The sequence below is a fragment of the Dermacentor andersoni genome, chromosome 11 (assembly GCF_023375885.2).
Source record: "Dermacentor andersoni chromosome 11, qqDerAnde1_hic_scaffold, whole genome shotgun sequence".
Classification (NCBI taxonomy): Eukaryota; Metazoa; Arthropoda; class Arachnida; order Ixodida; family Ixodidae; genus Dermacentor; species Dermacentor andersoni.
This window is the reverse complement of record NC_092824.1, coordinates 28,751,466-28,895,644: the sequence shown is the minus strand read 5'-3', so window position 1 is coordinate 28,895,644 and position 144,179 is coordinate 28,751,466. Positions and strand designations below refer to the sequence as shown.

The following is a 144,179-nucleotide window of genomic DNA, read 5'->3' as shown; positions in this document are numbered from 1 at the left end:
ACGCATGGAGCAACTAACAACAGTTAAACATGTGCGAAGCCACGCATAAAATAGATGTAAAAACATGAAGTGCGCGACAGCTGGTGCGAGGATTTACCGCGCCACATGAAACCAACAATTTCGTTCTTGCAAACTTCAGTAGCTTTAACATGCAACGCAATGCGCTCATGCAGTCGTGCTGCCTAGCTAGCGCGATGCGGTAAAGAAGCGGAAAACAATATAAGCGGCAAACAGCATTCCGAACTTTAGCGAAATGCCTTTAAACCTCATGCTGCACTGCAGATAAACTTCCTTGCTCACGCGTCTAACTATGATCGAGTGGAAAAAACACCGCCGAGACAAATGAAAGGATGAGAACAAGAAAATTCCCTTCAAAGCGCCGATCCATTTTTGCTAGCTTTGCTCCCGCTGATGAGGCTTTGCCGGGAATGATTAGAACCGTATCGCCGGCACGTTTTCACCGGTATTTGAGCCCCCCACCTTGCAACAATTCTTCTTCGACATCCCCTGAAGCTTTGGCCACCCCACACGTGCGAATGATGTTGCTTATCTTGCTCTGAAAACGTGAATAAAACAGAGAAGCACGATTAACGACACAACAAACTACAGCGCGCGCCAGGCTCCTCTCCCGCGTATTCTGCGCAAGGCCGCCACCAGTGGCGCGTCCGTCGGCGTGCAGGGCGCGTATACCGTTATCTGCGTTCGCCTCTAATCTGTCAGACTCCCCAGCGACCGTCCAATCTTGCGCTACCAGTACGTCACAACGTCACGCATCATGTTGTCACCGCAGCCCCGCAGTGTTCTGTCGGCCTAGACGCCTGGCTGCTGACCACCTTGCAGTCGCAAGCAGAGAATCCGACTACATATTGCAAATGCGAAACATCCGTTCTTCGTCGAGCAGTTGGTCTCCAGCCCTCCACGTGGTACAAAAGCGTGACGCGGGGGATCGGCGCCTGTCCGGCGACGGCCGTGCCCTCAACACGCGCACTATCCCTGATTACCATGCACTACCACACATTCTTGTCTTCACAGTCAACCTAGCTGGAACGTATTATTCAGAAAGATAGATTTAATGAAGACCTACCATAAAATTCCTGTTGCGCCAGTGGACATCCCACAAACTGCAACTGCGACAATATTTGGTTTTTTCGAGTACGTCCGCATGCCGCTCGGGCTGAGATACGCTGCTCAGCCGTTCCACAGGTTTATCAGCGAGGTCACCCGGGCACTCCGTCTTTGCTTACCGTGATGTCCTCCTGGTGGTTAGTATTTCGCCCGAGCAGCGTAGCAACCTTTAGCGCCTGCCATTTTCTCCGGTCCAGGAACACGGCTTCTCATCAACCCTGCAAAGTGTGTCTTTCATGTCCACGACATTAGTTCCTCAATTACCGCATTGCTTCCCGAGGAATCAGACTGTTGGAAACGAAAGTTCAAAGCTTGCATGGCTTCCCTCGATCAACGGCACGTCGAAAGCTCCCTGAGTTCCTTAGGCTGCTCAACTTCCACCGCCGTGTTCTTGCCAGCATCACAGGGCATGCAAGCCTACTTCTTGGCCACCGCTGCTCTTCTCCTAATGAGGAAGAGGGAGGGGGCATAGCCTTCATCGTCATTCTCATCGGCTGCGTATTATATGCAGCGCGCTCCGGCGCGTGTGTCTCGTGCATCGTGCGGCGGGCTGCAAGGTCAGAAGAAGAAAAAGCGTTTACGTTGGCTCCTTTCAGCGGTCCGAACGGTCCTCAGGCGTTTCGTGCACTGACCCCCACTTTGTTGTAGGGGACCCAACCTCAATTCGCATAGTGTATAGAGAGAACATATTTGCAAAGCAAGGCGCATAGCCCTTCAGCCATTTATGCCTAGCACATGGACGCCATATACAATACCCGCTGGCGGAAGAAGACCGCCCCGGTGCAATCGGGGCTCAGGGTGTGACTGATACGGTTTAAGGTTGAAGAGATGGACCATGTCACTCGTGATTTCTGCAGATGTTCACTTAGATTTAGCGGAGCCGCCTTACGGGTCACATTAGTGACTTCGCGTATGACGCGGTTGCGGCAAGCATAATGTTAAACGAGTTTTCCGCATAGGCCAACGCCACATGACGGTAGCCACAGGAAGGTTTGCTAACCTGGAGGGGTGCTAACATCCTGGTGTCCGCACTCATAATGATATAATTAGCTAGCCTGTTAATCCGATAAAGGTCGCGAGTAACGTGGCAGCCATTTCGGCACGGGCAATAGCATACCGAGCATAGGCAGTGGGTGCATCTGCATGAGCATGGAGTACAGTGTCCTGCGCAATGGAGGGTAATAGGCAAACAGTAGATACAAGAGTGACAGCTATGTCGTACCCGAAAGAGTTGCAGGCGAAGATCACAATCGGTAGCATGATTCCGAATGTCCGCGTGGTCCTCAGTCACGTATATAGCAAGCGTATATCTGAGGGTACGGTTAAGCAGTTCAGTAAGGCCTTTGTTTGTGAATGGTACGCTGTGGAGAACTTGTGATTGGAACGAAAAATGTCATCGAATACTCAGATAGGACGCAGCTGCCATGGTGCGTTATTAACTGACCGGGAATACCGAGACGTATGAATACATAATCGAGAATGAAATCGGCTACATCACAGATGGTTAAAAGTGCTCGTGTCGCTACGTACCGCGCTGCGTAGTGAGCAGCGACTGCGACCCGTTCACTGCCAATAGTCGAGACATGGGAAGGCACTTGAAGACCAACTTCACCCGAAAAGAATTATTCATCAGAGATTTTAACGCGCTGAAGGCTGCCTGCAGGCCGTAGCCAGCGGTCATGCATCTCCGGCAGAGGTAACAAGCCGCAACATACTGCCGCATAGAACAAGAGAGACCCGGCCAAATGAAGTGCCTACGGATGCGATCGCACGTGCATGATGCGCCTAGGTGTCCGTTGGCCATTGCACTCTTAAGCTTGTCCAGAACAGCCGAGTGAAGATGCGCGGGAACAGACAAAATCTCAGCACCGTTAAAAAGGGCGCTGTAGCGGTGTAAGGTCGTGAGGCCCAAACATCCGCAGGAAAGGGTCAGGCTGTGGAGTGTTATGATCGTCTATAATAAGCCCAAAAGATGAGTTGCGGCGCTGTTTGGCAGCTATATGGACAACCTCCGTAACGGAGAGAATGAAGGCTTCAGGCTCATCTTGTAGTATATCTTGCATTGCCAACAAGGTAGCCGATTATCTAGATTTGACCCTGCCCAAAGCGACATTTGGATGAGTTACGCTGAATGCGAGCAGGGCGAAAAGCGTGAAGTACTGTCAACAGGCGAGTGACTTGGTTGCCAAAATAGTTTAGGCAGACATCGCTCAGGAAACAAAGGCTCATGGACCACTTGGCAGAAGAGACCATTACACCGTTGACAGTAGCCCGAGCTTTACATAGGCCAAAAGGCATTACCTTAAAGTGGTACAGGCCTTCAGGCGCAGCCAAGGGGCTCTCTAGGCGGTGTGGGTAGTGTACAATGATTGGCCAGTATCCTGAGCACAGGTCGACTGAAGATAAAAATCTGGCGCCATTCATGCAGTCAAGAACGCCATCAATACGAGGGATAGGATACAGATCTGTCTTGGTAATCTGGTCGAGATGGTGTTGGAGTACAATATCTTCAGCTAATGTCCTTCTTTTGAACAGCACGACGGGTGAAGCCCAAGGACTGCATGATGGCGTAATCTTGCCGTTGCCAAACATTTCGTCGACATCCTGTTGCATGACAGTACGCTCCGGAGCTAATACACGGTAAGGCCCTTGGCGTAGGGGACTCGCATCGTCAGTATTAATGCGATGGGCGAAGACACATGTCTGTTCCAGAGGACAGTCGCCAAAGTCAAAGATATCTTGGTAGGGAAACAACTGCGCGGCGAAGGGAAGCGGCCTCTGCCAGAGCGAGGTCTCCTGATATCCTGCGTCTGACGTGGTCGCTGGACAACAGCGACGGCGGTGGCGCCGCTTAAAATACGGTGGGGCTTCTGTGGTAAGGGCATAAATCGTGTAGCCGGCCAATGGGGTCAGATCAGCGAGTAATATTCCGCTATCAGCTTCGTCCAGAAGCTAAAATTGAAGATGATGAAAGGGGTTCGGTGGGTTGTAACTGTCACCACCGCGTTGGGTTGCACTATGTGGCGTGTCACGACTATTAAGGAAATAGGCAAGGCAACATTGTCGCGATTGAGTAGGGGGTAAAGGATGTGAGCTGGACGTACAGTGCTGCCTGCAGCACCAGTCGAAGAAACTTGACGGAACGTAGGCGGGATGGGCTGGCAGCGACATTGTCGGAGAAGTATGGTAGTTCTAGCGGGAGAAGTTAAATTCAGAAATTCAGTTCCAAGGATGATATAATTAGGGCAATGTATTAGGAGAGCAAAACGAACAGATGGATGGGGAACACAAATGATTATGCATGCAGCGCGCATTACAACCACGACAGGTGTACTACCGTCGTCTACTCGGTCGGTAGATGAAGCCACGGGCGTCAGGATTTCTCGAAGCGGTGGCGGCGTTTCGAGCTCACTACAGAGATTTGTGTGGTGGTATAAAAAAAACAGTACCTGCCACACCATCAACCAGAACTTCAATGAGGTTGCCTCGTGTGCGAGGGACAATCAGACAATATTCAGGCTGCGTCGTAAATGCAACGTACCCTGCGGGGGCTGCACTTGCCAGTTCACCGAGAGGGCAGCGAAGGGAGACCAAGAACGGTGAGGTTGGTGTGAGCAGGACTGACGATGCTGGGGCGATGGCGAATGACTGGTCCGCTGTAGAGATAAGCTGTTTACGTGTTGCCCCAGTATGCATCGTCTTTGTGCGTTTCCAGGGAAGTGCCCTGTGCGGGTGACTCCTGTATCATAGCACACGGCGCATGGACAGGAATGGAGAGGGGTAGCGGATGGGGGGCAATAGTGTGGTAACAGCGCTACAATGACTGTGGCGATTGACTGTGGCGACGGTGCCTGTGCACGGGGTCAACGCGTCTGTGGTTATACCGTCACGTTCTTCAGAGGTGCGGCTGCAGTAGCAGTTGAGGCAGATGCGTGGGATGTGCGGTGACGGCGGCGGCACTTGTGTCGCCGTAGTGAGGTGTCGTATGAAATAAATGTATGATTTCACAATGTATGCGGTCCATGTATGCAGCCTAAACAGCTTCGCTGGCAATCCATGCCCATATGAATGTTGCGGTCCCACGAAATGTTTTCCTCTGAAGGACGTATAACACACCCCGCCTCAGGACGTAAAGATGGAACATATGGTGCTCTTGAGGAAGACACCGATTTTAGAGATTTGGTTGGTATGACGGTGACGAACGAATGCTGCCATGGCGAGCGATGTGTCCAATCATAACACATGTGAAGCAGAGGTCATTAGGCGTGCCGCAATCGGCTGGATTTCGAGAACGTGGCTTAAATGTTGTTTCGGTGAAGCAGCAGCGACAAATGGGGAGTCAGAGTTTGGAGCAGCCTCACTGTTAGAAAATTAGGGTATAGGGTACAATAGTCATATTGGTGACTTCTTAGTGAACCATGGCCTGGTTTAGGGAAATAGTAGGCTGGTTGTAACCTTCCCTACCATCATAAGGAGTTACGGGGGCTATGGCTTAGAGTTCTGAACGAACCATCCTGGCGACTTTTTCTTTAAGTCGTGATTGATGTAGCGTGGGTAAACCTTCGTATGGGAACGTGGTGCCCATATTGGGGATCCGGAAGAAGCGGTGAGTGATACGCTGACTTTCTAACTGCTGAAAACGAAGACATTCTGCGATGACCGACTCCACTCTAGGGCAATTCTTTTACAGCAGGGCATTGAAGGCGTCATCGGCAATGGCTTTTCAGTACGTATCCTACTTTGTCCACTTTAGGCACGTCCTTGACGACCTTGCGGCACAGGATGAACACGTCCTGAATATACGCGATGTACAACTTGTGGACGTTAGGACACGAATTGCGAGTTCTTTCTTGGCCACTAGTCGTCTGATAGGTTTCCCACATAGACCGCGTAATTTCTGCTTACACACGTCCCAACTTGTCAAATCTTCCTCGCTCGTCTGGAACCAGAGTCGCACATCCTCCAGAAAATGGAAGATTGCATTCGCCGTCATTATGTACGCTCCCACTGGTTATTGTTACTGGCGCGCTCTCACTTAACCGCCACTCTCCACGTCCACGCCGCTTGTGCGCTTGAATGTCCCGGGATCACGAGGGCGCAAGAAATTAATTTTTAATGTGGAAAACCAGGACGCAGAGCCGAGGTAGAGAACGTCTCATTATTCGACGCTTGTAAAAACAACTAAATAAATACAAGCGCGCGCTCGGCTCTACGCTAGTTTCTAACTTCGGCTTCACTTCTTTTTCGGAGCATGATATTTAACAGCTCCCGGCCAAACGATTTGCGTGTGCTTGTTTCTTTTCAAGACGGAGCTTGGCCGGCAGCTTCTAAGTGCTACAGCATCTGTACCGGTCTCCGCAACGTGTTGCCCTTGGAACTGCGTACTTTGCATGAGCGAACTGTGCCGTTGCTGCCCGGAAATAGTTCAGTCGCTTGACCAATCTGCCACAACAGTCTTGGCGAGCCTAATTCTTTTATGAGTACTGACTCCAAGCTTCGCTAATTCTGAGTGTCTAATCTCATTAATGTGACCTGAACGAAGTTCTTGGAGGTACTCTCGTCGCCACCAGTTCCAGAGATTGTTTAACACATGTTCTCTGTGTTTCCATCTATGCGAAGGTTGTGGGTTCGGTTCCCACCTGCGGCAAGTAGTTATTTCATCCACTTTAATTTCCATTAATTTGTCGTTTCATTATTTCTTTTATAAAGCACAAGTAATTTCCCCGATGTTGTCCTTGGTGTCAGTGTTTGTTGGCTTCTTATGATATGACTAATAAAAATCGGGCCCCTCGGTCACCTCCATTTGTTCACGTTCATTACATAACGAGGGTCTCGAATCCGGCTACATTGTTGCCTTCAGGTAGCATACGTGGGTTTACTGACCAGTCGCCTTCACCCAAAAAAGATCACGTTCTCGTGACGCCTGCGGCAAAAAGGACGTTCCACGTCCGTTGTCATGGTCTGTGAGTGGTGGCGCTGGTTAACACTCCCAGGGTTCTACTAGGACACATAAATACCCAAGAAAGTGGATGGGGAAAGAGCGCCGCGGTAGATCAATTGGTCGAGCGTCGCACGCGAAATGCGAAGGTTTTGGGTTCGGTTCCCACCTGCGGCAAGCTGTTTTTTCATCCACTTTAATTGACATTATATTTGTCGTTTCATTATTTCATTTATTAAGCACAATTTCCCCTATGTTGTCCTCGGTGTCAGTATTTGTTGGCTGCTTATGATACATCTTCACTGAAGTAATTCGCGTCACGACGGCGTCTTTTTTGATGCTGTGCTCAACAAGTCTGGAGGAAGCATAGTCAATCTTTGGCCTATGACGGAATGGCTTGGCATGAGCGGCATTGGTTCAGAGGTTTCTGCATGCACAAATGTTATCGGTCGTGAATTTATCATCGTTTCTACTTGATAGAGCGGGGTCGAAAGTTCTTCATAGGTAAAGAAACTGTTTCCCAATGTTTTGTTCAATGTCGACTTCACAGATGGAATCAATCGTTCCCAAAATCCTCCCCACCAGGAAGCTTGTTCGGTGATAAATTTCCAAATAATCCTGCGACTTCAGAAATGCGATTGTACTTCCTGTGATCTCAATAACTCATAAAGTCGCTGGATCTTCCTTGAGGCCTTTCTAAATGTCTTGGCTTTGTCGGAATATAAAGTCTTCCCACAAGTCGTTTAAATGCTAGCAGGAATTTGCCGTAAGTAAGGCAGGTGACAAGCTGCAGATGAACCGCTCTGACGACTGCATGTGTGAAGATGAGTATGTAACACTTCTTCGTTGGTCCTCCATTAGTTTTGTGTAGAAGCGGTCCGGCAAAATCGATACCACTGACTTCGAAACGTGCAGAGGGTTGAACATGTTCAGCTGTCAGAGGCGCGAATGACTCCGGTATGGCTTACAGGAATATCGTTGGCAGACTGTGCATTCGTGAATTACTTTCTTTACAACCTGCCTGGCCATCAATATCCAAATGTTTTCTCTCAGTTCAGTCAAAAGAAAACTGAGTCCAGCGTGCAAAAGTCGTTGGTGTTCTTTCTTGACCAACAGCTTTGTGAATGTGTCTGACGCAGGAAGCAGAATAGGGTGCTTGGAACTTTCCCGGAGGTTGCTGAACTGAAGACGACCTCCCAGGCGAAGAAGCCCTAGTTTGTCGTGATATGGTCTGAACCGCTGGCGCGTAATGTCCATTCTGCTGACATCCGGTACAAATGCTATATCTTGTGTTCAACGTATCCAATAAATATCAGCCTCTTGTACTTCAGTTGCGTCTAAAGGTCCCTTCTTCCAGATTTCTGCATACGTGCAATTTCTAGGAAATCGTTGTATTCACGCAATTATACGCATCAGTCGGTTATAAGAGCTGTAGTTGTTGATGTTTACAGTTGTAAGCACTGGTCCAGCAGCTGCCTTCAAACACGCACTTTCCTCTTCTAGGCCGACTGTATCCTGAATTGCTGCTGTTGTGCAGGTAGTTTCTTCTATTTCGACTGTATCCTCGATGTAGCAGGGCTCGTTGATTTTCGTCTCAGTGTACAGAAAGGTTGGTCCTTTCCGCCAAACAGAACTTTGTAAGAGTTGCTCCGCAATGGATCCTCCTGACAGTGAATCGACTGGATGTTGATCACTCGGACAATGTCGCCATATGTTCAAATCATTTAGGGAGAGTATCTCTGTAACTCGGTTTGCTACGAACTGTCCCCACGGCTTCGCTGACCTGCGCAGCCAATGAATCACGATCGTAGAATCTGTCCACATAACTGTTTCAACGCCGTCGAGATTTAGGGCACGTTTTACTGTTGCAGCTAGGGCTCCCATCAGTTCTAATCCTGGCACAGTTAGCTTTTTTATAGGTGCGACTCACGAATTCGCTAGTAGTAGCTGAACTGTTGTGGCTCCCTTGAAATCTCGTATCTGAAGGTAAAGCACAGCGCCGTACGCAACTGGGCTAGCGTCACTAAGAGCGTGTGTTGTAACCGGCACATTCTTGCCCAGGACTGTTTCACCAAAATATCTCTTGACTTCTAGCTGATTAACAGTTCTGATGCCTTTAGTCCGCGCTGTCCACGCTAAAAGAATAGACTCAGGAAGTGGCGCACCCCAGGTGTATTTCTCTAGCCACAGTCTTTGTATAAGTAACTTGACTACCAGCACAAACGGCGCTGAGAATCCAAATGGATCGTACATGAGTGAGGCGAAGCTTAAGATCTGTCTCTTTGTAACCCTTTGTTCGCTCGATGATTCAAGCATCTTCGTTAGTAATGGCTTTAAGATGTCTTTGTCGGTATCCCAAACGAGACGACGAATCTTCTTTTCTTTTTCTACATCGAACTGTACCTTTAAGTCCCTACTATTTTAAAAGCTTCGTAAGTGTCCATCATTTGTCATCCACTTTGTGAGATGCATTCCTGCTTCTTTCAAGGTACTGAAAGAATCACTAACGACTTGCTGCGCTTCTTTTTTGTTCTGTGCCCCGATAACCAAGTCATCTACATAGAAATGATCTTTCAATAGTTCGGCAGTAGAAGGGTATTTGTCTTCTACCAGTTGGAAGTGGGGTCGCAGAGTTGCAGCAAGGAGAAATGAACTGCAGCAGGCGCAAAAAGGACCCTTGTCATGCGCACTTCTTCAGTATTGGAAGACCCTTCTTCAAACCAGAAGTAACGAAACGCGTCTCGGTCTTGTTCAGCCAGCATTATTCGAAGAAACGCTTTTTCGATGTCGGCGGAAATTCCAATCTTGAAGAAGCGAAAATTCAGCATCAAGTCGAGGATGTTGGGTTTCGAATTTAGCCCTGTCCACAAGACGTCGTTAAGTGAAGGCCAGTCCGAAGCATGAAAAGAGGCGTCGAATACCACCCGTACTTTAGTCGTAGTTCTCTCGCTTCGCACTACTGCTCAGTGTGGCATATAGTACGTGATGTGTTCACTCATATGGTCCATTGTGACCTCATCGAAGTCTTTGTTATAGTAACTCCTAATGGCAGTGTCATATTCCTTCTTAAACTATGGTTCTCGATGTAGCGTTCTCTGCAAAGACTCCAGTCTCTTTAGCGCGACATCCCGATTATTGTTAAGCTGGGAACAATTGCTGCGAACCGGCAGTTCAACTTGATAGCGACCATTGTTTCTAACAGTTGTTTACACGAAGTTCTTCAGGACGTATTCGTCATCTTTTGAAAGTTTGTCTTCATTAGTCAGTCCTAGGTGTTCTACTTCCCAGAAAGACCTCAGTTGCTGGGAAACGTTGGCTTCCATTAGGCATATAGTGAAGTTCCTTATAGTTTCTGGCTTGTAGAACTTAGGTGGACTTCTCCTATCTCCATTAAGTGTCCATCCTATGATAGTTTCGATAGCGGCCAAGGTTCGTCCAGTCGACGAATTCTACCGCTGACGAGCTGCCAGTAATACTCTGCACCTATAAGGACGCTTATTCTAGGCTCAGGCGAGACTTGAACTGAGCTGACGTCAGCCAAACGTAAGTTCTTGCTTTTCAACTTTGCGAGTACAATTGGCTCTGTTAATGCTGACAAGTCACTGCATATTTCGGGAACTTCGATAGCCTCTACTTCAAGTGAGTTTGAGTTGTAGTGGCTATGCAGCGTGACTCGTACTCACCGTTAATATTTCCGCGGTGCTGAAACACTTCCAAATCCCGAGATGGTGATCTGCTGTTCGGCTAACACAGTGGCTTTCAGCTTCCCAGACAATTCTTCCGTGATGAAGCTGCGTTGACTGCCACCATCAATCAACATTCTTACAAAGGATTTGCTTCCAGTGGCTAGAGCCCAAACTACTGCGGTCTGCAGAAGAACTGTGTAATTTAACGAGTCTGTTGACGAGCCGGCAACGGCGAGCGGAGACCTGCGCCGAGTAACGGCAACTTCGAGGATGACGTAGGCCCTCGTCGGGGCGCGCGAGCGCCCAACTGCAAGCATAAATGAAGTTTCTCCAATCCAATCCAATTGACGAGCTGGAAACAGTTGCCTGCGTTTCCGTATCCTTCTGCTTTCATTTTGGGTCAGACATCGTGGTGATATGTCACCACTTGCATTTCGCACAGCTTAGTCTCTTCCAGTTCCGGCATTCCTTGGCTTCGTGAAATTGTCTAGCGCAGCGGAAACAACATCCTAATTTGCATAGTTTCCCTTTCTTCTCGTGTAATGTTAGTTTCGTTGGGCAGACATCCACCGAGCGATCTTTCTCTCCGCATAATATACATCTCTCTGGAGTCAGTTTCACGGTTAGCATAGAAGCAGAACCTTGGAAATACTCATTAGATTGTCGTTTTGCGGTTGAGGCTTGTTCTCTCTTGTAAGAAGTTATCATTATAGTCTGTTCCCGGCTTCTTACATCAAGGATCAAGAAGTCTAGAAGAACAGACATTTCATTTAGCCTGTCACTAGCAACGGCTGTATTAGTCGAAGACAAGATACGGTGAGTATAACGGAGTGCCACTTCTTGTGGAAGATTTTGCATTATAGCACTTTTGAGAAGCACTCCATATTCTTTTTCTTCTACGTTAAGGTTGTGCATGCAGGGATCTCACTCATGCGCATCTGCACTTCTTTATGCAACCTTTGAAACCCTTCTAAATCTTTGCATGAACGAACTTTACGTAGGCTTAGAAGATGACGCATGTGGTCATCAACAATCAGTGACTTCTGACCGAATCTTTCTTTGAGAAGTTCCATAGCTGTGCTATAGCTTTCGTTAGTTGTCGACAGGCCGCTGATGACACCTTCCGCTTTACCCATCAGGTAGCCCCGAAGATATTTCAATTTGTCTACGTCCGTGATATACCGTTTCTGGTGAACAGTAGACTCAAATGGATCCCAATATTCTGGCCATTTAATGAGGTCACCATGAAAATTCGGCACATCGAGCTTAGGTAGCTTAACGTGTGCGCGTGCTTGATGCAAGTCATCGTGAGATGCATGCGTAGTCGTTGTTTGCTGAGCGGATAAAATGCGTTAAGCGCGGAATTTCACGAGGACGATAGATTCTTGATTATGTCCGACGCTTTGAAGCTCATCCTCAATATTAGCATCGGCAACATGCTCTTCTACTTGGTTATCAAGGGCCGTAAGCATAGTTTCAGTTATCTTTAATAGGTTAAGATGGTCGGTCAGCTCACCAGATGGTGTTGGTTCCGTCTGCATAAGAGTTGTCACGTCGTTGATGATCCCGGTGACCGCCGCTCGAACTGTAGCACGCTTCCGTCGTAGTCTTTCCATGTCGTTACGTTGGGAATGGTAGGCCTCGTGATGACGTTGATCGTTTGTCGATTCTGTCGCAGCGTCGTCGCGTTGATCCCGTCGGTCGGTCGTCCTCTTCAGGTAGCTCGCTTCATCGTCCGGGGTCTTCAACTATACTTCTGATATCCTGGTCACGGCACCATATCTTGAAAACCAGGAAGCGGAGCCGAAGTTGAGAACGTCTTCTTTATTCGACGCTTGTAACAAAAAAAAAAAAAACTAAATAAATGCAGGCGTGCGCTCGCCTCCACGCTCGTTTCCAAATTCGGCTTCTTCACTTCTTTTTCGGAGCATAATGTTTACCATATAAAGCGCCGTGTTCCCAGTGGGCCGCTTCGTCTTTCATCGTGGTGGCAGCAACGTGCCGTCATCGGCTGCGAAGATCCAGTTCTGATGTTGTAGCGGCTTCACCTTGCACCTGCAGTAAAGTTGTAAGCGGAAGAAATATATACGGAGGATATAGTTACAACGCAAGGTGCACAACGCTACAGTGGTAGTGGGGTTATTGCGTGCAGACCAGATAGATGGACTATCATCGTCATCATCGTCTAAGCACCGATTTCAGGATCGCCGCTCCTGACAATATGAAATACATTATTTCAAGGGACATTAATACCTCAACGCTGTAGATTAAGTGGAGCAGCCTTTCAGAACAGGGCGCGTTTTTGTTTCACTGCCCTCAATTAGGATTTTCTTTTCATGAATGCCTTGATTAGTAACGACTAGAGCTGAATGATTGCTTAACCACAATATATAATCCCACTAAAATGGCAAATAAAACTACATGACGATCGTGCCTTTCTGTTAACTATTGAAAAATATTACTTTTCGTTAAATGTTAGAAATTTTTATACACAGATCAGATGCCATTTCATTACCCGGACTTAAGTGTGTAAAGACGGACTTCGCTCAACGTTAAGTGAATGTTCAATACGCCTGTTCTAACACCTTATGGTATTACTCACCAAATTGCAAAGTCAGCTCGTAGGAATTTTCACTCTGAACCCAGAGCTTCATTATCTCATGTACAGAGCATTTAGACGCCATAAAGCACATGGAATTATGCTGATGATGTCAAATACAGCCGGTGTAGCTTCCTTTCAAAAATAATTTCTTTAATTTGGTAGTGGCGCTGTGAGCGAAATGAAAAATTAGGTGCAGTAATTTTGAAAATTATGTGGCATGCGGTGATTATTACACATCGCAGCTCTTAAAAGGAGCGTATAGAAATGCACAGTGTTTTTGAGCTACTGCTCGGAAGAAAGCGTGTTACTATTTAAAAACTGTCTCGCCAAGTTATGAACTCTTCTAGGACGAGCGTGTAAATTCGATTAGGTTAGAAAAGTGATTCTATGGGCATCAGCCTATGTTGCTGTTTTCATTTCCGTTAGGAAACCCGATAGCCCTTTTTTTTTCAGAACAGATGAGCAAGTGGAACTTCATTACATTCACTAGAGCACGGGATCCGATGAAACACAATAGAAAAGGGTGTCAAATAGCGTACTGAGTAAACCTTGTATCAGCAAGTGCACGAAAGGCACAGTACACTCCTGGAGGAAAGAATTTAAATAAAACAGTGATTTGAAGTGGCATCAAGGATGTTTAGGTAGAGATCGCTGTAGTTTAGTTTTTTAACAGGGTGACATAGAGAAAATGAAAAGACTAAATCACGTTCAACGTATCTCCGATACGCGACTTCTAATGCAAGTATATATTAAATAAGCAAATAATACTAAACGCTCATGAAAGGACAGAGAATGGAATGGCATAGAATGGAAAAACTTTATTGCTGTATATCTCAGAGAGATTGGCGGTGGGCCGGTGTCTTCATGTCTTGAGTCCTGGCCGCTTCACAAGGTCGGCGCCCCTATTCCAGGGCACCGCTTAGCCTTGAGCCTCGCACGCGTGCTGCACAATTGCCCGTTGGGCTGTTAGCTCGCTGCTGGTGAGCGGACCCTCCCATCGTTCCACAATTGGGGTATTTACTTTATGGAATGCGAAATTACGCTTCCATTCTCACGTGATGTGGTATAACGTGGGGGACGCCCCGCACCACGGACATGTATCCCTGTACTGGGTAGGGAACATTTTGTGTATTGTGTGCAGTTTGAAGAACGTACTTGCTTGCAGTCTTCGCCAGCTGACTGCCTTGTGTCGTGTGAGCGAGGTGTGGGTGCGGTGTATTTAAGTCTCCTTTTTCTATAGTGGTTAAGTATTTCTGCATACGTCGGCTCGACGGTTAAGGAGGCCTCTAGGGCTTCCGACTGCCCTGCTCGGTGCGTGAGTTCGCGAACCAGGCTCTCCACCCTTGAGTTGCCCTCTATCCCGGTGTGTTCCGGTATCCAGAAGATCCTATGTTTTATGTTTTTGTTAGGAGGCTCTGTTTCGAGGAGCATTCTCAGTGCTTTCTTACTAACTTGGCCTGTATGTAGTTCTTGCATGTTGCTTTGGAGTCTGTTAGAATTATCAGAGCTTTATTCCTGTGGTAACCTTTAGCCGCCGCTAGAGCTACAGCGACTTCTTCCCCCTCCGTTACCGTGCAGTTTCTCAGGGTCGCGCAGCTAATTGGTTCTCCCTTGTGGTTTACCACTGCTGCCGCAAGTCTAAACAATCTAGTGTTGCGGTCCCGTGGGTATACGGCCGCGTCGGTGTACACTGCGTTTTCTAGTGTGGCTAGGTTAAGTTCTACGTAATCTGCTTGTGCCTGCCTTCTGGCGGCATGGAGATTCGGGACCATGTTTCTCGGTAGGGGGCTAATCTCCAGTGTCTTGCGAACGCTGTCTGGGATGCTAGCTGCCCGATCCTCTATTCCGTCTGTGTTATGCCCTATCCATTTTAGGAGCTTGCGGCCGGTAGCAGTCTGCTGGAGCCTGGCGATCTGTGCATTGTGCTGCGCATCCGCGAGTTCTTCGAAGGTGTTGCTTAGGCAGTTTACGATAGGTAGCCAGGCACTGGAAGTGGTAAAGGAATACATCTACTTAGGACAGGTAGTGACCGCGGATCCAGATCATGAGACTGAAATTATGAGAAGAATAAGAGTGGGCTGGGTTGCGTTTGGCAGGCATTCTTAGATCATGAACAGCAGATTGCCATTATACCTCAAGAGAAAAGGGTATAACAGCTGCGTCCTACCGGTACTCACGTATGGGGAAGAAACCTGGAGGCTTACTAAGAGGGTTCTACCTAAATTGAGGACGACGCCACGAGCTATGGAAAGAAGATTGATAGGCGTAGCGTTAAAGGATAAGAAAAGAGCAGACTGGGTGAGGGAACAAACGCGAGTTAGCGTCATCCTTGTTGAAATCAAGAAAAAGAAATGGGCATGGGCAGGACATGTAATGAGGACGGAAGATAACCGGTGGTCATTAAGGGTTCCGAACTGGATTCCAATGGAAGGGAAGCGTAGCAGGGGACGGCAGAAAGTGAGGTGGCGGATGAGATTAAGAAGTTTGGAGGGACAACATGGCCACAATTAGTACACGACCGGGGTAGTTGGAGAAGTATGGGAGAGGCCTTTGCCCTGCAGTAGGCGTAAACAGGCTGATGATCATGATGATGATGATGATGTTGCTTAGGCCCATCTGTAACAGTTTGTCGTTAGGCGTGTTTCTTGGCAGATATAGCGCCGTCTTATACGCTTTCCTTAGTAGCGTTTCCGTCTTTTCGTTTTCGTGCTTGGCCATCTTGTGGTACGGGAGCGAGTACGTGGCTCTGCTGACCAGCAGGCTTCTGACAAGCTTGATTGTGTCTCCTTCTCTCATTCCGCTTCTTCTTTGAGATACCCTCGTTATCATTCGGCTTACTTGTTTTGTCGATTTTTTGAGTAATCTGATTGTGTGGCTGCATTTCATGGTTAATTGAATCCACATGCCTAGGATGCGTATCATGCTCCTTCGAGGTATGTTTTGTCCCTCTAGTTTTACTATTAGTTCTTCATTGGTTGAGTTTGTTGCCAATCTCGGGATTTCTGATTTTTCGGTGGAGCACGCCAGGCCCCTCTCTCTGACATATTCTTCCACGCAGTTGGCCGCTTCCTGCATTTTTTCTTGCTTCTGTCCTGGGGAGCCTCGATTGAATAGACCGTGATGTTGTCAGCATATATTGCACGCTGGATGCCATCAATCTTGCTGAGTCTTCGAGGCAGTCCGATCATAGCGATGTTGAAGTGTATTGGTGATATCACGGAGCCCTGCGGCGTGCCTTTGCGTGGGGTGGTAATGATGTCACTTGACAGATCTCCCAATCCCACCGTTGCTGTGCGTTTGGTCAGAAAGGCCCTCACATAGTCGTGGATTCTCAGCAGCAGTTGGTGTTGTTCAGTCTTTCCAGGATGGCTTCGTGGCTAACGTTGTCGAAGGCCCCTTTGATATCTAGGGCCATGATAACGTTTTCGCCTGCTCTGAGTGAAGTTTTTATGATTTCTTCTTTTATCTGTAGCAGGACGTCCTGTGTTGACAGGTTCAGCCGGGAGCCAAACATGCTTTGCGGGTATAGCTCTTTGTCCTCCAGGTGGTGTTGGATTCTTCTGTTGAGTATTCTTTCGTAGAGTGTACCGAGGCACGAGGTCAGGGAGATGGGCCTCAGGTTTTCAAGCTGAAGGTTTTTGCCGTGTTTAGGTATCATCACCACGACAGCGTGCTTCCATTCCTTCGCTATCGTGCCCTCTGCCCACCGTGTGTTGAGGTATGCTGTGAGCTGATCTATCGCCTCGAAGCTGAGGTTGCGATTTGGGGGTTTCTTATCGTGTCAGCGCCCGTGGCTGTATTTTTGGTTGTCGCTCTAATTGCCGCGTAAACTTCCTCTCTTGTAATCGGTCTATCCATGTCGGGGTTCTCTGTCCCCAGATACTCCCCGTCGAATCCTTTGGGATTGTCTTTGCCGTGGCATTTTACACGCTCTGCCTTCAGTAGTTCCTCGTCGGAGCCTTCGTGCTGGGGAACGAGATTCTGGATCGCTTTGCCGCTTTCTGTTATCGTTTTTGTTGGGTTTATGACGGCTTTTAGTATGCGCCACGTCTTGGCTGTGCTGAGCGTGCAGTTCAGTGAACTGCAGAACTGCTGTAAACCTTGCCTGGCCAGCTGTGTTGCATACTCGTCTGGCTTCATTGTGATCTCTGCGATCTTCATCTTGAGTTTCCTGTTTAGCTTCTGTCTTTTCCAGCGTTTTGTGAGCCCGCGTCCTGCCTCCCATAACCCGAGTAGTCGCTGGTCCACCTCCGGTGTTTGTTCTGTTCTCTCTATTTCCTGTGTGTAGACGCCTCTGACGTGATCGCTGCGCCGTAGCGTGTCAGGTGGGAAAGGGTCTCTTCCGATGTGTGGCATGCTGCTGGCGAGAAGTCATGCGTCTGCCTGGTGCTCCGAAGCGAAATAGAGGACGATCCCTTCAAGGCGTCCGCCACATGATGGAGTCCGCTTCATGGCGCGTCGCGGCCCGGCTGTCCGTGCCGATTAACACGTTTGGCTCGCGTAGATCGTTTCTCCCTCCGAGACACCGAGTCCTTTCCTTCGTTCCGCTTGCTCAGGCGCTCGTTTCGTCTTTGTCTAACTCGAGAGCATGCCGAGCGAATGAGTGGGCAGTGCGAACGGAGTGCGATAACGCTATCGCGGTCCACTCTTGAAGGCGAAGCTTAAGCATCCTCCGATTTTTTTCAGAATTTAATGTCATCACTGTGATACAGGTGATCGGTGCCAGGCTGGCTTGTTTATTAGTTCTGGCAGTTTTCTTAACCAACCCACAGAAAGTGCTTTTCTCCTACATTGAGCGATTTTCCGCCTGAAGCGGATATTACATTTATCTATTTATTTATTTATTTACTTGTCTATTTATTTATTTATTTATTGGTACTTCAAATACACCATTTGGAGTTTCACATGTGGGGTGGGCATATTTAGATCATATTTACAATGAATGCCTTGAACGATGAATGACTGGAATGGTGCACCGCTTCCGCAGGTAGATGATTCCAGTCTTTCGCTGTTTGAACGAAGAAAGAGTTAAGATGAGTGGAGGGGCGGGCTGGAGGGGGATAAAGAGCCTTTGAATGGCTATGTCGGTATAAAGTGCGATGCGCAGGCGTGATGTCGGTCTGATGAAGTAGTGAGTGATAAAATTTGTAAAAGAGGCACAGTCTTGCTGTTTCGCGGCGCTGCTCGAGGGTTGGAAGGTTCAGAGATGACTTAAGAGGAAGCTTTAGCTCGGGCCCAACTCCGACGCGGCCTATTGAAATACATGTAAAACGCAAAAACGTTTTTATGAGATAAACCCTGGACCGATTTTGATGAAATTTGTTGCATTTGAAAGAGAAAGTCAAATTCTAGTGATTGTTGGAAGCGGAATTTCGATTTAGGGCTTGAATTTCCTTAAATCGATTTTCAAATATTTGACCGTCTGAAAAAAATGGAAGCACGAAGTTTACAAATTCATAGCTCTGCATCAAGAACTGATATCGCGGTTCTGTAAACGGCATCCATTAGATCATTCAAAGCGGACAAATTCAATATGTCAGTTTACATCTTACGTGAATTTGTTACGTCGCTTACAACGGTTTTGCAAAAGTTGTATTTCCCTATGATTAAATATTTTTTATATTCATGTGTAACACATCAATTTTGTCCGCTTTAGATGTACTATTATATGCAATTCACAGAATTGTATTATCATGTTTAGTGGTTGAGTTACAGAGTTGTAAACTTGATAGTTTCGTTTTTTGAAAATTTTCAATTTTTGGCAATTTTTAATAAAAAATTCACGACCTAACTCAAAAATTTGAAACCAACAGTCACTAGATTTTAAGTTTGTCTTTTAAATTCAACAAACCTCGTCAAATTTGGTGCAGTGGTTGCCGAGAAAAACGAATTCTCCTTTTACAGGTATTTAGATAGGGGCACTCGAGCTAAAGCTTCCACTTGTTTAGTAACGCTAATGTGGTAAGAGTAGTCAGAATGAATGAACCTTGCTGCGCGATTCTGTATGGATTCTAGTGCTGTTGCCAGGTTAGATTGGTGTGGGTTCCACACTGAGCATGCGTATTACAGCTTGGGTTGAACGATTGTTAAGTATGCGAGTAGTTTTACTGAGGCGGAACAAGACGTATATTATGGCGCAGGTAGCAGAGTACACGATTGGCATCATTTCTAATGCGAGGACCAACTGAAGTTATTGACAAGTTAATCCCTAGGTACTTACAAGAAGTCACAGCAAACATTTCTGAACCGGCGATAATGTAATTAGCTGAAATAAATGACTGCTGGCGATGGAAAGTAAGTAGCGACGTTTTTTTTTTGACGTTGAGAGACATTAGCCAATTATTACACGAAATTTCTGTGACGTTAAGGTCGGACTGGAGAGCGCGAAAATCAGCGTCGTTAGTAATAGGACGATAGATTACACATTCATCAGCAAATAAACGAATTTTGAGAGAACAACCTATCGCTAAGTCGTTAATGTATGTTAAGAAGAGTAGTGGCCCCATGACTGAGCCTTGTGGCACGCCGGAGATAATGGCTGACAAATTAGACGAGCATTGTTTAGCGTAAACGAACTATTGACGGTTAGTCAGAAAGTTGTGTATCCATTGAAGAACACAAGGGTTAAGATTAAGACATGATAGTTTTAGAAAGAGCCGTTTTTGAGAAACCTTGTTGAAAGCCTATTGGAAATCTAGGAACAGGGCGTCTATGGGTATGTTTTGATCAAGATGCGAGCTGATGTCATTAACAAATAGAGCTAGTTCAGTCTCACACGACATGCCTTTCTGAAAAACGCGTTGATTAGGATAAAAGAAATTAGCGGATGTTGGGTAGTTCACTATATGAGAATAAAAATATATGCTCCATTAGTTTAGAACAAACACCGATGAGGGATTTTGGATGATAATTGTGGCGCGATGACGATGATTTTTTTTTTAGTACTGGAATTATCTTACCTATTTTCCAGTGTTGCGGCACCACTCCAGGTGCTGATTGCTGAAAGGTGTGGCATAAATGTACACTAGAGATGTGCTCAGTGCTCTTAGCATATTGGAATTGATTCCATCAATGCCAGCTGAGGATGTTACTTTCAGAGATTCAATTAGCTTGGTGATACCATGTGCTTCGATTGTTATGTCTGGCATCGTTGGGTTGTTGAGGTAAGGACCGCCTGGGAGGTCAGTGTTAAGGTCAGAAGTGAACACGGAAGAGAAGACAGAGTTTAGTACTTCTGCAATAAGTCGCGAAGTCCTGCTGGTTAATTCAATATGTCGAATAAATTGCTTAGTAATTATACGCTTTACTACAGACTTTGCGTTTGCGAAATTAAAAACGAGCCACGATTCAAAGGTGTCAAACCCGAACTTAACACGAGCACAACTTTCAGGGCACCCGGCCTTACATTATTTGACTAAATGCATTGGCGCAGCAGTTAATGGCCAGAGCATGCGTCAAATAATTTTTAAATGTAATACGAACGCAATGTTGAGGATAAATGTACTGCAAGCTACACAAGCGTTCGCATTCTTTTTTAAACGGACATGATTTTATTACTACTGCACTTAAATTTTGTGTTTGTAAAATATCCTGCGCTGAAGCATTGCAGAATTTCATTAGTGAACTTGCTCAATTGGTGACCTGGATATTGCGTGGGATGGTGCATGTAATCTTCACTATACTTCACCTAGAGTCCATCTTAAGCAATTGAATTGCGCAATGTAACCCATGCCATTGAAATGTTGTTATAAATAAAGAATACAGCTACTGTCACCTATAGGCCGCAAAACTAGTTATATATGAATATTTTACTGCCGCGTTGAAACATTAACCGTTGGTAGTATTGTTCTTGTGCTCCTACTTAGTAGCTCGCATTTCTTTAGCATTAGTTACATTAACTGTGACCTAAACCTCACACCTTTCTTCACGACACACGGCTTCTCTTGCCAGACACTGCACTCCGAAGCTATAGTGGTAAGTGACCCTTCCTGATGTTTTTACGCCATACTTCCTGCACAAAAGCTCACCGCATGCGCTCGCAGCGAGTCTTCGTCGATTTTGTCACCAATAAATCAGCGAGTTGCTCATGCCTAAATATTTACCATCTCATTGCTTTTTCTACATACAATAGAAATGTGAGCGCTATTTTCGAAGGCAAGCTGTGTAGTCATGTGTGCTTTTTCTTTATTTTATTACAGCCAACGCTGTATATGACTAACCTTCCGTAGTTTTTGGCGTCCGGCAACGGAAACGTGCTTGGCGTTTACTTACAAACCCATACCGGTGCAATGCGACGTCGCAGATGTCAAAATGCGGAACAGGTTAGAACACTCGCCCTGAACAATACCGTGACGTCTAGGTTATCGCCGTATAGAAGCAGGAGAAGTATCGGTGCTAAAAACAGCTCCTTTATTGACGAGGCGGGCACATATAGTTCGTACACCTGACGAACAACAAGCGTATGAGGAGAGCCCGAGGGAACAACAACGAGAATGGAAACATCGCCGGAGCGAAACGACCACCGACGAAGAACGTTCCCGCGATGCTGACTGAAAACCGCAATCGCGAGCCGGAGCACTTCCGAACGACCAAAGACGCCAGATTCGCAACGCAAAAAGAGAAATGACAACCATTTCACTCTGTGAAGATGGATTGGCAGCGAAAGCACTTTGCTTTTCGTTTGAAAGCTTTGTCTTTCGTCAGCTTTCGCTGCCATTCCATCTTCACAGAGTCAAATTATTGTCAATTTCTTTTACTATATGGCTTCTACATACACCGCCGCCACAGAATTTAGTATTGGGCACCGCTTTATTAACACTATGGATTCGAGGTCCGAATATCCTGCGTTGAGGCACAGCCTTGCTTGCACCAGCATCTTCCAAATTGCAGGTCGTCTTTGCGAAGAACAAAGCTGTTAAGTAGTGTAATTTTGACGACTAACTTCAATTACTTTTTCGGTACAGCGCCTAACTGAATTTGACAATTTTCGTAATCTGGATTGTTTCCCTCGTAATATTCGCTGTGGAAACAACGACTCCGAATGGCCAGGAACGTTGCTGAAAGCCAGTACAGCGAGAAATAAATGATATAATAACGTACTGAAAAACTTTAACAAATTTCCGCTGAATTCTTCAAGTTTTCACCGGGGAGAATTGTTGCTTATTACGTCATTTGCAATATAGTCTACAACATTTAAAAGAACTCGCTGTCTCGCCCAAACGGCGAAGGGTTGATCTCGATAGCAAATTACAGACCGCTGTGTACGATGTTAGGAAATTCGTTTTGTTGCCGTATGAACGTGGGAGCATTCGCTTACTGACTCAATTAACAAGCATGGTATCACGCACTCAGCAGTAAGCATCAGCACATCTCATTCGATGACCGCGCACATTCGATCTCCAAACACTCAAGTGACAAAGCGCGAAGCAGCAGCGAGGAAAGTGACTTACGTGCTGCCCATCGCTTCAACGCGATCAAAGCGGTGAGTAGAGAGAGGAAACGAGGCTGTTAGCACTCTGTACTCATCGCAGATCGCTTTCAAGGTAGGACCTGGCGGCGGCCATACGCAGCCGCCGACGGAGTAGAACGCCACTCCCTTCCTCGCTTCCTCAACTACGTCACGCGCGGCGGAACACGGCGCACTTCCTTTCTGCTTTCCTGCTTTGCGGGCGAGATTGAGCCACGATCTTCAGCTCGCACTCTCACGCTTTGATGCGCGCAGAGAAACATGGCAAGCGGCGAAGATCTTCTGGTCATTGCACTTTAGACTGAAGATCACGGTGACCGCGCCTTCAGAAGTGCTCCTGGAGCGCCCATATGATGGCTAACGCAATAAAAATGCAAGCCTATTAGATGCAACTCACATGCACGCGATGTATCAGGTTGCACAGATGCGTGGTGGTTAGACATCGCATGCTACTCCATTTAGTCAATAAGCCACTACATATTGAAGAGTGTGTTGCACTAAAAATTTTAGTGCCTGATGCGGATATCAGCCTCATTTCTTTTACGGGCCTCTCTCAGAAAATGCAAATATAGGTTAAACAGAAATAAACGATCTTCTTCACTCCATTTCACCAAATAGTATTTTTCGCCTGATTGAGGACACAGCAACAACGAGAATGGAAACATCGCCGGCGCGAAACGACCACCGACGAAGAACGTTCCCGCCATGCTGAATAAAAACCGCAAACGCGACCCCGAGCACTTCGGCGTAGCCACTGCTAGGCGCCTGCTACACGCCCAATGCGCCTGCTACGTCTGAACGAATGATGCACAATATGTTGCGGGGCCTCAAATGGAGCACGTGTTTATGCTACCTCGACGACATCGTTGTGTTCGCCTCTGATTTCAGCACGCATCTTCTTCACCTTAGGCAAGTGTTGACGTCCTTGACCAACGCAGGCCTGCAACTGAACCTGAAAAAGTGCCAGTTCGGTGCGCGCAAGCTCATGATTCTAGGTCGCGTCCTATCACAAGACTGCATTTGCCCCGAACGATCAAAACTTTGCGCTGTGGCAGAGTTTCCTAAACCTAAGACACTCAAAGAAGGCCGCGGCTTCATTGGCCTCTGTTCTTACTTCAGATGCTTTATTCGCAATTTTACCTTGATTATATCACCTCTGACACAACTCTTATGTGGCGCCAACGACCTATCCTCCTGGTCTCCTGTATGCGACACCGTGTTCGTGATCTTACGCCGTCTCCTGACGTCGCCGCGTATACTGCGACACTACGACCCCAACGCCCCAACTGAAGCGCATACCGATGTCAGTGGTATTAGCCTTGGCGCTGTGCTTGCGCAGCGCGAGCCTGGCTACTCCGAGTACGTCGTTGCTTACGCCAGTCATGCTCTGACTAAAGCTGAACGCAATTAGAGCGTCACAGAAAAAGAATACCTGGCCATAGTTTGGACAATCGGGAAGCTACGCAATTATTTATGCGGCAAGCCTTTCAATCTGGTTGCGCCCTTGGTGGTTACGCATGACGCCCTTTGTTGGTTATCCTGTTTAAAACACCCATCCGTATGCTTTGCCTGCTGGGCTCTGCGCATTCAAGAATACTACATACACGTCATCTACCGCTCAGGTCGCAAGCACACTGACGCTGACGATCTGTGCCGCTCTCCGCTGCCAGCCGATACGGCCTCCCTCTCCACCACTGAGGCGGTATCCTCGGTCGACATCGACACCTTCGCATCAGAACAGCGCAAGTATCCTTGGGTGGCCTCTCTTTTGGATCTCCTTTTTGGCTCGCCTGCATCTCCCGTCTCCCGCTCACTGCGTCGCCAGGCTGCCCATTTTGCTGTCCGGGATAACCTCTTGTATCGACGCAACTACCAGCTCCATGGACGCAAGTAGCTGCTGGTTATCCTTAGGACTTTGCGTTCCGACATGTGCGCGTCCTTCCATACTGACCCACAATGTGCACGCGCAGGTGTTTTGAAGACGTATGAGCGCCTGCGGCAGCGTTACTTCTGGTGAGGAATGTTTACTTTTGTCCAAAACTTTCTCCGCTCATGCCCGCAATGCCGACGCCGCAAATGTCCTCCTCATCCGGCCCACGGTTTACTACAGCCGCTTCCGTGCAATGCTCGTGCCTTCCACCATGTGGGAATTGACCTGTACTGGCGGCTACCACTAGCGCCCGCTGGCGAACGATGGATTATTGTCGCAGTTGATCACCTTACACGCTATGCTGAAACCGCTGCTCTAAGTGCAGCGACCACCAGTGACGTTGCATCTTTCTGCTGCATCGTTTCATTCTTCGTCATGGCCCTCCTCGGGAGCTGCTAATTGATAAAGGCCGTGTGCTTTTGTCGCAGGTGGTTGACGCTCTGCTTGCTCAATGCCGCATAGTTCACCGGACCACCACGGCGTACCATCGTCAAATTAACGGGCTTACTGAGCGTTTCAATTGCACCCTCGGTGATATGATTGCCATGTACATTTCATTAGAGCATACAAACTGGGACATCATCCTATAATTTGTCACGTACGCATATAATACGCCTGCACAAAGTACTACAGAATTTTCTTCATGCTTTCTTCTTTACGGTCCTGATCATTCTCATACCATCGACACGGTTTTGCCTTATACACCAGACACGTCAGACTGTGCTCCCGTTGCTATCAATGCCGTCAAATAGCCCGAAAGTTTACCTCCGCCGACCAACAACGACACAAAGCCAATCATGATCGCGACGCTACGCATCCGAGCTTTGCTCCCGGCACACTTGTGTTGTTGTCCGTGCCTTCTAGCACACCTGGACTTTCGACAAAACTTCTCTCGCACTATGATGGACCATACCGCATTGTCGACCGCACCTCTCCGGTCCACTATGTCATAGAGCCGCTTACATCGACATCCGATAAGCGCCGCCGTGGATGGGATGTTTTTCACGTTCACCGCCTAAAACAATCCTATGACCCGCTCGTCTCCACGTCGTAAGTCGCCAGGATGGCTCCGCTTTAGCACCGGGGGTAATTGTAATCAAGAAGAAGAGCACAAGGACAAGGCCAGCCAGATCGTCTGTTCCATGCCTGCAGTGCAACTAGTGGGCCAGCTGGATCGCCAGTGCTTAGTACGAGTGTGACCCGTTCGGGGAACCAGCTTTTCCTGCTCGGCGTCACCTGCTTTCTCACTCATGAACAGACGCTACCATCTGAACTGTTCAATACACCTCCGTATACCCCTAATAATAATCTATTTTCCTTTTTGCAGTTGCCCTCATTGGACGCATTATTTTTCGAAATTGTGTGGATAAAAAATCTTTGGAACAGTGATTTTCTTTTTCCTTTGGTTCCTATGAGACCACTGAGACACCATAATACGTTCACTACCCCGTGGTGTTATATCCGTTTTGTTCGTTATACCAGAAAATATTGTGTTCCTAACGTTTTTAATTCTTTACCCACAGAACTGTACTCGATCTCATCAAAACGGACACTGAAACTGTTCCTCAAAACAAGTTATTCTTCTGTTTAGTTCTCATTAGAGCCCATGCTACATTTTCGATTATTTCAGTATGGTTTGGATTGGTGCGGATCCTTCTCTGTTTCACTTTGTAACTTTTGAAGCTTGCTTTTCTTGTAGATCGAGTTCTTTCTTTGGTACTTTGCTTTGGTATTGTAGCCTCCTCTTGTGTTATAGTTTGCTTTTCTCTTTGTAGCTTGCTTCGGTTTATAGCTTGCTAACCTTTCTTTCTTTTAATAATTGCAGCTGACTGCCGGGTACAGCCCGAAAAGCCTTCACGCCTTGGGCTGACTAGTTTTTGAATTTATAATTAGATGAATTATTATTATTATTATTATTATTATTATTATTATTAACGGGTCGAACAAAGAGAATCACACAACCAACATGGGCAGATAAACACCAACACTACATTGGGCAATTTGCAGCGATGCTTTTACAAGAATTGCAGCACAGTTCTTGTGCAACGCAGCTGAAGGCCGGTGTATGGTGTGCGGCGGTGTGATCAGTATCAAACGCATACCAATACCGTCAGTTATCCTCAGTTATCGCTGACATACGAACAAAGATTTACGACGCAATGTTCGAAGCACCGCAGACCCTAAATTTAGCTTGTAAAGACCGTCTTCAACCATTACGCTTAGCACTGACCTTCTTTTCTCTCTGTCTCTCTTGCGCGGTACGACACGGACAGCGACAGAGCATCACCTTCCTGCCGGTAAGTGCTTGTTATTATGACACACTTTAAGAGTTGCATGCCACATGTTGTAAGTACGGATATCGAGCTTAAATTATATGCAAATGCGCCGCGTTTGCCAGGTTACAATGGCATTGTACTGTTGAACGCTAGATCGCTGACTCTATTCTGGCCAACGCGACCACTCTCCATGGGGATGGAATGCCGAAACCATTGTACACCATGCAGTGGGGTTGAAGGTAAAGAACCCTAGGTGGTAGAAAATTATTCTGAGTCTCCGTTCCTCCAAATCAGATCACAGTTTCGGTACGTTAAAGCATTAATTTATTTACCAAGAGCATTTCCACCTTTTTATTCTTCCGTCACCTCTGCTTTCTAATTAAAAAAAAAAAACAAATTAGGGCCGTGAATGTAATTTCTGAATATCCGATTTGAGGCCCAACGTATGGTCTGATTTTACATTTTGCTTACTATTTTTCCGTCGTATCAAGTTCTTGGAGAGAAAGTAGTGTTGGTTGTTAACCGTTAGAGAACCGAGAAGGGGTGGCGTAATGGGCTATTCACATGAAAATAAATTCCGCGCCCCAGTCCAACAAGTGCGCCGAAGGCAGCTTATCTTCTTTGTCCTTGTGCGCGGTAGCATTCAGTGGCACTGAGCCCCGTAGCGTTTGTCCGCGGAATTTGGTCCGTCTTGTGAATAGCCCAAAAGGCATGCTCACGCAGAAGTGCAGGGAGTTTAGGCAATATACATTTCACTTGGAACGACATTTCTTCAGCGCAGTACTTGCAGTAACTTCGCCTAAAAATTTTGTATTTGACACGGCGTACAGGTTCAGTGGTTCAGCATGTTATCGAACCTCCGAGACCAGAGTTATTCATGAAACCAACGCGCTCTGGAACTTTAGTGGTCAAGGCGTTGCGCTGCAAGACTTGATGCCGCTAGTTCAATCACGGCCGTAGGAGGCGCTATTCGATATTGGCAGCACGCCAAAAGAAAAGAAAGAATGAACACCTAACACAGCCCATTTCACAATGACTGTCGACTTCATTGCGATTAGCAATGAAACGAGATTTCTTATAGCCCTGTTACATGGGCGACCTTAACCGTGGTTAACGTAACTACGGTTATCACCAAGCGCGGGTAGTGCAGTTAGATTACATGTGCAACGGTGGTTAAGCCGCTAACCACGGTTGATCGCCAACGGAACTTGGCAACTTCGGTGTAGTGTAATCGACGTTGCGGAAACGTTCAATATGGCGGACGGTACCTCTCCCGAGTGCAGCGTGGGCGCTGCCCAGATATCTTCCAAAATGCTTATAATTTGGCCTGATGCGACAACGGAGGCGCTGATACGCATCAGCGAAGATAATCTGGCCATCCTGCGGTCAAGTAGTGGAAGCACGTGCCTCTACACCGAGATGAGCGTTGGGCTCGACGCCACTGCTTCCGGCTTCGAAGGACCATACTCGTGCAAGGCATTAACCGCGAACAGGATAGCCCGTGTAACTCCGGCGCACTACGGTTTGCGGTAACCAAGGTTGAACGAGTTAACCACGGTCGACCTGCCCGTGTAACTAGGGTATTACACACCGTATTGTCACCCCCGAAATGTGTCATGAATGAGGCGTGCACTGAAGCCGTCCTTCTGTCTCACGCTTCTCACTAGACACGCTGCACAATTTAGCGGCGTCGCAGCTATGTCCGCGAGTGGCATATTTGCGACTATGTATTCAGATAAGAGTGTCTGAATATATATGGAGCGGTTTCCATTCCGCCCAGGCCTGGGTAACTTTTATGTGGTTGCTTACATTCATGAGCGACAAATACCCCTTGGCTCACACGCAGTGACACAAGATAATATGAAAGAGCTTCATTGAAAAAACGAATATATCTTGTGGCACATAACAAGCGACGAAGGATGGCGTCAAAGAGGTTTGTTTAAGAGAGACACGTACCCAATGTCTCGTACGCATAACCCAAGTTGGTGGAACGATTCACTTCGGACTATATTCATCTGTGTAGCCGTCCAATGCTCGACCCATAGAGAATGAAATGCCCAGCGACCGAAAGATAGGCAGACAAAGACAGACAGAGAGACATACAGACACATATATAATTAGCTCTCGGATAACGTAAGATGTTTACTAAGAATGAAGATGCTAATTGTTACAAAATTTCTGTAGCCAGAACCTCACTTGAGCCGACATAATGCGAAGCATTCTTGGAGTGCTCCATGCACTTTCTGTGCTATGTCTGACTGTCTCTCTGTCTGTTGTCTGTCTTTAACTGTTTTCATGCCAGCTTGGGTCACTGGGTTTCAATGATCTAATGGTTACAGCAAAGGGCAGCTGTGATCAGGAAATCGGGCTCGAAAGCAATCGCTGGGAAAACATAGGCCAATTTTGTCACCACACTTGGTGTAATTGGACATGTGCGACTGCTTTTGTGTCGCTGTTCAAGTAAGTTCAGTCGCAAAATATTGGATTACTAGGTAATAAAACTCGCTATTCTACCACACATGAGCGAGCCTCTTAGATGTCAATTCTGGCCGCTGGGAATGGCTGCAGGGTATGTGCCACTCTATTTCGCCTGTTTCACACCAAGTTAGGCCTCTTGGTATGTTTGCCTGAGTAGACGCTGCTATTGAATAAACCGCTTTTACGCCAGCTTGGGTCACTATATAAAAAGAATATGGGTATGTGCCGCTCTTCAATGAACCTCGCTGACGCTAACTCCCTTCATCGGGAAGGCGCCATATGTTATGTACCTGGTTGTTGTTGAGGAAGAATGTTACTTTTTGGGCAGTGCGGGCTCACAAGCTCGTCACACATGCGCGACACACGCGTGGTCCTTGCTGCGGTGGCGTTAGATGTCACAGTGTGCCCAGAGGAAAGCGCAAGATGGAAGCCTGGCGTCATACACGCATCGCACCTTGGTGTTACAATAGTTGCTTCAATGCAATTGCATTACACTCTGCATTGATCGTGAGATTGGTTCTGCTCAATTTCTTGAGTGCAAGGAGGATGCCAGAAAGTCATCTTAATATTCTGGGCTAAATGGCCGCCGCAACTTAAGGTCTGAGCGAACAGGTGTTATTTTTGCGGCATTGACACAGTAGTTATTGAAGGTAAAATATCTATGGCATTTCAGTATTAGAGATGACTACGTACATCATTTGCATAATGTTTACGTCAAGCAACTTGTTTGTGTTTCAGTAGGACAGCGCGGATCTCAGTCGTTTGAGTCGTTTAACCACGACGAGTTGCCTCGGAGCGCTTGCCTTTACCTAGTTCGATCTCCACTATAACTAGAAGCTCCTCGGGGTCAAGCATTCGTGGCGGAGAGTGCTAAAAAGTGGGGCTGTTGTGCTTGAGGAATGCGTGTAAGGGGTTTCAGAATGCGAAGGACTCCGGTACCCTGCACTATAGATATTTGAAGGCTTTTAATGCCAAGCACATTGTGGAATGTTGGCAGAATTTTCAGCAATCTGTCAGACCCTCGTGTGAGGTACTTTTGAAGGCAATGCTGCACAAAATATTGGCCTAAGCTGTTTCATAGCGCTCTTCAATGAAAATGGTGAAATTTATCCGGTGTTGACGGTACCGAACACACATCGCTCATGTTCCTCATGCACAGTAGCGCAACGCTTGCGCGGACATTCCCACGAATGCTTCGCTCGCCGAAAATACTCACCATTGTTGAGCTGAACATTCCAATTGGTAATTACATAGTCACCCAAGTTGATGTCATACATTTTCATTGAAGAGCAAAAGACGCCAGCTGGTACCTACACAGGGAAACAAGTTGATTTCAAAGAAGACACTGAACACCAGCAAAGAACAAGTCACACATAGTATTCCAAGCCTGCGTGAAAGAGAACCATTGTACAGCGGTGCATGTACAGTGCCACATACCCAAATCCGCATCCCGAGTGGCCCACGTCCGCGTCAGAGAAGTTCGCTAATGAGTCCCATGTAGGTACGCAGTGATGCATACCCAGTAATCCAAGTTGGTCTGGTTGGTTTCGAACTTTCCTCCTTCAGCACAGCAGCTCGACGACCAACCCATTCGTCCATCGACAACTCAGAGAACAAACGTAGATAGATAGATGGATAGATAGATACATAGATAAATATTTAGATAAATAGATAGATAGATAAATAGATAGATAGATAGATAGATAGATACATAGATAGATATAGATAGATAGATAGATAGATAGATAGATAGATAGATAGATAGATAGATAGATAGATAGATAGATAGATAGATAGATAGATAGATAGATGAAAGCGTGTGAAGTGTCCAAAATATGTTAAACGTGTTAGAACTTTCGTATACCCAATTTATCTGTACGTTAAATAGTGCCAGGTGGAAAATTATTCCGAATGCCCCCATTACGCCATGCCCAATATAAGGACATAATTTTCTGAGATAAAATCCGACAAATATTACTCAATATTCTTGTAATTTCTGAGACCCTTATATGACACCCTTATATGTGTGTGAAAATTCGAACGTTCAAACCCATATTTAGGAATACTTGAAGTGTAAATTTACCAGGATTGCATTTTTTTTCGAAAAAGGCTCCCTATTCGTAGATAAATTTACCTGCGTCAGAGTTCAGGCTGTCGTTTTGAGCCATTACCATTTATACATAACCCGTTTATGTGAAGCCAACTTTCAAACTAGGTCCAAAGCTCCTCTAGCCCGTTCTGTAGGAAGAAAGCGTGCGACCACTTCCAATATTTACGCTGTGCAGTGAAAAATTAAACCTACACACTGCAGCTGCTCATGAGTGAACATGCTTTGTCTAAAGCAGGGTGTATGAAAATATATTGAGGTGTTGACACTGCGCGCGCGAGAACGTCCGGAGTATGTTTGCCAACGGCAGGGTGACACTGGGACCGCATTTTGCCGTGCGCCGACCGAGATGTAGCCGAGCCGAGCCTAATCTGTCCGCGAGCTGGCAGCGCTTTCGCAAATTTTCGGGGGAGAGTGTCAGCACTTCTCTATATTGTTCTTACGCCCTGGTCTAAACTAATCCACTTCCTCCTACCTAGAAAATTTGGTGGAACCCATCTCACGGTGTCTGTCAATGGTAATGCATTTAGTATGGCATCAATATTGCGGCACAACGTGTTGTCGCAGTCGAAACAAGTTACGACTAACGCCTGTACTGCAGCAGGACACTTCTTTTGCGTTTCCATAAGAACAGCTGGTGTCATCTAGCGTGGCCGCCGTGAAGCCAGCGCGTTGCCTCCGAAATGCATTATGCGACGCAAAGAAACGTACTACGTTTCTTTGCGTGTAAGGACTTGTGTAAGCTGGTACAGGCGTTTGTGCTCAGTAGAATACTGTATGCGAAACGTAAACGCAGCTTCGTACTACGTCGGCGGCGCGTCCAGACGGGGTTACTAATAAAATGCTGAGGAACCTGGATTTCAAGTCAGTGGGGGCGCTCACGGACTTGATGAAGAAATATTGAGCGGCCGGGGAGATCCCGGCATAGTGGAAGCATGCAAGGATTACACTTATTCCTAATCCAGGGAAGAAGATCAGTATTGACACGTGTACTTATCTTTATCGGGCGACCACGGTTCGCCGCCTAACAAATGTTATTGCACAACGCGGGACGCGCCTGCATGTATCCGAAGTTTCTGGAAAGTTTTCGATACTTCTATCCGCTGTCTGTTGTCGCCGAACCTTATCTTATCTGATTTCATCGCCTGACGCGAATGGTGTCGAACTTTGTCGAAGGCACTCGGGTCCCAACGATTAGTCTGGAACATTCGACGATTGATGTATAAAAGCCGACGCGCTTGACCCGTTGATCAGATTTTGACGATCGCCGACTGTGTTCGCCGTTGTCGTCGTTCTTTAAGTGTAGCCTGTTTTTGTGGGCACAGGTTCGCCCAGTAAAAGTTAGTTTCGTCTTCCACAGTATTCCTACTGTGTTCTTCACATGGTCACTCCACGTGACAGTGTTGAGAATCTGCGCCCCATCTCGCTGACGTCCTGCTTAGCCAAATTGATGGAACATGTGGTTCTCAACAGGCTTTAGAGTTATGTGGAGGACAAGGAGTTGATACTTAAAACGATGATTGGCTTCAGGGCTAATTTATCAACGCAGGACGTCATGACACAGCTCAAAAAGGACGTGGTTGATCCTGGGTACTGCACGGGCACCAAAGGCTATCATGATGCTCAACCTCACAAAGGCCTTTGACAATGTCACCAATGAGGCAATATTAAGGAAACTATCGGACATAGCACGGGGGGGTAGAACCTTCCGATACATCAGATCATTTCCGGTGGATAGGACTGCGGAGATTGTAGTCGGAGAATTTAAATCGGATCCTTTCCCGTTGTGAGGCAGGGGGACACCGAAAGGGTCGGTTTTATCAGCGTTCTTGTTTAATCTCGCCTTGATTAAGATACCGCCGAGGCAGGCTAGGATATCTGGAATTAAACATACATGTTACGCGGATGACATTACTCTATGGGTAACATGGGGAAGCGACGCACAATTGGAGGAAACCCTACAACAGGCAGTGGATATTGTGGAGGAGCTAGCCAAGGAGGCAGGACTATCGTGCTCTCCGCCCAAGTCCGAGCTTTTTGTGCTTAGGGATAAAACAAGAGGGATACATGGGAGGCACTATGTGCCGCCACCATCGCTGAAGGTGAAAATGGGGGGTGCACCGGTAACTGAGGCCCAAACAATCAGTATCCTGGGTCTGTAACTGCAGACTAACAGGAAGAATATGGAGGCCTTGGAAAGGCTTAAAAATATGGTCAATGCTACCGTGAGACTAGTCAGGAGAGTCGCCAATCGTAAGTGAGGGGTCAAGGCAAAGGACTTGTGTAAGCTGGTACAGGCGTTTGTGCTCAGTAGAATACTGTATGCGACGCGTCATATGAAGATGGACGCGACGGAGAAAGGCAAGGTGGAGGCTATGATTAGGCAGGCGTATGAGGCGGCCCTTTGGTTGCATAAGAATACGTCTACCGAAAGGCTCCTGGGATTAGGCATGCACAACACCCTGGAAGAACTGCGGGAGGCACCATTGGTGATGCGACTTAGTAGGCTTTCCGAAACCAGAGTAGGATGGGATATATTGGAGAGGATCGGCATTGGAGTTGATCTTCCAGCCGGGGCATGAAAATTCAGGTGAAGCGAGAAATACACAAGGGCTTGTGCATAAAACCATTGCCCAAAAATATGCGTCCGATACATCACGAGAACCGCAGGAAGGCAAGAGCCAGAGCTTTACATGCTAAGTACGGGAAGTACAGCGGGGCAGTCTACGTAGATATCGCCGAGTATAAGAACAAGGACACATTTGCAGTTGCGGTGATGGACGGGAGGGGACGCTTAGTCGCCTCTGGATCAGTGAAAACCCGCTCCTCTGAAACTAAAGAGGAGGCGGCGACAGCGCTAGGTATAGGTAATACTAAAGCTTACTTGATTTTTAGCCACTCTAAAACAGCCATACGAAATTTCGCGAGAGCAGAATCTCTGTCACAGCGGCAGAATCGCTAAATCGGACCACGGGGTGAGGGAATACGGAGGTGTAAATTGTCTGGTTACCTGCACACTGCTCGAGGATTCGTCAGCCGAGCAGGTGAGCCGGATGTTTCGGGGAGGTCCACGAAAGATGGGCTGGTGTCCTTTCACGACATTACTAACCATTACAAACTTGAGCGGAGAATTTACCCGCCCCCGGACAAGCAATTGGTGAAGGCACAGGAAAGCTTCTGGCAAAGATTGCAGACGAGATCTTTCTATAACCCATACGTGTTGAATAAAATCTACCCGGACATTCTGCCGGAATGCAAATGGTACCAGGAACTGGCCAGCTATGACCACATATTATGGAGATGTAGCATGGCGCCGCCACAGGTGGATATTATGCGTGATTCTTCTCTCGAGTAGTAGAACCAACTTACTTCAGCATAGCATTCCGATGCGCTCACCATTCGACCCAATAACCCATGTAGGTAGAAAAACGTTTTCATACAAAAAACATACGCACATAGCTGCAAACATACAAGGTTTGATGAGATAGATAGATAGATAGATGGATAGATTGATAGATAGATAGATAGATAGATAGATAGATAGATAGATAGATAGATAGATAGATAGATAGATAGATAGATAGATAGATAGATAGATAGATAGATAGATAGACGACAGACAGACAGACAGACAGACAGACAGACAGACAGACAGACAGACAGACAGACAGTACTGCTGTAATTCACACACTGTTGATAATTGCATTTTTGTTTTTCCTCCACTCGCACTCTGATAGTATGACTCTTCTGGTTTTCATGTTATTGTAGTAGTCCCCCCTCTCTGTTTAATGCCCTCTCGTCGGGCCCTTACAGATAATTTGAATAAAAAATAATACAAATCAATCGTTATCACTTGGAAAGTGCATAAAGTACCCTGAAATGCCAATGCATATAAGATTTTTTTTATTTCTGCAATGCTGTGATGATTCGAACCCATCTCACAAGGCTTCTTAAAGGATCGCAACCCGACGCATTAGTAAGCTGCGTGGGAAGTTGGATTCGGTATGTGGCACTTTTTAATACCAGCTTACGCCAACGTTTTAGTGAGCTTTGTCATGAATCCGCTGGATATGTGCCGCTCTTCAATGAACCTCTCGTCAACTTGGGTCAAAGCGAATGTGCCACTGAGTGTGCGGCAAGCACGGGAAAAATTCTCTGCATTCGCAGGCACAGGTGCTCCACGCTTTTAGTCAAGGAGGCCACGCGCGTACTTCTAGGCAGTGTCGCTAGATGGCGCAGTGTGTCCAGCAAGATGCCCCACTGAGGAGCCCAATATCTGCCTGACGCCTTTCTGAGCGTTCGCACCCGCCGACGAGCCATGGATTTCGGGAGCCACGCGCACGCTCAACTGTGGCGGCGCTAAATGGCCCCAAGGTTGTTAGGGAAGCGTGAAGGCACAAACCCTATTCAGTACATTCCTCATACATATCTGGTTTCGACAGTAGGAATACGTTGTGTCGCCATACTGAATCAATACCCGCCGTGGATGCTTAGTGGCTGTGGTGTTGGTCTGCTAAGCACGGGGTTACGGGATCGAATCCCCACCACGGCGGTCGGAATCAATGGGGGCGAAATGCAAAAACACACGTGTACTTAAATTAGACGCGCGTTAAAGAACCCCAGGTGTTCCATATCTCTGAAGTCCCCACTACGACCTGCCTGAAATTCAGGTCACGGTTTTGGAACGTAAAACCGCATACATAATTACAAATATACTGAATCAATGCTAAACGCACTGCCGCCGACAGTTGTCGTGAGATGGGTTCCGCAGACTGAATTTTGCCGTTAGGAGAGTCTGAATTCATTTACATTAAGCAAGTTTGCTCATCAGCAGCTGCAGCGTGTAGGCTTTTGTAAACTAAGGGAAGAAATGGCTTTGAAAAGAAAATTTCGTGCATTTCATTGTGGGAGGGAATCAAAACGGGGCCTCCTGGGTGCGAGACGAGCACTCGTCTTCGACGCTGAGGCGGCTCCACGGATCTGGCTAACTAAGGGTGTGCCTAGTGCGTGCGTGTGGTTGGTTGCCCAAGCCACGTCACAGCCAAGTGGCCGACTAAACTTGTGGCCTATTGTGGGTGTCATTGGGCAAGTGACAGTGCACGCAAACGGGTGTAATGGACGGCACGTCACAAGTGCGCAAAATGAGCGCGTTTATGACGTTTTGAGGTCCCCAAGTGGTGTAATATTTTCGCATTCCCACGCGTAAGCAGTCTGAAGTCTTTTTGCCGCAGTTTTTCATTGCGCAGTTGAAATCTTATAAACCGGACGCTGTCTTCGTACTGAATTAGTTATATGAGCTGTGGACCTCCCTTGTAGGTTGTCTTCACTTATACGAAGTATTTATGAATTTTCAGAGTACAAAACATTTGCCTGAATACTGACACAGGCCACAGTGAACAGCAAATTATACGGGACGCCGTTTTGGAGGTATCTGGACTAACAAGAGAACTGAAAGAACATTTTGGCGTTTTGCCTGACAAACTGACGACGTACTTATCAAGCATTGCCTAGGTGACGTCTCCGCTGGCGTGTACCTCCTATATCGGCGTGTGTGTACTCCATCTAACAAGTCGTTTGCAGGAATTTCACAGGTGTGATATGTGCACAGACAATATCATTGCGTGGCAGTACACAGTGCCGGCCGTAACTGTCGGAACATTGGCGAGGCGATACACCTTGTTCTAGCTGTGTTTACGACGTGAATCATTGTAACTATATATGACAGGTTATGACATATGCACAAGTGCGTGGTCCACCTTGAATTGAGAAGCCGCTGAGCAAACTACGCAGCGCGAATGAACAAATTACGTGGGCCATTAAGTCTTTCTATTTTCATAGGAGTTAGCAGTTTGCACAGTACTGCAAATAACTTACGAGATGCAGTATATGTCTTCGTATCCACCTATCTGTGCCTCGTTATCGCGCCAACTTGGAAGACTGGGAATTACATGGTCTATGAGCAGAACATGGGGCTAGTGCGCTGAGTGAACCGGGTTAAACACGAACCACCGGACCATCTTCGTCACTGGATTTCCGACCCGGGGAATGTGTCGCTTGTCACTAATATACTTGAAATCAACTTGTGGTAGTTGCCACTGCTTATGTGGTGCTCTTCAGTGAACCTCCTTGACGCCAGCTTAGATCACTATTTATGCGCCACTGTGAATGCGGCACTCTTCACTGTACCCCTCTGACAAAAATTTTTCTCACTGGGCATGTGCATCTGCGCATGTGCCGCTCTTCAATGAACCTCTTTGCTGCCAACTTGGGTCTCTGGATATGATGTGCCACTGGATAAGGGTCGCTCTTCATTAACCCCCTAAGGTGCCAAATCGGTCACGGGGCTTGTGCATTTGCGCATGAGCCGCTCTCTAATGAACCTCGTTGCTGCCAACTTGGGTCACTGGATATGATATGCCACTGGGTAGGGGTCGTTCTTCATTAACCCCCTAAGGTGCCGAATCGGCCACGGGGCTTTTGCATTTGCGTTTGTGCCGCTCTTCACTGAACCTCCTTGCTGCCAACTTGGGTCACTGGATATGAAGTGCCACCGGGTATGGGTTGCTCTTCAAAAACTCCCTAAGGTACTAAATGGGTCACGGGTTTATGCATTTGCGCATGTGCCGCTCTTCAATGAAGCTCCTTGCTGCCAACTTGGGTCACTGGATATGATGTGCCACTGGGCATGGGTCGCTCTTCATTAACCCCCTGAGGTGCCGAATTGGGTCACGGGGCTTGTGCATAAGCACATGTGCCAATCTTTAACGAACCCCTTAGAGGCTAACTTGGGTCACTGGGTATGTGTCACTTCGTATGTGCCACTAGGTATGGACCCTTCTTCATTAACCCTCTTTGAGGCTAACTTGGGTCACAGGGGATGTGCCACTGGTTAGGTGCCGTTGTTCAATGAACACGTTTGACGCTAACATGGGTCATTGGGTACGTGTCACTGGTTATGTGCCATCCTTCATTAGGTACATTAGGCACTCTTCATTAGGCACTCCCTACTACCCAGTGGTACATAATGATATGTGCCACTGGGTATGGTCGCTCTTGATTAACCATACTGCATCGTGTGAGAGGGTAATCAGAGCCCGGACCTACCACCATTCAGCTGACATCGAAGGAAAAAAGAGCAAACCTTCCTTGGCGCAGTATTGTAATATGTTACTAGCTGCGCCGTGTGTTCTTATCTTTATTTTTTGGAGGCAAAGGATGCTCCGCGACATAACCTTCGCTTTCGTCAGTTCATGTCAACCGCTATTGAGTCGGTTTAAGTTCACCCATGCTACCTCACTCTGATTTATTGCCCACTGTCACTTATATAGTGCCATATACTTAACCTTTACTTTCATTGACTTGGGTGCTTTCGTGTTTCAAGGAAATGCGTTCGGGTTCAGTCAAGGTTTTTGTTGATTATGTCATGCTCCAATGTTAGGCGTGCACACTTTCAACAAATGCTTCTAGGTTTCATTCTATGCCTCACTAAGAAAACTCACTAAATAAGCCACTTTTACATAATTTTTCTTTCAGTTTGACCCCATAAAAAGCAAATAAAAGTAAAAATTAATAAATACATATTCACCTACTCCGAAATTTTCGCTCCACTTTTGAGAGCAGCCTCTTTATCATATATGTCAGGAAGCATTCGCTTGCCAGTGTGCACTTATCAACACTCCATTTTCCCAGTATTGTCAAGTAAGGTACTTTGTCCCTGCACATGGTATATAAGTTTAATATTCTTCAGCTAAGCACGTTCTACAATTTGTGTAGGAAATAATCTATTCTTCCTAGTAATGCAGCTGATGTGGCAGAATCGCAAACTAACAGGATATCTTTTGTAGATATGAGGGTGCACTGAAAAGTTCCTGGCTTTGTACAGAAAGAATGGAGTAAACGTTTTGAAAGTACACATTTATTCTACCTATTCTCCCTGAGGACGATACACTTGTTACATTGTTATTTCAGCTTTCCTTATTCATATGCACAAAAACATTGTGATAGGTTGTCAAACAAGGTCTCTGCAGCATGTTTGACATCAACAATGCCGTCATAATTGCGGCTTTTCAGGTGCTTCTTCAAGTTAGGAAACAGATGATAGTGAGTAGGCGCCAGGACCGGTGAATACAGGGATGGTAGACCCAGGCTATTTAGTTTGGCAGAGGTACCTTTCCACGTGTCCAAAGGGGCTTTGTCCTCCATAAAAAAATATTCCTTTGGTCAACTACCTACGGCGTTTCGTCCTTACTGCCTCCATCAATTGCTCCAGGAGGCTGGCGTAGTATTCTCCGGTTATACGAGAACGCTGAGGCAGGTAGCCCGCCAAAAGAACATCGCCTTTGTCTCAGAAAATAGTCGCCATGACTTTTTTGGTCTTTTTTTGGGTGCGGAACTTTTTCAATCGTAGCACTGTGACGCCATTCCTTCAACTCTTGCTTGGTTTATGGGTCATGAATGTGGAGACTCGTTTCAACCTCGTCACTAACCTTTCTAAAAAAACTCTTCGTATCATCAAAATGGGCCGAAACAGCTCTGGATGCCTCAACTCGTGCCTCTTTCTGTTCACTATACAAACATTTTGGCACCCATTTCATTGAAAGCTTGCGCTTCAGTAAAATGATGCTAGTAATGAAACCAACACGCTCACGGGAGATTTATAGTAACTGGGCTATCTTTCTGGCGGATATTTGCCTATAGTCAAGAAATAGCTAATGGAAAGCATCGCTTCTTGCCAGATCTGTTGAGGTTGTGGAACGCCTACTGCGGCGTCCATCTTCAAGGGTAAAATACCCGGTATTGAAATGAAAAACCCAGGTTGTTACTGTGTTGTAAGAAGGATATTTTTCCCCTAATATTTCTGACATTTAAGTGTCATTGTCCGTTGAAGATTTTCCCAGAAGGAAGAAGTTCATGATGCCCCGTAACTCCGAAGGCGGGAAACGAGGTTCTGCCTCTGCCATCTCAGGTTCCGTATGAAATAAAATAGTTCCAGAAATCAGACACATCTCGTTTTCGCCATTGCCTAACAAGACATCAGGCTTTTATATGGTGCCAAGTTTGTTTTTATTCTACATGCAAGTTGCCAAAGCCAGAATCTTTCCAGCACCCCCTCGTTCGTGCCCATGGAAACATAGCCCACTATATAACGTCTTTAATGAAGTCCGACATTGAGATCACGGTTTAAGAGACCAAAAGAGATGGGCTTAATTGGAACCACGTGTTAAAAGTGTTGTAACGGAAGTGCGTGATAGCTGTTAGTCGAAATTGTCATTGCTCACAAATTAGTCGATCTGCGGCCTTGTCTGTACAGCCTTTCCAGAACTTTGTGAACTTTATGAGGATTCTACGTTCACAAACACCATATCATCTATCCGCACAAAACATCCCGGATTCTTCAAGTGGCACTGTAGAAAAATATTCGGTCAACCCAGAGTGGCAGGCTGTTTGTCCAGAAGTCTATAATAGCTTTCTGCAAGTTTTCCTAGTTTCAATCCGGAAAGAATAATTGCCGAATGCTACACTGCTGCTCCTCATTTTCAGTGGAGGAGTTGACGTTATCTTCGCGCAAACTCACTCTATGCTGCTCTCTCTGAATCAGTCATTGCTGAGATCACATCAAAAATGAGATGATTCACAACGGAAGGGTCCGCTTCGATGTTTAATATACATCATTTTCTTCTTTACAATGGCCTTCTTCACGCTAAGAATAGTCAAATGGTTACTACTGAAGTGTAATCTTTCAATTCATCTTAAGTGGGAGCTAACATTGAAAAGTCAGTTTTTCGCCTAAGATTTCCTTTTCTTTTGTTTTTTTTTACATTTGATGTGCGCCTAAAGATTGAGTAACAGGTTACCAAGGAATTACCTTCTTATTTCCATTAGCTTGGGAGTTAAAGTGAGTTTTTCAACACACGCCCTCGCTTTGCGAAACCGAAAGCACATTGCAATGATTCCGAAAAACGCTACTATTTCGTTCATTTAAATATCATTCAAAATACTCTTTCCTTTTCATTTTTTGCTGTCTTAAGAGTACCCGGTATTTTTGTACCAAATATACACTTGCTCTTCTTCTAAAATGTCTACAAGCGGCCGCCGGGCTTCTATGATCAAGATGTGTTGTTTCTGACATTTTGGATAGGGTTTGAAACATCTTTGAATGTTTTCCTCAAAGAAAGGTTTTGCTCCACCACTTGTTGCGCAAGTGTTGATAACTTTGTTCTAAAGGACTATAATAAAAATAAAGTCGCATACTCATCCACATAGAGATGCGTGCAAGGAATCAGAAGAAAAGAAACAGGCGCCATATATTCTTTCTTTTTCATTTGCGGCGCACTTTGCAAATAAATTTGGTCGAAGCGGGCAGTATTTCTTCCCTTTGCTGAGTTCTTCAGCCATTACTTCCTTAACATTAATCATGTTACATTTATCTCGGCTTACATTATATGTCCCACACATGCTACACAAATGCCGAAGCTTTACTCAATTCAGTAATACATTACCTAGTTGTGATTGCTGGCGCGATTATCACTCTAAGCTGATTTTAGGAAAAAAATATCGTGCCCGAAATTGAACGATTCTTTTGCTCTTATTAAATATTTTGGTAAAGTAAATGAGACAGGCTAATTCTGAAACATATTCAATCCTTGTTTCTGATTGAAAAAGTTTGTGTGTGTCGCCTGCAACCTTATTACTTTCTTTTAGTTTACATTGACGCGAATTTAGTAGAGCAGTCATAGGGTTGTGGATGTGTTCAGAAATCTGTTCTCAATTCAAAGGGCATACGGTTAAGCAGTGTAGAGCACACTAAATTTAGCATGCTGAAATCATTGCCTATATTTTTCGCAATCGCGCTGACCATACATTCCTTCCTCTCGCACGCTGCGTCTTGGCCAACAACAGGGCCCGAACTTGCTGGCGGTAAGCAAAGTTATTATTACAAGCATTCAGTATTATGTACAACATTGCGTATCAGGTGTTATGACAGGTGTTCACAATAAAACGACAACATGCAATCAGCAGCGATCTAACAATGAATGTCTCTGGAGCCACGTTTCAACGGTGACTGTTATAGCAACAACTCTTCACTTGAACGTTCATCAGTTGAACTTTAAGGTTCTTTAGGGTTTCCTCTATTCACGACGGAAAAAAAACTAAAGGAAAATAAAGAAGGAAGGCTGCTTTCCTTGCTTGCATCTATAGCTGAAGTTTTTTACAAGTTCTAAATTTTTACAAGTAGCTTTTGGCAAATAGCACAATTCTAATCTTTCATCTAAGTTACCCAATGAAGCGGCTATTACTTCTACGAGAAAGCAAAGCGCCTAAATAGGTACATAACCTAAATACCCTAAGTAACTTTTTGTTTCTGTGTTTGACGACATTTTTTGATCTACGTAATGCAGCTAGTGAAAGCGCACGAGTATCGACTTGGAACGAATTTCCGAAATGGAACAGTACTGAGAATTCCTTCCAAGTGGATACGCCTTGCGAACAATCGGTACATATAAATATGTGTCACAAAGTAAGTAAATAAAACGTTGATTATCGTAATTATAATAATTTAGCAATAAAGCATTTTCATTTCCCTTAGAGTAATAGCCACCTCATCGAGTAATATAGATCAAGGGTTAGAAAGATGCCCTCTGCCACAGGTAACTTCGAAAATGAAAAAAGAGCAATTGTGCATATTGCCTTTTGCTTTACTAAATCTATTTTAGCATTAGTTGAAAGTTTCGCCTGATGTCGATGCCAACAAATGCATTGGATCTGCATCATAATTATTTTAATACTCCTGGCCACCTTGGGCAGCTGTGAGTGGCCAATTTTCTGCCTTTCAACAGAACCTTGAACAAATTACTTCGCCGCAATACATAAGTAAACATATGATACCATAAATTCAAGTACAACTTTCAAAACAATATATAAACGCAGGGTAAGATAAAACATGGTAAGCACATGAAAAGATAGACCCGAATGCTAAATACATGTAGAGACGGTATCTCACTTCGCTGATTTGGTGGCCTTCCGTCACCAAAAAAAGGACGTTGACAGTCACATAAGTACCCTTAGATGATTTAAGAGGAAAGGATGAGGACGTGTCCGAGTTGTCATCTTAAGTGAAAGCTCCACCTCAAAGCTCCCCTCCGCCTTGCTCTAATTTGGACCGAGCTTAACCCATCGTAATCCACCTTAATCCATGACAGTTCATCCTAATCAACTTTATTCAACCTTAAGCTACTTGAATCCGCCTTATTATACTTTATTTCACCTCACTGAAATTTTGGGATTGGGCTAGGTCGGTTTTTCATGTGTTGGCCACGACGCCGTGGCTGTCCACCTTGGGATTTCGCAGTGCGAGCAGCAGCAGATCCAGCACAGGGAGGATGACGTCGTCACATGGTCACGTGGGTTTTGCTACCATCTGACGATAGCGCCGGACTGAAATGGGACACCAGATTTTTTGCTTTATGGGGCATATAAGGCTTTCACCTTAAAATTGCATAGACCAACACTTCAATGAGACCACGCATGGCCATGCCTCTTGCCGTGTCGATGCTCTCTAGGAGAAACAGGTCGAACATAGCAGATATCACCAGGTAGCAGGTACGGACGCTGACACAGTCTGAAGCCGGCCTCTCCCCACCCACTAGATCAGTCTATCAAATCCGTACGTGTATTTAGGCGTACTTTTATTGTCTCTATCTTAGTTTTAAAAGTGATCTAAAATTTCACAATGTTGACGTTCTGAAACTTAAAAGGTAAGCGGTTTTATTCCATGTTATTAACGGAGAAACCACATGTAAAAGCTTGGAGATATTGTCAATGTTTACCATTTTCTGCCCGAACAATGTAGTATACTATTGACAGTCAAGCAGATTTCGGAAAGGAAGAAAATGTATGGGTCTCAACTGTTTTGGGCATTAGTTCAATGCAGGCGTAAAATTTTGCAAGTACAATCCGTTCAGAGATACCACACCATGTTATAACTTGATGCTTTCCTCGCACTTTCTTATTTTGGGCGATTAAGGTAGTTTGAAGCGGATCTTATTAGTATGCTCGAAGATTGATCTTGTAGCGACCGTCCGTCACTTCCGCCACGTGTGTCGCTGCCCCTTGCTCCGAAAATACAGTTTGCCTCGTCGTTAGGGTCATTGCCCCCTGCTCGAACCGAAGCGCCTGTCCGACTAGGGCGCCACCGCCACCGCTCTGCAAACCTGGTTTTACTTTTGAGCAAAGGCACTCGCGTCTCCTTTCTCAAGCTGTCTGATCGTGTATTCCTTGCTCCGCTAAACCTACCTCCCAACAAGTGGAGACCTGGACGTGGTTCGAACAGGCAGCCTTCTGATACCAGCGCCCACATCATCGGTTTCCGGGACTTTCTACGCAGGACGCCATGCTGCAGATCAAGGAACAGGACGTGAACGCTCAGAGCAAGCACGTGCGCGCCCTGCTCGGGCTAGACCTCAAGAGCGCCTCCGACACTGTGAAGCACATGACCATACTGGACAAGATCAGCCGACTCAATCTCGGGGCGAGGGTCCACCGATATGTCAGCAGCTTCCTGAATGGGCGCGAGGCGACAGTCAAGATCGACGGGGCCCCGCCACGAACGGCCGGAATGGGAGGTGCGGGGACGCCGCAGGGCTCCGTACTCTCTCCCATGCTTTTCAACCTCGTCATGATCGGCCTGCGGGAGCGTATTGACGCGATAGAGGGCATATATTATTCGATATACGCAGATGACGTGACGGTGTGGACCACGGAGAACACGAGCATTGGCGAAATGCAAGACTGACTGCAGCGGACCGTCCGGGAGGTGGAGCGGCACCTCGAAGACACGGGACTCGTCATCCCAACCCAGAAGTCGGTGATCCTGCTCAACAGGCCGCGCAAGAAAGGACCCCTTCCGCAGTGCGTGCTAGACGCCCGTCGTTTGGGCGTCCACGTCACGACAAGGGAGGGGACCCGAATACCGACGGTGTACAAGTAGCGAGTGCTCGGCCTGTGGCTGGACGAGAGCGGTGCCAACCTCGAGCTGGTTGCCCGACTGCAGAAGAAAGTGGCCGCCGCCACACAACTGGTGCGGCGGGTCGCGAACAAGAGGAAAGGAATGAAGGAACACAACGTTACGAGGCTGATACAGGTGTACGCACTGAGCCCCATAGCGTACGTCGCCGCGTACGCCGACTGGAATAGGAGCGAAACCAACAAGCTGAACGTGGCGATCCGCAAGGGCGTTCAAGACCACCCTGGAAGTACCCCAGTACGTGCCAACCCACAGGCTCCTCGAGTTGGCGTACACAACACGCTCGGGGAGATCGCTGAGGCGCAGAGAATCGCGCAGCTGGAGAGGCTGTCGAGCACCGTAACAGGAAGACGAATCCTAGACTTTCTCGGGATTCGATATCACGAGGCACGTGGACTGAAGAAATCACGGCTACCGGAAGTCAGGGACGCTATACAGATGGAAAACATGCCGAAGAATATGCACCCGGTGCATGACGTGCAAAGACGTATACGCAGGGCGGTAGCAATGCTCGAGAAGCATGGAAGACGAGAAGGCGTCCTCTTCGTTGATGCAGCCAGGTACCCGCGGCCAGTCGGTGACTCTGATGGCGACGAGAGAAGTCGACCACCACCGCCGCTCCAAGGAAATGTGCGAGACGAACCGCAGTTACCAGCACCACCATCACTACTACTACTACTAAGACAAAAACGGCAGCAGCAACAGCGGCAACATCGACACGGCAGGCCAACGGTGGCGGCGCCCGCCTTCTCTATGGCAGTCATAGTTACAAAGGGAGTGACCTGAGTCACGGCATCAGCCAAGCTGCCATCGGCCGAATCAGCGGAAGAGATGGCCATAGCCCTCGCGGTACTCCACGGAGGTGCGGAGGATAACCCGATCATCAGTGACTCCAAATCAGCGATTCGGAACTACACGAAAGGTTTGGTGTCCGCGGATGTGGCGCGCATGCTCAGCGCCCGGGCCGGGGACTTCGGATCTGGCACGATTACAAACAAGTCCCTCAAGTGGTTCCCCGCGCACGTCGGGGAGCTTGGCAGTAACAACAACAGCTGTGACAATAATGACAACAACAATGCTAACGGCCGAAGACGCACTGACACTCCACCCAACCACAACGAGCGCGCCCACCTCGTCGCGAGGCAGCTTACCCACCACAACGCGGTCAGCCAGAGCGCAGCCGCTGCCGTTGTTCGGCGCGACCACAGCGGAGGAGTGACGGCGACGGCGGCGGCCACCGTGTCCGGCGCCGCCGCTGTCGTTACAGCACAACACAAATCGCAGCGGACCGAGCTGGGGATCCCGCGGATGCCGACTGCGATTTCAAGGAGTTTCCGGGAACGTACAGAGAGGTGCTTTGCCACTATAGGAAAGAACGGAGAAAATATCCACAACCCCACGGGCGCCTGGACAGGTCCCAGGATGTCGACCTGAGACGGTTGCAGACGGGCACTTTCACCAACCCCTACCAGCTTCACCGCCTGTGGCCGGTGCTGCACCCGTCGCCCGGCTGCCCGTGGTGCGAGCACGAACGGGCCGATATGGCCCATGTGCTTTGGGAATGCCAACGCCATGAGGAAGAAGGAAAAGGAGGACGGCGGAAGGCAACAGCAGGACCCTCTGAAGCGGGGCGCCTCGCTGAGAGTTGGCAAGCCGCCCTCCTCAGCGAGGCACCCGAAGACCAGGAGTGGATCGTCCAGGGGGCCAGGGCCGTTGCCGAGGATCTCGAATAATTTCCCTCGGGCGATTGACCGCGGGCAGTATAGCCCCGGGCACCAATATCAATAACCGTTGGAAAAATAAAGTTCATTCCTATCCTATCCTATCCTATTCGTATAGATATATTATACTGTGGCCGTGGCGCATCCAAGTTGCACAGGCCGCTACTGTGGCAGTTCTAATACATGCTTAGCCTAGAAACTAATCATTACGTGCGTTATGTTCAATCGATCATTTGTTTACCCAAGGGGAGGGGGGCGTTATACACTCTATGTGCTTTATTATTATATTCACTGTTGCCACTAGTTTATTATTTTACTTGAGTGATCACTGGAATGTCCTCCTGGTTTCTTTTCTCAAGATTTAACTTTTGCTCGTGGTTGCTCTTCTGATCCTTCTGATCCTTCGTTATAAACTGTGGGATGGGGTGGTGAGTATTTTGACCAGATGACAATGTTTCTTTCGACCCACTTGCAGTTTACTTTAAAGTATTGCACCTATCAAACCGTTTTCCTCCTTGAGAAGCACAAGGAATTTAAAAGCAATTTTTCACTTCCAGCAAACTTCTCGAATTTCACGTCACTGATTATGTTGCGCAGTTTCGATTGCGCGTTAGTCATTCAAGACACCTGGTTTACAAGCCTATGAAGCGAGCCGAATAAAATGTGCAAGTCTTTGATTGGTTGTGCTCGTTCTTATTCATGTAGCACTTTAACTGATTCGGCTAATAATTGAGCCTTTCCTTGATTTCTTTCACGATGGTCCGTGCTTTTTGCAGTACTTCTGAGCCTGCTGCAGCTTCGCCCTTGATTGCAAAAAAAAAATGGTGTTCAATATTCTGTCGCAGAAAGTGCAAGTACACGGATGGGTAATGTTAAGATGTATACTTATACCAAGATTTGTGGCTGTGATCATGGCAGACTTCCAGGGTATCTACGTCCAGACTATACATATAAAACGCCTTAAGGGACCCTCACATACACCAAATCTTTGCAGAGCTCAGGTTTGCCTTTTATGCTTTTGAGGTACATACGATGTCGTTGACAGCCTGGATCAAGCACTGTCACGTTCGTTGTTCGTCGTCCGTTGGGGCTGACGTTGTCACTGCACGTTCGTAGGCATAATTGCTATCCTTTAAAATTGGACGTTCCATCTTATATAATTTGTGAAAAAAATCTGTTGCTCTATTTACAAGCAGGAGCAATGCTGCTTTAAATGCGTGCAATGGAGCTGTATCAAAAATACCGCACACACTCTCCATCTGCACGGAAGGACCAAACAATTCCAAGTCTACTACTTCTTCTGGTAGTAGCATAGTACCTCTACGCTACCTCTGGTAGAGTGCATTTGCTCAAGAAGAAGCGTCATACATATGGCATGCAATAACTCCACCGACAGAGTAAACTTTATAACTTTTTGACACCTTTAGTTCTTAAGTGTACGACGCAGACTGTACTCCAAGTTGCATCATGCCGAGAGACCCTAACTTTCTTTGAGATATTAGATATACTTTCCCTGGCTAAATTTTGTCCCTGTGTATACTGTCGAAGGGCTGAAGCTTCCCAGGTTGTTCCTACTGTGAATGCCAACGAGCAACACAACCGAAAGTGCCGAATTAATACAGGCTCAGGAATTTTCTCAGGCACTGCTTGATACGCAATTCAGTGATGGGGGAGCACGTAGCTGCTTTTCCCCAGCGCTACCTGTGGCAGGAGGCGCGTAGGAGCTCATGGCGGTTGTTTTTTACAGAAAACATCAGGGTGACGCCTATGTTCACGTGCATTGTTGGCGTGAATGGAATATTGCAATAAAAAACAACCTTTTCTAATTCTAGCCTAATGGAGCAAATTCTATTATACCTTAGTGTTATTAGAACTTGGCCTACAAATCGTTGTATGCTAGGCCTGCAAAATTGTGTTGTTACAAATACAAATTTCCTTCTGCATTGTAAGCGGTTCTCCCAATGACAAATAACCAACCTTATTAACACGAGGAGCCGTCTCAAGCTCGTACTGGGATTTGAGATCGCCACTGCGTCTACGCTCACACACATACACTCACGCACACAAACACACACACACACACGGATATATATATATATATATATATATATATATATATATATATATATTTATATTTTGGCACGTGTACTCATCTTTATCGGGGACCACGTTTCGCCGCTTAACTGTAATCGCACAGCGCGGGACGCGCCTGCATGTATCCGACGTTTCTGGAAAGTTATCGATGCTTCTACCCGGCTGTCTGTTGTCGCCGAACCTCGCGTTATCTGATTTCATGGTTTGACTCGAATTGTGTAGAACTTTGTAGAAGGCATGCGGGTCCCAACGATTAGTCTGGAACATTCGATGACTCCTGTATAAAAGCCGACGCGCTTGACCCGCTGATCAGATTTTCGACGAACGCCGACTGCGTTCGCCGCTGTCGATGTGCTTTAAGTGTAGCCTGTTTGGTGGGCACAGGTTCGCGCAATAAAAGCTAGTTTTTGCCTTTCAGAGTATTGCTACTGTGTTCTTTGACGTCACGACCACGTGACAATATATATATATATATATATATATATATATATATATATATATATATATATATATATATATATACATATACATATATACAAATTTCAGCACTTTATTAAATAGTGGACCGCACTGGGAATATATACATGTATACAGTGCCGTCCACTGTTTAATGACATGGCATGGCATGGCAAGAACTTTATTTTACTCCAGAGAAACTAGGGTCCGAGGGCACAAGCCCCCAGGCTAAGTCGGTGGCTCCACCCACGTAGGCACCGGCAGGCCAAAGGCTTTCCCGATGTCGTGAGCTCTCCGGACGGCCAGGAGTTGATCTTGGAGGACTTCGCTGGATATGCGCCGACTCCAGTCCTCCTCACTGTTGATATCCGAAGCCCTTTGGTTGGGGCACAGCCAGAACATATGATCAAATAGACGCGGAGTGTGTCCACAACTTTTACATTCCGCGGGAAAATCCCTGTCAATTTTGTTAAGCACAAAAGGTGTGGGATAAGATTTAGTTTGAATCATTCTTAATGTGACTGCCTGAGCTCGGTTGAGCTTCTGATGGGGGGGAGGAAAAAACCTCCTGCCGTCCCTATAATGTGAGGTGATCTAATAATGATAACGATAAGGATATAATGTGAGGTTATCTAATAATGATAATGATAAGGATATATTGTGAGGTTTAATGACAGACTGAAATTTTCTCCTCTCACTTTGCTGGCATTCTAGATGCAAGTAGTGGTGGACTGTAAGAATGAAAAAGCAGAGTAGGCTACGAACCACTTATCTCCTGCAAATCTAGGTGATTGTATTGTTACCATAGAGAAACATTCGGACACGGCTGCGTCCAAGCGATCCTTTAGCAGTGGACACTCTGTACCTTTAAATTAAGAAAACGTCAATGAACTTCTGGTTCCTCTTATAAATTATCAAGCTTAAAATTTCAGGGTCTACTGTCCTTGCCGAAATTTACGCCATTGCTATCTAGTGCCAACTCCTCCAGGAAGACTGTGTATTAACAGAAGCTGGGCGAGTTGGTGACTGAACAAACTCCTAAGTGTGTGCGCGCAACCCAGACGAAAGAAAAAAGAAAGTGCACGATAAGAGCGCTAACTGTGAATAAATATACAAAGATTGGGATCATGTGATGACGTGACGCGTACAAGTAGTGAAAGGGTGTCAGCCTACCTTGCCATTTAAAAACTCCGTTTCTTTATCATGCAGAGAGATAGAAGTCTGGCTGAAGCATGCGCCAGAGTTGACATGCGTGAAGTAGGCTTCCAAAATCTCGCGGTTGAATTGATTTTCTAATTTATACAATATTTCGGTTTTTTTCTAACAAAGGTTTGCATGGGCAATTTCGACAATGCGCGGCCTTAGGAAGCACAAAGGAGCGATTACCAATGCAACATGCTCGAATCTGGCCACGTATTATCTAAATTGCCCACGGAAACCTTTGTTCGAAAAAACCGAAGTAAATTACAAGAATGGCAATCAAATCAACCGCGAGATTTTGGAAGCCTATTTCATGGGTGTCAACTCAGGCGCATGAGTCAGTTAAGCTTCTATATCTCTGCATGAGGAAGCACGGAGTTTTTGCATAGCAAGATAGGCGGACACCGTTTCCCCACTTGTATGCGTCACTTCATCACCATGAGCCCATTCTTTGTATATTTATTCACTTGCTTGACAAAATAAACTAGTTTCTAGTCTGCGGTCGCATCGTGCACTTGCTTTTGTCCTTTCTCCGGCTTGTCTTGCCCACCGCTAGGTATACGTAAAAACTGTGAAGTTGCACCCCTCTAACGGTATGCTAATGCATGCAGCCTTCACTAACGTTAGAGAGAAACGGATGGAGTTAGAAGCACTCGTGACTAGTATAGCAGCTTATGATAGCCTCTCGAGGTAGTCTGTTAAAATAGGTTTTTTGTAATCTTTTCTAGATGGCTCTGACCAATCCGGCCGGCAAGAATAAAGACAAAGTTCCCGACAAGAGGAACGACGACCTTGATGAAAAGACTAAAAAGAGAATTCAAAAGGTAGGTTAACTTTGTATGCTCTCCGCTAAAGCACTCTGTCACAAGCATTCTGAGGATGAATGTGAACGCTAATGCGATTAGCATTGCAGCAATGTGGCCAGACACCGTATTGGCACTGCCGAAACACATCCTCTATTAGACATCTCTTCAGACGCCCCGACTTTTCTTGCTCTTCGAGTTCCTGTTGCTGCTTGTGGCGGAGAACAGTTTGTCAATGTAAGATTGTTGAAATTGCTCACATTCTGGAACCTTATTTTTACGGTGCGGTAGAATGTGACAGCCTGTAATGCTGACTGCAATAACGTAATCAGTCATCTCCGTCTTTGAGCTCCCAAGTGCGGTTTTTGGAGGAAGCAACTGGCTCTCGAAGATTTTAGGTTGCTTGAAAAAATATTCCGCGCTTTAGTTATCAAGAAAATTATAGATTGCTATATTTAAATGCCCATGATTGAGCAATCTGCAGAGTATAGTAACCAGGTTGTTGCATTTGGCTCATTTTAACTTAGTGCTTGTAAAATTAGGCGGTGATTGAAATACACTAGGCAAAGAAAAATTGTGCGCGAAAAGTAAACATTTCGGAAGGATAAAGAAGGAGAATTCAAATGCAAAGTTCCTGAACATGCTTTTTTACTTTTTCTGATGATTTGCATATTAATTTGCATGAAATGTGAAAAAAATGAGTAGAGCTTCTCCAGGAGACACTAAAAGTTATTTTTTTCCTGTTGCCTAAGGTTTAGCCTCGGATTGCTTGCACGCTTCTTACTTCGTGCGGAATTTTTCTGCTGCACTGTGACGGCGACAATTAGTTTCAGACATGCACGTTCTATGGATTATATTCAACTTCCCTCGGATGAGGGTGATCAAGACAAAATCGCTTAGGACGACTCACACGTGTAGAAGCTGTCCAAAGTCATTGTAGTGGTTGTGTAACCACAGTATTCCTATACATGAGGTCATCTCTACAAAAGTGTGTGAATAGTGTGCGAAGGAATTGTTTGGAACCACAACAAGCAGAGCTTGCGGCTGGGTGCCTAGGTCAATTTTGGGTCTGCCCATAACCTATTAGCACCAAAGGTTCTTACCCGATCACCTCTCATATGAAGGGAGCATACCCTACGTCTGGACTCTTGTAGGAATTGGAGATTGAGCTGATGGGCGTGCCCAAAAGCTCGATTGTAGTTAAATCAGGCAGCCTCATCATATAATACGGAGTTGTCGTTGTGAACATCAGCTGTAATGTGTCAATCCAAAAATAAAGCCAATAAAAGTACCAGGTCCTTTCTGGAATAATTTTCCAATTTTTCTACTTGGGAGGGGCTCCATCAATTTTTCTGCCCTTAAATTTAATAAACACAGAAACCTTCTCGCGAAGGAGTTACTTGTTAGGTAAAGAAAAAAAAAAGAGCTTAGAGAGTTACAGTAATGCAGCAAGTTGGGCGAACTCGTTTACCTGCGTCAAATATGTGACAAGCGGAAAAAGGAAATGAGTAGTATCACTCCCAACCTTGCTCTCTTGGGATAATCACATGCTACACACACTCACATACATGTGTGTATTTTAAATATGGCATATCAGTTCTCCCAGGGAGAATCACGATATCAAACTTGCCCTTCACCCAAAAGTCGAACCAAGCGACAAATGAAACCCGTGCGGGTTTCTTAGCAATAAAAGCATTGTGGTGCATGAAAAATTTGTCCTCGATTTGATCTCGGGACCATCGCCCTACCGCGGGGGTCGCTCGGCCCTCTGATCTAACAAAAGGGCTAGCATACCGCAGCGCCAACGCTTAGTATTCTACAACTCTACGTATATTTTTCGATATTGTAAATCAATTCTGCGGAATCTCGCAACAAGTAAGTGTCAGGAAATCAAAAGTTTTATTCACCCAAATGCAGCATGAAGCAACAAACAAAACCCATACCGACCAACGCTCTTACGGGCAACACTTGCCACCCTCACACCTAACGAGGAGGTTGGCAAATCGCAGCGCAAATGCGAAGTATTCTACAGCCCGAGGCATATATGCATATGGTAAATCAGTTCTGCGAAATCTCGCAAGGTGAAGGAAGTGTTACGATAGGAAAATTGTCATTCAACCCAATTGTTCCACACAGCGACACACGAAACTCCTATGGTATTCGTAGAAAAATGTTTCGCAGATGAAGAAAATTGCATGGTCGTAGGGGATTTGAGCTCTGGAGCAACGCGTTTTCATGGCGGTCGCTCTACCACCTGAGCAAACCAGGATGCTAGGAGATTGTACCTTCCGAGGAAGATAGCAAACGTGTTCTATTGTAATCTTGTTTGGTTGGCAGTAATCGAAACAGAATTGAATGGAGCCATCTCTACCGCTCACTAGAACGACAGGTGATGACCAAAAACATCGCGAAGGCGGAATGACGCTGTGCTGCAGCATGTAGTCGGTTTGTTCACTGCTAACTTGGCGCTGTTTTACGGAAAGACGATGCCGATGCTGTCACAAGAGGGCATTTAACCCATTGTCAATAGTATGATACCAACTTGTGCGACCCAAAGATGGTTGTTTAGAGCCGATCGCAGAAACGAACTCCTTAATGAGAGTCAAAAGCGGGGTGCGATGAGGTGGGGGAAGGGCTGCGGCGAAGGCGCAGTCGCCAACAGCTTATGGCGGCGTTGATTAGACAAAAGTTATAGCGTTAAGAGGTAAACGGGTGGTGCCATCGTGAGCCTTCAATGCCCATGACAGCTCCCATAAATCCTATGGTCTGATCACGCCCTGTGGTCACTGCGTACTGGTGCAGACTATATATGGGCCTTAAATCGGGTTCTGGCCTAATAACGAGGACGGCGACCGGGAGACCTAAGTGTTTTCTGTGAGCAAGCATGTTAGATGGCGTAAGCACCAATGTGTAATTTCGCATGGCAGCACACGGCAGGGCCACAAACGCCGGAATCCCCGAAAGTAAATCATTATCAGCATCAACGAACACTGCGAACACGGAGGTCGGCGACGACCAAGTGTTAGTCACCTAACGACGAACACGCCACCTGCGCGTGAGAACAATTGATCGTTGTACTATGACGTGACAGCAAGTCCTATCCGACGATGAGATCACGGGAACTAGATGGCAATACGAAGTATTTGCGGATTTGGACATTCCCTATTGCGAAATTTGGGCGCCGCTCTATGCGTTTTCATTTCGATATAAGTGGGCTGGCGCGGAAAATATGCCTCGTATGGCAGGTTGCAAGCGAAGCGCAGTGTGGTGCGACTGCCTCACTAATCTCGAGATCGCACTAGGCAGCACGTGCGAGACGCCTGGGAGCGATTCACCGCAGGCGCAGCTACATCTCCCAGACGACGCGCGCTAGTCTGGCGCCCTCTCGTCGCCATGGTCGCCACGTTACACTTGTGTTCTCGCGCTTTCACCGTACCCTCTTGATCCGTATACCTCGTCGCGTCTTTCATTCCCCGCGGCGCTCCACGCACGCTCTTTCATCATTTGCTGTGCTCGTTGGCTCGGTTACGCCGACGCCAAAACTCGCTGCAAGAACGCGTTACACCAAAACGTAGCTCTAAAACTTGGTGATCGAGAAAACAATTTAGACGATGACTACATGAACTGTGCACACACCTGCAAAATGAATGCCTTGCACGTGAGCAGTGCAGAGCGCCGTGCCAGAGAGAGAGGCCGTGACTTACTAAGGCACAGCTTTCGTTGCCTCTGCGTTGGACTTTCCCACTGCTGTTGCAACTGTCTGTCACGCCACGGCGGGAGTGGTTCAGAGCATGCATATATATATATATATATATATATATATATATATATATATATATATATATATATATATATATATATATATATATATATATATATATATATATATATAGGTATATGTATATATATATGGCAGAGAAGAAAGGAGAGACGAGAAACCCACTTGCTCCTTTGCACTGCGTTGCGCGTGCACAATGCCCTAGGCAGCTCCCTCGGCGTCGCCACATTAGCTTCTCGAAATTATCGCTTGACCACACGCCAAAGGCTTGCAGAAGCTGCAGCGCTTAACTTTCTACTAACTTGTAAGTCTAGAGCGAAGCTTGACAGAGTGGGAGAGGGGGCATAAAAGGGGCAGAACCAACTCACTCGCGAGACGAGTGAATTACAGTCTTCCTACCTTCTTATTTCGAAAAGGGGAGGGGGCATAGAGAAGGATAACGTGAGAATGGAAGGAAACGGCTACAACTATAAGCACTACAGGAATTTTGGATAAACTGGATAAATTTAGGTTAAAGTACATGGCGGCAAGTTTCAGCTATTTCGGGAAAATAAACACCATGCAAATATCTCAAGTGGACATCTCACGGAGTGCGCGCAGAAGCAGACCCGAATTAATTACAGCCACCGTAGGATTTACGCGGCACTACGAAAGCGGACACACGTCAAATGAACACTTCTGTGTCCGCCGCTGTGGCGTTGCGGCAATGGCGTTGCTCGAGGTCGAGGGTTTCATCCCCACCACAGCAGCGGCATTTTGATGTCGGCGAAATAAAAAAAATGGTTCGCGCACTTAGTGTTTGGAACTCGCTAATGAATACGGCGGTGTAAAAATTAATCCGGAGTCCACCATTAAAGTGTGCCTCTTAATCCGATTGTTGTTTTGGCAGGTACAGCCGCATAATTCAATTGAAAAGTAATATTCCTGCCAAGATGCGATGTGTATTTAAAACAACAGTGCGCAACCTTCATCGGAGGTTGTAAAATAGGGCGCACTACAACGCCTAAAGCAAACACCTCTCCCTGTGTGTTCTGTCTACTATGCCAACAAACAACCGTACAGGTTGTGAATTACGGTGCACAACAACGCCTCGAACAAACACCTCTCCCTCTGTGTTCTGTGTACTATGCAAACAAACAACCGTAGTGTACGCAAGGTAACGTTCAACGTACACTCACTACTCATGTTCGACTAAACGTTGAAGACATTAAATATTCATCGCGAACATCACAGCTAATTACCGTCAATCAAACCAAACAGCGCAGAAAGCTTCGCTTAGATCAATTTCATCAGTGCGTGCGATCCACATACCTTTTTTGTATTACGACACATTTTTATGAAGTGTTGATTGTTTTCCATCTCTGAACAAGTAACTTAGCACAATAAAAACCACAGACACAAGAGAGGTGGGCGAAGACAAGCGCTTGCCTTCATCCACCGTTCTTATGTTTTTGATTTTATATGCGCTATGATCTTCACAAATCACAGGACCGGGAGATGGCGGCCCGGTATTGACAAGAGCTTGTGCAGTTGCTGCCTCAACAGGGGCATCAATGACATTTTGTGGTCACAAATGAGGTTTTACAAAGTTCGACCAGCCTGCAGGTTTTGCCTCCGAAATTTCGCTGATCAGTTTCCTTCGGCAGAAGGTGGCCGACGACGCATAGGCGACAGCAACAATCGACATTGAGATGGAGAGCAGCGCTTGTTTGAATAGGGGTCGGGATCAAAGTGCACCGGATCTTGGCAACAAATTTCAGCGGCATGCTGCGGCGCGTAGAGATACTGGTCGAAAACGACACATTTAGAGGACATATTACGACGACAGAAGTACACAATGTGACCAGAAATTCCTCAGGCGAAGCAAAAAAGTCTGGGGCGCGATCGGGCGCGGCTGAGGGCTCTGCACTGCCAAGGCCAATCGCGTGAGGCGAAAGTGAACACAAACCGATCGTGTGTTTAGAAGGACGACTCCTGTGTTCTGGCGTGTGGCATCTGTCCGCTGGACGAAGAAGCTGGGGTGACTGCCGGGGAACGCGAACGCGGAGAGCACAATGAGTTGGTGGAGGGAAGGAATATGACAGTGGAAGTGGTCGTGCGATCGCGGCAGCGTATTTCAGCGACAGAGTTGTGACGACGCGTAGTCGGGATAATAGAGCGCTGCCGTTAGAGATGTGAATAGAAGAAAGTAGTCGGCATAGCAGAAAGGCGCCGTCATGAACTCTAGTGGGGAAATGGGAGAAGTGCTTCAGATACCTTAGCACGGACGGCTTGTAACACTTCCGGAGACAGGGTTAGGGTGGCTCGTGGCTATGACGGAGCAGAGCAAGCAGGTGGGCGACTGCCTCTCGAATTAAATCCTTCAGCTGAAGTACGAGAGCAAAAGAATGGACATGACCAGCATGAACTGCAATGGCCAAGACGGAGTCAGCCTTTGTTACGTACTGTGGGAGAAGTTACGTTGTTGGCGCTATTCGGTAAAGCTGGCACAGGTTGAACAGTACCACGACAATGTTTCCACCCTCGGCAAGCAGCATTGGAAACGCGTTGACCCCAATGTCCTTGATAATATCGTTGATTTTGTGATCTGTGATTGCTGGATTACCACTGCTGGAGAAGTTCCATGCATCCTAATATAGCTGGGAAAAAGTACGTCCAGGCTGCTTGGTTCGCTGGCGTCAACGCTCTTCGGAGCATTTCTTGCCGGTCGGACGGCGGCCAAACATTTCGGTGAAATGTGTCCTGTAGACAGATCAACTGATTCTCAAACTACAGGTTCGCGGTGTTAGCAAAGTAAATATATCGTTAAGTTTCGTCTAGTGATCCCGCTTATTGTGAGCGCTTACACGTTCATAGGAGGACAGCCAGTCTTTCACGCCTCTTCGCTGGTTCCGGTCAAGATCGCCGGGTCGGGTTGACGAAGAACGCCGGCAGAAGGGTTTGTGCCATGGGATCAGTAGGTGCGTTGGCAGCTTCCGTAATAGCGGTGGCGGGCACCAACGTACAAGTTGGTGGGCAAGGTATATATATATATATATATATATATATATATATATATATATATATATATATATATATATATATATACGCACAAAGAACTTGAGTGGTGCTACAAGGTAAACAGAACGAGTGTTTAATTGCAACAGTTTCGATGGGTGGACCAATCTTCATCAGGGTTTACAAAAAAATGGCAGTTCGGCCCTGGTAGTGAAGACGCCAGAGCGGGAGCCCGGTCGTTCTCAGATATATCAAACCAAGAGGGTCAGTTGTGACAGTGATTCATTTTCGGCGCTTTGCCAGATTTACAGCTGCCTTTGGCAGCTATGCAGAGCAAGAGGAAGGCGGAGTCCCATGTATGTAGAGCAAGGAGGTCAGAGAAAAAAAAAAGAAACGTAAAAGAAAGAGAAAAGAGCACACAGGAGGAGGGAGACGTAGGTCGGAGAGTGAGGGGTGCGGAAAGTAGCGACAGCTAGGTTCCCGTTCACCTGAGGCAAGGAGGGAGAAAACGGTCGCTCCGCAGCACCAGTGCACGTGCTGCCGTTCTAGCGGGAGAGAGGGCAAGTTTAATCAGGCTGGCGGCACAATAGAGAAGGGGCCCAGGCACGTTTGGCTGCCAGATCACTCCTTTGAACGCGTGAGCGTTCTGCTCTTGCAATCTCGTTTCCAACACACCCGTGCACGCGAGCAGAGGGAATCTTTTTTCATCCATAAATTTGGAACGTACACTAAAGGAATTAATGAGAGTCCGGGGTGGCTGACGTGCCTCCGGGATATGCAGTGAGACTGCATGGGAAACGAGAATAAATGTTCTGTACTCTAAAATTGAGACGCTGGCTGTTCACAGCTTGATCACCCCTCCGCATGTTCCTCAAGGGGGCGAACGGAAAACCAATAAATTCAGTTTCCTGCACCCTGGCACTGAACTGGTCATTCTGAGTGACCTATTGCCCTTCTTGGAATACGCACGAGCTGTCTTGATGTCAGTTGTGTGTTAAACGTTCAAAAACTGGACCACAAGGAGGCTACATAACTCGGCTCCCTAAATCTAAGCCCAGCGGCGCACTTGCTTTGCGAATCCCACGCATATATTCTTTTTGGAAATATATATATTTTCTTCGCACCGTAGCTGGACCACAGAGTTGCCGGAACGGGCCGTGCCTTGTATATGTGTACTGTGACATTGTGTTTCTTTCCGCAGGTTGCCCATCTTCTGTCTTCCTTCTGGGCCCCTTCTCTATTGTGCCCCCCGACGCCCGATTCAACTTGCCCTCTCTCCCGCTACAACCGCAGAACGCGCACTGGTGCTGCGGAACGACCGTTTTCTCCCTCCTTGCTTCAGGTGAACGGAAAGCTAGCTGCCGCTACTTTCCGCCCCACTCACTCTCCGACTTACGTCTCCCTCCTCCTGTGTGCTCTTTTCTCTTTCTTTTTCTTTCCTTTTTTTTCACTGACCTCCTTGCTCTACATACATGGGACTCCGCCTTCCTCTTGCCAAAGGCAGCTGTAAATCTGCCAAAGCGCCGGAAATCAATCACTGTCACAACTGTCCCTCTCGGTTTGATGTATCTGAGAACGACCGGGCACCCGCTCTGGTGTCTTCACTACCAGGGCCGAAGTGCCATTTTTTTGTAAACACTGAGGAAGATCGGTCCACCGATTGAAACTGTTGAAATTAACAACCTGCTCTGTTTACCTTCTAGCACCACTCCAATTCTTTACGTTTGAAAGGTAGCCTGAGGAATTCCGCTTTGCCTACTATATATATATATATATATATATATATATATATATATATATATATATATATATGTTAACATATATATATATATATGTATATATATATATATACATAGGTATATATATATATATATGTTAACAAATAGTTCGGGTACCTTTCAAACGTGAACAATTTCAGCAATGCTTCAAGGTAAACAGAAGTCTTTTATTTCAACACTCCGACTGGCAGAAACATGTTCATCAGTGTGTGAAAAAGCGACACTTCCGCACTGATAGTGCGAACAGCAGTTCACTTGCCCGCTCGTTCTCACATACATCAAACAGAAAGGCACAATGGTCACAGTGATTGACGCTTTCTAGGCTCCTTGAGAGATTTACAGCTTATTGGCAACGATTCACGGCATGAGGTAGTCGGAGTCACATTTAAGTAGGGCAAGGGGGTCAGTGAGAACGAAAGAAAGAAAGACATAAAGAAAGAAAGAAAAAAAGAAGGAAACAAAGAAGGAAAGAAAGGAGGGATACGTAGGTCGGAGAAGGGCAGATGGGCGGAGATTAGCGGAAGCTAGGTTTCCGTAGACACGAGGCAGGGAGGGAGAAAACGGTCGCTGCGCAACACCAGTGTGCGTGTCGCCGTTGTAGCGGGCGAGAGGGCAAGTTGAATAGGGCGGTGGGGGCAAGATAGAGAAGGGGCGCCCTGAACTGCGACAGAAAAGCGGCAACATATCGAAAGTAACAGAGTGTCACTGTAGACAGGGTCTAGGCACAGCTCTTTCGGCGATCTCCCTCTCTCTCTCTCTCTGTATATATATATATATATAGTTGTTTATCTTAATCAGGCAACCAGGTTTCACCACCGAACAAATGTTATCGCGCAGCGCAGGACGCGCTTGCATGTATCATGTACGCTTGCATGTTCTGCATGTACGGGGATCTTGACCCCGCACCTCCACCAGAATGTTCCGTGTGGAAAAACAAGTATATGAAATAGGCTATATACAGGGCATTTACACTGGAGCCCGACCACGAGGCCGACACTCGCCCGCGCCAAGGCCACAGACCCACTTTGTCTTCGTTCTCGCGGCGGCCCGTCCCTTGAGCATCGCTCCATGATATCGTAAGAATAGGATGCAAATCTAGCAGATCGTATCGTTGGAATAGACAAAAATTTACACATGCCTGCGCACGCGTCATCCCTTTAATAGTGGACCATCCACTCTGTGCCTATATAAGAACAAAACATCAATAAACATGCGGTTCTCCTTATAAATAATCCAGCTTATATATTCAGGGTCTGCTCTCCTTACCGCAGACATCATTGTTTTTTACCGCCATTTCCCCCCGGAACATTGAAGTTGCACCCGTCTAGTGGTACGCTAACGCATGCTGTCTTCACTCATGTCAGACAAAAACGGATGAAGTTAGAAGCACTAGTGACTAGTGTAGCAGTTTATGATAGCCTCTCGAGGTAGCCTGTTAAAATCGTTTCTGTAATTTTTTTCTAGTCGGCTCTAACAACTCCGGCCGACAACGACAAGGATGAAAATGTTGAAAAGAGGAAGGACGCTCTTGATGAAAAGACTGAAAAGAGCACTGACAAGGTACGTTCGCTTTGTATGCTCTCTGATAACACATTCTGTAACAAGCCTTCCCAGAATGAATGTGGATGCTAATGCAATTTGCATTGACACAATGTAGCCAGACACCGTATTGGCACTGGGGAAGCGCATCATCTATGAGACATATTTTTAGACACCCGTCTTTTCTTCCTCTTCGAGATCCTACTGCTGTTTGTGGCGGTGAACAGTTGTAAATATACTTTTGTTTAAGTTGCTAATCTTCTCGAACCTTACTTTTACGATGCGGTAGAATGTTACAGCCTGTAATGCTGATTGCAATAACGTAGGCAGTCATCTCCGTCTTTGACGTCCCACTTGTGTTTTCGGAGGCAAGCAGCCCTTATGAAAATGATGTTGAAAAGTTGTTGGCATATTGTTGACGAATTGTTGACTCAATAGCCTTTCAACAATACCTCAACAATTATTGAAACCACAGGCAATAATTCAACAGTAAAGTTGTTGGGCAGTTCACAACAAAAAAGTCGTTGACTAAATTCTGTTGGTATATTGTTGAATAGTATTGAGTACTATTGAGCCTTTGTTGAGCAGTTTTCAACAATAAAGTCATTGACTAAATTCTCTTGATATAGTGTTGAATAGTATTGAGTATTATTGAGCCATTGTTGAGTAGTTTCCAACAATAAAGTCGTTGACTAAATTCTGTTGATATATTGTTGAATAGTATTGAGTATTATTGAGCCAATATTGAGTAGCTTCCAACAATAAAGTCGTTGACTAAATTCTCTTGACATATTGTTGAATAGTATTGACTATTGAACCATTGTTGAGTAGTTTCCAACAATAAAGTCGTTGACTAAATGTTGTTAACTTATTGTTGAATAAAATTGAGTCACGAGCAATATTGAGTTTCGAAGTACATGTGAAAAACACACGCACATATGTATGTGTGCGTCTTTTGCACATATATGTTGCTTTACTGATCACTTGATCACCATTGCATATATACAGGGTGTTGTTTCATGTTACTTGAACCATAGACGTATATACACGTGTTTCAGCTAACTTTACTCAGAGTTTAAAAATATGCCGATGCACCATAAGACGATGCGACCAAATGCATGTTGCTCACTCTTGTACGTGTCACGCTATTCTTGTATTTTTCCTAAGTAGTTAATTAGTCAAGAAAATTTGTCATTCTGAAGGAACAAAGTTAGGCGAAAAATTCTAATTAGAAAGCTCTAGAGCACTTTGCAAAACGTCCTATTAGGCAATTTCACTTTCTATCTATTAAGTGTTAGTGTTATTCAGCTTACTGCGGATGCCCGTGAAATAGAAAAAATATCACCTGACATATCCGCTTGCGCGCCGTGCTTGCAGCGCTCCCAAACGAGCATACCATCGAGCAGGGTGTGTTGCCGCTTAAAAGGCGACAGGGCAGTGACGAAGGCGTCAATTGGCTGTGGTATTGACGCCAGCGACGTGCTTCCCTCGCTGCGGTTCATGATGGCGATAAGCAGACGGGTGTTCACACCGGTTAAATGGTATGTTTTCGTTTGTGCGCAGAAGGCTTAGGAGCAGTGCAATCACGACTCGCAGGCGGGCATATGTCACGTGGTGCTTTTTCTATTTCGCGAGCATCCGCAGTAAGCTGAAAAACAATAACACTTAACAGATAGAAAGACAGAAACTGTTTATTCGGACGTGTTGCCAACAGCTCTGCAACTTTCTAATTGGAATTTCTTTCCTAACTTCCTAGCTTCAGAAGTTGGTTAATTATGCTTGACTAATTAGTCAATTAAGCAAAAATACACAAATAGCGCGACACGCTACATACCAAAGGGAGCAACATGCATTTAGTCGCGTCGTCATAGAGTTTACACTCGGCCTAAAGTTAGCAGAAACACCCTGCATATATATATATATATATATATATATATATATATATATATATATATATATATATATATATATATATATATATATGCAGTTTGAGAAGACAAACGTCCCTACAAGCAGTGACAAACAACCGATGATTGGACGCATCCTGCATTTCCATCGGCGTCCATTATAAGGGGCCAGTGCCCTGGCTGTGTGTTAGGAAACGGCATTGCATGCCTCCATGTTAAATATGGTCAAGGTGGCGGAGAACGTTAACAAAATTCAAGTCTGGGGTTCGACGTGCCACAACCACGCTTTGATTATGAGCCGCACCGTAGTAAGAAACGCCATATTTATTTTTGCCATCTGGGGTCCTTTAACCTGCACCGAACGCACAGTACACGGTCGTTTTTGCATTTCACCCCAATCGAAATGCAGCCGCCGCGGCCGGCATTAGATCCCAAGCACTCGGGTTAGTAGAGCAACACCTCAGCCACTATGCCACCACGGTGGGTGCGGCGGAGAAAGGAGTGAACATCGTTTTTACAGAGTGCGTTTCGCTTACCCGTTAGCGCGCTATACAGAACGAAACGAAAAGCTTGGCCGATATGTACGACATGGTGCTCATATTTCACATGGAGGCCAAATTCTTTTCTGTGACCTAGACGGGGTGCTGGCGAATGTGTTCGGAATCTGCTCGGCCACCAAGCACAATCTGCGCTGCTATACGTTCTCGGTGACAAATCGCACAGCGCAGAGCACACGCACAAATGTTTAAAGAATGGGACGACAGACCGCCCGCAGTTTGCCATGACGTCGAAATAAGAAGCACAAACAGCGACGTTCCTGTACTTTTCTGGTCAATAGTTCAGTTTGCATGGTTGCGGCACGCATTACTTTTCTTTTTTAAATCCAAACGACGAAAACTGTGCGCGCACAAATTAGCGCGGCGTTTGTGACGTTTGAATTTGGCGCCTTTTCCCGCGCATGCCATTAGCTCCGGCCGGTGCACTGCGTTACTGCGCTAAAGAAAGTAGTTCATCAAAGAAGCGAAGCAAAAAACTTTTATACACTTGCAAATCGCAACAATTGTTCAGTAATAACATGAAATTACATAATTTGTTATCCAATGGTACAATTTATGATAATATAAGCGTGTATTTGTATGAGTGTACATGTATGATTGCGCGTTTGCGCTGTTGATGCTTGACGCATTCCGGCGAGTTCGTGCACGCCGTATGCTTGAGAGTTTCCTGCGTTTTCTGTGTTCTTTGTGTGCTTCGCTGTGACATCTTTGGAATATTCCTGCGTGTTGCTCGCTTTTTATGGACTTGTTGCCTCGAAGAACGCCATGATCGCCTCCGACTCAGCGACATCAAGGGTGAGTGAGTGTTTCGAATTCCCCTTGTTCGTCCATTGCGACGCGGTGAACGGAAGCGGGGAAATGATTTCAGCGCTTGTGCGTGTCTTCCGCGCGCCTCTTTTCTAGTTTTCATTCCTAGTACTATCCTTCCGTTGCGAGAATGGGTTGTACAGCACTAGATTTGTGGTAGATAACGTGGAGTTTTGTCCTGGTTTAACTTTACACTGCGCTTGTGGTAACGTAAGGCAGCTATGTGGTGCCACCTAAAACAGGGCATGTTGTACGCCATGATTTCTGATACGGTGTTCGAGCACCGATTGAGTTAGCCTTATTAATGAGCGCAAAACAATGCGACGTGAAACCATCCGATCTGTACTGTAATCGAAGATATTTCGTTTGCGCCACGCTAGTACAAGGCGTGTGAGCGAGCTTTCAGCAAAAGGAGGGGGGGGGGGGGGTGCGGTGGGATTGGCGAAAGTGTATTCTGTTGCGCTGTTCCCTTCAGGATCGAGTGACTCCGCGGTGCTTCAAGGCCACTATCTGACACGCCGTGCGGCCGATGTTCGCGCGATCTGAAATCACAGAGGAGGCTGTCGCGCAATAATAATAAAGAATTTCAAGGGTGTACATGCGATACGTGAGATACAATAGGGGTGATGCTACAGAGTGCTGCGAAATCATCGAGTTATACGCCTTGCCAACCGCGTGCGTTTTGTTTTCCCCCAGGTCGCGCGCATTCAACTTTATTTTTACATCTTCTCCGCTCGTCGCCATCGAGTGCTTCGCCCAAACGGCTTCGCATAGGCGCTCTTTGCATTCACGGAAAGGCAGATTTCATGGCACTCGAGGTCCTACAACATTCAAAATAATGTAATTTCGTGAAATTGCAGCTTTTCGCACTTCAGTAACTGATTTAACAATAGTTTTAAAATCAGTAAAGGAACGAGATGCCTGGTATATCTGCGTTGTCGTCCCACTGTGTTTCGAGGCGTCTTGTATACGTTATCGGCAACATAAACATCAATAATTAGCATTGTTTCTTGTGACCATAGAAGTAGCTAGTTATGTCGAAAAGCTATTTTTGCTTTGAATCAGAGCACTATAGAGTGAACAGATGGAAAGGGGAGCGCATCGTTGTGAACTAAATCACGACGCTTTGCCACAAGCTTGGAATAATGCTTTGTCGAAAGAGCAGTTCTGTGAAATTCTTTCTTTGAGAGTAAGCAAAACTTCAGTAGCATCAGGTAGACGAGGAGTAAAAGAATGTAACACTGGTTTCATATGAAGGAGCGGCCTTTAATATGTGGCCATAACAGTTAAGTAGATGCGTGGAAATAATGTTTAAAGTAACTAGAGGAATGTGAAATAAATTTTTTGACAAGCTCATACTGCCATTGGCAAGAGCGGCCACACTTTAGTGTATTCAATGACTAGTCATTTGTATCCGTCCATTTATGTCAGCCTAATGGTCCATGTAGCTCTTTTGATTGTCGCTTTTGCTGCATCGTGGCTTCACGTTTTAATAGTGACATCTTTTTTCAGATTCAAAATGACCTGGGAGAGGCCCCAGCTGGAACGGTAAAAGTGAATTCTTTGGCCATCCATTCTGTAGCATCACGATGATCAAATACAGTGATACCGTGAAAATGTATTGCAGGAAGCAGAAAAAAAACAACAACATTGCTGATGCAACTGCAACGCATTTGCTCCAGTGATCAATTGGTGCAGAGTGCCTTCATTAGGAGACATGGTGCCTTTAAGCACTCAGCTTAAAGACTTTGCAACTGCACCGGGACTGGCAGTGAATTTCATTGTCACTTGTGAACATATTAAACGCGGAATGTGCCTTTTTCAGTGTATATGCCTGATATGAGAGGGGCGTTCAGAAACTTGGTGTGGACATTAGTGGTCTGCATGAGTGCACATCTTTCTAGTTTTACCAGAACAAAGGTATTATGACCTATGTCATACAGCAGTGCACAGCTAGAGGTATCAAACCAGAACAGCAGCACCCTTTGAGAAACTTGGCTGAAGAACGAGCAGTGATCGGGGCTTTCTGCATTTCAAGGGCTAAATTCCAAAAAGATTGATGCCGAGCTGGACGGTGTGAAGTGCCAGTCACCACATGCTGTAGCCAGCATGGCATTTTTAATCTCCTTGGCATTATGTCTCGTTAGGATACTGCTCATAAAGAAATTGGAAATTGGGAGGTTGAGGGGAAGTGGAAGGGCTCCCCACTGGAGCAGCCAGTGCATGCCCTTTGCTATACTGATAATCCTACCTTAATGAGAACCAGTGATGCATGTTAACCTATTACGCAGCCAAGTGCATTCCTTGTTTTGTATTAAGGGGACGCTAATGACACCTTAAATGAATTTAAAATAAAGCATCGTGTTAAATAACTACTTCTGTAACTTTCTTGGTAGTTTGATTATTAGAGAAAATAAAGCTCAAAGTTCAATTTTCTGAGTATCGTCCCAAAATCTTTGTGCTGACACCTCATTGTCACATCATGGATTCCAAGTATTTTTTCAAACTTGGGCTGTATTGGTTCTGTAAAAGTTCCTGACACTTCTTATTTTGGGTTTTTGGAATACGATGAAGAACATCTTTATTTGTAAAAAAAATTGCTACACCTCAACAGACATCATCAAAATCCATGACGTCACAGCAAGCGGGTGTGGTAACTTCAAGGCAGCACTGCCACCAATCTTTCCTCTTGCTGCTTTTACAGTTTACTCAGCCTCTTGTCACGGTATGAGTGAATCTCTTGAATTGTAGGAAGGTCATGTACAGATACATCTAAAATAATTTTTTTTTTCTCTTTAGTGCTTTCATGCCGTAGTTGCTTAGGGGTGTTGGCACAGCTCCGCTAAGCACGAGGTCACAGGATCAAACAGCCGCATTTTGATGGAGGTGAAATACAAAACTGCCCAGGTACCTTGCAGCCTGATTTGGTAAAAATTAGTCGAGAGTTCCCCACTAAGGCGTGCCTAAACATCAGACTGTCGTTTTGGCACTTAAAACGCCAGAATTTAATTAATTTAATTTTGCTTTAGTGCTCTTTTAAGCTGTAGAATTCATGATCTTTGCAAAAACTCATGCTCAAAGTATTCTCCATAAAGATTAAATAACCCGCCGTGGTTGCTCAGTGGCTATGGTGTTAGGCTGCTGAGCACAAGGTCGCGGGATCGAATCCCGGCCACGGCGGCCGCATTTCGATGGGGGCGAAATGCGAAAACACCCGTGTACTTATATTTAGGTGCACGTTAAAGAACCCCAGGTGGTCGAAATTTCCGGAGTCCTCCACTACGGCGTGTCTCATAATCAGAAAGTGGTTTTGGCACGTAAAACCCCATAATTTAATTAATTTTTTAAAGATTAAATAAACAGTAGATATAAGTGTCTATTTATATTTTGAATTGTGGTGATACGTGATCACTATTAGAACGGTGGTACAACGAGACAGACAGAATTGTAATACAATGTATGACGGCACGATGATGCACATCGAGGAAATGACTGAGTTTCCCTAGAGGTCCCTGACATGGACATCAACTGACTGTCCACAAACTTCTGAGTTCACTCCGTGATCTGGTGCAGCCTGTGCTTTGCGAGTCGATTAATTTAATTGAGGTGGTGGTTGGCACATACTGTCCTTGTAGCTTATGTACATTTCATACAGTGGAGTGGAATCTCGCATATTACTTCTGCAGCACAGCAAGCTAACGTGACGTGTAGTGGTAATCTTAGTAATGATCGACAATCATGTCCCTCTTTGAGTTCCTAATGCTGCTTGCCAACACAAGCAGCAGCAGTTGCCCAAGATAGCGTGAAGGAGATTCATTGAAAAGTGGCATATGCCCAGGGTCGCATACCCAGTCATCCAAGCTGTTCCGACGGTTGATTTTGAACTCTTGCCTCAACATAGAAGCCCAATCTCCCCATTAGACCATGGGCTACCTATTGACACAAATGGATGGGACAATCGAGACAAACACCTGAAAATATGAAGTATCCTAAGAATGTTAATCACAATAAATAGTACTAGATGTGCATTAGCGCAAGCTCTTGGGCGAGTTGGTGCATGATGAACTTGTAAAGGGGGGGTACCAGCAAAACAAAGGACGCGCACACACGTAAAAGGCGTTAGACAGGGACGGACGCTGGTCCATCCCAACGTCCGTCCGTGTCTAATGCGGTGTCCTTGTGTGCGTGTCATTTGTGTTTCGCTGGTACTCCCCTTTTTCAAGTACTAGATGTTTGGATACCTTGGTTTATTATTCTTGTTTGTGCTCGATTGTTTTTTTGAAACATGTGGCGTCCAGACAGCATAAGAAGCTTGTAAGAAGTCAAGTTTAGCAATCTAGATTTGCAACAGGTACTTTTGTAATTTTTTTGCAGTAGGGCTGTTGTGTGAATGTGCTTGAAAGGCTTAAAACTGTATTGCTAACATTTACTTAAACATGCAGGTTCACATAGGTTGAAGGAGTGCACATTGAGAAGGTTATCCTGGCACAGTTTACCATGGCCTGCCATGGTGGACCAGGAAAGTTTGCAAGGGCCTTGCTTCACCATGTGTTCACAGAGGAGGAGCTCATGGGCCATTTGCGCTTTGGAAATAACACCAAGGGGCAAAAAAGGCTCTTGACCCCACCAGGGTCAGTGCTGTTATAGGCAAGTACCATATATCCTTTCTGGTTGCATTTTTACGTTCACATTTTTTTTCTAAAATTATGAACTTGCCATTGGCATAACAAACGACTTTCAAGTAGCCCGTGCGTGCAGTTGTGTGCGACAATAGCCTACTATTTGGAATGACTGTTCGTATGATCTTAAGTGCGTAATGCCGCCATACTCAAATGCTTCTAAAATTTAAAAGCTGCCTTCACTGCTGAAAGTTTTTAGTGGCTACACCACATAAAATGAGCTGCATTTGCGCATTAGCAGTGTTGCTTGGCTGTCATTGCAAGGAATAGTTGTCTGTGAAGCACGCTCCAAATCTATTGGCATGGAGGACATGTTTAGTTAGCCTGAAAATGTTATTCTAATACGCGAATTGCGGAGAAGGTATGCTCAAGTGTGGTTACTGGTCAGCTCGAGCAGGAGCATGTTCACCAAATTGCAGAAGTCAAAACAGCTCTCCAGGTTCTGAGATGTGAAACAGTAGTTTCACCAATTTTAACAGACCACATCGAATTAAGGTTGCTCCTATATTGAAGGAGTTCCATGTGATGCCAGACAGCAGCCTTTTAGCAGAGGGAACCTGAGTGGTGTGGCAATTTTCTTTTGGTTGTTTCAATCAAAGAAACAACAGGGACAGAGTTGCAAGCATTTCTGTCAACAGTACTACGTTTAGTGGGCGCTTACTCATTCTAAGCACTTAACCTATGGCTCGTATTTATTAACGCACACTTTATCACTTTGTATTCTAAGATATGAAAAAAATATTTATGTGGCTTTTCCCCATATACTTCAATAAATTGAGAATAGGCTCTTGGGGCCTAATGTATAAAGCTTCTTACAGACCATCGGACATGTCCACTACTCCCATTCTGAAATTGTTAGAATTGATTCCTGCTTCCTTACTTCACCTACCTGTTAACAGGGTTATTATGAACCATTGCCAAGTAGATTAGGGGCTTAAAGTAATAAAAAAGATGAATGGGCTTTTCTGTCGCTCTTGTTTAGCCCGTTGAGGATCACATTTTGGGGAGAAATATGCCTCGCTAATTTAGGAGTTATATATTTTTTGTGGTGTGCAAATGCTCAAAACTTTTGAATTGAATAGTGTCCTATTCAATTTAGTCTTTGAATGGTCACTATTTGTAAATGCGAGTATTCTAATATTTCGAAACACCAATAAAACATGAAATTTGAGCCAAAGTACGGTAAATTTTCACCTCCAATAACATAGTGTAGACATAAAACGTAACAACTTGTAATAGCAGACCAGGCTACGTTACTTCAGTAGCTGTACTTTAGAGGCTGTACAGCAATCATTTATGCTTACTGAAGAGTCCTGTGCATGTGAAGAAACTTTCTCCTGCTCCATTTGTGCTTTTAATAAACAGCTGTTCATAACATAACAATGACAGAAACTTGCTAACTTTAATAATACTAGGATGTGAGCCTCATCTTACATTAATTGTGATATCAGCTGTTCATTATTCAGAAACTATCCATTATTTGATTTGCTTCTAGCATTATTCGGTTCAGCCTCAAAAATCACTTTTCGCGCACCCTTAATATTTTTATTGCAGATTTAGGTTCTTCAGAGTGACATTCCGAGAAAATAAACTGGTAAATAATATTTTTAAATAACAATAAAGTGGCAATACCATTTCAGTATTTGCAGTTTTATATGTTTTATTTTTTTATGCAGGATAAAGCAGCATAATTTTTTTGTGTAATGAAACTTACAAAAAACTTGTGGCAACACTCCCAAATTACTGCAATGACAGACACCAAGGAGCTAGGTGAAGAATCAGTTTTGGAGAAACCCAAGGAGCGACAGCACTATAAGAATATTTTCTAGAAGTCTCAGAAGGTTGCAGCACCTCCAGTGGGATGCTAGGCAACACTTTGTTCTGAAAAGGCAAATTTTTTTCAGAACGTTCCATCACAGCCACAGATGTACGGCAGTGAACCCTAAAACGGTTAAAGAAGTCAGTCCTATCGCATATGGCTCTTAAAAGACTGCATTTCTTCGTCTCTGTCACATTCTGCATGTGTCATGCTAAGCAGCTTGGTGCACTACACGGAATCCTCATTATAACAGTAATTCAGTCGTCGAGGCAGAAAACATACTTCACTGTAAGCAGTGTCTTCTTTAATGTAGAAAGTCTTAAGTCATTGTAAGGCGAGAAGTACATTCCGATTGCATGTGAACTCAGGAAACCTAACATCAAATGAAGCTACACTAAGTTGTAGTGACATGACAGTATTGTATTTGGAGCATGGAAAAGCACAGTGAAGTGCAGCAAATTTTAATTATGAAAGTTACAAGAAATAATTTTAGTTGTCATTTCAGGTTTATTTATGAACGACATGAATTTGTTTCACCATTTCGTTTCTCAGCAAGCAAAGCTCACATCTTTGACATTGAGGATATTCATAAAGTTATTTTGCTACAGTGTTTTGTTCCTCTTTGCCCTTTCCTGCATTTGCCACTTAGTGGAGTCCTGTGCCGCACTGAATAAATTTAAATGGTCATGCTGTAAAGCTGTACCCGTGGAAAGTTGGACTAAAGCAACACAAATACATAAATCAATTTCGTTATAAAACGAGGGCAGATTGCATGCCATTCTTTTGCATGTGGAAGTTGCTTTTTAAAACTTGTTCTGGCTTCTTGTTTTTGCAGGCTTCACGTGTCGCAAATTGCCTGGTACCAACATGTCCTATGTAAAGAACTGTGGCCTCGCTTCTCGCATGGGACCAATAACCTCTCAAGAGCCCAAGTTGGACACCTTAAACCAAAACACAAGTGTTGTGCTTTTGTAACTCTCGACATTTTTATGTTCTGTGTTAGTCTCCTGAAGGGCCCAATTTGGATTTCTCAAATGAGCTTACAAATGTTGTGCCTTTCTATGCCTTCACATTTTTATGTTAATTTTATTTATGTTAATTATGCTAGTCTCCTGAGAAGTCCACATTGGATTGCTCAATCCAGAATACAAGTGCTTGCTTTGTTATAGTTCACTACATTTTTATGTTAGTTTTTGATATGGTTCTAGTAAGGAAAGTGTTTCCTTATTAATATATTTTTTAAGTATCTTAAGCCATTTCATGCCAAACCACCCAATTTTGTCAAGAACTGTTCCATTATGGCAAACCATTTCAAGTTTGCTTGATTTTGTGTAGGTACAATGAGAAAATTTGCTTTCGTACATACACTTGAGTCATTCCAGGGCAACCAACCAACGTTTTTTTGACCATCACAGATGTAGTTGAAGCTCCAAACTCTTGCTCCCCATTTATTTTCCTTCACAAAATATTTTTTTAACTTTGGCAAGAATTTATTGTTCTTGCCCAGCTAAGCTAGAAGGCACTGATAAACGTTTCTTCTGAAAGGGAAATTGTATGATCCAAATATTCAGATCGTGTTCATGTCAAGAGACTGAAGTGGTGTGAGTGCCAAAAGTTGCAAAGTTTGAATTTTCTGCTAACGTAGGGAAATACAGAAGGCACAAAATAAATATAAAATCAGACTGGTTGACTTGGGATAGCTGCAAAATATTTCAAGCCTTGGAGGTTCAGTTGATCAGCTAAAAAACTGTAAAGTTCAAATTTTTTGCAAAAAGCTTCGTGTTGAAGGTAAAAAAATTTGCTTTGGTGGTTGGCACAAAAGTATATGTCGCCCATCGTTACACAGCCCTACATGTCTGCTATACATGTGACAAGTAACAAAAAGGTATTATTCTTTAAGTGCGATAAATTATTTTTTATAATGTTCATTTGTGGATCACACATACAGCATAAATATATGAAGCCATGTCATCTAGTAAGGAAATATTGTTAATATAATTAGCCACAAGAACTATTCAACAAACTGACTGCCTTTTTTATCATTGCGAAGGCAGGTGACGTCTAGCGCTGCAGCTGCATTCTCAATTCGTATTTTTTTAACATGAACGCAAGTGGTTGCCAATGGTGTCTGACCACATCAGGCTAAACATGGCACATATGACTTTTATAGATGAGCATGCTCTGGCTCTGAAACAGTGGTAGCAAACACCACAAGAATTTGTTCGTACTCATGTAGGTTTTCAGTCCTAATTATGAAGGTGTTTTCTACTTTCATCGTCATTGGGCTTCAGGGAGCAGGGCACAGTGTCCTGCTCCCTCTATGTTGCATTGCACTGCGACATGCCCTTTAAAATGCTTTGTATAAACAATATCAGCGCTCTTTCTGGATTTACTGTCTACATAATAGCTGATATTTCTTCTTGTAAACTGCACGAACCATATCTTTTAGCACTGCAGCATTCCCTCACGTATTTAATACGTACGAGGTCTGTTAGAAAAGTATTTGACCTTTTTTTGCGAACACCTGATGAATATGTAACAAGTGCGTTTTCATCAGCCGCGCTTGAACCTTTGTGCGCATGCACGAATTTTTTCCTGCCTGCCAATATCGTGACTTGCTGGGACGCAGCATTTGAATGAGGTAGTACACAGTGCTCTCGTCGGTTTTTTATTGCAAGGAAAATGGCGGAGTGACTGGAGCAGTGCTACTGCATCAAATTTTGCCAGAAACTGGGCGACAGCCAAGTGGAAACCATTCCGAAGATTCATACTGCTTTTGGTGACTATGCTATGAGCAGCACACAGATTAAGGAGTGGTACAACCAGTTTAAGGACGGCCACGCATCGGTGGAGAGCGAGCCACGATCCAGTCGGCCATCAACATGCTGAAATGACCAGGTCATTGCCGAAGTGAACCCCGTGGTGATGCGGGACTGTCGTGTGACTATCCAAGAAATTGTGGAAGAGGTGGGCATCAGCAAATTTTATCCACATTCCATTATCGCTGAAGATTTGACCATGAAGAGAGTTGCACCGAAATTCATTCCCAAGCTGCTCATGGTGGAGCTAAAGCAACTTCGTGTTGAAGTCTCACAGACATGCTGGATTCCACAAACAGTGACCCCAACTTCATGAACACCATAAGCACTGGTGACAAGTCTTGGGGGTATGATTACGACCCGGAAACCAAATCCCAGTCATTACAGTGGAAGCATTCCATGTCACCAACCAAAGACCGCATAGTGCGCATCAACGTTAAAGTGTTGCTGACTGCTTTCTTTGACTCCCGCAGTGTGGTACACCACGGGTACGCACCACAGGGTCAAACAATCACTAAAGACTACTACAGGGATGTCCTCCATGGCCTATGTGATGCTGTGTGGCGCAAGATACCGAAGTTGTCAACAGGAAATTGGCGCATCCATGACGACAATGCTTTTCTCGCACTTGATTCAGACTTTTTTGGCGAATAACCAGACTCCTGTAGTTCGACAGGCTCCTTACTCTCCTGATGTGTCCGCCTGCGACTTCTGGCTGTTTCCCAAAATCAAGAGGCCATTGAAAGAAGCACGATTTCAGACAAGAGAAGACATTATGGCTGCAACGACAGCTGAGCTAAACTCCGTTCGGAAAGAGGCCTTCTCGGAATGCTTCTAACAATGGCAGCACTGCTGGGAGAAGTGACTGGAGTACCAAGGAGACTACTTTGAGGGTGATTAGGTTTCCAGCGCTCCAGTTATGCCAGTTTTTTTTTTTCTTCAGCCAAAGGTCAGATACTTTTCTAACAGACCTCGTATTGATAGTTTATGTGCAATGGCTGTATGGTTTACCTGACCCACACCAAACACAAGCCTCGTTGCGTTAGAGCATGTGGCCCTTGGCAATAAAATGCAGACCCTAACACCGCTTCTCTGTCATCTGTGTGGAGACAAAGCCAGCTTTGTCGTGCGCATTCCCAGCCGGCAAGCTGTGCGCACATCCGAGAAAAGTCGGTGTTGACAAAATTTCAAAAAAGAATTTCTCGCATTTAAAAATAATGCCTTCTTTAACTTCACACATGCATAGCAGACATGTAGAGCTATCCAATAATGTATCACATATTTTTTGGCCAACTACGAAAGCTGTTTTTTCCTTCAACATAAAGCTTCTTGCAAAAGATTAGAATTTGTTTGTTTTTACAGGCGATCAGCTGAACCTTCAAAGCTGCACATATTTTTTGCTATACTATGTCACCTGGGCTACCATTCTGTACTTAAGTTCTGTCCTGTGAATTTTTCGTTACGAAAAAAAATCTAACGGATTGCAATTTGACATATTTTTGCCGGTGCCAAAAGCAATTGAAGTATTCAAATATTTGAAAAATTGGCTATTTTGGCAGTTGCATCACTTCACCGTATTTCCACGCACACCATTTGAAGGCCTCGATCAATAAATGTGCATTTGAAAAAGAATGTTGATTGATGTCCTCTAGCTCAGCTGAGCAGGAAAACTAAACTGTCACCAAAATGCTACAAAATATCTGGCAAAAATTAATAAAAGTGGGTAACGAGTTTTGAACTCTAGTAAACACATGGCAATGTTTCAGCTATATGTGTGGTGTCAAAAAAACACTGGACGATTCGGCATGGAATCGCACACCTGCAAGTGCATCTGTGCCATTGTCAGAGTTCAGTAAAAACTGCATTTTACATAGCTTTGTAAACATGGTTTATTGTTATCTAAAATACATGAGTAAAAATTAATAGGTATAAGTCGGCTTAAATTTAAAATGCAACAAAAAATCTCCGGTAATGGCAATGATGTGCCTTTCATGTTTGCATGAAACCATATCTTTTTCTGAATTCTTTCGTTATTTTTTTGTGTCAGTGAATGAAATTGAACTCACAAAAGGAGTAACTTTGTTTTATTCCAGCACATCACTAATAGTTTTTTTTTCATATAAAAATCTGAAGTAGTTAATATGAATAAGTCGCTTGATATGGAATGACCTGCGCAGGAACGTTATCATGGCAGAAAACGCAACTGTATCATGCAACAGCAATGCAGCATAATAAACTGCTCCCATAAGCATCACTTATTGTGATTGCCATATTTCAGAAGTATGTAAGGTTTACTGAAATTGGCACACACCATTCAACCAGCAAATAAGGATTGTACAGTGGTCCTTTTTCAGTTTTTAAAGTTGTCTGTGCCAGGTAGCATAATTTTTGTTCTTGAGCTGGATTATTCAGAGGTGGACATTACTAGCACAAGAAATGGAAATATTAAACTGATTCTCATAAATTTATTAATTCACTTAAACATCACGGCACATATTTCAGTTTGCAAATTGTGGCCAGTGAGGTTGAAAGACATATTCACTTGAAATTAATTTCCAGGATGACACCAGTTGCGAGATTTTTTCATAAATGTGAGAGAAATACATGGGCATTCCGGTTACTTCCGTGCTTCAATGCATAACAGTGCGTTTTGTTAACAAAAAGGTGCTACAGCAGTGCATTTCTACAGCCAGTTTGATGGCATGTGTCTCGTTACTGGTGTCATTCTGGAAGCTCGTTCTTAGTGCATACACCTTGTAAAATTACCATCTACAATTCGTAAAAACTATTAGGAACTGAGTTTTTCTTAATCAGCTGACTATGGTGTCTTGATTTCTCATGCAAGTAATGTTTGGCACTCTATGTCTAGAATTATGTTAGCTGCAACAGTCCGTGTTTAATAAATTCCATGAAACTTAAAGATAACCACCCTGCATATCAGGTCTCATTTGAGTGCTGTGGGCTCAAGCAAATCGTACCATGGTAATAGTACCCCTGGCTCCCTAACAGAGAAAGCAAGTACCTTCTTTGAGTGTTCTTATTGACAGTCATGTCAGTCTGCTTCTACATTTATTTATTTAGGTATTAATTTTTTGAAATTTATTTCTTTTGGGAAATGTGTTTTACTTGAGGGCCACACAGACTACACCTTCAGTATTCAATTTTGTTATGGTGTCAAGCTGCAGGAAGTTTGTACTGTGCAATAGTTTTTAAGAAGTTTCTGATGTTCTCAAACTACAAATGGTTGTACATTTACACAGATGTTTGGTTACAAATAAACAGTTCACCTAGAAAAATGGTTTTTGTCTGCATCAGTTCAGCACTCTTGATTTTGTGGAGGACTATTCACTCTGACAATTGAAAAAAGTGGCATAACAGTACTGGTAGCAGTTTTGCAATATGTTTTATTACAGGCAATCTAGGAGCATGTTTTAAGCCCAGGGTGACAGAAGCCTGCGATACAAAACGGCTGTATTTAAATTTTATCCCTATCCTCTCACAGCAAACATACCAACGTGACATCAAAGGTAATTATATGCAACATAGCTCAGCAGTATTTTAAGGTAAGTGCAGGTTAAAACTTCTAAATACCCAGTGGGGCATAAAGGGATTTCAACATAATTTGTGTTGATGTTCAACAGATCTGCAACAATTCTTCCATGGGCTTTCAATATTGATGAACAACACATTTCAACAATACGTCAATGGGCTTTCAATTTTGAGACTGAACACATCTTCAACAATGCTTCAATGGGCTTTCAACATTGACAAACAACACATTTCAACAATACCTCAATGGGCTTTCAATTTTGAGCTTCAACAATGCTTCAATGGGCTTTCAACATTGACAAACAACACATTTCAACAATACGTCAATTGGGTTTCAACATTGACAAACAACACATCTTCAACAATGCTTCAATGGGCTTTCAGCATTGAAGTACACCATAGTTTCAACGATATGCCAATGATCTTTCAAATTGAGAGGCCACAATGATGTTTCGAGTGAATGTCGCAGGCCAATTATCAACACTTGTCAACAATTTCCTCAATGATGTTTCAACAATTCCCCAATGATCTTTCAAGGTCATTTGTTGACGTTGAACAATGATACGTCAATAACCTTTCAACAATTTTTTTTGTAAGGGAGTGGTGCTCCAAGATTTTAGCTTGCTTCGAAAAATTTTTCTCGACTTTATTTATCCTTAAGATTAGAGATTACTATACTGAAATGTGAATAATCAAACTACCTCCAAAGGATACTAACCAGTTATTTGCTTTTGGCTCATCTTTAGCCAAGCGCGTAAAATATTAAGTGGTGATTGAGATAGATTAGGCAAAGAAAAATTGCGCGCAAGAAGTAAAAATAGCGGAAGAATAAAAAAAGAGAATTCATATGGAATGTTCCTGAACATGCTTTTTACTAGTTCAAATGATTTCTATATCAGTTGGCGTGAATTGTGAAAAAAAATTGAAACCGCTTTTCCAGTAGACAGTAAACGTAAATTTTTTAACATTGCCTAAGCTTTACCATCGCATGCCTTGCACGCGTCTTACATCGTAGGGAAGTTTTCCGCTGCACTTTGACGGCCAAAATTAGTTTCAGATAGGCAAGTTGCATGGAATATATTCAGTTTCTTTAAGGTCATGGTGATCGAGAGAAAAGCCAGCAGGACGGCTCACACCTGTAGAAGCTACCCAAAGTCATTGTTGTGGTTGTTGAAACCCAGTAAGTCTTGACAGGTGGTCATCTCCACAACAGTAAGCGAATAGTGTGCGAAGAAATTGTTTGGAACCACAATAAGAAAAGTCTGCTGCTGTGTGACTCCGTCAATCTTCGGTTTGCCCCGAACCCATAAACATCAAAGGTTCTTGCTTGGTGACCTCACATATGAAAGAAGCATACGCTACGTCTGGACTCTTCTAAAATTTGGAGATTGAGCTGATGCGGTGTCCGCGAAGGCTCGATTGTATATAAAGCAGGCAGTCTCATTATCTAAAACAAAGTTTGTGTTGTGAAAATCGGCTGTAAGGCGTCAACCTATAAATGTAGTCTATAGACCCACCATGTATATTTTATATTTTTTCACTTGGGAAGGGCGCCATCAATTTCTCGGTCTCAAAACATTACGTCAAAGATTGATTTTTAAATTACCACGTAAAATTATTTTTGAAGAAAACTGATATATTGAGGCGCATCTTTCTTTAAATCTATAAAACACGGAAGCAATCTCCCGAAGGAGGTAATTGGAAGGTAAAGAAACGAATAACGAAGTAAGTGAGTTGAAGTGATGTCGAGAGTTGGGCGGGTTCGTTTACGTGCATGTGATGTACGAAAAGAGGAAATGAGGAGTAGTGTCACTTACAAGTGACCTTTCTTGAGATAATGACCTGTCATATATATACATATATATATATATATATATATATATATATATATATATATATATATATATATATATATATATATATATATACAGATATTTACGCGAACTGAGCTACGCACTACAAGACCCGACCTTGCAGAGAGAAGATGACGTAGGGCGTAGTTGTGCGCCAGGACTGTGGGTATCGGCCATCATTAAAGAAGGCTGTTCGTTTTCTTTGGGCCCGTCTTAGTTATCTTCGTGCCATTATCTTGGTGGCGGTGAGGGGTACATGCTAGCACTACCGGAAACAAAGCGTAATCCTGACACCTCTGCTGTGAGTAGTCCGGGAGAGATTACCCCTGCACACGTACGTACCAGCCGCCGTATACAAGGGCTTTAACCTGAGAGCGGTCTTTTGCCCGAGCCTATGCGGATGATGAACCTGAACCCACTGCCTTCTGCTGCGCATGTTGCTGGACTGAAATGGCAGACGTGTTTAGTCTTCTTAGACGACGTTGTTGTGTTTTCCAGAGCATCTGATGAAAATCCTAAACGACTCAAGCACGTACTGATCGCATCAGCAAAGCAAATCTGACTATAAAGTCTCATAAATATCACTATAGCTCAAGTTTCTCGGACACGTAGTCAGCTTTCGCTGTGTTTGACAAGACCCTGAGAAGCTAGCTGCCGAACTGACAAGAAGACAGTTCAAGGCTTCTGTGGTCTCTGCGCTTACTACCGTCGTTCTGTAAAATTATTTTCAAGAATACCTGAACCACTAACTAGATTAACGCGCCAAGATTTACCCTTCGAGTGGATGGACGAGCAACAAGCACCTTTTTCAAAATTGCACAAGCGATCGGAAACAGCCCCCGTACTCGGGCATTTCGACGACAAGGCTGACACAGAAATCCACACAGATGCCAGCAACCTGAGGCTCGCTGCCCGTACTCATCCACTGGCAAGACGGTGCCGAACGAGTAGTAGCATACGCGAGCCGCACTCTTACGCGAGCATACGCGAGCCTCCATATTCAGGAGTACGACGTCACAGTGGTTTATCGATCCGGAAAGAAGCGCCGCGACGCCGACTGCCTCACAGGTGTACGTATTCCACCGAAGCCAAGGGACTTAGAGGGAGGCTTCCCGTTTCTTGGTGTAGTAGACACTGTCCAGATGGCTGACCTCCAACGTGCTGACAGCACCTTGCTTTCCCTCACCGTATACTTCCCGCGAGCCGACGTTGTCGTCCCATGACCGATATTACGAGGGCTGACTTCTTACTACCTCCGCAACAGTGTTCTCTTTAAAGAGAACTTCGAAGCCATCCATTAAATGCTTCTTCTAGTCGTCCCAGTTTCACTACGTGAAAAAGAGTGGTAAACGTGTCATGACGACCCGTGTGCCAGAAAAAAAAGGGTTTGCCAGGACGTTAGCGCGCAAACGCTAGAATAATTACTGGCCACAGCTGTTCTCGTTCCTTCAGCGCTGCGTGAGAAGCTGCCCTGATTGTCAGTGGCGGAAGGTTCCACGTTTGAAACCTGCTGGTGTTCTGCAATCCCTGGACCCTCCTCCACCACCGTTTCAGCAGGTTGCAATGAATCTTCTCGGTTCATGTCCTACGCCGTCGACAGACAACAAATTGATAGTCGTCGCGACCGACTACCTAACGCGGAACGCAGAAACAAAAGCTGTACCTCGTGGAACCTCTACGAAAGTCGGCATGTTCTTTGTACATGATATTGTATAACGTCACAGGGCACCATCCGTCTTAATAACCGATTGAGGGACAGCATTTACTGCTTGCCTAATACAGATGGCCGTCACACTGACCTACACGAATCATCGGAAACCTACGGCTTATTACCAAAAAACTAATGGACTTACGAAGGGCCTTAATAGAACTAACGCCGATATTATCTCGATGCATGTTGACGTAGCGCACAGGTTATGGGACCAAATTTTATTGTACGTGACATTCACAAACAATACGGCTGTTCAGGAAGCCACCCGATTCACACAATTTGAACTGGTTTATGGGCGCTACGTAACAACATCTTTAGGCGCCATGCTCGCGGTAGACAACTAAACAAGAAGCAACAATGCTCATGACATCGTCGAGAAGGCAGAAGGAACTCGACAGCTTGCTCGCAACCGCATCCGCCTCCAGCAGAGTACTAACGTCCTCGAATGCAACAGTGGCCGGAGGAACATCCAGTACGAACCCGGTGACTACGTTTAGATATGGACACGCATTCGTCGTCAGGGGCTGTAGGAAAAATTACTGCGAAGATACTTTGGCCCGTACAAGATCGTTAGGCGAGTCAGCGACGTGAACTACGAGGTCGTCCCTCAGAGTACTGCCATGAGCTCGAGGAGGCGACGGACACAAACCGAGCTTCTCCACACTCTAAAAACTAGGAAGGGTATCGCAGGAGTGAAGCTGCTAAATTGCTCTTCAAAGAGTTGTTTTACTCTCGCAAAATGTCGTGGAGAGTGAAATGCATTGTTCACTCTGTCACCCCAGGAGAGAGTGAAATGTGCTTTTCACTCTCCCCTTCAGAGAGAGAGAGTAGAATGCCCGTTCTACTCTTGCGGCAATACAGCACAAAACTTGGTGCAATCTTCTGCTTCAACTGTAGGTGGCTGGCCCCGAACGTGGCAATGTATCACTCATTCACGCTGAGCAAAGAACACATCGTTTTGCTTCTAAGAGAACAGGCCGCCGCAGTTCAAAGGAACGCGCATCCAGCGCTCTACTTTTTCACTCGGAGTTGCTCCACCGCGCGCGCGCGCTCAAGATCGCGGAACAACACAGCACCGGAGAAAGGTGATCCGTCCTGCGAGCAACAACGAAGGCCATCCAAGGGAGATCGTGTGGCAGCCATCTCGCGTCGCCGCGAAAACACGACAGTCGTTCGTCATGCCTCGGATATAACAAGAAATCCTCCACGGTAAGTGAATTCTAACTTAGGTGCACATTCTCCGTATATGACATGCTATCGCCAGGAAGTCGTCGCTGCGCTTAGCCGACGCGATTGACAACGGACTAGGCATACGCGCGGCGTCTCTCGATGTCAATCGAAAAAGCCAGTCGTCGCGATAACTGCATGCGATTCTATCACTCTGCCGTTATCCGTAAGAGCTTTGAAAATCGCAAACGCTGCCAGAACTATGGTATGTACAATAAGACGCCAGGCGAGAGGACGCTTAAAATGGTTTGTTCACCAGCCCGTGATTCCGAGCCTATGCGGAGCGTGATTAGCGTGCGTTTTGTGTGTTTGAATTTCTTCACTTTGGCAGTCTGCTGTGTACGGAGCGCTGTTGAAATAATGAATCACATAACAGAAGCCGTCATTTTTCTGGCTGCATACTTTTGTTATAAATAAGCCGCGCGCTTGACGGTGTCTCGCCAAGGGCGAATCTGCGACCACTGAAGTTACGTGCAGCACCAGTACTAGTTAGAAACATTGTTGCAGGCATTCAGCTGCATGCTGCAAGAGGTCAATTAGGCGCGTTATCTTGAACTTACTGAAAACGCATGAGGAATCCATGTTTTATGCTGAAAAAAGTTTAAACCCCATATAAGCGATCTTGCGCGCGGCAGCTACAAGCGACGCGATGGAGATGGCTGTCCCGTTCGCTCGTCGCCTACAATTCGTACTCCGTGCGAGCGACGATTTTGAGCGACGCCTCCCTAGTGTTGCCAGTATGAGGGCTGTAATCACGCGTGACGCGTGCTTTAGTAATTTACGTTGATGTATTTTACTGTAAAAAGTAGCATAAAATATTCCCGGAGGTATTGGAGTAGGTTTTTATCCTTGCACGTATAAATATTGAATCATGTGTTGGTTCCGCGCGATAATCGGTAGTATTTGAGCGATGTACATCCAGTTCCGGCTTCGCACTATTGGCTAGTCGCTCATAGCACTTCCGGGTGAGGAGCGACGATTTCTAGATTTCCAGAACCGAGCCATCTGTTCAAGCGACGGCCCGTTTTGTCGCTCGAAGCCGTCGCTCGTCGCCGTCGCGCACTAAATTGCTCTCACAGTGTTTATCCCTAAGACTGAACTGTTTTTGCTCATGTATTGAAATGGTGTGATTATAGGTCTTGTTTTGCCTCATGTTGCGGATTTCGAGCACGGTGCGAAACTGAAAGGATGCTTATGTCTACGAACTCTGTGAATTCTCGAGCAGCTACTTATGCATCGGCATCGAATATAACGGCTGCTATGTGGAATTACAATTGCAGGGGCGCTTTTCGTACGCCTATTCTTTTGGACATGCCTGTGCATTTGCTAATACGAGTTGGCGTGTCAGAGTTATGTCATATGAACAGCTAAATCAGCCTTTCTCTGGGGGCTATAAGCGTCATGTGTGCATTTTGCTACTGCATGGAAGATCAAAATGTGTTTATCGCTTGAATATTTTTAGTGGAGAAATAAAATATCAAAATAAAATGTTGCTTTAATTTCATGTTACCAGTCGTCTGTCATACACAGAACAATAAGTTGTTCTAATAAACTAATAAACGCGGTTTAATTGCAACTTTTACATGCCTTCAAGAATTTAAAATGCTAGATTTCAAACTGCAGCAGTAGTCGAGTCTGTCAAAAATGAACTCCATCGCGCACCTCATAAATGAAAATAAGTTCATGCCTTGTAGTAAGCTTAGATGCTGGCCGCAGTGAACTTACTTGTTAGTATTGAAATGGGGATAAGCTTGCCATAATAAGCCTCTTTGCCATTTTGATAGGCACATCCGTATATCCATTGAACTGAAGGACAACACTTTCATGCCTACTGAGCATCACATTTGCAGCTATGATCCTCAAATATGGGTTCAGCAGTGGCACAACCAGGGATGGTGTGGGGGGCACACTGGGCACGTGCTTAGGATGTGTCACAAGTGGTGTTTGCGATACACCAGACTTATGACAGACCTATGACGTCTGAAAATGACTAATATTCTATTTATTAGCAGGAGTATTCTAACATTGGTGACAAACAAGGATGAACTTTTGGTTATTTGTTTTTTGTTTAAATGTAAAAATTGAAGTTAGTTTAGCAGTTTACTGTTAGTCATATGGATGTCTTGCATGCATTTCACTAGGAAGACTAAGAGCTAAGACTTCCTTTTATTGCCATGGCCTTGACTGTCTTGATGTTGTTTTGCACCATGCCCTTGTGTTGACTTTTGCACACGATATTTTTCAGGCACCCGCTTTATATAATGCAAGAAGGCAGCTGCAAGGACACGAGGATGTGAAAGAGCCAGTGCAGTGCGGCTTCACGTAGTGCAGAGGAGCGAATGCCAAGAAATCAAAATACATTGGCATGCAATTTGGACACAAAAATTAGTATGTGAGTATATTGGGTGTACCATTTGACCAAATGTCAAAGAAATCGATATATAGTATGTTACACCAAGATGAAAATTCTCACGTGCTCTACGCAGTTATCTTAACATGGTATACTTATGTAATGTCTCCGATTGGAAAGTCAAATCAAGTATGCTCTCTGGAGACAAACACGGAGCAGCAAGTGTCATTGAAAAGTTAGAAATGTGTTTTAAAAAAGCTGATTAGTTCTGAGAAGTGACTGCTTTTTGTCTTACCTCTCAACAGGTACATCCATGTGATAAAAAAATAGTGGTACAATGAAATTGCATGTTTGCTTAGTGACATGATACATACTTGCAATGATCACGGTGCCTATGTTTACTATAAAAAGCAACAGCCCATGCTTGGTTTGGTTAGGCCCAGTACAACATGGAGGCATGGGTGATTGGTGCTTCTTTTTTTTTTTCTTTCTGTGTCGTGAGGTTTACTGACGTCCGTATAGGTGCAGTGGCACGCAGTATGGCGAGTACAAAAAAAAAGGCGGGGGGGGGGGGCAGATATATGTAGCTCACTGTACACGACACAGGGCAAAGGAAATACGTGTTCAGCAACTATGTTAAATGCCATGTACGTAAATTTTACAACGTTACTCATTCGAAGCGCGCACAGGTGCATGTTGAAGAAAAGTTTTCCAGGGTACATAATTTAGTGCGTAATTTACAGTAATTTACCTCTAATCACGAGACATAATAATTTGAATATATTATAATGCACGGAAAACCCTAGAGCAAATTAAATTGTGTGTCAGCTTCGTGTGTATACATATAGCCTTTCCTATGCATTAGGTTTTTCGCATAATTCATTACCAGTAGACAGCCTATCTAATGATGTGTAGTCTGTTTACATTACAGTTGTTTATTAGGTTACTCGTTTGTTTTGCGACTTATGAAATGCCGGCATATGTATATTTTCAACATTTGACATAACCCTGCATGTTTTGTAGGGACAACCCAGGACGTGCATTTCTCAGCATCCAGTCAACTGCCAGAAGTGACTCAAACACAGGCCACCAGTAAGTGGACATCAGTTGCAATTTCGCATTATACAGTTGGCTGCTGCCTTGTACTGAGGCTTTCTTTTTTTAATGAGATGGTGATGTCATTCTAATGTACATTTTGACCACAAAGGTGCGATCATGTCTCACAGAGGCATATATGGTTGCTATTCTCTGCGAGGGACGTGTTCTCGTGTTCGTGAAGCATTTGTGTTTGGCAGTATTGTCGCCCAATGAGTCGGATATAAACACTAACTCGCCACTGCCTGCAAGTAGTTGCGAGAAACGCAATATACTATGACGCTGTAAAGTTATTTCATTAATTCGAAGGAAAGTTTTGCAGCAGGAAAAATGGTTGTTATTCCAGGTAAACATGACTTTTTCACACAAGTTATTGAGCCAAACTGTGGATGCATGAAATTCATGACTTATGAATAGATTTTAATTTCTCCTTTAGTAATGCTTCTAAAAGAGACTAGAAATAGCATGTGACTACCTCTCCAATCAGCAGATCATACACTTACAGTCATAAGTGGTAGTTCCATGCAGTCTCGCACTCTATATGACCTTTCCTTTCAGCAGCATTGGAACTGGCGGCTGCGTTTTCAGAAGTGCACTTGGCACTGTATATGTATGTTTGAATTCGGTTTTCTTTTTATGTGTCGGCTCACTGACACAAACAGTGCAAAAATCAGTTGTACCATGAGGCTAACGACGCTTTCGGCGGCTAGAAATGCAGCACTTCATATTTTATAGTACTGCATGACATTTAAGTCAAAGCTACAACATAAAATGATCAAGAAAACTAACCGCTGTTTTAGCTGTTCTCCTCAAAGAAAGCTTGTCCTTTATGGGCTATGTTAATCTGAGCTCTCCACCGATGTTTCAGTAGTATTATCCCTTAGTGAGTGAGAGATTGGAGGCAGTTAATCGTGTTAGTGTTTAAATGGTGTCCTAATTATGTGCATTCGTTCCAACAAAGTTGTCCAGATTACTTTATTGTGTAGTGCAAAGCTTATGAAACCATCAGCAACTACTGAGTTGCTAACATGCATATGCATTTGTCACTATACAGGTGGAACTCGGCTGTACCACTGCAGTGCTGCGGAAATTGCCAGCACCAGCGCCTTTGCAACAGCTGTTTCGCAGCATGTCGGTATGTGCAAATTTATAGTTATGTTGGGATGGGCTAGTATTATGGACCACTGCTACTCTGTATTGTGACGGATCCATATGATAAGGGATGTAATGGGCACAGCGAAAACCTTTGAATGTTTTGCCATGGTACATAAACAGGCTCTCCTTTTCGTCACTGGAGCAGGGGAGAAGAGCATGCAGGCACTCCTGAATGTCCATATATTTCAAAACATGATATATATATATATATATATATATATATATATATATATATATATATATATATAAATATATATATATATATATATACACACATACCATTAAACTAAAGGCAGGGACGTTCCATCTTTCATCTTAAATTGACTTGTACAGCGCAAAAATACAACACAGACCACAGAGAAGCACACATGTTAACAGGTTTGATACACACGTTAGTTCAAGAGATTTGATACTTCAGGTGTGCTATTTTACACAAGGGAGAAGGGAAAGAGGAGAAAACCAGAAAAAAGAGTAGAGTGGAAAAGAAAGGAATCATGCCAAAAGCATGAGAAGCATCGTGCAGCCAGGATCGCCAGCAGGATATCTAAAAAGCACTCTGATAGAATTACATACAGGACAACCTTACGTATAGTTTATTTCAACCAACTCAGATCACATGCAGCCATTACTGCAATTAAGTTCTTTCCTTATGTCATATGAGGGAATGATGTGGGCCCAAAAAACTGTTTAGAGCTGAAGGATTATGTTCCATGCTAGCCTCATTGCCTGCTTTTTTATCATATTGTTATCAGCTGCTTATGTTAGGGACAAAAAGTAAGCGTACGAGCTGTTTCCTGATTTGCCATTCCACACAACATGTCTTTGTGACTATATGTACATGCAGATGATCCATAGATGAAAAATATTCAGTACAATAGAATCTCATTACCAGATAGACTTGGTTGTAAGAGATATCTGAAAATGGTTTGGTTGGTTTTCCGATGTTTGCCACGTTAACAATACTGTATACAAGAGACACCTTTGTTACTAAGGATGACTTTTTAAGTATTCACTACTTCGAAGGGACACAGCCCAGACACATTCACTTCGTGCACCTTGTGTGCTCCGAAGGGCGTAAAGGTCACGCAATCCTCACACAAGTCAATTGCGCATGTCTTTTTTAGCATGGACTAGAAAAGGAGGGTAATGAGGACAGTGCAGGGCAGAAAGTGTCGGCAGTTGAAGCTGACGAGCGTCTAAGAGCACCTCAAAGGTACTGCGAGCAACAAGGCTTGCAAAGTGAAGTGGTTAAATTCCAGAAGTTGGAAAGGAAGCTAACACAATCTACAGTCACTAAAAAGCTGTGAATGTTCTTTAAAGGGCCCTTGAACCACCGAGGTTGAAATTTAGTTGCGGTGTTGCAGTTGTACACGATAAGGCAATGAACAGGTAGCCACGAGAATTTTTCGAAACGGTGCAGTAATAGTGGAGCTACGTATGTTTGATTATCGAAAAGTAGTCCCCACTCATTTTACTCTTTCATCTGGTACACGCCATCTGGACAGTATCATCTTTTCGTCGCCTATTACACCTCCAAATGTTACGGGACAGGCCATCACCAACGAGCTCTGTTGCTGCCGCGCTGGCCCGTCGTCCTGCGAGGGGTGGCGCTAATGACCTCGCCAATACATTGGAACTGTATGATGACTCGTGTTGAAGAGCCTCATAGGGAGACTCTTCTGTTGGCGTTTCTGTTCTTTGCCCCCTTTGGCTGTCCACAATGGCATCGCGAGCACGCGACGAGGAAGAAGGGGTGTGTATATTTGCTTGCAGGCCTTGCCGGCAGTCGTACACTTTCGTTCGACCAATCGACAGCACCGGAAACTGGTGACATCATCAGAGACAGCCTCGTGACGTCAGGACAAACTGGGGGGTGCAGGATAGGTCCAGAGAGGCGCACTGGGTTGTTTGGCTTCGTCGATTGTGACGGCATTCTGATTTTGATACGCGTGTTTACTTGAAATGTTCAAAAAATGTCGAGAAGTGGTTTAGGGGCCCTTTGGGCCACCGTGAGCAATTATTCCTTCAGATATATCTAAACATACTTTAGTGATGATGCATAATAAAGTGATCTAGTCTGGCTCCTCAGTGGTTTAAAATTTTTGATTTCAAGAGACATGTTTCCCGTGCCTCTTGAGTATCTCTTCGAATGAGGCTTTAGTGTAATATACACACACAATGGTGTAACTCCTCCTGCAAGTATTATTCATTAGGCCCCGTCACTGATGTGCAGAGCTTGTGGTTAAGTTTTGATGTCCGTACTTTTTAGAGCTATGTTAATAAGTCAGGCCAGTCGCATCAGATGCCTTATCTGCAAAAGAGCCCTATATTCAAGAAATTTGAATTAAAATAGTTACGTTAGAGGCGCAGTCTTTCAGCATTTTATTGCCTGTGGTTTAAGCATCGCTCAATACTTTTGTGGATGGCATTTTAACCGGCACAGCACTGCGCTTTGCCATAGTCACATGTGTCTTCAAAGTGGTATTTACCATTTGTGTTGATCTGTTTGTGCATGCATAGAGCAAATTCTTAATTTATATTTTTCCGCATTCTTGTGCTTGCACTAAGTTTGTATAAGGCAGTTACAAAATGTGCGTCACTATAACGAACTATTTTGTTGAGCTTACGCTTGCAAATAATCGTGTTCAGATGGCCGCACTTCTATGTAGGTGCACCGCTAGATTTGTGTATGTTCTCATGTTTGTATAAAGTTTGTATAAGCTAGTTAGAAAATGTATGTCACTAAGCATTGTGATATTTTTTTAAAGAACTGCTTGGTTGGTTTTACACTTGTGAATTAGTATTGAGGCGGTGGTATTCCCATGTAGGCCCACTGCTAGCTTTCTGTGTCCTCACGTGTTTGTATTAAGTTTCTACAAGGGAGTTACAGCATGTACGTCACTAAGCGCTGTGATATTTTTTAAAGAACTGCTTTTTTGGTTTTACACCTGTGAGTAATAGTGCTCGGGTGGCACTAGTCATGTGTAGGTACACAGGGACCATTTGTATACATTATGCCCATGTAAAGCAGTTACAAAGTGTATGTGACTAATCACTGTGATATTTGTTGAAGAATTGCTGTGATGGTTTTACACATGTGAATAATAGTGGTCAGGACACAGTACTTGCGATGTATTGTTGAATTTATACAGTGCCAAGACATGGGCTGTATACGTACCGAAAGAAATGTATGTCATTATATTGTTGTGATTATTACTGTTTGGATTTTATTAAACTGTAATAAAATTGTTTCTTGTATCTATTGAGGTATGGCAATTTGTCATGCAACCAAACTAAGGACCTCAAGTTGTGCACACAAATAAACAGCTAATTTAAGAGTATACTGCTCATATTCTGCTAAACCAGTTTAACAAATCTTGTACTACAATGCTGGAAAAATGACAGAGCTGACTGGGATGTACAGAAAGAGTTCTGCACTGTCTGAAGGACTGCCCCACACTGGAGTTGGTAATGTTGCGTTTATTGGAGTAGAACAGAAAGTGCACTTCTATTAAAAATGCGACAGTCGGTGCAGAAACATAAGGCAGACTAGCAGATGTGGCACATTTTTTTCAGGGCCCTCCATGCCTACTACTGCATTTCTAGTCGTCCTGTGCTCTGCGTATAAGCCCCTGTTCAGCCAAGGTTTTTACTCCATGACAGTTGTTCTACTGGGTTCGTAGCAATATTGAAGAAAGAAATTCAATGGATTTCAAGGACTTTCAAGGCCCCAACACAGTAACTTCAAGGACCTCATGCGATGTGTGTAGTAGTTTGGACAGGCACTAACTTGTTCAACAACATCGTTAACTTTAATGCAAACAAAAAAAAACAAATCGCATTTCACTGATTTCAAACATTTAAAAGGCTGTTGATTTGCCTTTCACCGCCCACCACAAAACGCACACAAGGAAGCATTTCAAGAAAGCGCTCAAAGTTTTTCTGCAATTGTACAATTAACTACTTGGACCTCCAACATTTGCAGTTTTTGAATACTGTTTGCTCATGTCATCTGTTGCCTCAGCTTTTCACTATCAAATAAGCAATCGTCATTTCTAATTTCTTTTTATTGTGTCTGTAGCTCTCGATTTACTCTTCACGGCTTCTCTTCGAATGCCTCAACTGTTGAGCTTCTACATTTGTCGCCAGTTCCATGTGCATAAAACTGGTATCTGCAGCTCCTTTGTAATTTCAACTTTAAGGATGTCGCTTTCCTTCTATTGCCTCCAGAGACAATTTTCTGTGACATGCGAGAGAGTGTCACAGAAGGGAAAAAAATCGCTTGGCAATATCTGCTAAGTCTAGCCAAGTGTACAAGTTTAAGGACTTTCCAGTACTTCTAATAATTCAAGCGTTTTCAATGCCTTGAAAATGGCATTTTAGAAATAAAGGATTTTCGAGGATCGCTACAAACCCTGGATTCTAGCACCTAAATAATTTTACAAGCTTATTTTGGCATGGAGTTGAGAAATTCATGCTTTTTAGCTAACGCTGCACTATCTCTGTACATTGAAGCCACGAGAGCGCAACTATTTTGGAGTAAAGAAAAATACTGAAAGCTTTTAATACCACTCTTCTTGTTTTCTATGGAGCTTCATATTGCCAAGTTAAGTTCACGAATGTGCCTGGTTTTGGCGGGCGTTTCTTCGACATTTTCTGGAAGAAGCAGATGTCTAGCCCCCGTATTCAGAAATGTATCTTAATACAAAGCTCATGCTTTACTTGATATAAACGACACCTGGTGCGAACGTCCCCCAAGACGCTCACTGCCTTTCTTTTGGTGCGTTCACGACTTAAAAATAAATTAAATTATGGGGCTTTACGTGCCAAAACCACTTTCTGATTATGAGGCACGCCGTAGTGGAGGACTCCGGAAATTTCGACCACCTGGGGTTCTTTAACGTGCACCTAAATCTAAATACACGGGTGTTTTCGCATTTCGCCCCCATCGAAATGCGGCCGCCGTGGCCGGGATTCGATCCCGCGACCTCGTGCTCAGCAGCCTAACACCATAGCCACTGAGCAACCACGGCGGGTCGTTCACGACTTGCGTCGTTTAGATCAAGTCAAGCATGGGCTTCAAGTTATGATGCATTTCTGCATATGGGGGTAAGCGTGCACTATTCCGGGCAACGCACTGTGCCATTGAACACTGAGAGGAAACGGGGAAAACAGAGTTAACCACTTATGCTCCTAAACTTTCGTGTACCTGTGGTGTGCATGTATTGTGGAACAAGAAACGGCGCAAACACAAGGACGAAAAAAAGCATCCACCACACCAGCGCTTCGTGGTGTGGTCCATGTTTTTGCGTCGTCCTTGTGTTGCGCTGTTTCTTCTTCTAAAATGCTCAACCAACTAGCTGGCAAGTCCATCCTGTGCATACATATATTCAACACACGCATGAGTGTAGATGGTCTTCGAAGCTTTTAAAACGAGCATTGCCACAGGATACGAGCAGTGAACGCGTAACAAGTGGACACATCAGTTATTTAAACATGTGTGCCAATGCATTTGACGCGGCTATCGGCATAAACAGTCTCCAAATGCTGGAATGCATGCGCTTCAAAACGCTAACGATCCGCTGCTAATGCAGGACAACAGCTCACAGCGGACTGAACCAAACTCTAAACTAATGCACTTGAAAAGAACGCCTACACGGCAGCGTGAGGCACGTCGAAATGCCTAGTACTGGCGTCGCAGTCGACCATATACAAATGGAACTGGCGGAAAAAATAAATAAACAGAAGTGCTCACCACAATACGCGCGCATTAAATTCACATACGTGGATGGTTGGCGCAATACTTTGTGTCCGCGTATTTTCGGAGAACATGGACTGGAGAAGCACTCGATCGTGAGCTGAACGGCACATTTGTTATTTTCCTGCGGTGACGACAAGCCGTGAATAGTTCTCACGTTGTCGTCTACGTTGTCTTCATTCGTTAGTCGTAGCAAAGAATGGAAATGATGCAAACGCAAACGTATTCCAGTACACAACAGCACAGCACACTGCAGAGAAACCCCCCCCACCGCAGCCGCCGATTCCTCAAATACATTTGGTATATATATAACCTCTAAAATAACACGACTAGGCGTGGCGGCGATGTGGGGGGCCCGATTTCATTAGTCATATCATAAGAAGCCAACAAACACTCACACCAAGGACTACATAGGGGGAATTAAATGAAAGTGGATGGGGAAACAGCGCCGGGGTAGCTCAATTGGTAGATCATCGCACGCGAAATGCGAAGGTTGTGGGTTCGGTTCCCACGTACGGCAAGTTGTTTTTTCATCCACTTTAATTTCCATTAATTTATCGTTTCTTTATTTCCTTCATCAAGCACAAGTAATTTCTCCTATGTTGTCCTTAGAGTCTGTTTGCTGGCATCTTAGGATATGACTAATAAAAATCGGGCCCCTCTGCTAACCCCCTTTCTTCATGTTTATTACATAACGAGGGTCTCGAATCTGGCTACATTGATGCCTTCAGGTAGCATATGTAGGTTTATTGACCAGTTGCCTTAACCCATAAAGATGACATTCTCGTGACGTCTGCAGCAATAAGGGCGCTTCACGTCCACCGCCAAGGTCTGTGAGTGGTGGCACTGGCTAACACTCCTAGCGTTCTACTAGTACACATAAATACCCTAGAAACTGGATGGGGAAACAGCGCTGCGGTAATTCAATTGGTAGAGCATCGCACGCGAAATGCGAAGGTTCTGGGTTTGGTTCCCACCTGCGGCAAGTTGTTTTTTCTTCCACTTTAATTTTCATTAATGTATCGTTTATTTATTTCATTTATTAAGCGCAAGTAATTTCCCCTATGTTGTGCTTGGTGTCAGTGTTTGTTGGCTGCTTATGATATGACTAATTAAAATCGGGCCCCTCTGCTAACCCCCTTTTCTCTCATATATATATATATATATATATATATATATATATATCATTACAATCAATTAAACATAAACTCCAAGGCCAACATAGGGGAATTTACTTGTACAGACTGACTGTATGAAAGAAATTATAAATTAATGACAATGCACCTGGGTACAAAAACAACTTTCCGCAGGTAGGGAACGATTCTACGTCTTTGTTTTACACGTCACATGCTCTAACCAATTGAACTACATCGGCGTCATTATCGCTTTAACTTTCTTGGGTATTTACGTTTTACTACTAGAAGTAACCTTGGGAGTTTTAGCCAGCGCCGCTACTCACAAGCCTTGGCGGCGGATGTGAAACGTCCTTTCTGTCACAGGTGTCAGGACTACGTGATTTTTTTTTGGGTGAAGGTAACTTTCAGTAAACCCACACATACCTGAGTGCAGCAATTATGCTGGATTCGAGACGCTGGTGTCACGAATCCGGCAACATTGCGCAATTGAAAAGCGGAACAGGAAATTACAGTCTGCCGTATTTTGAGACTTTGTTTCTGTCGTTCTGTTGTTGTGTTGTCGGATGTTCTGTTGTCTGTAGTGTGGCTTCCTGTAGTAGAAAGTTCTGTAGTCGTTGATCAATATTTAATTAAAAATTTACAGAAGCCTCTTTAAGGCTATGTAAATTTTTAGTACAAAACAGAAAATATCGAAGTAAAAAAACAACTTGCCCGCTGCGGATTCGAACTTGGAACGTGAAGACTGCACCACGCCGAACATGTCTCTAAGTGTACATTTGGATATGTCAACAGTAAGAATCTCTTGTCTGCGTTGATGTTTGCATTTTAAGAGCCAAGGTGCGCTATCACCCTACCGCGTCAACTGCCGCATCTCTCGAAGAGCAAAAGTGTTGTTACCATCGACAGGTACATCGTGGAGTGCTAGAACTTCGACTTCGCTGTACGATATCCATATTAAATTAGAAATTCAGAAATAGACAAGGGTTAACAGGGCCACTGTTAGGCTAGTTATTGCTTATTTCGACAGTTATCTCTCGCTGTTTACACATTTGAGTGGGCACATAATTCGTGTGTTCAGTGCAATATAGCAACATAAACATTCTTGGGTGCGTCTTCATTCTGACAGCATACTGGCTTCTCACGGCAGCGCTGTGCTAGACTAATGAGACCCGAGGAAGACAGCTTTTCCCACAACTTTGTGAAACAACGCAAAACTTCTTTTTCGCTTCGCGAAGCTTATGCAATATTTCTGGGAAACTAACTAATGTGTCAGTGTAACGGCACAGGTGTGTCCACAGGTCTGTGTGCCACATCTTACCAAAAAAAAAAAAAGCGGATACGTAGCCATTCGCGCAGACGGTATGATTTCGATCAGCGGCCGATTTTGAGGAGGCCGGTAGGGCATTGCCGGTGCCTCCTCGTCACGGCACGATTATAACAATTGACCATGTCCACTTTAATATCGGTGTCGGTGCTATTAGCATTGCCGGCTTCAGAAAAGCACGATTCAATATCGCGCAAGAGAAAAGTACAGTGTACACCACCGATGCGAAACTGACATACAATTTTAAAGCATCGCGACAGAAAGCGCTTCTGTCGCGGCACAAGAACTGACTGCGACAGAAAGTGGCACATTTCTAACGCCATGACAGAAAATGTGTAGTCCCGACAGAGAGTTCTTGTTGAGGCGTCAGAATCGCTTTGCGATAGAAAGTTGTTGTTGAGACTTCATAAACTGTTGTTGTCGCGACAGAACGTTTCTGTTGCGATTTGAAAACTCTTGGTCGTTGCGACCGAACTTTTCTATTGCGACGACAGAATTTCTGTCGTAACGTCAGAATCGCTGTTACGATAGAAAGCTGTTGTCATGACTTCAGAACACTTGTTTTCGCGACAGAATATTTCTGTTGCGACATCAGAATTGCTGTCGTAACGTCAGAGTCTCTGTCAGGATAGAAAGCTCTTGTTGTGACTACAGAACTCTTGTTGTCGCGACAGAACGTTTCTGTTGCGACTTCAGAACTCTTCATCGTTACGACAGAATCTTTCTGCTGCGATGACAGAATTTCTGTCATAATGTCAGAATCGCTGTCAAGATAGAAAACTGTTCTAATGACTTCATAACTATTGTTTACGTTGCGACTTCCGAACTCTTTGTCTTTGCGTCAGAATATTTCTGTTGCGACTTGAGAATTTTTGTCGTAACGTCAGAAATGTCTGTCGCAACTACAGACACGCCAGGAACTTCTGTCGTGCAACAGAAATTTTTGTAGTTGCAACAGCAATTCGCGTAGTTTTTTTCAACTGGGTGATGCTGAACTTTAGCAACGTTGATGCCTCAACATTGAATATCATGTAGTCTGAGACTCCAGCGTACGAGGTGACCTCATGGGTCCTTTTGGCTTGCTGCCAACATAGCGCGTGGGGGTGGCTAAACACTTTTAACGGTCTGCCTTATAGTAACGCCGCAACTTTGGTGCAGTACAAATGATTTCAAGATGCTTTTCTGCCACCATAGTATGAACGACTCCAGCTTTCAAGAGCAAGTGAAGAGCCTAGGCTGTCACCCTTTCAAACCTGGCTTTATTGGAAAGGCATCCGCGGCGAGTTCTACACCACTTACGTCGAACTGCATTTCCGTATTGGCCTCTTTATCGAAGTTTGTAGCCGTGGCAAGTTCTGGCATCATTCCAGGTTTTGAAATATTCATAACTCTTTTGATTTCCACTTGAACTCGACGGCTGGTTCACTCAGATGTGTAAGCGCCGTGGTTATGCTAGAGAAGTCATTTACTACACGCCTATAGTAATCGCAAAGTACAGGACATCGGTGTACTGGCTTCTTCTAGGTGGGTTGCGTAAGCTATGCGATGGCAGCGGTCTACAATAGGCCAGAATATACTGCAGACTTGCTGACGGTTGCCCAGGAAGAGGGAGTTTTCAGACACCAGCGGCACTTTTGTACTTTCATGGTGAGCCCTGATGAATTGATTGCATCAAGTACTCTTCGAAGTCACCATTGAGGGTTGTGGAAGTCACAGCAAGGACGATGACAACATTCAAATACACGAGAGGTCGGCTAATAAAAGACGCACAACGCCGTGTGCTTCACACACTTTAAGTTGTGGATATTGAACAAAGCATCTTTGACATGAACTTGAAAATAGACCAGGCCATTTGGCGTGAGAGACGAGGCGCAGTTTTTGCTTCAAGTATTCCTCCTAGGGCGCGGTGTCGTTGCTACGTTGTAGATATGATTATTGTGTTGCCTTTGTCAACGAGGTGGGTCCTCGGCATTTTGACGAAAACCAACTGAACCTCAATTGGTACCTGTTTTCACATTTGAAGACGAGCGCTACCGTACCGTCCAGGGTTTGGCCAGGGTATGCTCGGGGCTGTGGTGAGATGTACTGACCTGACGACGGCGAAAGGAAAACTGTAAAACTCTCAACTTTCTTGGCGACAGGTATCTGGTAAAGCCTGCACGACGTTCTTCCTGGCGTACAAGGGTGTTTTGCGCCGAAGCTTCGCAGTCCCATTTCGCTGGCCTGGATGGCCCCTGTTGGTAGACGTGACTCGTTCCTTCGCAGTGATAGCATAGTGACTTATGGCCAGGCTCATCAAAGACCCGTCTTACTTGGGAAGTCGCGCAAGGCGACGCACGGAAGCAGTGGCGGTGGCAGTATGAAACTCTGTGACTCGGTCCGTGTCATTCAGGCAAAAATATGTCACTTTGCTCTAAACGTCTGAGAGCAGGTTTTCGTTTCCTCTGTAATGTTGGCGTGCCGAGAGAGACCCATCATTTTTCCGTTCATATCGCGACGTTCTCATTATTTAGTTGTACTCGGGCGATAGGATGAGTTAGGGCCCGGTCTCCTTGTATCACATTTCTGAATGCCTTGAAGAACAAGCTGCGCAATCGCTTCTCGGTCTTTAACGCAGACTCTCAATCTTCGATCCATTTGCTGATAGCATTCGTATGAAATAAAGTTGGAGCGCATCTCGTCCTCAGAGCTTCAGCTATTGAATGTTCAGACGCTCTCCAATGACTCAAGCCAGGTTTGGGTCATCCCATGAACTTCAATTTAATGTAGTTGGTTCCGTCGGCTGTAGACGCCCGACCGTTGATGCTGACAATGAAACTGCCATCATCATTGTTCGTTTGAGCATTAGGTTCCTTGTCATTCCAGGTAAGCACCCGTTCTGCGGCAGCTGCCCTTAGAACATGAAGCTAGATCATTAATTCATGGCGATTCATAGCTTTGTGGTGCACAGGGTGCCAAGTACGAAAGTAAGGAGCACTTCCACCAGATGTCTTTTTGTATTCACGGTAAAAAAATAAATTGTTACATTTGTTACATAGATGTTTTTCCTGCGAATTGGGCGAAGTACATCATAGAATAGTAAACATCACTGAAAGCAAAACAATAATAGAGAGCACAGTCTTCCGCTGTTCAAATTTGAATTATGGGTCAAGCGCCGCCTATTTATAAGGGATCGCATAAAGCCTACAAAGGTGTGCTGTATTCAGTCAGCGTTGCTTTACGGCCGCTATTCTGAGGCGTAGAGAGGGGCAGGCTCTCATAGGCGTTTACTTGTCCTAGTGCGTGTTGTATTATTTGTTATCCTTCTCCAGTGTTCATTCACTGAAATTTGACATGACAACGTACAGGTACTGTTGCTGTATTAGAACTGCGCCCAGGAAGCAGTTCCGGATGTAGGGTTAACATACAGCGGGAACTTCAATACGGAGCTCAATACACTGTAATTCAGCGGTGAACTAAGCCGCTTCGGAGCCGTTTCAGCCATTGGTCCGTATTTCATGCTCATTGTAACAGTTATATGCAGGGTCTTTGAATCATAAATCAATTAGTGTATTCAAGTGGTCTGTGGATTTCACATAGGGCTAGTTATCCGTGTTACATACTCATTAGTTATACCACCATCTAAATGTGCAATGTCACTCGCCTAAATCCACGGAAGCGATAGCAGTCCCGTTTTTTGTCTCAATGATAATAGGCCGGGTAACAGAGTGGTTGCAAGTACGAAAGTGACTCGATTATTTGGTCTTGCAGTAGCCAGGCCGATTCGACCGTACTAGATGACCGAGAGGAATCGCAACACCAATACACAATATGTATCTGCCAAGTTTTTTGTGCTCATTGAATTATCAGAATAGAATTAGATAGCACCCGAAAAAAAAAAAGCCCATGCGCTCGTGCAGTTGATCCCCTGTCGTTGCATTCCCTTTTTATTATAGCCATGCTCGTGTGGGAGCTTTCAAAGATATTCCGCGTATCCACTTTCAGGCAGTCATGCTTGCGCTCTCAGGGCCACGTCTTATGGCGAACATGTTTTCCGTACGTCAAAACCTCACAGCAAGATCAGATACATGTGGCAGAGCGCGTGCGGCCCACAACGTTTTTTCAAGGGTGTACTCCGCTCGATCCCATGCCCATCCTTCCCAATGGTGACTGTAATCTAAGGGCTACTGGTACCTTCGACTATCTCCACTGTGTTGCTGCAAGGTACCTGGTTAATCGCTGGGGACGTTAGCCTTGCTGTGGACGCGGCGCCACCATTCATCTGGATTGCGCATTCTGATTGGAGAAACCAATCTCACCAAAGAGCGGCAACATCATCCGGGCGCAATTTGCACCTATCTACATATTTGTAACACTGGTCAACGGGGGGAAAACGGTCATAAAAAAAAAACAATGAAATATGTGCGTCAATATTTCCACCTTATGTTCATGTTATTAAATGTAACCATTTGCGTGAGGCATACAAACGGCTCCCTAGTAAGCTTGGGTTACACAATATATGGATTATTACAATCATGAGATGCATCTATTTCTTCGTTTTCATTTTCAGTTATTCGAGCTGACACTGACGGCTGTGACCTTCATAGTTGGGCTTTCTATTGAGGTGAGTAACCACGACTACTCTGACAGAAGCCTACGTAAGCTGCTTGATTTCATAGGAGGCACTTCCCTATAAGGTTTCGAACATCACTGTTGAATTACCTTATTTTAAAATAACGAAAACTACAATAATGCAGCTAGAAAACACAGTCGCACTAGCTGCAATCGTAAGCAACATAATATTTTAGCAATGAAAACATGTGATAGCTTCCATAAGTAAGTGAAGTGAATCATTCTTACTATGTCCACTGTAATGATGTAATAGGCATACCATAAGCTGCTTTTTTGCAAAATTCGTAAGCAATCAATAGAAGCAATGGAAACATAAAGAAAGAAGTAGGGGGGCCAAAGCCTTAACTTCCAAATAGGTTTTCTTTCTCTGACGCAACCCAGCTATATTCGTGCGCGCCTTTCCACATCTGTGTGTATGTGTGTGTGTGTGCGTGCGTGTGTGTGTGAGCTAAAAAAAAGGAGCGATATAAACACAACATCACCGACAATTACGACACGCCCTAAGGCAAAAATTTGCGCAAATCTATAGGTGTTTTAATTTCGCAATATAGGGGCTGGCGCGGACAATCTTTCTCGTGCGGCACGTTGCAAAAGGGGCGAAGTGCGGCGCTGCTGCCTCGCTAATCTGGAGATTGCGAGAGCCAGCGGGTTTGTGACGCGTCTGCGTGATTCCCAGCAGCCGGCGTCCACAGAACTCCCACACGACGCCCGCCACTCTGGCACCATCTCGCAGCCGTCTTCGCCGCTCTAGGCTTTCCTTTTCATGCTTTTGCCATACCCTCCTCCATTTTCCATGTAACGGTTTCGCCGCACCCTCCTTTCCGCTTTCCTCGTCGCGTCTTTTAAATCCTCATTCGCTTTCATACTTCGCTCGGTCACGCCGAGGCAGAACTAGGGTGGCTGCTTGAGGTAGTTGGTAATTCATGATCAAAAATAACGTACAGCGCGAAGCACAATGACTGCGAAGACGACATACACACCGACGCAGGAACGCCGACGCAGGAACGGGAGTCTAAGAGCTGCGCTCTAAAACATGACCCTTTTACGCACTGTCGGCAGTATCGTAGCTGTCAGCAAATCTAATAGCTCGGGTGTCCCAAGTGTGAATGGTTGCTTATGGGAAACGCCGTAGGGCGGGACTGCTGGATCATTTTGAGCATCCGGCGATAGGTAATGTCTATGTCGCAATGAAGGGTACGGATGATTCTTTCGCATTGCGCCCCCATAGAAATGTGACTGTCATTGATAGGCTCTTGTAAAAATTGTACGATGAACAATTCATTTCTAGAGAGATTTTCATAGGAGAGAATTGAAATCGTCGCTTCGTGCTCAGCAGCACAAGGCTATTGCAAGTAAGGCACTGCGGCGTGTACATCAGCAGATTGATCATCAGCAGCAGCAGTAGCCTATTTTTTTTTTGTTCACTGCAGCACAAAGGCCTCTTCCAGCAATCTCCAATTACAAATGATTTGCGCTAGCTGATTCCAACTTGCGCCTGCGTATTTCTTTATTTCTTCACCCCTCCTAATTCCATCGCCTTTCACAACTTCAGTTTGTTTCTTTTGGTACCTATTTTGTAACTCTAATGGGCCGTCATATATCCGCCCAGCGCATTAAATGGCCTGCCCATCTCCATTCTGTTTTCTCTTGGTGTCAATGGAAATATCGGCACCTTGCTCTTTTGTCCAACTCTAAAGAAGGTTAAATCTGCGCGAACAAAAGGAAACGAAGCCAAGCGAAAGCAACCCATTACACACCACGATGGCTCACGGTATTTTGTGCATGTCTTTCGCTTGTAGCCGTTTATTTTTCTTCGCGCAGTTTTAACCTTTTTTCAAGTATGAAACATCAAGCCATCATGGACATCCTACTAAAATCCTTGATCCCACGCGCTTCTTTTTCTGTCTCAACGCTACGCAATAACATCTTTAGTTTCATCGTTCTTTGCAAGATCATTACCTTGTTCTCTACTTGTTTTATAACCTCCGAAATGGTACCCCATATGTTCGCACCATAGATTGCAATGGTTGTACACTTTTACAGCGTAAGCTGTTCTGGACTCATTAAAATGGCCGTTTCGGTTGGCGATGGGGTCCGCTGCCGCCGGCGTCCGTAGTAGCTCTCCCGGGGACGGAGAAAAAAGTGCCCAGTTCGCGGCGGGATCGAACAGTGGCCCGCTCTGTGGGAAGCAACTACTCAACTGCTGAGCCACGCCAGCGCTTGCTAGCATGCAGCGAAAATATTCCCTGTAAACGCGTCCTAGCATCCGAATATATACGTGATGTGACGTGCGGGCCGCGTTGCGTCGATACATAGAAATATTGCGCAGCAGTTACATATTACAACGCCAGACAGAAGGCCGTATATCAGATGCACAGGTAGCGGTATAAGGAAATTAAAGATACGAGGTAAAAATAGATGTTTAAGTAGATGTATTCATGAATGCTACAAAATTATGCATTGTGTGCCTGAATAAACTAGCTGGCTAGGCGACTATGTCACAGCCTCGTTTGAAAAGCGATGGCAATAAATCAACATAATCAACATCATTAGCATCGTTTCCTACCACTTCTCATATCAGAGGACAACATTCTAGGGGACCATGTCGCCGCCGAGTTCCCAATGGGACAGCCAATAAATCATCATCATTAGCATCCTACTGTGTCACTTGCCTTGCGATGTGAGATGCGCAGAGAGTAGCATCAATACGTGCGCCGTGTGCATTACAGATGCATATTATAACAGCAGCTGGTACGTCATGTAGCAGTTGCATAGGTGGTGGTACAACGTAGATAGAAAAGTATTGAGGAGGGAAAAGCAAATCATGGAGATGTGCAAATGTTGAGGCAATGCAAAACATGTATGGCATACCTGATGAATTTGAGCAGGCTACATGACTGTTTGTCACCGCTTCGCTTGAAAGGCGATGTCAATAAATTATCTTCTTGATTGGCGTGGTATCGTACCATTTGACACGCCATGTGACATCGCGCCACATTGCGTAGATGTGTACAAACATAAAATTGCAGTTCTCCGTTATATTCCACTAGATGTCCTGGCATGTAGCAGTTGCGTAGAGCATTTGTATGCTGCATGTCCTGGATCTGGTTAACTCAAGCAGGCTAGGTGACCATGTATCAGCAGCCTGCTTGGAAGGGGATGCCAATAAAACATGTTCTCTACCAACAGCCAGCCGATGCATGGCTTTCGTGGCCTGTAATTTCCTTGTCGCTAAGCTAGGCAAGAAATGTGACTCCCAAAGTTTTACTTTCTTCACAGGCAATGCTTTTCCGTTGACGAGGGAATAAAAACAATTTAACCATTGTCTGGGAATTCATTTCACATGCTTTCTTTTTTTGTGTGGACACTCATGTCAGCTAACGCAAGATGCGAACCCTAGTTCTTGACGTGTTTGCTGTTGCCACTTTTGGTCAAGTGCCCTCTCTTATTCAATGTATTTCTTGTGGCTGTATTTGAAAAGTACACTGAGCGTAATGGAAGAAGGTAAACTTTCTTTGCCTCCCTTCCGGAGGTCTGGCTAGTCTACTGCATTGGTTTCTCAACAAGTAATGAGGCCCGATCCGGGAGAGTTTCTGGCTGCTTTGTGGGCAGTTTAAGAGTATACCGGGCCGAACACGCAACAGTTGTACAAGTTAGCAGCGCTAATCACGGAGGCAGTGTAATAGTAATCTCGATGGCAATAGAGGCAGCTGTTATTGCAAGCAGGGCCGATCACTGAGACAGAGCAACAGAAAGCTGCCCTGAATGCAGAGACAGCTGTTAAAGCAAACAGGGCTGATCATTAAGCTGGATCATCGAGCTGTTATGGTAAAGAGGGCCGGTAATGATACAGCATAATGAAAAACCAGCACGATCACGAAGACAGTGTAACGGTAAACTGAGCGTATCGCGGAAGCAGTGTAATAGTAAACGTTGCCGATCCCGAAAGCAGTGTAAGAGCAAACTCATCCAATCATTATGATACGATAGCCAACTCATCCGATCAAGGAGGCAGTACAAAAGTAAAGTTTACCGATATTGCGGACAGTGTAGCAATAAACTCGAATGATAACGGATTCCATGTAATAGCAAACAGGGCCTAAATTGAAGACAGCCTGAAGCTAACAGGGCGGACCACGGAAACAGTGTAGTAGTAAAGTGGGCTGATCCCAAACACAGTTCCTCAGCAAAAAAGCCCGATCACGGAAACAGTGTAATAGTAAGCTGACCAGGTCACTGCAACTGTATTAGTGAACTGTACTCACGACAGAGAGAGTGCGCGAGTAAACGAGGCCGACTACTACACGGTGTTATATAAAGCTTGGCAGATCGTGCGGCCCGTGCATTCGTTAATTGCCTCGATCACAGAGACAGCTCCTATAATAAAAATGCCGATCACGAAGGCAGTGTAATGTGAAGCTGGGAAGATCATCCAGATACTGTAATAGTAAACTGAGCTGATCACGTAGACCGCTCTTATACTAATATTCCGATCTCTGACACAGTGTATTATTGGGCTTTGCAGATCACGCAGAGTAATATTAATTTGGGTATACGAGGGAAAAAGTAATAAAAGATCTCCTCCCAATCACTCCATACAGGTGGTAACTAGTGAAGCTGAAACGTGCGGCCCCGGTGTTTATCAGCGGCTTAATCCCAACGGCTCATTAAACGCCGACTTGGTAGGATGCGGGATCCTCGGTACGCAGTTGCTGCTTGCGCTCGTCTGCACGGGCCTACTTTTATGACCGGGCTGCAGCATCAGCACGGCATAGACGAGCTCTTTCCCGGTTCTGCTCGTAACATTGCTGATCGAAAGCTGCCTGCTCCTAACGAATACGTATGACGATTGGCCTACCCATTTCAGAGCCGGGGCGAATCTGCTCCGCGCGCTCGGCTGCGACGGACAGCAACGACGTCTATACTGCCCAGTTAATCCAACAACCCGCCGTGGTTGCTCAGTGGCTATGGTGTTGGGCTGCTGAGCACGAGGTCGCGGGATCGAATCCCGGCCACGGCGGCCGCATTTCGATGGGGGCGAAATGCGAAAACACCCGTGTACTTAGATTTAGGTGCACGTTAAAGAACCCCAGGTGGTCGAAATTTCCGGAGTCCTCCACTACGGCGTGCCTCATAATCAGAAAGTGGTTTTGGCACGTAAAACCCCATAATTTTTTAGTTAATCCAACAACACATAGATAACACAACGCTTTTTACTCCGATCCACGACGTGAGGTTACCTGGCTCGACTGCCATGGAATGTAGTGTGGATCTAGATTGCCAGTTCTGGCGATAATTCACACGTCCCCATTTACCTTCTATTGCGTTCTATGCTCAATTAGATCATATGACATAGCAACGGCAGAAAATCCTATTGCTTGCTCAAAAAGCTTCCCACGAGCACTACCACGCCGCAGTGGCCTGCCACGCCTTTCAAAGGAAGTACCCTTTTCTCATAACGCGTCACCGAGTTTGCCAAGCCCTGTAACGCAATACACACGCTGCGCAATTTCACACATGCAGGACGAAACGTTGCCCAAACATCGAGTGCGCATTCTGGTAGCAAACAAGACTTACAGATTATAGTTCTCGCTTTCAGTCGCAAGAGTTAGCCTTGGATGCATACATTGACTGGTAATATTTAAGGCCACAAAATAGAGCTATGCGTCACTGCAGCTGGAAAGTGCAAACAAATGCGCAACTACTCATTCACCACAGCAGATAAAATTTCTCATAATATACCAGGCGAAGTCGATAGATAGAAAAAGAAAATAAACATTAGTTTAATTACTCTACCAATGTCGCTGCTCAAGTGCGCTAGAGATTCCATTCTGTGGTATCTCCGCAGCCCTTTGTAGACAGCCTGCTTGTCTAATAATAGGGCAAATCATACCGTGTCGCTGGACGACACCGCTCTAATTGCGTAGGCAAGTAACACGTGAGGCTTTCGAAATTCCACATATTAGCGTCTCATTTAAGCAGAGGGTTTCCGTAGCTGGAAAATATTTCCGTTCCCAATACACTCGTCTTCGCGAATAACGTATTTGATATCGAAATACGTTTAACGGGATTAACAATTCTCGGTACTTTCATTGTGCGCAGATAAGGTACCGCTGGGCTGAGTACCTAACTTTTCCCGCTAACTTGGGCCGCGTGGTAATGTGGGTCCCATGGCCTGATGGGTAAAGCGTTGGGCTGCTGTCCTCAGGGAAGCCGTTTCGGGACCAATTGCCGGACCCACTTTGCTCACTCGGTGCGTGACGTTCGGTGTGTGCTGTCTTTTTTTTTTTAATGAGCGTCTTTATACTACCTTGGGCCAATGGGTGTATGTCGCTGAGTAAGTTCCGTTCTGAATTAAGAAAAATATCCTTTAAAATTATCCGGTACAGAGCGGAATCAAGCCTTCGTCACATACATCCAGAAAACCTTCTCCAATTATATATTTACACAAGCGCCACCGGCGAGCTTAGTGGTGGTGCCGCTATATGGGACAGCCTGTACGCGGGGGCAGAGCGAAAGAGGAGCCGGGCTACATACACGCGTCCGCATGATGCTTTTCGGTGGTCGCGTTCATTACGGTGTGTCCGTGCATAGCTTCGGTGGTGATTGCGTTCGATGCTGTTTATGCGTCAGTCACTGAACCTTCCGGCGCAATCGCTAGTGCTTCGCGTAAGTTCTAAAATGCACAGCGCTATTGTCGTCACGCACGCCTTTCTTTTTCTATTTTTTATTACGCAGTGCTCAGTGGAAACACAAACAACAGACAAAATCAGCGTTAACGTTCCAGGAATGTACTGGAAATACATCACGCATACTAAAAAGTGGTCCAGCATATGACGCATAGAGTTTCTCTCTTTGTGTGCATATTTAATCATGCTGTCACATTCCCATCCTAAAGAACAGCGGCAAAACATGCGTACTAGGTTATTATAGTGTTTTCAGTCGCAGAATAAGTAATTTATTGCAAGCACTGCTATTAAACGAGACAGTTTAAACACATTGTCCGCATGTGTCCGAAAACATGACCTTATTTAGGAGTGATGTATGCTTGCTGGTACATTGGTCATCCCAGTTCACCGAGAAATCATGAGTATAACGTATTCAAGGGATGATGCGAAGCTTTACAGTGTACAACAAATGACCGCAGCCGTGCCGGACTGCTTTCAAGAACATTGATATTGTGAGCCTGAACGACGGGTTTTCTTTGCATGTATCAAGACAAAAACTGTTCTTGCCAGCCTGCGCGAAACGATTGATTTCTTTCCATAAAAATAAATGTAGTTATTAGAACCTTACTGATACCATTGTGATGGAATTTACAATCGTCTTCTTCTGTTGTAACTCATAGAGTTTTTTTAGCAAACGATACACACGATACAGCTTCGGCCATATTTTATTTTGCACAAACAAATTTTCCGTAGTAGAAAATACTAGCCGTCATTCACCATAGTTATACCCCCCCCCCCATCTTTTTACCCACCCCCAACCTCACAACTTCGGCTTTGTTTCTTCGCTGCCGTGAAGTATGTTGCAGCGGACATCAGAGACAGAATAAGGCGGGAAAACAATCGGGGTAATAGACAGAAGTTCCATGATAAACGTCTTGCCTAATGCTCTTAAGTGCCTGATCGCAATAAATGGACTTCACCTGTCTGTACATGCTACATCAGCATTCAGATTACGATTATTGCTTTTCCGTCGCCTTTTTAGGGCGGCCAGTCTATATATCAGTGCGAAACAAGTTCAAACACGCACCTAACACTGCGCATTTCTGCTCGCACATCCATGCACGCACACAAACATACACGTAGTTATTGACACGCACAGTCATGGACACACACACGAACATACGTAATCACAAACACAGGCTCACGCACGTACGCACACACAGGCATAAACACACACATACACAGAAACGCACGAACACACACAGGCAATTTCACTTAAAAACATGAACACCCATATACCTGCACGCACGCATCTTCACGCAAACACACAATCGCACAGACACAACCACAGATCGACGTACACGGACGCAAGAACGCGTATACACAGATGCACATACAAAGAAACACTGACTGCACGTGCTTGTTTGACCCCGCCCATACATACGCATACACACAGATGCTCGCAGTTACAATAGAACACGCACGAAAGCCCCAGACGCTTCCGCGCAAACCCTCAAAACACGCACACGCCTCGAAGCTGCCAGAAAAATTTGGAGGACGCTTAAGCTTCGCCTTTATGAGGAAGCTTTAGCTCGGGTGCTCCTATCTACATCCTTGTAGAAGGAGAATTCGTTGTTCTCGGCAACCGCTGCGCCAAACATGAGAAGTTTTGTTGAATATAAAGAAAAACATAAATTCTAGTGACCGATGTTTATCATTTTTGTTTAGGTCGTGAATGTTAAATGAAAATTGGCAAAAAGCGAAAATTTTCAGAAAGCGATACTATTAACTGTGAAAACTCTGTAACTCAGCAAAGAAAAATGACACCACAGTTCTGTAAATAGCATCTTATATACATGAAAAGCGGGCAAAGTCGATATGTGGCATATGAATCTGAAAAGAAGTAATGATATGGAAATACCGCTTTTGCAGGACCCTTGTACACAGATTAACAGATTCACATGACATCGTCACAGTAGGTAATGTGGGTAGAGGACGCTGATGGTGGCCTTGGAGATGACGAAGAAGAGTTCGCTGCTCTACGCTTGTTAGCTCAGCCATGAAAACCATCTGTGAATAGACGCATGCTTCTTACTTCCCGTAACATCATTGGTGGAGGTGCTGGGTAATCACTTGTGCAAGACGGAGCTCCGCAGCGGACGCAACCTGGCCGCCATTTCATCCGAAGGAGAGAGTTCAACCACGGCCCCGTCCTCACCACCGACGATCATCTCGGCCGAGCCTCGCAACCCTGGCATGTTTTCTAGGATTGACAATGTTGACGTCGATGACTGGTTACAGAATTACGAATGGGTCAGCGCACACAACAGGTGGGATAACATGCTTCTGCGGGCTAATATAATATTCTACCTCAAGAAAACCGCACGAATCTGGTTCGAAACACACGAAGAAATTATGAGTCGAGTTGGGAGGAGTGTAAACAGAAGCTTAGCAATTTGTTCGCCACTCCCAGCGGCCGCCAACGTGCTCCGAAGAAGATACTTTGGGACTCGTGCACAGACGTCCACTGAATCTTACGTGGCGTATATGCAGGATGTCCTCGCTCTTTGCCGCAAAGTGGATAACAATATGGTAGAGGCAGACAAGGTCCGCCACGTTTTAAATTGCATCGCGGATGAGCCGTTTAACCTGCTTTTTTACAAGAGCATAACAACGGTCAATGAGATCAATAACGAATGTCGCCGCTTTGAAGAAGCGAAGAGTCGCCGCATTGTTCAACACTTCACGCGTCTACCCAATACCGCTGCTTCATCGACGTGCGAAGACATTTGCCCACCGCGTGAGCCCATCTCCTGTGAGAATGTCGTACGTATCGTTCGGCGAGAAATTGAGACAGCGTCTCCTGCCACGCCAGTGACGCAATGCCTTGACGATTCCCGGCCGCTTGTGTCTCTCATCCAGTCGGTCATTCGCTAAGAACTTGCCAATGTGGATCTTCCGTCCATCTGCTCCGCCAGCCGTCCTGACTTTGCTTCGTCTGCGGCCTCTGCCCCTGTTCACCGGAGCCAATACGGTCAATATTCGAAACCGGCCAAATGGCGCACACATGACGATATACCCATCTGCTTTTACTGTGGACGTGTGGGCCACATCTCTCGCCACTGTCGAAGTTCCTGGCCAGCCCACTGTCGACTAAGCTTTCCCGTCTACCGCCGCTCCCCACTGAATCCTCGCCCGCCATCACTCTCCACTGAGGTTGAAGACGCGCCAGACAATGCTCGAGCCACCGCGACTATTCGCTCGCCGTCACAACACATTCACCGCTCCCGTTGGCCCCAGATGCGTCGCTCTGCCTCCCCAGCTTACCGTCGCCGCTCTCCGACGGGAAATTAACTGGGGCAGCTCCTGGAGGTGACGCTGCTTTAGAACCCCGGCCTCAAATTCCTCAGCTGACCCTGCCTATGGATCGGAACCTTCTGGACGTGGACGTGGATGGTTTGCCCGTTACAACACTCATCAATACTCGAGCCCAAATTTCCATCATAAGTGCGGAGCTTCGAACGCGCTTGAAGAAAGTACTTACTCCTGCACTGACTAGACTGCTCCAGGTCGCCGATGGCGGAAATCCGGCTGCGCTTGAAATGTGTACTGCTCGTGTCAGTCTCGCCGGTCGCCACACGTCCGTTCTGTTTAGTGGGCTCGAACGTCGCCCTCACAATGTGATCCTCGGACTCAACGTTTTGGCCGCCCATTGTGCTCGGATTGACTGCTCAGCTGGTGTTTTACAACTTCACCTACCCCTACCTGTTCCTGTTGACCTTCCTGCTCAAGCTCCAACTTAGCTTTGTTCTGCGAATTTTATTCGCCTGCCATCTCTAAGCAACCTAAATCCCTGTTTTAACCTGCCTACCTGTACCTGACGGAGACTATGTCCTTACTCCCGCGCCTTCAGTCCTGCTTTTTCACAATGTCTCCTTCCCACACCCCATCGTTTCTGTTTTGGACAATCAGACATGTCTTCCCATCCGAAGTTTCGGACAGTGCCTACAAGTACTTCCTCGAGGCATGTCTCTTACCACATTGCCACCATCGCACGAGTGCCACATGTCCGTTCTATCTGTTGCGCCTTCTTCGACCAATGCTTATTCTGCTCCTTTTGCATCTGCTCCGACCGACGACCTTACGATGATTCCACCGGACCTCCCAACCCAACAAGCCGCAGAGCTCCGTGGCCTCCTCGAGTCGTACTCCGAAAATTTCGACCTGAACGATCGCCCTTTGTGTCAAACTACAGTGGTGAAGCAACATATAAATACCCGCGATGCAGTACCTGTTCGCCGACGCCCATATCGGATGTCGCCCTCTGAGCGACAAGTTACCCACGGCGAGGTAAACAAGATGCTCACCAAAGGAATTATTGAACACTCTTCCAGCCCGTGGGCTTCCCCTGCTGTTCTCGTCAAAAAGAAGGATAACATCTGGCGATTCTGCGTTGACTATCGTCACCTAAACACGATCACCAAGAAAATTGTATAGCCACTTCCCCGCATTGACGATGCTCTGGATTGTCTCCACGGTGCCACTTATTTTTCAGCGATAGACATTCGGTCTGGATATTGGCAAATTGCCGTGGATGAAACTGACCGTGAAAAGACCGCATTCCTCACACGAGACGGCCTATGTCAGCTCCGGGTAATGCCTTGTGGCTTGTGGAATGCTCCGGCGACTTTTGAACGGATAATGGACATGCTCTTGCGTGGTTTGAAATGGTCCATCTCTTTGTGCTACTTGGAAGACGTCATCGTATTCGCTTCCATTTTTGCGACTCATCTTGAGAGACTTTCATCTGTTCTTTCTGTTTTTCGCGCCGCTGGCTTGCAGCTCAACTCGTCCAAGTGCCTCTTCGATCACCACAAGATAACCACGCTCGTACATCTCGCCGATTCGCCAGGCATTCGCCCCAACCCCGCTATAGTTCATGCTGTACAGAATTTTCCCATACCAACTTGTGCCAAAGATGTTCGCAGCTTTGCTGGCTTTTGCTCTTACTTTCGCATGTTTGTGGAAAATTTCGCCCCTGTTGCCCGTCCCCTGACTGACCTCCTGAAGAAAGACGTTTATTTCTGTCGGGGCTCTGAACAAGCGTCTGCTTTCTCACAGCTCATCACATTGCTCACCGTACCTCCTGTCCTCGCCGATTTTGACGCCTCTGCTCCGACAGAAATCCGCACTGATGCCAGTGGCTACGGCATCGGCGCAGTTTTCGCTCAACGCCAATCTGGGCGCAACCACGTTATCGCCTACGCCAGCCGCCTCCTCCCTCCCGCTCGATTACTGAGCGCGAGTGTCACCCTCATTTGGGCGGTGGGCAAGTCTCGACCCTGCATTCACAGTTACCACCATTCTACCATTCACAGTTACCACCGGTCACCACGGCCTTTGTTGGCTTTCCCCCCTCAAGGATCCCACTGGATGCCTCGGTCGCTGGGTCCTACGGCTGCAGGAATACACATACACTGTGGTCTACAAGTCGGGTCGTCTTCATCATGACGCCGACTGCCTGTCTCGCCATCCCGTCGATATACCGGACGGATTAACGGATGTCGCGCCGACCTGCGTTTTTTCGCTCTCTGCCTTGCAAGACATTGGCACTGAACAACAACGCGATGAATCGCTACGGCACATTATCGAACGCCTGCTCTCTGATCCGCCTGATCCATCCCTCCACATGTTCGTGCTAGAAAATGGCATCCTGTATCGCCGCAACATGCATCCCGACGGGCCCGAGCTCCTAACCGTCATTCCCTCTCATCTTTGACAGATTGTACTGCAGCAACTGCACGACGTTCCCACCGCTGGACACCTTGGCGTCACGCAGACCTATGCCCTAATACGGCGACGGTTTTTCTGGCCCCGGCTACACCACTCCGTCCGGCGCTATGTTGCCGCGTGTGAATCGTGTCAACATCGGAAAGGCCAGCTTTGCCTCCTGCCTGTCTGCTGCAGCATTTGGATATACCGACCGTTCCCTTTTTTTTTCGCGTTGGCGTTGATCTTATCGGACCATTTCCTATATCGAATGACGGAGATAGGTGGATTGCCTTCCGCTACGGACTATAGAACTCACTATGCCGTTACTAGAGCCCTACCGACCAGTTGCGCTACAGACGTCGCTGATTTTTTGCTTCATGACGTTATCTTACACCACGGCGCACCTCGTCAACTTCTCACCGATCGCGGAAGATATTAGCTTGCCAAATTCATAGATGACCTACTTTGATCATGTGCTACTAAACACACACTTACTACCGCTTACCATCCTGAAACTAACGGTCTTACGGAACGCCTGCACTGCACATTAACTGACACGCTAGCAATGTATGTTTTCTGCGATCACCGCGACAGAGACATTGCTCTACCATTTGTCACGTTCGCCTACAATTCCTCGCGCCACGACACAACTGGCTATGCTCCCTTTTATATCCTCTTCGGCCGTGCGCCGACTTTGCCTTTCGAGACTCTCCTTCCGACCACACTCGGGATGTCATAGCCACAGCGACGCAAGCACACCAGATTGCCTCGCATTCGTTTTTCTGCTTCAGAGACACGCCAGAAGTGCTGTTACGACCAGCGCCATCAGGACGTAGACTACAAACCAGGTGCTCTTTTACTACTTTGGTATCCAACTCGGCGTGTTGGTCTTTCTGAGAAATTGCTATCGCGATACTATGGCCCTTACCGCATCCTTCACCAGGTGACCCCTGTCCCATATGAAGTGTCTCCGCTGGATGCCACGGTACTTTCACCTCTCTCTGACATCATCCACGTCAGCCGTTTCAAACCTTACCTTTCTCGGACCGATGAGCCGCACCAATAAGGTGCTTTTTCCGACGGGGTGACGTCACAGTCGGTAATATGGGAAGAAGAGGACGCTGATGGTGGCCTTGGAGACGAAGAAGAAGAGTTCGCTGTTCTGCGCTTGTTGGCTCAGCCATTAAAAGCCATCTGTTAATAGGCTCACGCTTCTTCCTTCCCGTAACGGTATAGAGACATCGAATTCGTCCGGTTGAATGATCTAATGGATCCCGTTTACAGAATCCCGATATATATTGTTGATGGACAGCTATATATTTGTAAACTGTTTGCTTCTATTTTTCTTACTTCCGAAATTTTGAACGTTTGAAATTTTGAAACAAAAAGCAGACCGTAAATCGAAATTACGTTTCCAGCATTCACTAAAATTTAACTTTCCCTCTCAAATGCAATAAAGTTCTTTAGAATCGGTGAAGAGGTTTTCTCAGAAAAGCGTTCTTGCTTTTTACTTGTATTTGAGTTGAGTCCGAGCTTCGGAGTTGCATCGGAGCTAAAGGTTCCTCTTAAGAGGAAGCTACAGCTTGGGCACTATTCCAACGTGGCCTATGTGGCAGAGGCCACATAGGCTTCACATGTGGCTAAGGCTATCGCCATCTGGAGGTGTTGCAAGGAACCCGAAGCGCCGTTTCGTGGCCTCCAAGATATTCGTGAGCCAGCAGGCAAACGGTGGATGCCGTGGCCTGTCAGTGTAATGTAGTATCGTTGGAGAAGGGATTTGTTTGAGTGTTCGCGTAACATAATTCTGTTTCCTCGTGTATTTAAATTGCAATTCTGCGCTATCATCTCTGTAGGTTGCGTGTGTGTCATACCTCATGATTTTTCTATGCATTTTAACTAGAGAAATTCTACTTCTTCAATAACTTTCTTGCACCACATAGAAGGTCTGTGTATGAGTGGTTCGCAAATCTGGGTGCTTCGCGCATTTCTGTCAGTGGGACTCCTAGCATTGGGCGCTCACGTAAAGACAAAAAATGACGCTGTGCAGGGTGATATGGGCTGAACAAGATTTGAAGTGTGGAAAGCTAGCAGGAAAATTGATTATGAAGAGCAACTGCGCAATATGGAAGAAAGTAAATGGGCAGAGAGAGTCTTGAGGTATTTGTACACAACAAAACATCGATTCACAGGGGAGGAAAAGAACTAGGAAGCTAGTTCTTTTCGTCAAGCGGAAAGTCAGAGAGGTTAAATATTTCTCATGGGTGGCGGCAATGGAATAAAAAACCGCCATGAGTAACTGTTTAAGAGGACAAATACGAAATAAGGAAAGAAACAATTTATGATAATTATAAGGGAAGCTGATTACTTTTCGAAGCGAGATCAGGATGCCTTAGAACGCACACCTAAAAAGCGAGATATAAGAAGGAAAAATTAGCGTATGCTTGCTGCGTTAAAGCTAGGGAAACGATGGCGCATATTTTATTAGAATGAAATGATGTCTGCCCAGTGGTCGAATCAGGCACCACTGGACTCCTTGAGTCCCTTGGGTTCAGCGAGATTAGGGGACATGCAAACATGCCCGCAATAGAGATTAGTAGGAGGCGATTGGAAAATTGGTGTAATTAAAGTAGGGAAACTACAAAAAACGCAGAAATTCAAAAACAAAGTTCACAAAGGGGATCAGAAAATTTCGTTATGGGAATTCATCCTGAGTTTTTTTTTTTTACTTCTTTAGCCTAAGTAGGACATTAGGCACTATAATAGCAAGGGTTTGGTGTCGCAACCCACCATCTCCTTCCAAAGGTGACACTCATAACATCCATCCATGCATCAATCCACAAACTGCTCAGTAAAGACGAGGTAAGCTCTTTTTGCCAATATAATGGAATGGAATTGTGCTACACACGTTTGCGCATGCTGCCTCTGAAGCCATGATGCGTTCAAGGTGTCCATCGTAGACACTCGTAAACATAAACTCCGCTTAATTGAGGGACTCGTGTAAATTGTGTGTCTCTCCATGTGCTCATGTTTCGACTCTTGGTGCATTCATACAGAGCTTCGCCGCCTACATATTTCAACTAGTTGGATCTGCTCCCTCATTTTTCCTTTTTTTTTTCTCATTAACGTATCATAACATGAGAAAAACGTTTCGCTGTATAAAGAATGCAATGTAAAAAAGCACTTGCAATTCACGGAGCCGTCACATGATAGTTGCAGTGGCTGTCGAAAAACTACATAAACGTGGTCTCCCTTAGAAAAGAATGATTTATTTTTTGATGATAAAAAAATTTTGGATAGTGCGTTAAGCCGGGAAATATACGAAAATACCGAAAGATCCACCACTAAGGTCTGTGAGTGGTGGCCTTGGCTAACAGTCCCAGGGTTTTACTAGGAAACATAAATGCCCAATAAAGTGGATGGGGAAACGGCGCCGCGGTAGCTCAAATGGTGTAACATCGCACGCAAAGTGTGAAGGTTGTGGGATTATTCCCCACCTGCGGCAACTTGTTTTTTCGTTCACTTTCATTTCCATTATTTCAGTCTCACGATCCGGATCTGCGGTCACCCTACCTGCCCTAAGCAGACGTATTCCCTTACCTTTTCCAGTGCCTCGCTACCAGTCGTAAACGGTTGTTCTTTTCCGAGACTGTTGAAGATTACTTTAGTTTTCTGCAGATTAAATTGAAGACGCACCCTTCTGCTCTGGCTCTCCAGGCCAGTGAGCATGCATTGCAATTGGTCCACTGAGTTTCTGAACAATGCAATATCATCAGCAAATCGCGAATTACTAAGGTATTCTCCATAAACTCTTATCCTCAATTCTTCCCCATCCAGGTCTCTGAATACCTCCTGTAAGCACGCTGTGAATAGCAATTGAGAGATCGTATCTCTCTGCCAGACGCCTTTCTTCATTGGAATTTTCTTGCTTTCTTTATGGAGTACTACAGTGGCTGTGGAGCCGCTATAGATATCTATCCGTATTTATACAGACTGCTCGTCTACAGCCTGATTCCGTAATGCCTCCATGACTGCTGTGGTTTCGACAGAACCAAACGCTTTCTCGTAATCAATGAAAGCAATATATAAGGGTTCGTTATATTCAGCACAGTTCTCTATACCCTGATTGATAGTGTGAATAGGGTCTATTGTTGAGTAGCCTTTAGGGAATCCTGCCTGGTCCTTTGGATTCTATTTGCGATTGCCTTAGTAAATACATTGTAGGTAACGCACAGTAAGCTGATCAGTCTATATTTTTCAAGTCTTTGGTGTCCCCTTTCTTATGGATTAGGATTAGGTTAGCGTTCTTCCAAGATTCCAGTGCGCTCGAGGTCATGAGGCATTGTGTATACAGGGTGGCCAGTTTTTCTAGAACCATCTGCCCACCATTCTTCAACAAATCTGCTGTTACCTGATCCTCCCCAGCTGCCTTCCCCAATTGCATAGCTCCCAAGGCTTTCTTTACTTCTTCCGGCTTTGCTTGTGAGATTTCAAATTCCACTAGACTATTCTCGCTCCGTTATCGTCGTGGCTGCCGCTGGTACTGCATAAATCTCTATAGAAATCCTCAGGCACTTCAACTATCTCATTCATATTAGTAATGATATTGCCGGCTTTGTCTTACATACGCATACATCTGATTCTTGCCTATTCGGATTTTCTTCTTCACTGCTTTTAGGCTTCCTCCATTCCTGAGAGCATGTTCAATTCCATCCATACTATCATTCCTTATGTCAGGTGTCTTACGTTTCTTGATCGACTTGGAAAGTTCTGCCAGTTCTATTCTAGCTGTAGGGTTAGAGGCTTTCATACATTGGCATTTCTTGATCAGATCTTTCTTCACCTGCGATAGCTTACTAGTATCCTGTCTAACGGACTTACCTCCGACTTCTATTGCACACTCATAATATGCCCATAAGACTGTCGTTCATTGCTTCAACACTATGGTCCTCTTCCTGAGTTAAAGCCGAATACATATTCGGTAGCTTGATCCGGAATTCCTCCAGTTTCCCTTTTACCGCTAAGTCATTGATCGGTTTCTTATGTACGAGTGTCTTATGTTCCCTCTTCAAGTCTAGGCTAATTCGAGTTCTTAGCATCCTATGGTCACTGCAGCGCTCCTTGCCGAGCACGTCAACATCTGGTATGATGCCGGGCTCCTCCAGGTCCACTTTCGGCTAACCCTCTTGTGGAAGAAGGTATTCATTCTTCGCATTATATTCTGTTCTGCAAACTCTACTAATAAATATCCACTGCTATTCTTAGAGCCTACGTCACATTCCGCTCCTTACTTGTCTCCAGCCTGCTTCTGGCCTACCCTGGCTTTGAAGTCGCCCATCAGTGTGGTGTATTTTGTTTTGACTTTACGCATCGCCGATTCCACGTCATTAGAGAAGCTTTCCTCTTCCTGGTCATCATGACTGCATGTAGAGGCGTAGACCTGTACGACCTTCAATTTGTACGTCTTATTAAGTTTCACAACAAGACCTGCCACCCTCTTGTTAATGCTATAGAATTTCTGTATGTTACCAGCTATATCCTTATTAATCTTTTTATGATATGAATTCTTATGATACGACTAACACAAGAATGGGGCCGCTTGTTAAATCCTCTTTCTTCTCGATTATTGCTTCATTCTTGTTGTGGCACCCCGGTAAACTGCCGGAGTTCCTGCATGAAACTTCATCCGACCGTATCAGCTGAAGAAAAGTAAATTGCAGGCAGGTGCCTTTTTGGTATTTGAATCTTATAGTTAAACTACATGTAGAGGCAAAACGTGCGAAAGTAATAAGTTTCCGACATCACGAACAAAAGTAATTCGCTTTTACAAATATGGCATTGAAAAAAAGTTACCTGGCAAAAAATTTAAATAATTTCCAAGTACTGCCCCATTCCCAGGCCTCATTTCCTGTTTTTTTTTAAAGATTTCCCGTTGAAGCGTAATTTGACCTCCATTCACGCGCTGAGACGTCTCGTGTGGAGATATGGCTGCAACACAGGCTCCATGCCAGACATTCGCAGAATGCCTTCTAGAAATGTGAGACTACAAAGCGTATTTCAATCAATCAGAATACGTAATTTTTCAACGTTCAATTTCTTTTTATTGAGCTCATCCGCGTTATCGTTTGGTCGGCTCTCTGCCCGCGCAAGTATCAATCTCCCGTGTTATCTCTCCTAAGGAACACTCTTCCCTTTTTCGTCAGGTGTGAGTGCCCAAAGAAGCTCGGTGCTATTGCGGGGCTACAAAAACGTTGCAAACGTCATCCCGTAAGATTCAGTAAACTTGAAAATAACCGCACGACAACGATAGACTTACCTTTCTTTAACTGACGCAAAGTGGAATCAGCTAGCGCAAGGCAGGAGCAGTTGGAGATCGCGGGCACAAGCCTTCGTCCTGCAGCTGCCATCAAAAATAGGCTGCTGTTGCTGCTGATGATGATGACATACGTCACATCTGCCGGTGCGGCCAGCGTGCCCTAAACGTCCCGAAATAAGCTACATACTGCTGGCTCCCACAAAAAATGCCACAACGTTTTGCCCTGTGAGATTCAGTACACTCCAAACTAACTGCGCTACAGCGGCCGACCTGTTTTCCGGTAACTTCGTCACAGCGACTTTTGGGGCCAACGTCTCCTATACATACACTGCTTCAAATGTAGCGCACTATGCCAAACAAAACCTTTCCCTTGTTAAATAAAAAAACAAACATGCCCAGCAAACTGTTGGCGCAAGCTACGCAGAAAATGGATACACAGCACGCCGGACCGCCAAACGCTCGGATGTGCAGCCGCCCTGTGGTCTGGCCTCGGTGGCGCGTCGTTTCGTTGTCCCTGAGTAAGGCAATAAAGAAAGGTCGCGTACCATAACTTCCTTTATACGCAAAACGTTTCCGATTACGCGGGAATAAAAAAAAATAAACGTTTATATGTTACCTACATTTCACATTCTTTTCCTAATGCTCGCGTCACTTAACGGATGGTACGAATATTAGGACGTGACGTGTTGCCTCCTGGTAGTTTTCGCCGAGTAAACTCTTGTGCTAAATTTGTTTCCACATGTCTTTACTTTAGTAGGAACACAAAGCGTAATGGATTAGGGCGAGTGTTTAACTTTCTTCTGGGGATCTGGATCGTCTGCTACATCGGTCTCACACCGGCTATTAAGGGCCGATCGAGGCGCCTGTGTAATAGTAAACAGGTCAATCACTTAGACAGTGTAACAGTAAACGGGCTGAAGACGGAGACATTTGCATAAGTAATGAGGCCCGATCATGGAGACAATGTAATAGTATCCTCGATGATGTCGAAGACAACTGTTATTGTAAACAAGGCCGATCGCGGAAACAATGCAGCAGTAAACTGCGCCGATTTCGGAGGCAACCCTTTTAGCAAACCGGGCTGATCAGGCAGGCAGCAGTCACAGTACAGAGGGCCAATAACGTAGGCAGTGTAATAACAATTTTTGTCGATCATGACGGCAGGGTAAGAGAAAACTGAGTCGAGCATGGAGACGATGTTATAGTCAACTCGGCTGAATTGACTATAACATCGTCTCCATGATCGACTCAGTTTTCTCTTACCCTGCTGTCATGATCGACAAAAATCGACACGTGTACGGCTGTACACGGAGACAGCGTAAAAGTAAACTTTACCGATGATGGAGCACAGCAGCGAACTGAGCCGATCACGGTGATAGTGAAACAGTGAAGTTTTCCGACCATAGAAAGAATGTAACAGAAAACACCGTCGATCATGCAACATGTGTAATTGTAAACATGGCTGATCACAGATACAATGTCAAAGTAAATTTTGCCGATAAAGGAGAGAATGTGATGCAAACTGGGTCCATCACGGTGGCAGTGTAAAATAAGCCGGGCCGATCGCGGAGATAGTACAATTGAAAACAGAGGCGATCAAGTAGTTAGGGTAACATGAATCTAGGTTAATCATGAAGACAGTGCAACACTTAACTGGGCCGATCACGAGACAGTGCAATAAGAAACTAGGCAAATCGCGGAGACAGTATCATTGTAAACTGCGCCCATCACAGAGAAAGCTCCCTTAGTAAAACGGCGGATCATGCAGACAATTTAATATGAAGCTGAGCAGATCAGGCTGAAAATGTAAATTCCTCTGATCACGTAGACAACTCTTGAAGTAAAAGGCCGATCACGAAGGTTGTGTACTAGCACGCTGGGCTGATAACCTAAACAATGCGCCTCTTTGATTATCCTGTCCCTGACTGTTCGCAAACTGTCTACGGCTTCCGGTCTGACTAGACCTGAATAAAAGGTACGTCACAGCCACGTGATCCAGCTGTCAGGGACTGTCGCAGGTTTCGCTCGAAAGCTTTATGACCGGAAGTCTTCCTCCTGGCTGCCGTCGACTGCTATTAGCTAACCGCACTACCCAGCGAATTCATTAGCGTGGCCTCCAAGATGGTCACGCTAATGACCATCTCGGCACTCTCGCTATTCGTGCCGCTTAACAACAGTAATTACGCTAGCTCAGTGTCTGTAAAATTTATAGCGGAATTCCCGCGAACGCAGAAAGCACCCGCCGTTATGCTTCAAGCTCGTCAGACCGTCTACGATACGGGATATGGGTATCTACGACAGAGCATGTCTGCACCATCTACAAATCCTACACTCCTAAATGCACACAATTTAAATTGAAAGCAGAAGGACTAATCGGCGAAGGTACGATTGTGTACCAATCCCGCTACTACAAGCGAGAAAAATCCGATATGCGATACATGCTTCTTCGTAAACAAACTTCACTCGCTTTAAAAGAGAAATCCACAATACACATGCAGCAATGAGCATGGCAGATTTTGCGAAACTCATGAAGGAAAGCATGACTGTGGGGCTCAGTGTTGTGCTTACCTTCTAAAGTACGAAGACTAACAGTGCAGCATTTTCACGGTTCATGAAAAGCACGAATGAAGGCACTCAAAGCACCGACGTAACAGACGCGATAGCTGCTGAGTGCACAATACATGCCACCTGGAACTCGCAAAATCCGCAGAAGTACACGGCAACTTTGAAAACATGGCAGGAAACGCCACGAGCATCTTTTTCACACAGCCTTTCACTCTTAGCTTCTTGGGATGGCCCAAGCAAAGATCTGACCACTACGCGGACAACAAACGCAATTCTGGCAGCTCTTAGAGTGCAGGTTAAACCTTCCGAAGCTGTACGAACAAAATCTTATGCCCCATAACAGTCTCAAGCAGTCCAGCGCTGTCAGAGGCTCGTAATCGCACAAGCTCAGTCAGGCTGTAAACTTCGCCGATCACGGAGATATATCTTATAGTAAAAAGGCCGATTATGGAAACAGTGTAATACCAAGCTCGGCAGAAGGCGGAGACAGTGCAATTGTAAATTGCGCCAATTACAAAGAAGTTCTAAATGTAAAAACTTATGAGCCAATCCACTCTGCGAAGGTGTTTTACCAGCGAAGCTGTTCAGCACATGACACGCAGGTGACACATAATTTTGAAGAAAGCTACGAACTCATTGATTCTCTTCATCGGTGGTCATTATTTCAATCACAACTGCAATCACATTGTCTCATAATGACTAATCGATGCACGTGGGCCGATGGTTGGTTGGGTGAGCCGGATTGGTGGGGCTTCGCAAGGGATGTCTGCAGCACGGAACGCGTAAATCGCTCCCTATTGGGTAACAACTCATCCACATTGAAATAACCGACAACGACAACAGGGGTAGTGTCATCGCAGCTAATTATCGCAAAGTGAGCAGCCATGAACATTACAGGACTATGAGTCATTTGCTTGTTTTTTACCTGCTTACATGGGTATGAGTGATTCCTCACGGCGGTCATTGATGAATCTGTTTTCAATCATTCATTATTAGCCATTGATGATGACAGTCTTGGACATGCTGTTCTCTATGTAGTATGCGGGATTAGAAAGAATTTAAGCCCTGTTCGCTTCACATTGTTGAGTGTTTGTAGCCTCTGCCTTACGGGGCTATGGGCCACTGCACAGTTGCTTACCTACGGAAGTATGAATGCTTACGCGTGTATGAGTCGTTGATGATGATATTTTTTGTTTACGTAGAAAAAAATTGTACGGAAGTCCAGCCATATACAGCTTCGCTATAAAAGGCAATCGCGAAGACAATGTAATAGCAAACTGGGCAGATCATGCACAGAGTGTATTGGTAAACTGAACCGATGACGGGTACAGCTCTCATACTACACAGCTTATCACGGAATCAGTGTTATATCAATCTGGGGACATTACGCAGAGAATGTTTATGTAAAGTGGGCCGAGCACTGAAACAGTAATAAAGACTGGAGTGATTCCAGTGATGATGTCATCATAATTAGATAGATTCTGAAACGAGTGACCTTCGTGGTTGCGTGTGTAAATTGCCGGGGATTCTCTTCGTCTTTCCGTGTAGGAAAGCGTTCAATACTCTGCTAAATGCCGCGAAGAATACGAACACTTAAGTACTCATTACTAAGAAGCCAAGTGTCAGAAAACATCTGGCGTTGTAGAACCTGAGCTGTTGCTCGGGTGTACTTGCACATCAATCGAAATCGCATGCGGGGTGTGGTTGTAGGAATAACATTTCTTTTTACTTGTTGCAAACAAAATTAAGGCTCCGCCTGACTTTCCAGCAAGTGTGTTGATACGGCGTAATATTTGTTCTTACGTTTTCTACAGGTGGTCGTCGTTTACACTTTGGACCAATTCGTCAAACGCTTACCCGAGTAACTGCAGAACGGCTTTCTGAGGGCGCGCCTCGCACACAGCGCGGAACGATCTCCTACTCGCAAGCAAAAGCCAGGATTTTGCATCTAAATAACAAATTCAAGGGCGCACAACGTCCTTACGATTCCTTTTGTGTGTGTGTCCTCGTTCTTGGGGGAGGGGGGGATAGTGGGCTAGTTTGAGAGTGCTATGACGGGAGTATCTTTTGCCCCATTTTTCTTATAAACGGAGTGGATGTATACAGGACTCACGACCCTGCGGTGCTTTATTTTCAGTAGAATTCGGATACTTAAGGTTAACCCAGCAAAGCCGAAAGAAAATGCACACCAACTGGAAAAATTGCCCACTCTTCTGAAAACTTTTGATCTATACTTTCCACAAGTGTCCCCTCAAGACCTCAATGCTAATATTCCTAACCAGCGCTGCAAAACCTGCAGCTAATGCGCCACTAGAAGTGCGCCATTTTATTCCTTACGCGTAAGTATAGAGGTTTGCACTGTACAGCGCTTACATTCCAGGTATTTACGGCCCGGCACTACAGACCTGTACCTAGCGGGCTCCGAAATTGCTTGCCGATTCCACTCCTGTGTGCAGGATTTTCCTGCTTTCTATCACATATGCGCTTTATTATAAATACTTTGCTCTTTAACAGAAGTGTGCAGACAATCGAAACTTTCAATAAAGAATCAAATGAGCTCATATTCAAATGGCTCTAAGTATCGCACAGTCACTATTCTGAAATATGAATATTTTAATTGTGATAGGAATTATAAGGACACTCCAGGTGCATTTTTTCCATCGTCCTGGCCGTGATGTTCCGTATAATGCCCAAGTGCGGTAACACCGTGGTCACGTGGGGTATGCAGCCTGACTTCATCTCGCGCACGCAAGGGAGCAAGGCGGGAAGGAAACACGCAGTCTTCCACTCCGTATGATGTGGCCGCACGAGCATTATCTTGAAAGCGATCTGGAGCAAGTAGTGAGCCGAGTGGTAGTGCGGGCCCTACCTCGAAAGCGATCTTTATTGAGTGCAGAGTCTAGGCCTCCGAAGGCCCATAGCTTCGTGTACGCCGTGTTGTCGCCGCATAGTTCCCGTTGAAGCGACAGGCAGCACGCAGGTCAATTCGCTCGCTGTTGCTGTCGCTCTTCCCCACGTCCTCGTTTTGACAGCGAGGGCTTGCACTCATCGAGTAAGATTTATTTCTGTCTGCCAGCATTGCGCGAAAAATTGCCCTTCTATTACGGCAAAACTTGCTGTTATTTTTGACTGAACACTCTTCTGTAAATAAAAAGCAGTCATTTCTATAGCACAGACAGCCATAAGACAGAGACCGTACTACAATATGAGAGTGCTTTCGTCTTTAGAAAACGGATGGTTCTCTATTCTGAATCTGTACGATGCGGTTCAACCGTTACAATACAGGTGCTTCCCGTATTTGGAAAACGGAAGAATGCGTTCTGAATCAGTGCTATGCGGTCGAACAGTTAAAACACCGGTGTTGCTTGCAATACGTTTCAGATCACATTCATTGTTTGGAGAAGTTACTTACGGGAACGAATGTGCCGGAGACGCGTGAGTGTGAGCCGAATTTTATCGCTGCGCTCTCTGCCAAGATCAGCCACGCTGACCTCTGCATTCGGAAAATGCATGCGTGATCCACGCTTTCCGGTGGTCTTGAACGCAAATGATAGCGTGGCGGAACCCTGCTGATAGCGCAGAGATACAATTTGGCCGACGCTCTCACGTGCTGTGAACTTTTGAATTCGATAGTACATGTCCTATAATGCAAATGTCATGAAGACAGTTAATACCAGTAGCAAGAGGTCGCTAGTGAGGAAATTGTCTGGCCTACACCTTTACATAGCTGAAAAGGTACAATACTTTTCATTTTGTGCTATGCGTGAATTGCACATATGTAAAAATAGGTGCAAAATTTAGTCAAGTTATTTAGATCGAGAAGCAATTTTATGTTGTTCAACCACTCGCCTTACACTCTTTGCTGGTGAAAGTTGGTATTGACTCCACGTGCCTTACATGTATAAAATTGCTCCTAATAAAAGAAACAAATTGTACTGGTAAATTTTCATGCAAACGAAAGCGGCGAGAAAGATAATCACAGAACACAACAATGCGATAAGTCCTGCATTAGAAAACATGAGCCTGGATCAAGAGTGTTGGAACAGGGGATCTTGATGCAGCCGACATTTCAAAAAGGCCACTTGTCTTCAGAGCAGCAACTAATTTTCTTGGCAGCGTTTTTATGTGTGCATAGCTCATTTACCTCTACGCTCATTCGCGGAGAAGAAGCTGGTGCATATAGTAGGTGAAATAAAGGCAGGAAGGGTGTGATTAGCAGTTATTCTGTTGCAGTGACTAGGGGCCCTGCATTCAGTTCTTACCAAAGTTGGAATAGCCAAATCAGACAAGGATCTACATACGTAAGCAAGTATTAATCCAGTTGAGCTAGTCTTCTCAGAAATCTAAATAAGAATTAACCTAGTTTGCACATGTGGAAGACAAGTAATGAAGAATTAAGGAATACAAACCTTGCATCAAGATGCTTTTCATTAAAAGAGCCCTGAACGACCTTTGTCGAAGTAAAGAGGTACAGTTGAAGTTAAAATGGGCTTTTTCAGAAGTACCCTGCCTCAAAAAGTATTTCGATGCGTTCAGCAGAAGCGGAGCTACTCGCCGTCAACCACCCTCTTCGCTGCGCTGCCGTTCCTTGTTCAATGCCTTGAACTGCGAAGGACATATACGGCTGAAGGGGACGCGCGCACAACGCGCCTTGTATATCTCACCGTGGTGCGCAGTTCAAATTAACTTTTGGACGTCAAGGTAGACGGCACTCCTCGCAATTTACGCGCCTACTACGCGCCAGACTTAAGCCAAGCACGGTTGTCCTCAGCGAGCTGCATTGCGCTTAGCCAGAGGACTCGTGGCGGCACACCGTGGGACCGCGGTATCTGCGCTACGTAAAAGACCGCATCTACATGCTACTGTAGCGCGCATGCGCAGCGTTTGATTTCTGTACGACAGGGCTTGAGTGCGTATTCGTGCTCATATGCTACAGTTAGAGTGATCCTAGTTCACTCTACTACAAGATGACCATGCTAGGTGGTGCAGACCGCCATTCTCCTTCACCTGCTTCACTGACGGATAGTAGCGGCATCCAGCTTGCGCATTTTTGACGCGCTGTCAATTAGGATCAGCAACGAGTGATCGCCCGCTGGTTAGCGTGCCTGTCGTCTAAGCTTATGTTTCACGTGGTTCGAGGCCAGTTGAGCGTTAAAAACTAGTCGAAATTAGCGAGGCCCGCCGGCAGAGTGCCCATAGTTTAATTCCTACGCGGGCGGCCTTGGCAGAGCGTACTTAGGCAGGCGATAGTCGACTTCGTCCGGAAACACGTATGTATCCTCTAAGCTCGATAGCACATTTTCGTTTACTGCAGCCAGCTTTGGGAATTAAGCAATAAATGTGCCCAGTAACAGTAGTATAATGTGCGCTCGTATAACTGGTCTTCTTGATCGACGTGAGCTATTGGCCAATAGCAACCGCGCATGGGGCTCCGCTTTCTTATGAAATAAAGCGCCCACTTTTTAGGCATTACGATTTACTATTATTTACTGCAATACATTAGTAGTAATTAGGATTAGGCCCCTTTATTATCAGAGGAAATGGCAAATGAAGGCAGATTATGATTACACATATTGTTGTAAGCCGATGAAAAAAAATACATATTGACCAAGTAATTATAGATGAGGACACAAAAATAATCTGAGTATGAATGCGAAATAGCAAAGGACAGCCCCTGAAAAATGTGGCGCGGCCAATATAATAACCAGGTACAGGATTGGGAATAGTCGAACGCTGTTCATATTGATGCCACTGCTGAGGACTTCACCTTTGTTTTTTTTTTATTTTTTTTTGTTGAGCTTGTCTTACATCAACAAGGAAATGGGTCTATTTCCAAACATGTCTCAGTTCAAATGCTCTTAAAAACTTCGATTTTATTTGAATGAAAGAGAAGGTTATGGGCAGTTATGCTGGGTGAGTGTTTCTTCAGCGGCACCATTCACAGGTGCAAGCTTAAATTTAATGATCTCGATGGACCTTTGTTCCTGGGACATCATTATTTGCTTTATATAGACACAGATGCCTTCACATTATGTAGTTTGGCAGGGGTGCCAGCAAGCTACAATATATTTCTTGGAACAATCAAAAGTGAAGTTTGGTAACAATGAGTGAAAGAAACGAACAACATTCTACAATACCAATTCAAGTCCTCCAAAAATCTGATAAATTAATACACGCCCCCGCCAATGCAGAAAAAAAGTACGCAACCACATTCTCGCTTATGGTGTCAATCATGCTATTATAACACTAGGCATTAAGTGAGTAGAAAAAGATCAGAGGGCTCGGTTCATTTTGTGAGAACATCAAGTGTTCTTTGCAATTATGTTGGATTGCAATTCTAATAGGCGCAGTTCCTGAGATGGTTACCAATGCATAAGAAAACAGGTGACATTCTGTGCAGCAGAACATTGCCGATGAAGTGTCATGCACACAAATGCCATTTTTCATTTAAAATGACATACTGCTGTAAAATCTTGCGCAGAAGCGCCAACCTTGGAATTAGAAAAAAAAAACGCCACAGTTGAAAGCAACAGGGGTTAACTTCATGGGAAAATGCTGAAGATTATTTGGTTATTCAGTTTATTTAGCATACAATAAAGATTCAGATTTTTCTCTACATGTGGTCTAAACAGGCACCCTTCTTTTACCGTCGTAGAAAATAATGATCTGTGCCTAAGAAGAGGAGAATTATCCGGACGTTTATGAAGAAGTATACCCCACATTGGGACGTCTCACTTCAAATTCCAATCTCGTGGAGGATACAAACTGATTGCTAGTGCTAAGGCCTCTGCACTAGCAGCTGCACATAACATGGCGGTTGTAATCAGGTTTCCACTAGCTGTGATTACTATAATCTGTCTTCAATGCACAAAAACGTAGGTAGAATTTATTTAGGCAAGTTAAACTGTCTAATTATTTTTTCTCATATGACGGCATTGTATTTGAATATCCTGCAAATAAGTGAAGTGCTATGTGCCGTTCGATAGACTGAAACACTTTGACAAACCTTAATCTGCACCTAGGTCATGACGAGAGGTAAATAGCTCATTCTCTGTGAACTAGAGAACCTGTCAAGTGTAAAGGTTCGGAAAGCGCAGTTTAGTATCAGTTGCGAAAGTTTTCATTTTAAACTGCAGACAGGTAATTCCTAGGCAGATTTTAAAAAAACGCAAAAGCCTTTCTTTCGTTGAAAGGTGCCGAAACCTATGGCCATAACAAGTGCGGTATGACCTTCATTCCCAAATGAAGCAAGCACCACCACCCTAGGAGTATGTGCCTTCTCTCTTAACTTCGCTGCGAAAGAACGTTAGTGTGGGATGGTTCGGTCGGCAGAGAAAATGATATCTAGAGCAATACAGAATCGTAAACACTCTGATCTCGTTGCTTCCTCTGCTGTTTAACCATCATCACGTTTTATAGTAAGAAGATGCGGAATAAATGCAACGTGCATAATCCACGGCACCACCCCTTTGGAGACATTTAGCAGCCCGAGTTATCGAAGATTCCAGATTTAGATGACACGACCGATTTTATTCCACTGCGAGAATGGCACCATCCCAATCATTCTGGCGTTTGGTACTATATTGTTATTGGTCGTCGACTATTGGGTACTATATCGTCTTCGGCTTTGCGACAAATCGCGAGTACGCCCTGGATGTACGTCACATAGGACCCGGTGGAAGTCTGAACTGCTTAACGCATGCTTCACCTCCACCGCGGGTCGTCCCGATCATGCACATCTATTTTGGGGATGGGCCCACGTATCGGGAGTGCCTAACACCTTCTTCACCTCTCCCGCTGGTCGGCTCGGCATTGTACTATTTTCTGGATCGGACCACGTATGCAGAATGCTTAAAGGCTGCATCACCTACGCCGCGAGTTGGCCCGATATTGCACATCTTTAAGCTCCTTCTTGAGGATGAAGAGAAAACAATCAACTGAAAACAAACTCTTTTATGCATGAGAATTTGACAAAGAGAAACAAGGAGTTGCTTAAAGACGCAAAGAAGTGGGCGAAGAACAACTTTAACTATGTGGGGCACAGAAATAGGAGAATTATTTTCTGAAAGCGAGAGGGAACAAACGCGGTTCGCTTTGCTTGCATAGCTGATTTGAATAAGATGGTATAGTTTGTTCTCTCATCCTTGTTTGTCAGTTTTCCAAGTTACCATGCAAAGTGCACTTTGGTGATTGCACAGGGCGATAAATGCTTCTTGTTGTGTAATGCCACGTGATCTTTTCGATGTTTGTGGGTTTCAGAATTTACAATCTTTCAGTGTGTTTTATTTAAATACTCGGTCTGCGGTATCTAAGCACACCAATCTGGAGTTGCTTTTTACGCAACTAGGTTTTTCTTTTGATGTGGTCATGGTGACGGAAACCTGATATAGTGAGCGTAGCAGTTTAGTCAAGCTTCTGTTATATGAGACGTTTGTTCTGAACAGCACGAATAGTCTTGGTGGTGGCATACTATTCGTCGTAAAAAAGCGCTTTCACTGTGATGTCTTGTCTGAATTTTCTGTAATCAACCCTGATTATGAAATTCTCTCCCCTCCTATCAAAAACAAGGTTGTGGCCATCATTTATCGCCCGACAAACTGAAATTTGAAATCCTTCTTCGCTATTCTTGACCTTCTCTTGTCCTTCATAAGTGAAAACAAATACGACGTGATTGGTGACTTCAATATTAATTTCCTTGGAGATTACCCCACAAAAGAAGAATTCGAAAATCTATCCAGACATTTTGCCCTCTTAAACGTGATATGCAATCCTACACGTGTTACAGTGCAGAGTGAATGACTTATTGATATACTGATAACCAATATGCACATGCCTATTCTGAAAGGAGGCGTAATAAATACTGATATAAGTGACCACCGCGGCGTTTTTATGTGTGTTCAGAAAAGTAGATATCCAGATACAATAAGGATATCAAAGGTATTTCAATGTATCTAAAAAAAAAACCTCAACAATTTCAGAGAGCATGCTGGTAATCATGACTGCAGCGATGTTCTTAAAGAAACAAGTGCCAAAGGGATTATGCTTCGTTTTTAATGGCTTTTTATTGCGTATACAACGAGTTCCCTTATAAAGATGCATAGGAACAAAGGAACATTAGGAAGCAATCGATCGCACCTGAATTACCGAAGAAAATTTACAAAAGGATAGGCTTTATAAGAAGTTTGAAAAAACTCTAGACCCTGAGATGCTTAAAGCTTTGAAGTGTTTAGATATAAACTGACGGCAGAAATACAAAGTACACGTCATCGATATTTCTGTAACCAATTTTTCTGCTTGTTGAATAAGTCGGATGCATTACGGAGGAAGCTGAGGGGACTTCTAAACAGACCAACAGGCCCAAGCCCAGTAACAAAAATGCAGACTCAAGATAAGGAACTCACAGGCACTGATTTACCTAACGCATTCAACCGTTACTTTACACAGATAATTAGCAATTTCGTTGATTCTAATACTTTTCTTATAAGAAACGAGAAGTGAGTGTTCTTAACGCCAATATCAGAATCCGAGGTCACGTTGTGTTTTCATGGGGCTAAATAATAACAAATGTGGTGGCACAGACGCCATTGTAATGAAACCAGCGTATTTTGTGACAGGAGACAAAGAAGAGTGTGTAGCTCAAATATATAATCTTTGCGTATCTTAAGGAACATTTCCGGGCAACTGCGACTCGCCAAAGTGAGCGTAATGCACCAAAAAGGAAGTAATATTGATTTTACAAATTTTACACCCGTGTCCATACTACCCGTTTTCTCAAAAGGATATGAAAAATGGTTCTTACCAAAATAACAAATTTTAGCGAACAATGCATGGTCATTCACCGTGGACAGTATGTCTTCCGGGATTATCGATCAGCAGAAATGGCACTGCTAGAACAAAAAAAAAATTATTCCGCAACCGCTCGAAAATAAAGAAGTAGCCGCTGGAATATACGAGCATTTTGCAAAAGCTTTCGAATATTTCAATCACTCCATCCTGATTAAAAAAGGTGAAATGTACGGACTTCGCAGAACGGTTCTACCACTTCTGACGTTCTACCCTAGTGAGCACAAGCAGTACGTGTCTTTTAATAGCTACTCTTCTAATATACTGCCCATTTCTGCTGGCGTACCTCAAGGGAGTATTCTGGGCCCATTCCTGTTTAACTTACACTTGATTGACATTGTTAACGGCGATCCGATGGTAAAATTTGTCGTTTACGCTAATGATGTGACACTGTTATTCTCTGCAGGAATACGGATGAGCTCATTATGAGAGCGAACAGAAAGCTTGTGGAACTAGATACATGAGCGCAACCTAACTAATTGAAAATAAAGCTTATTAAAACGAAGGCTGTCATATACCGTGCGAAAAACAAGAAGATTAACATTATCTTGCACATTATTCTGCACAGCGCAAAGATAAAAACACTAAGCTTAATTAAAATGCTTTGAGGCTTTTTAAGTGAAAATATGACCTGGGACATTCGTATCGACCACGTTGTGCCAGAATTGTCCCGCATCGTTGGACTGACGTTCGCCAACACATATATTCTACCGCCCAAGGTTAAGCTTCTACTGTACAATGCGCTATTCTACTCATTAATGAAATATTTCTAATTAGTTTGGGGGAACACAAGAAAAGGTAATTTCCAAAGAATCATGATAGTGCAGCAAAAGATGTTAAGAAATCTTTAAAACGTTCCCAAGAGTCCCCCTTCCGTTTTTGAAGTACTGTACAATAAAAATAGACGAGCTATATATCTATTCCTTGCGCTCGCGTTATAAGCTTGAAGTAAAAAAATTAGCAGCTATTGCCAACTACGGTTGGCATCGCTTTCTGAAAGGACCACGCATTATGAGAGTCGAAGCACACAGCCATGGCTAATCAAAGCGTCCAGAACCGGATATGGGCTACAAACGACAAACAAAATGCTACCGCATTTGCTAAATTTCTTCCCTAACAACGGATTCAGTCCCGAAACAGCGTCGAAGCAGGAACTCAAATTGTTGTTCTGTTGGAAAACTCCTTTCTCATGAGAGAATTTCATGTGGTTTTTGATCAATGCGCATCTACGCTATACGCACTGCAAAGTAACGATATGCTGTTCATACTACACAGCGCGTTTTTTTTCTCGTCAATTCCTTCATTATGTAGCACTTTCTGCTTGCACTTTCTTCATGTTTGTAAGTTTCCTTTCACATTGGTTTGGACGCAGTTCAAAAGCTTTTTATTTTTATAGTCCGTTATTCACGCTGTTGTGGAATAGTTATTGATTCATTACTATTTGTTTGTGGTTTTTATGTTGCTATGCCAAAAATGTTCTGTTTCTTGTATTTTGTACTCTGGGGAGCTGGGAACTAGTCAAGCTTACTTGTCAGCCTTTTCCCGCACTCCCTCAAATGATGATTGAAATAAAGGATATTACTATTATTATAACTACAGACGCTGTTGTTATCGCCAACGTGACGTAACGTGTGGGTGCGTTAACGCTACGGCTGACTATATCTGAGCCATAAGAAGCACATTGACGCCGGTTTGGAGCCATGGGTATGCGCCACTTGGTCTGAGGTACACTCTTAAAAAAAAGGTAGTTTCAACTGACTCTTTTCGCGGTGTATCTGCTCGTCGCACGTATGATGACCTTTTGGGTGGTAACACGGACTCTCTTGGAAATACAGTACCGGCGACTTCCTCACAGTACCGGTGACTCTCTGCCACAAGACCTACTGAGGTGTATGTATTACTCCCAAAGCAGGAGTTGATGCGACTACCTCAGTGGTCCATGCAAGCACCCCTTGGTAGTCAGAGAACCCCTTTGGAATGGCAACAATGACCCTTCCTAGGGCAGGCATCTGCAGACTGACAATAGTGGTGTACATGACTACCATCGCAAGAGTTGGTGAAACTACGCCTTGGTATTTATCGGAACCCCTTTGGAATGGCAACAATGACCCTTCCTAGGGTAGTCATCTGAAGGCTGACAATAGTAATGTACATGACTACCATCGCAAGGATTGGTGAAACTACCCCTTGGTAGTTAGCGGAACCCCTTTGGGATGGCAACAATGACCTTCCTAGGGTAGTCATCTGCAGACTGACAATGGTGGTGTACGTGAATACCATCGCAAGGATTGGTGAAACTACCCCTTGGTAGTTAACGGAAACGCTTTGGAATGGCAACAATGACCCTTCCTAGGGTAGTCATCTGAAGACTGACAATAGTGGTGTACATGATTACCATCGCAAGGGTTGGTGAAACTACCCCTTGGTATTCAGCCGAACCCCTTTTTAATGGCAACAATGACCTTCCTAGGGTAGTCATCTGAAGACTGACAATGGTGGTGTATATGACTACCATCGCAAAGGTTGGTGAAACTACCTCCTGCTACTTAACCAGACCCTTTGCCCCAACTGCTGTGACCTCTGCCTAGGTAGTCAATAGACTGTCTCTACGCTAAGATGGAAGCTCACAACATAATATATTTTAGTTTGCACGTGCAACAACTGCCTATTTATTCAGCCGCACTTTGATGGTATGATAAACTGCAACACTATAAACAACTAAAAAAAAACTTAGCACATAGCACTAGAGTGAGTGAAATAACAAGATCAAATATTTCACTACTATCACTGTATTAACCTCAAATGCATCAATGTACTATACATGGCGAAAACAGAAGACAACAGTCTGATTTGCTAAATTGGAATAAATGGCCAACCTTGAGGAACACTGTTTCAGTTTACAAGGCATAATAAACAGCTGCAATATGTCCAAGCTTATCAGGTAATGTAGCATTGCAGGCATTTAAACAAGGATTTAATCCTTTGCCACAACAAAGGCTCAGTTATTTCAATATGCCATTCAGGCATACGTGGAGAGAGTAATTAAAATTAAATATTGACATTAACCGACAAATTTACAATCTCACCAAATCAAAGCAATCATACAGCATCGATGCTAATGGAAGAAAACAAATATGCATAAAGACCACATAAATGCAAAACCGCTCATTATAAATAGCGTCAGTTCAATATCCCCGTGGTGCCTGCATAGTAAGTACATCCCATAATGTTGCAAAAGTGCAACTTCGTGGCCATCCGTTCATCCAATTTGTCAAAAAAGACTGTTGTCTCACCTCCTAAATGTTTCCGTTAGCACTGCCTTCATGTTTGCGTCAGATGCTGCCTGCTCCGGTTAATGATCGGAAAGAACAGCACAAATGTTACAACTTGGTCAAAATTTTATTCATTAAGAATATCCACACATCATAGCAAACTTTAGCAAGAGCACATATAGCGATCAGAAGCAACACTTAATTCTTATAAGCAGAGCATCCAGCTTACAGCAGGATGAGAAGAGCCTGAGAATAGCTATGATGCATCCGTTGATGTTCTCTTAGAACGAACCACAAATGGCCTTGCCATCAGTGTATATATTGAGCCCACACATGTGTATACACAATAGGCAGAACATATTCAAATAAGTATAAGGATATAAGCATAAGTTTACTTTCTTGATTCAATTCGAGGGTAGGGTTTTGGCAAAATACTGCCTGCCCAGCTTGACTGTGTCCAGAAAACCCCTACAAGCAGTAGCACACGAGTGGTAGAGGAAATATTCAACAGACACACATAGAATAGTCACATTCAATAAAGAGAATCATTCACCATTTATTCATACAGTCTACTAATCTTTACACAAAATTTGAACAATAAAATCGAAATGCTTAAATGGTCATACATATGTTACGAAATAATAAAAGTAATTATCAAGCAAACATGTGGCATCTGATAGCAAAGACATAAAGTCCCATTTCAAGAAAATACTTCCGCAGCTCAGCTTTGGTATATCCTTTTCTATTTTATACGTGTTTAGAACATGTGGCAGGCTACAAGACAAAATTTGTAATTTATAATTACCACGAAAACATGGTATATTCAAAGTATTTATAGGTCTTGTGTGAATGTTACCATGACGCATGTCCAAAGATGCCAGAGTAGAATGAAAATCGGCGGTGGATGCCGTTGAAAAATAATTTTTCGTAACAAGCTAAAGTTATGCAAGTGATTGACGCGGACAATATTATGTGCTTCAAAAGCATACTTAGAGGTAGTTGTATTATCCACTTCGGCGATTATTCAAACAATTTTCTTTTGCAATACGAGAACTTTATGTTTGTTTTGTTCATTGTGGCCCATACTAAACTGCAGTAGTTAAGGTGAGGATATACATGGCTTCACTTTGCTGTGTGTAATTTGAGACAACAGCTGTGTTCCAATAATGAGGCCCACTGCTGTGAACTTATAGCATAATGCCCTCCAATATCACATTTTCACATGAAATCTACAGAATATTTCTATTATACATGAATGAAATGCAAGCTGTGATTCTATGGGGGAATTGCGCTGAGCTAATGCCTTCTAAGCAATCTGCGTGTGAATGACAGCATCATTAACAGGACTACCCTGCTGCTTTGCAAGGAGTCACTCCATCTCAGTGACATCAAAAGCGGGTTGTGCGCATCACAAAGATGAGACAAAGTTCCAAATAAGGGCCAGAATTATGTAGTATCATTTATTGACCAAATAATGCTCACTGTGTTCTGTGAAGTTAACAACGCCACACCAAACAGCGAATTATATTGGCCGCCGGCAACTCAGTGCAGTGACGTACAACGTCTAGCAACTGCCTCATAACACATGATCCTGAAGTAATACTGTACTGGCACTTTCGTTTTGCAGCAAGCAGTTAAACTATTCCAGTACCGCAATGCCCTTGCAAACCAGAGTTATTTCTCCGTAGTGGGATCAAGACCACATAATATAAAGCACACCACAGGTACAGCGTGGACGAAGTGTATTCTGCAGTACTGTATAAGTGCTGAAGCTTTCTTCTTGGAACTACTGAGTGATTTTCATGCTGCCTTGTTCCTGTATCGTGGTCTCAACAAAACTTGTGGAATGATCTAAACATTCGGACAAGAGTCACTACAGTTATATGATCACATTCATTGGAACCACTCCCTTTATTTGTTTAACCCTTTAACGACCGCGCATATAAATACAAAACAAATAATTTTATACCTAAATGTTCAAAAAACATCGAGGATAAGCATAATCGACGAAAACAATGTTTTGTAGAAACTCTTTTAGTAATATGGGGAAGAAGTGGGCTTCTCCCCAAGTGACATATGGATGCGTTTAGAATTTGTACAGAGAGCTCTTTGCATATGTGTACTATAGGTGTACATTTCTTCGCATTGTGTGTCTGAGGTCACTAGAGCAGGAGATCTCACATCGGTCTGTCTCTGACCGTGCGTTCAAAAGAAAGCGAGTCCCATGTCTAACTATTTTTCCCATCCTGTGTTCCTGCTCTAAACCGACAAATGACACTTGCTGCCAGTCATTCAGCATTGGCTCAAGACATTTAACAAGAAAGTTCTTACTCAATGCCAAAAATCAGCAAGAAAAATAAATATTTTTTGGTATGCTGTATGCAGAACTCATCAATAAATGGTTAAAACAACGCAAATGTCAGAGTAGCATAGCCACCCGCCTTTGACTACATCTTAGCATGTACATAAATATACATTACAGTAGGAATGCTGTATTACTAGTCTATAAATGCATCTACTACTACACGTTGAACTAATGTTTCACTCTAGGTTCAAGGTGGCGGTGCGATATGATATTTTGCTCCTTTGATCACCTACTAAATTTCTGATCATAGCGTTGCAGATATAGTTGCTATAGCCGGATTGCATATTTTCATTTGTTAAAGAAAATATGAAAATAAACGAACAAGTGTATCAAGAGAAGCAATGAAATGTTTCAACTAAGCCACATAACAAAGAAAGGAGAGTCAGGTTATCTAATGAAATGTGCATGCAAGCTTGCAGCTGATCGCCTGTCTCCGAAATCGAGATTTTGAGCACGTGTCACAACTTTCGCTTGCCTTTCTTGCTTTTACTTCTGCTTTTTCAGCACCCACTCTAGGACATCCTGGTGGCATTCACTTTCGCATGTTTTTGTATTTGTTTCTTAGGCACATATAACATAAGAACTGGAATGAAATGAAAGCAATTGACTTTACATACCTAATCAACAGTTCAATGAATTCCAGTTTTCAGGTTTTGAAAGAAACTGCCAACACAGTATACAGTTAAGCATGGAGCTACTCTAACCTTAGCTCGCTTTTTGCACTGTTTCCTTCATGTTCCAAAATGTACCAACTCAGTTATTTTAGCACACATTTCAACACAATAGCTGAGAACTTCTTTCAGTATTGGTGTTGGTTAAAACTTTAATGCATGAAAGCGGCTACAGGTACAAAAATATATTATTTAACCAAATATATATTTAGCTGAGCATGCAAATAATTTTAGAAGTGGCCGTATTGCATACCATATGCAGAGTGTGTTGTTGACATCTTCATATTTAGTTAAGCTGCAAAGCTTTAAAACCACCACATCTCTACTCAATCACAACCACACAGACCTGAACATAGGCAAGCAAGGATGGTCATAAAAATTACAAGTACTAAGAAAGGGTTTGGTGTTATGCTTAACGTAGAAAACAATTATGGGGTTTTATGCGCCAAAGCCGTGATCTGATTAAGAGGCATGGCGTAGTGGGGTACTCCAGAAATTCGGATCACATGGGGTTCTTTAACGTACACTTAAATCTAAGTACACCGGTGTTTTTGCATTATGCCCCCATCGAAATGCGGCCGCCTTGGCCAGGATATGCTTAACATGTAAAAGTGCAAAAGAAATCAAAAGAAAAGAAGGTGTGAGAAAACGCTCCTACATGGCCAGGGTCCGATATGTCCCTCAGTGCTGGGCACTGGTTTCCGAGGCTCCTTGCAGCAACATTGCACAATTTATTTGGGTACCTGATGTTTAGAAAAGCATACATCGACCTTCCGCGTAAAACAATACTCAAAAAACAATATGCAACAGGACTGTAGTGCAACCATTTCCATGAAATAATATCAAACAGTGGAACAGTGATTCATCAGATGGGAGAACTTAGGTAAACTGCACCATGAAAGCATTAGGTGCGTGACGAGACCGAGGTTAGAAAATTGATGGGATCGATTTGACACAGGACTCGGGTAACATTTAATCCTTTGTTCCTGCAATAGCCAAGATAAACTGATGATCATTACCCGAGTTCAAGAACTCTTAAAATACTTTACCCAGACAAGATGTTATAACAGATTTTATTTATTATTTCAAATTAGCTTATTACTAAAACATGCACAAAAGAGAAAATTATCCATCAATACAAACTTGAAGGAGATGTGCTATAAGAATTTAGCAGGGCAGCTTATTAAGCTAGTTGTTGATCGATTATCGTGAGTGTACAGCGCAAAGATTAAACGAGGACGTATTCACAAGCACTGACTACAAATTGAGGTTTTATAGCCCAATTCTCACAATAGTGATATAGCTATCTGAAAAATACCTCCTAAAATGGTGAACAAAGCAGACCATCAAGAGGCACACGAAGAAACGTAGAGTTGCGTAAAATATGCTGGCCGTAGGTTTGACTTCCCTGAAACTGGAGCTCTCTTTTTAATGAGGCAATAGATGGCTTGCTGATGCATGCACTCTGTTCTCATGCCAATTGTGTTGCTTCAAGTATGATATGGGTATGACCATCCGTGTGCTTGTGAATAACTGACATTCTTTCAAACTAAGGAGTGAAGCCACGCATGCTAGTATGATCTGCTAAAAAACTTTCTCTGCCATTGCGCACATTATATGCATGTTCACACAACCTCTCATGAAGGCATCTGGCTGTCTGCCCCATGTGACAAGCGCCGCATGAAAGAGAAATTTCGTACACAACCTTTTATGTGAAGTAAACATGCCAATTCTTACGCTTGACCTTGCAGATGCCTTTCTGACTGCCCTATCAGAAAAAGAGTTATAGTTTTTTTGGAAGTCACGTGAACGGCCTGCATTTGTGACGCAATTTAGCATTTTTTTGTGTATCTCGATTTCCTGCGTAGTTCATTTCTTGCCCACTCATCTGCTTTTCTTGTTTCATTTCTTTAGAAGTTTATGTTTTCAGATAGCTCTTTCACTTGCTTGTGTAAATTTGGCACATTGAATTAGTGGATGAATGATGAATGATGTTTTTATTTCTTTTCACATTGAAAAAGAGGAGACAGGACTAAAAGCTGGGGTATAGCTTGACGAGGGTCCCGCCCCCTTATACATTAGACAGCAGAGGACTGCAGAAACATCCCAAAAGATGCAACAGTTACAACAAAGTAATATTAGAAACAAGATGCACTTTTAACAAAGGAAAAACCTAGTATAAAATTACACAAAATACATACATACTCATATACACATGCAATTTCGCATTTGTGCATATATACACACATTCAGATACATATTATATGCACAAGCAATGCACACAGATCTATATACACATATGGACAGGTGTGCTAACATGCACTCATGACTGTTATATGGGAATAAAATATTATGACATTCTAGTCTATTTGGCATACCTGACAAAATAGTCTTATTTCTTTATTGGAGTCGCATAGAGGATCAAAGTCTTCTTGTTCGAGTTGATTAAGTGGAATGGGTACTGCAAGTGTTAATGATTGTTTATCGTAATTGGTCCGAGGTGTGCGTACGTGCCATTCCTCTTTATGCCTAGTATCATGGATGCTACGGTTAGGTTTTAAATCAGCCATGGTAAACACAATAGAGTTATTAGACTTCAAGTATGACCTGTAGTTCAAAATTAAACAATAATTGTATAAAGAGAATACAAGCAAGATTTCAAATTTTGAGAACAGATTTGCCCTAGAAAATAAACGAGGGACATTGGCAATGTATCGCACGACTCTTTTCTGGAGCAAATGCAATTTCGTAAGGTTTACCTTGCTAGTAGTGCCCCAAACGAGGTTACAATCTTGCAGAACTGACAATACTAAAGTATTATAAAGTAAAATTTTATATTGACAGGAATAAAGGATTTCAATCGACCTATCATACCCACAAGAGAAGATAGCTTTTTACATACATTTTCCACGTGATCATTCCAACTATAGTCTTTAGCGAATGTTACGCCTAAGACAGATACCGTGTTACCAATTTCTAATTGATCCGTATCTAATTTCATGTTTATTGTGCTTCGTAACTTCTTGCCTCTTTGCATATAGACAACTACTTTTGTCTTGCTGGCTTTTATTCGCAAACTGTTTCCATCGGCCCAATCTTTAAATTGCTCTGGTCCCGTGAAGCTGTAGTTCAGTTTCTGAGGTAGCAGTGATAAACATTGGTGTATCATCAGCATAAGAAATAAATTTTGCCCGTTTTGAACTTTGTGGCATATCGTCTACAAACATTATGTACAGGAGTGGTCCAAGGATGCTTCGCTGAGGCACTCCAGCTCTTACAGCCTGAAGACTGCACTTTTCTCTTTCCGACTCTACATATTGTACTCGATGCGGTGAATAAGATTCAAAGCGCTCCAAAGCGATACCACGGATACCATGGGCTAGCAGCTGAGAAAGTAAGATTTTATGATTTACAAGATCGAATGCTTTCGAAAAATCTATATATATATATGTTCCCATAAGTAATATTTTATTGTTTAACGCTTGTAGAATGGTTTCTTTATGAATTAAAAGAGCTGTTTCTGTGGAGGGATGCTTCGTAGAGCCATGTTGGAAATCGCCTATCAAATAATTTTTGTCAAGATATGATAATATTTTAGCGTGGATTATTTTTTCAATGCCTTTCGAGAATACTGGTAGGACCGAAATTGGACGATAATTGGCTAGCGAATTTTTGTCAGCTCTTTTAAACACAGGTTGCACTCGAGCAATTTGCTTGTCTTTCGGAAATTGGCCAGACGACAGAATCAAGTTGTAAATGTGAGTAAGAACAGGACAAATGATGTCAAGGACATGCTTTATAGGTCCAATTGGAATACCATCTGTGTCCTGCGATTTACTGTTTTTAACAGAGCATCTAAATGAAAAAAACCTCAGCACAATTCGTAGGAGTGAAGAAAAATGATTTTGCACTCATGTTTTAATGGGCAGGGCGTCATAATGACTACTCTGTAGATAACCACAGGGGGTTAACTTGTTGGATAAAGAAATCGTTAAACGAATCTGCTAGTGCTGCGCCAGATAGCTGTTTGCCTTGATGTATAAAGTTATCGGGAATAATGTGACGTTTACAAGGGCCTAGCAGAAAGTTTAAATTTCCTCATGTCACATCAGATCGCGTAGGTGCCGGTTCTGAAAATAACTTTTGTAGATATAAGTTTTTAGCTGTTCTCAATTTATTTGTAAGTTTATTTCAGTAGGACCTATATTCTTCCAAACTGGCTGAATTTTTATGTTTAGCAAAATGGGGTACAGCGCATTCTTATGCCTAATCATGTTTAATAATTCATGAGTAACCCAAGGTTTACGAGATTTCGAAGCTTTTTCTAACGCTTCTAGCCGAAAATGTTCATGGTATATTTTTTAAAATGTAATGATGAAAGCGGAATATGCACTTTCACTATTTTTTGAATTCAAAACATTGTCCCACTGCTACGAATTGATGGAGCTGCGAAAATCTTCCAGAGAACGTGCCGTTATGTCTTGAACATAGCGAATTGGTGTGCTCGTTTTTACTAAACGGAATGTATAGTTGATTAACTTAACAATACCTAAATGGTCGCTGATATCTGTATAAATATAATCCGCTTTTACATCATCAAAGTAAGTGTTTGTGATAAAAATATCGAACAGTGTGGCAGTTCCCTGAGTAACACGTGTTCGCGCTGCAATTACATTGCTCTGACTGTTCGCGCTCATAAGGTCCTGAAATCGTTGTTCATGGTGTGTGTGCGCAAGCATGTCTACATTACAGTCACCCCCTACAAAAAGGTTAACATTTTTATCCGCAACAAGACTGAAAAGCTTTCTGGTGAAACTCAAAAAGCGATTAAAATCGCCGGAGGGTGGCCGGTAGATGACGCAAAAAAGATTGTCGCGGTTTCGGAGTGTAAGTATTTCGATATCAGAACTGATAGCGCAGAATTCGTCCACAATTTCACATGTGATGCCCTCGTTAACAAATTTGGTAACACCGCCTCCGCATTTTCCTTCCCGATTTCGACAAAAAACTTTGGTAGCCGGGGGGACAAAACACTTGTGACGTGTTAGCGTACCACGTTTCCGTCAACATTATAGCCGTGAACGGCACATTTATGCTTTCCAGGAGCATTTCTATTTCATCAGGTTTACTTACTAATGAACAAACATTTTGGTTAAAAAATGACAGTGATGGTCTTTTTGCATTCATCAGTATGTTAACATCATCTACTAAAAAACACATGAGGAAAACAAAAACAATTGAGCTTTCCTACACGATGTTGCTTAAGTCATCCAGGCCACTTATGAGTACAGCAGGCGTCCCAGCCGATTAGCGAACGAATATCTTGCCGTTTCTGGTCCACGCATACTGCCATTTACAAATAGCCGCTTCATGGCAGGGTACAAATGCTCGTTTACATAAACGGGCACTCTTGGTGAAACTCCCAAGGCATCGGAAGGTAGCTTTTGTTTCCTAGCCCTGTCTAGGAAGGAGTCTCGTGATGATCTTCGGGCAAATTGAATAACAATGTTAGGAGCAGTGGTATTGCCTGATGTTTTAACACGGTGGCAGATTTCAATGTCAATGTCCTCAAGGGGCATGCCTACTGCTTGTCCTAGTTTTTTGGTGATTTCTTTTGTTTTCGTTCGAAGCACGTGGCACGCCCTTGACTTCGACATTATTTCATTTCGAGTGCTGTTCACTGTGCATAAGTCTTGTCTCATGTTGCTTCAGCTCCGCACACAGGGCATCATGCTTACCCTCCAACACCCTAACACTTTCCTTTAAAGCTAGATTTTCTGCTTCGACTCAATCTACGGCCACTTTCATTGACTCGAAGCCTTCGTTTATGAAGTTCAGGCTAGCCTGTATTTCCCTGATATCCTTTCTTAAATCCCTCTCAAGACTCTCTCGAAAATCACGAAATTCCTGCATCAATGTTCGCTTGAGATCGTCAAACAACTTATTCATTTCCTTTGTCATCCTATGCAAGTAGTTCGAAATTCAAAGCAGCTAGATTAGGTACAACACTACAAGTAGATACAGAGAGGCAGTAATGCACAGCTTAAGAAAACGTAGGCACCATAACAGCAACAGTAGGAGCAGCAGCTACGGCAGGAGAAGGTGTGATAGATACAAGAAAACTTGGTAGAAACATAATTACCTGTACGGTAAAAATTTCAAGTGTCAGACAGGTATACACGCTGCCGCAAGCCACTGCTGCCAAATCGAATGTTCCTGGGTCTTCGACGAGCTTTTAACGGCCACGCTGGAAACCACGCAGGCGCAGTACGATGCAAGTAGGTGCACGCGTTCCCACGAAGGAAACAGCAGGACGATTTGGCTGGCGCCGCAGTGGTCTTTCGGCAGGATCGGTA

At 44.7% G+C, this 144,179-nt stretch overlaps 2 long non-coding RNA genes across 2 annotated transcripts; both read left to right on the top strand.

The window, feature by feature from the left end:
* The first annotated feature begins 51,846 nt into the window (after positions 1-51,846).
* Positions 51,847-123,662, top strand: LOC129387586 (uncharacterized). The gene is made up of 4 exons (XR_008614727.2): positions 51,847-51,926; positions 61,923-62,018; positions 100,293-100,346; positions 123,487-123,662. It is a non-coding gene; the product is annotated as an uncharacterized lncRNA (long non-coding RNA).
* Positions 65,086-69,911, top strand: LOC129387587 (uncharacterized). Its single transcript, XR_008614728.2, has 3 exons — positions 65,086-65,256; positions 66,781-66,816; positions 69,711-69,911. It is a non-coding gene; the product is annotated as an uncharacterized lncRNA (long non-coding RNA).
* Positions 123,663-144,179: the final 20,517 nt, after the last annotated feature.